Genomic DNA, 144,179 nt, shown 5'->3' with positions numbered 1-144,179 from the left:
ACAACACTCTGAAGCCTGTGTTGGTGTATCTGCTACCACAAAGCTGAGTTCCTGGGGGAGAGCTGGACCTCTTCCAAGAAAGCCTTCAATAACATGGGAAATGGAAGGCAGGATAAGAAATGCAACAATTGAGAGCAGACTGCAGAAGATGGATCATCAGACAGTATAAATTCTGCTGGCACCATGGATGTTAATGACTCATCAGGCCCTTTTCTTCCTCCAGGCCCAGTTTGAGTAGAATATTGATTGCTTTACAGTAAGTTCTTGTTTACTGCAGCTAGATTCAAACACAAAGCTGCAAGATAGTAGAATTGGAGGTTTTCTAGGAAAAGAAAACCAAGCATATTTTACTTATGCTCCAATTCCATACAGTTAACCCTTAAACTGTTCTGGTTTTAAAGCATAGGCAAGAGCAAAGAGGAGGGAAAAAAAACCCCAAAAGTGATCAGAAAAACCACTGAAATTTCTGGTACTTCTGTCTGCATGTACTGTCACAAAAATAAACCAAAATCCTGTTACTTTAAAAGCTCCAGGGATAGAGCTGTAACTGGAGGAGCAGGACTACAGAGCTGGCATTGTGTCACACATGTCAGATGGTTGAAAATGCATCAGGCTGAGTGGCTGGCAGCACGTGGCAGCTGTCAAAACCAGGACAATGTTTGTGTGCCTACAAGCTGTCTTCTCCATTTGCCTTTTTGACTCCTGGAGGGGTGAGCAGAAACTGGAATTCAGAGCAGGAGACTTGAGGCAATGCCTCTGATTCCTCCATTTCCCCACCTTTATGTGCAGGTAGTGCTGTAAGAGCTGAAGCACATGAAGTATTTGTGCATTTCTGGATGTAAAGTGCCATTGAGAACACATCTCTTGACAGTATTCACAGTCAGCGTTCATCCTTTTTTCTGATGACAGGCCTCTGCATAGTGGAAATAGTCCCAAAACATAATTGATAGCAAAACAGACTCTATTGTGTACTACCTGTACTGCCTGCTGGTCCAGGCATATTTTGTGCACCTGAGAAATGCTACGCCATGAGTTTGTTACTTCTGTTTTCTCCCTCCTGAATTTTCAGTGGACTCGGGGCAATTCAGGTCATACAAACAAGAGGTTATGCTTTGCATCAGGAATTTCTGAACCTCAACTTCCAACAGAACACATGGGTAAGCTAATGAAAACAGGGAAATAAAAGGCTTTAGAGAGGTCAATAAGCGGCTTTTATGCAGGAAGTAGTAGAATTTTAACCGTAATTATTTTTTCACCTTGAATTATTAACATATGCCATAAAAATGTTATAAACAGAGGACAAACAGGACATTCTGTTAGAATTTCAGAGTTTGATATTTTCACCTAAAACATACCCTCTTTAATGATACAGCCATTAAAACAGGGGTATCCATAAAAACTGTTAAACATAAGGGATTTTACTCTCTTATGGCTACTTTAAAATCCAAAGAGATTGAATCTTGCCTGTTCTTTATGTAATAATGACAAAGATTACCATTTTATCTTTGTGACCAAGAAATTAAGCTCACTGCTTAAGAAAGTAGTCAGACAAACTGGAGTGTTACCTGAGTGTCTTCTACTGAAACTATACTTCTGAGGTAATGAATGAATATAGCTCTGCCAAAGACAAACATTTTTCTTTTTACAAATTTAACTCCTGTCATAAATACTTCTCAAGAAGAGAAAATGAAACCTTTCCTGGAAAATAATTTCTAGGCATATGTTCTGAACCTTAGCATCAACAGCAGCAGTCTTGCTTTGCCTTGTTAATTTCTAATAGCCTGAGCAACACAGCCATTAGCTTTGCCTTGGTACAAAAGTTGCTTTAAGGAGGTCGTAGAGAGGACTTCATTGTTCTGCAATGATTCCAGGTTTGCCTGACTCCAGGGAAAAACATAAATAACTCCAACACTAACCTGGAATAAATAAGGAGGGAACTAGTCCTTGCTCCAGCAGACAGGGGATTCTGATTCCCACAATTAGAATGAGGAATCTTCCCCTGGCCAGCCCCATCCAGGAGCCTTCCCAGGCATGCAGGTTTCTGAACTTCCAGTTAGAAGAAATCCTAACCTGGCCTGAGTAACACACTGAGGAAGAGCAAGAAAGGAAAAGAACAAAGCCTTGACTAATGCTTTCTGCCCCTTTCCTTCTCTAGACTGCAATTTATATAAATGCCAACGATGACTTTCATTCCTGAGGCTATTGATTTCCCAGCACCCTGCCTTTAAATCCATCCAGGCAGAGAATTACACATGAGAAAAGAGAGAAAAGATGGGCTGTAATTGAAAGCAGCCACTTTCATAACCTCTCAGCCGCTACAGACCAGAGCAAATAGCCTCAGTTTGTTATTGGATTTTAGAGGATATCAGCAGCTATGAGGATTGCAGGTGTGGATATTTGGTGAGGCCATTAGTCCTCTTTCCCCATGGGGTTCAACCCTAAATTTGTGATCACCTTACAGAGCATCCCTGAGGTACATCACAGCACTCAAACTGCAAAAAGGTGAGAAAAGGCTTTTGACACAAGTTATCTCAGCCTTCTTCCTAGCTCAGCCTCCTGCAGAATGAGGTCTCCAGTGGGGGGTTTGAAAGCTTTGGTTTGCTTGATTCAAACACCAAATAAAGTCCTAGCCCCTATCTGAATGACAGTCCAAAAGCTCAGTCAAAGGTGCAGGCAATAAACCCCCTCAATGATCACCATTAGCCACAGTCCTGGTGGTGGTCAAACCCTGCTAAATGCATGAAAAACTTCTGGGCTTTGCAAGAATTTTTTATAGCCCTCACAGAAACCATAATTTGGCACAAAATCTCCTGAGAAAGAAATTAAAAATCTTACTTAGCTCCTGAGGATAGCCAGACACTTCTCACCCACTGGATCCTGAAACTATGGTGAGGGCTGCCTCCTCCAGAGCTGAGTGGGTGAGGGACAGCCTTGGCACACAGCAGAGCCAAGCACCTTTAGCATTTGCAGAGGGAATACCCATAATTTGATTTCCCATGGAGCTTACACAAAACAATACCCCTAAAAGCAAAGACAAGGGTGAATGATGCTGCAAGTTCTGCCCAGGCTGTCACTGAGGTTCTGTTTGGTCCTAGGATTAGGGTTGGCAGACAGAAGAACAGCAGAAGGCTGCAAAGTGATGTAAGAAGAAAGCTGGGATTGATGACAGCCAAGGGCTTTGCCCCTTGTGAAGGACAGGACCTGATCCCTGAACAGGAAGATGCTCAGACCAATTTCCTCTTAGGTCTGGAGAGGCTGGAGCAGGTACATGAATGTGTTAGCCTGGGCTTTTTCTGTTGCTTGGTTTTGTGGAAGGCGTCTGCACATTGTGGTGGAGCTATGACCAGTGGTGGCTTTAGGCTTAGAGCAGAATGTGGAAAATATTTCCAGAAAAGAGGTGGGGTCTAGTTCTTCTACAGGATAAAGTGAATGATGGAGATGTCTGGCAAAGTTCAGTGCCTAGAACTCTAGTTGTACAAAAATTCAAAAAAGTATACTTTGATACTTTGCACTGACTCCAGTGCTTTAGAATAATTTGAACAGATGTGTGTATGGAGCAGAAAAATAACACATCTGTGTGCTGTGCAGGCTGAACACGACATGGATGTAATTGCAACTCTGCACCTGCTGTTTAAGTGATTGTATCAGTCTGATATGAGTGGCATTAGAGCAGTTAACAGAGGTGCCCAAGGCACAGAATTTCCAAAGGTGGTGACAGCTCTGCCCTGACCCAAGTGGGTGGGGAGGAGAAGGTGGCCAAATGCAGGGCAAACACCCATGGCTTCCTGTGGGGAAGGGGGAGACATTGCTTTCCAGGCAGGCACAAGGAGTGTGGGAGCTACCTAAACTGGTGCTCTCCAAAGCAGGGTGTGCACACATCAAGGCTGCACAATACAAGCCATGAGGGGACAGAAAAAAAATTATTTGTGCATTAATTAATTAAATTTAAAAATTAAAAAAAATCTTTATCTCATCCTAATTTTATTTCTATTGTTGTGATATTATTACAGTCCTACATTTATTTATACATAAATAAATAAATAAATAAATAAATACTGGGGAGAGGTGCTCAAAATTCTTTTACTGCCCAAGCAAATTAGTTTTGGCCTCACTGGCCTAATTTCCCATGAACAAATGTTAGGGGAAGGAGGGCCTAAAATCCTGCTTCTCACTTAACTTCAGCCACGCACTAACACCTTACATGAGACAAAACCCCATGTTTTTATTTGGGTCACAGCTTGCTGCTCTGGCTACAGACACCACTTCTTGTCAAATGGCCTCTGTTCTACTGCATGTGGAAATTTACAAAAGACTTAAGAGAGGACATAACTTTCTGTCCCCTTTGGTTTCCCCATGTTGCTTTCCTGCTTTTTGGTGCAGCCACAGGTGGGAGCTACTGGCTGGCTGCTGTGCTCTCACTCATATAAACAACCCTGACACCAAACATAAAATGTGATGGCATGGCCAGCATCTGTTATTTTACAACAAACATTACAGGAATAGGTATGTGACCTGCTGCTGACAAATCCATGATACCCATAACTGGCATTGCACTGGGCCACTGTTTCCATGATTTACACCTTCTGAAAGCTCTGCAGAAAGTGCTGCAGAGAGCCAAGGGACTTTCTGCTTTTGTGACAGAAACAGAGGGAAGACAACAACAAAAAACACACGTGAAAACTAAAAAGACATTTGAGAAAAATTATAGCTAACACTGGAGATTAAAAATTGACAAATGTATCATGGGGGGAGCAGGGCTTTTTTTGTGTTGGATGGATTTATACTGACTGCAGCCACTGGAGCTGCAGCAGGGAAAGCCCTGCTGGGACCATGAGCCACGGCCAGAGCCTTTGCAAATGCACAGAGACAGTGCAAAAACAATCAGCTTGGCTTTTTATTGTACAGATAACCATGGCCATAGGGCTGCATAATGAAGTGCTTCTTGCAGCGTTGCAGCATTTTGTCTTGCCAGCCCTTTCACCATTGTTAGCAATTGCTACATCTTTTCCCACAGGGATGTTGCAGGGATTAAATCAGTTGTCTGTGGTGTGTCAGTCTGTGTCAGTAATTCCCTGCAATTGAGAAAAACTATCTACAGTCTTCTCTTTTTTCTTTTCCATGCATGTCAGCCCAATATCTAAGTCTGCAAAATACATCTTACTCTGTTTTGATGCAAGCTCTTTACTTTTCTGCTCTTCAGCAGGGAGAAAATACAAGCACAATTCCAGCAACTTCAGTGAAAGTAAGCCATCTATGACTAGCTCATGAGCTAGCTATGCATTTTTGTACTCCACATTGCATTCCTCATCTCACAACTGCTGCTGCCATGCAAGCACCTCATTTATAATTTTGTTATTAGATGAATCTCCACAAGGAATCTTTCTCATTCTCCCTTTCCCAGCAGATGAAATGCAGACAAACTGTAGTACCTGATTTATAAATTTTATTCTCTCTATGGAGCCAGAGTGCAGTAGTCACACATATGAATCTCAAGATGATTCCTGTCTAGAAAAATTAAATTAAAGCTTTTCAGTTGAAGATGCTTACAGTACAGAAATAGACTGTTTCTAGTCAGCGGGATTAAAGGAAAGAAAAGCTCAGCAAGAATGAAGTTGCATTGCAGAGTTATCTCTATCTAGGCAGCAGACTGTAATTTCCATAAACTAAAGAGAAAATTCCCTTCTTTTCACTGCTTTTCAGGTCAAAGACCCATTTTTAAATTCCCTTATCTTCTCTTTCTATTCCTTAATTCCCTCCCTGTCTTCTCTTTTGTGCTTTATTTGAGAATCAAAGGACAGTAAAGTGTAGAAAAACCAAGTCAATGATTTTATGGTACATTTAGTTGTGTATTTAATAGTGTATTTTGGAATTGCAAACTTAACAGAGAGGGGGAAATGCCCTTTAACAATACTACCAATTGCAAGCCATGCTCTGAAAGGGTGTTATTTTCTCTTGGTCTCTTAAAATCAGCACATAAGCTGTTTTTGACTAAACTGGTTATCCTGTAGACCTCATTGGCTTCTCCTTACTGTCTTTAATTCCTCCCTTGACCCAGCCCTTCCTCTGTGCTGTCAGCAGCTGGAAATCAAGCTGTCACTGGCAGTCACAGAAGTCAAGTTCAGCTTTGAGGCAGATAAACTGTGGGATCCAGCTCATTGCATGGCCATGCGAACACTGGTACAGTTGGAGGGACACCACAAAAATGTGGGGCCAGCGGCAGGCTGAAAGGTGACTGAGGAAAGATGGAACCATCTCTTTTGACACTAGTCCACTCTTAAATCAGCTTTCAGGGATGGCAGAGCAGAACCTTGAGCCAAGCAATGGGAGTGCAGTCCCCTGCTCCCCTGTTGAAGCACAGCTTGGTCCTGGGTTGTTTTCTATTGCATGTTGTATCAGGTGTCTGAGCTATCACAGGCAGTCAATTGTCCTGAATGTAGCAAGAGAAGAAACCACCATTAATGGAACACTGAAACTGTAAAAAAGAAGTGCCATTCTAGTGCCATCTCTGATTCAAAGTCTCAAGATGAGGAAAACTAAAAATAAGGAGTCGAATCCTGGATCTCTTACCAAAGGAGGTACCAAGGCAGAGTCAGGTTTACGCTCCTGAAGTCATGATATGAACATGGACAATGTAGGGTATGAAACACATGACTTTTCAAAAACCCACTGAGATTAACCAAAAAATGTAGAAGATTAATTTTTTTCCCCCTAAAGTCACAGGAGGAAGTCCTGGCAAACCAGACTGTCACTGTCTCCCTTCTCTTTGCAGAGCAGCCATACAACAGGGTATGTTGTCCCCTGGCAGTGAGATACAGCACCCTTCATCACACTGCAGGGGATCCCCAAGACGCCCTGCATTATTTGTTAAAATTATTATTTTTGCTGGTTTTATCATTATTTTTACCACTACTATTGCTTTTACTGTGATGATGCTATATTTAAAACATCTCAGTTCTCAGTAAGTAATTAAATAACATCTTTGACAATTTCTGAAATTCATTATCACAGTTCAAAACAATAAATACAGGAAATGTCCAGTTTTTATTTTTCCATGATAAAAAACAATCTTAAGAAATTGTATACATACCTTCAAGAACAACACCATTGGTAAGGTTATCCAAGCACAGAAAAATGCAGAATACCTACAGTACATGCATACTCAAAAACTATTTGTATTCCTATATTTTATCCCAAATGTATCTGCATGTGAACAAATACCAAAATATGTAAGATATTAATTGCAATATATGCACATCTCTATGCAGAAGGAAGGAGAAATACACATGCTTATTTTATGCATATTTTTATTATGCATATTTTCTAAATACTTGCCCAGTAGTAAATCTATTTATCCACATGCCTTGATATCCAAATAACTTATTCAATTAAAATATCATTGGTTTGTCAAGCTGGCACATTTTCAACTAAGTGAATAGCAGAGTTTTCAGGCTCATCCTCATTAATCTATTTAGGGATGGTACTTTGCACCAAGGAAAAGCAAAAAAGGAGAAAATGATCCAAGCAGCCTGCAAGGCTGACTGCTTCTGAGTGCCTTTGGCTACAGACCAGGGTAACCACCACACAGCCTCCTAACCCAGCTCCAGAGCAGCCAAGCTGAGGGCTGCCTCTCTGCCTGCCTCATTCAGGAAGCTGGCAGAGCAAGTCTTTTTCCTTGCACAGCTTTCCATCATATGGATGAAGGCATTCTCTAAGTTAATGCCATCCCATTTTTGTCATGACATGATTTTGCACATCTCTCTTTACTATGGGAGGCGTCAGGGCAGCCTGGGAGTTGCTGTGGCCCTGGGAATTGGGGTGAGCAGCACCCACAGGGACAGGGGAGACCTTGGGGACTGTCACTCTCATGTACCCACATGCCAGGTCTCAGGGGCCACATTCATTGCAAGCCCTTGGGAAAGCAAGAGAAGACTGGTTTTGCTGACACTGGTGTTCTGTTCAGCTAGAAGAAATGAAAATAGAAAAGCAAAATATTACTGTCATGGCAGGAGAAAACATAACCATATTTTATACTAATGAATGCTGGCTGGGAAACCCCTTTGCATTTACCAGCAGTTTTTAAACATGTCAGATATTGTATTTCTGTATACTACCTGAACTTCTGCACAATTTTCACACAGTGCCTGTAATGAAATTTTGACAAGGTTATCTGGGACTTTCTATGCATAATCAGTGGTGATTGACTCTCAGCTTCTGGGAGTCTAGAAAAACATGGCAGGTTTTGTAGCTCTTCGCTTTAAGCACAGTTACAGACATCTCTGTATGTTTGTATCAGTATGGCTGAAAATGAATGCAAAAAATAATTTATTCTTATGCTATATCTTGCCACTGTAAAGACATCACACACTTGTTCTTCAATGAAAAGCAGGACTACATGGCATATTTGTAGGTTAAGCTCTGAGCAAAAAGCCTGTTTGATAGAGCTTTGCACATAGCTGTTGTAAATTCTGTTTTATCCTTGCTAATTTTGTCTCTGCTTTTGACTAAATAATAAATCCCCATTGAGTATCTGAATCCTTAAATGCTGGCAGAACTTGTTGAGTGGAATACCTACCAGTGTTGTCCATGCTGCCAAAGTGAAAAGCAACTCCTTTATGCTGTACAGCTCAAATCCAATCAAAGCCTCTTCTCCAAAGCCTTTCTGAGATCAATTACATGTATTTGTCAAGCTCAAGCTAATGAAATTTAACAAGGCCACATTGTTAATAAGATGCAAATTTGGGCAGAGCTCAGAGAGGTCTGGTCCTATCCCTCACGAATACACATCTCAGGGCAGAAGGAGATGTGTCCTTTGGGCTGTCCATGGGGAGGCATGATTGCTTTCTAAGCAAGTCTTCCCTTCTCTGCTCTGTGCAATTCACATAGAGCCTGATGCCAGCCCAGCTGTGAGCAATGGGCAAACCCAACACACCAGTTTTCCTTGGCCAACAGCCTTGATCAGGGAGCCCTGGAGTGTCAGCCTAGGGTCAGATTTAGTGCCTTTTAACCAGCAGAGAAAATGTGGCTTCAGCTTCCTCCCCACCGCTCCCGTCTTCAATTCATCACTGACTTCTAAAGAGCAGCTGGTATTTACTGGTGGAGAACATGTTGGCATTGGTCAGGGAAGGCAGAACAGGCTCAGAAAGAAAAGAAACACAGGAGGCAGGCAGCATAGATGGAAGAGTAAAGGTTAGGACCATAAGGAGGAAGATATGAAGGAAGTTAGTGTGATGTTTAACTCTATAATACTATTGATTGACTGTGTTGATTCAGGTAGACATACTGCTATTAAAAGATTTCTAGTGTTTAGAGGTGTCTCCTGCAGAGCTTTTTTCTCCCCTCAACAAGCATTGTGAACATCTTCTTCTCCATGCACAAAAAATTTATCTTATGCTTACTAGGCTGACATGAAGCCTTTGGAGCTGCAGTTTTCTCAGGAAGTGTCAGCAACACCTTCAGTTTTGTGTCTGCAGAGGGGTAGCCTGACAGAAGAAGCAGCAGCAGGAGAGGTATCCACAAGTTTTTTGTAAGCTATGTGCTGGGTCCTGCTTTGTAGGCTGATGAGTTTTTGAAACAAGGCTTGGTTGTACTGTGGCTCTGGGGTGTCACACAAACAACAGAGCGACGACGGCTTTGCACCAAGAGGGAGAATTTGGGCTGCACCCCAAGTTCATCCCAAAGGTCCCAGCAGCCTGCAGATGTCTGTGCTAGTGGGCCTGAGTTGGTTGCTCCAGAGACTTGGAGAAACTGTCCTACCTACCAGGGCCCTGTGAACTTCCTGTGTTTCAAGTGCAATAGACAACTTTTTGCAATGTTTCTAATTTCTATTAGTTTGTGTACATTTATAGGAAAAAATATATTCAAGAAAATAGGTCACACAAAACTATCCAGCCACTCCTCAATGCTCAGCTGGTTTTTTGCTCAAGACCTGGCAATAAGAGCTACCTTATCAGCAGGGGTGCTACACTGTGCAAAAATGGACATTTAATGTCTTAGCCTGAGCCTGAGTTGATACCTTTCTGCACTGGGCTCATCCTGAACCAACCTCTCCAGGACTGCATTTCTGGAGCAGTGACTGGGCAGCTGGGGTGTACATGGCTTTCCTTCAGGGAGCCCTGCAAGAAAGTGCAGGAGTGTAGGTGCCACCATGAATTCAGAAGCAGCAATACCTGCACTGTACAGTTTTTTTCCATCATTGTCTATGGCTTCAGAGGACAGTTTTGAATTCCCATGTGTGGCTCAAATTGGGAGATCAGGTGGAGAAGGCCCACTCAAAACTACAATTTCCTCATTTTATCTATGGAAAATACATGAGGTAACACATTGCTCCAACGCCAGGCTTTTGGATGGCTGTAAACAGCCTGAGCATCCAAGTCACATCTGTGTACTCAAGTAAAGCCAGTCTGTCACTGCACCTATGGCAGCCCCAGCACCCTCAATTCCATTTACTGAACGCTTGTCTGAAAAGGAAATGGAATAAATCTGTCAGTGACAGTCTTAAACTACCTCTCACTGTTCTGAGCGAGTGCTGGATGCTGTTTCCTGGTGAAGAAGGCTGTGCAAACTGACACTTTGCCTCTCCTGAAGGAGTCTGGCTGTGGAGCACCCAGAGGGCCAACTCCTCACCAACCCACCCCACAGCCCCAGCACCCAGGGTGCTTCCTTCCTCCTCTGCAGACTGCTTTCCAGGAGAAATTCAGGATAATGAAGTGCACTAGGGAGAATTGCTTGCTTACTGTATGAACCTCTGGTAGGACATGCCCCTTTGATGCTGAAAGGTGTGACTGCAGGTCCTGTAGTTACACCTTAGTGCTAAGTGGGGCAGCTCAAAGACTGGTGTCACTGAAGCACCTGTTCACCTGGGCTCACTGCCTGGGGGCTGAGAATCACATTTGCTTGCAGATTTGGCTGACAGTGCTGCAGCACAAATGTTTCATGCCTGGCTCAAACCTCCTTTACATCCTGGATTCTCAACACTGTGCTCTTTCCCTTGTATCACCTCCTCTCTAGTGCTGGCACTGTCTTAGTTTTTAAGAGTCAAATGGTCACAGATTCAGAGACAGTGAGGCCAGAAAGGTTACCACAGATATCTACTTTGATCTTCTATAATAGACAGACCACAGGAGTGCTCTGATTCAGTCTTTGCTACACTCAGGCTTTTAGAAAAATCTATTATGAGCCAAATGCATCACAAACTGGCAAATAGAGTGTGTGTGTGTGTGTGTGTGTGTGAGCACTGACCAGCTGGTGCCTGTGCCAGACACCATGACACACAATCACAGCTGCCCTCCTCTGAGTAAGGACACGACTCAGCTCCGCGCTCTGCCCCATTGCTGGGTGCCAGGATACTTATGGACTTGTCATATCTTTGAGACTTCTACTTTCCCACTGCCTCGCCCCAGTAACACTGGTTTTAACTGGGCAAACAAACTGGACAAAAAAAAAAAGATATTTTGAATATGCCTGAGTGGAACTGAAAGATGCATAAACTTTGCTATCCCTAGGAAAGAATGTGAAAAATACCCTGTGTTTGCCCAGCTCAATTTTCCTTCTTTTGTACTTGTTTTTCAGTGTGAAGACTAACTATCATATCTCTCTTCCCTCTGTTTAAAAAGCAAACAGCTCCCTGCCCAACATACATCTGAGTAAACTAAATAGGTTCAATCCCTTGTTTTCTTTGTTGAGAGACATGTTTTTCAGTCCCTCAGTAATTTCTGTGGTCCCTTCCCAAATCTTCTCCAGTTTCATCAACATCTTCCTTGAATTTGTAAGCATCAGATGAGTCAAAAATTTCAGCAGCAGCCTTCCTGTGGGTATGACACAAACCTCTCAGTTCCTTTTGCTTTGTACTGCTATAATCAGGATATAGGAAGGATGAGAGCAAGTGTCTTTGCCATCATCATTCTGAAGCTCACGTTGAGCAGGTGATGTGCCAGGACCTCCAGCCTCCACTACAGCCTTCCCCAGAGCTCAGCTTGCAGTCGTCGTAGAGACATATTTCCATTATGGGCCACACTCAAATAGGTACTGTATACTTGTATCTTATTTACTGACAGGTTCATATTGCTCTGTTTCAGTGACCTGTTTTCTTCATAATTGATTAGTGCACCTTTTATTTCTTTTAACATTTACAGATGACTCAATTTCTCCAGGTTGTTACTGAAGAGTTTTAAACGGCATAATGTTAAAAAATTATCTCTGTGGGAAACACTAGAAATGTAACCATGAAAACAAAAGTCCCCATTACATTTTGAGACCTACCAGCAAATTTTTAATCCACTCTGCCTCTTAATCAAAACGCCATGCTGTGGCACATCATACACCCTGCAGAGTCTGTTACAACAACCTCAGTTGCATTTTGCAATCAGTCTTGCAGTATTATCAACAGATAACAAGCTACTTTTTCATAATTGCACTTTGTTCAGCATTAAATATACTACTTTAAACAAAATTTTATTAGCTGACTCTTGGATCAGTTATAAAGTATTTTAGCTGGATTCATTTCAGGCTATTGAACTTATAATTTATGGACTCTTTTGTTTGTCTGTCCAAGGAAGATTGGCAAGACATAGCCAATAAATATAAGATATAGCCAATATACATATAAAATATAACTGATTACCTGGGATTTTTTCCACAAGTGCAGCAATACATGTTTATCCAAGATGTAATGTGACCTTGGCTGGACTGGTATGTGGAGACCTCTGGCTGTGGACACACCTCATCTGGGAAGCTGCTGTGTTTGGTCCACTGCACAGGTCCTTTACTTTTCCTGGGCTGAAAACTTTAGAAACCAAACATTTTGATCTCCAAGGTCAGACAAGATTTATCCAGAGGGAAAGGAATGGAGAGAACTTCAGGCCTGATATCAGGAGAGCAGGAGAAGAATATGCAAGGAGGCTGTGATGCTGCATAAAGAATGGCTGGGGGCCTACACTGGCAGCATCACTTTTGGGGTGCCTGTGCAGGACACAAATTCCTTCCATCATGCTCATCACTGCTCCTTCCCTGAGCACCTGTTCTCTGTGCTGCCAACATTTTTGTGGGGGTGCAAAAGTCCTGAGTGTATCTCTACACTTTGTTCCTTTTTGGCCCACTTTAGTTCCTCATTAACCAGTGCTGGAAGGGATAGAAACTACAGCTTGTTGTCCTTCCATTTTTTACTCTGGTTCAAGAAAAAAGATCTTAACTCTACTGAAGAGTTCAAGTTCTGCTGAGATTTCCTGAAAAAACAAACTTTCTCTACCTGAAGGTCACGGATAGAGGCTGTTGCCTGCCTGAGATTTGTCTGCAAAAACAACAACGTTGCTCTTCTATTTTTACCTTTGGTTTCCTCAAAGGGGATTTGACATACAGCACAATTGCAGAAGGGAGGGGATTCCTAGCTAGAGCCTGAAGCCAAGCACAACAGTTTTGGTGAGGCTGTGAGCCTGTATTTATTTTCATTAACAGAGTGTGGAGTAGAGCTGAAGCTGGTATGTGTGTCTTCAATGGACCTGTCCCTGCCAACATCTCTTGTGGCTCTGGTGCTGAAATGAAGGGCATGCTATACAAACAGATAGGGGTGTGATTATTTTTTCTGATGAATCCAAAATAAATGGAGAATGGGGTTGGTCCTTTATATAGAAAGAATCAAATAAAGTAGCTGAGATAACAAATGTGCCCTTTAGCCCTTCACAGGCATGTAGAAAGTAAATTCAGGTCTTTCATTAAAACGATTTGGCAGTAGAACTGGATTTGTTGGGTCCTTGTAGTCATGCCTAAGACCTTGTCCCAGTTTCTGCCTTTCCCCTTCTACCTGCTCCTTTAGTAGCTGCCTGAATAGTTGTACAACAAAGACAGGGCTGAAAATCAGATGCATTTTTTTTCTAAATAAAGCAGCAATTTAAAATCCCCTACGTGAATAAATAATCCATATGTTGCCTGAATCTTTTATGACATGAATTCCAAAAACCAACTTAAAAAGCTTTCTCTGTTGTTTTGGAACTGGGTCAGAAAACTCGCTCAGGGAATTTTTAATGAGCTAGGCAGCCTCCCAGCTCTGGGTTACTGGTTCAAGCTTGAATCAGGTTAGTAGGCAGCAGAATTTGTCACTGCAGCTGAAGAAGCCAGACACACTCCTCACCCTAGACACCCACGTTGCCATGGGCAATAGTGGCACAATGAGCACAAAAGCACAGGGAAAAATGGGAAAAGTGTCTAAAATATGAGAGCTGCTGAATCTCCTTTCATTCAACACCTGCCCTTTAACCTATGCCTCAGCTTGGACATTGCCCTCCTGTGTCCTTCGTTTCTTCCAGCACTTTCTCCCCTACCTCCAGCTGTAAAGGGACCATTAACCTCAGCTGGCTCACAGATAATGAAATAACTGCTTTTGTCAAGGGAGACCTTAATACACATAAATGGGTATCAGTTAACAAAAGCTGAACATATAATTTTTTCTGGAGCTGTGAATCTTCACTGTTGGCAAAATTACTAGACTTGCTGTCTTGACCAGCACAGACAGCCTATTTTTGACACTTTATCATTGCCTCTGTAGAACTTGTATAGACTGTGCCCAAGTTTTTTAGTGTTTTTCTCAATAATTTTACTATTATTGATTCTTTCATGATTTTTTCTTCCTTTCTTTACTGTGCTTACTCTGTCCTTTCAATTAGCCAGCTTTTCCTTCCTAATTTTCCTAATTCTCAAAGGAAGACAGTGCTGCTAGGGTCACATTTCTCTCACCAATTCTGACTATAGCAACTCTTGCTTTCATTCCAGGCTCTCCCATCAAACTGCTCAAACACTTCTGTTTCCTTCCCAGATTTCAGACATTGAATGCAACCAGTCCCACTGATTATCATTCCACAATTCACCTCCAAGGTTTTGATTGATAAATATCTCAGATATCTCGTCTTAATGTTCACAGGCTGGGTCCCACTGCCTTCATGTCCCACATGGATGCAGTCAAGGGACCATGGAAAGGACATGGAGATATGAGGAGCTACCCAAGGCACAGCTCTTTAGCAGCTTCCTAGCACCCTGGCTTCCCTGGTTGACTTCCCATCTCAATTCCATCCTCCTTTTTTTCTGGAAAGTTGGCTTCTGGCAAAGGCTGCAATATGCTGGAATCTGTTGCAATATGGAGCCTGTGGACTGGGCAGTATTTGAGTCACACTGTTGTGATATGCTTTTTCCTATTTCTCCTACATTCTAGGCATGTACGTGTCCTGGTAAAAGCAGAAGGGGAGCTCAGGTACTGCATGGGGCTCTGTCATCAAACAAGTGGCCTGCATGGGCTGTGAATCCTCCTTAAATGTTTCCTCCAGCCCTGGCCCTGCTCTGGCAATTAGGAAAGCAAAGGCTCAGACAGGAATACCTATTTTATCCAGTTACACCTTTTTATTATGAAGGATTGATAAGTATGTAAAATATATCTTTCACAAGTTAGAGGAAAATAATTAAGAATTAAGCTGCAGACACAAAATGGCATTTATTTTGTATGTTCCACAAAATGATGAAAAACTCTATGGAATCACAGATGCTGCTTCACCAGCATGACCCACAGAAGAGCCTTAAGGAAAAAAAAAAAGAGCAGAAAGAAGGGAATAGTGGAAGTGCATTTGATGAGATCTGTAATTTTTGGTATTTTTAGACACATCTGCAAATAGGTACAAAGCAGCTTTTAGTGCTGTACCTCATGCTATCTGACCAAGACACTAATTTTACAGAATCCTAAAAAAATCAATAGTAAAACTTTCAGACTGTGCTAGACAGGATGGCTATCTGCTCACAAATCTCATTTTCCAGTTGTCCAGCTGCTGGGAATGAGAAGATCACCAAACAAAACAGTTTCTGTCAGGTTTAAATACTTCCCTTAGCTGTACTTATGGAGCTAAGATAATAGAACCAGTTAGCATAGTGGGAAAGTAAAGAAATTCTTTTTTCCAGGATTGTAAAAAAGGTAAGGTGTCTTTCAGACACGGCAGCCAGAGGTGTTGCTGCTTCTGAGAGCTAACCCAGTCATTAGAAATCACACTCTTCATGCACATTTCACTGGAAACCATGATTATGCCCTAAATATCCAAACACAGCATTTTTCCTATGCTGAAAGAAGGCTGTGAATTACACTGGAACAATGTTTAAAAAGAAAACTATTAATAAGAAATAGAATAGAAATAAGAACAGACAATAACTGGCAGTTTATTTTACTTCTTTCTTCTGTCACATGGAGAGCAAAGGAAAGGTATTTACTGAAAAGATTATTTTCTGAACACTGGAAATAATGCCAAAATATGCACTACTAATGCAGTGACCTGTTTTTATTAAGAAATATGAGTGTTAGTTAGGGTGAAATAAGAAGAGTAAATGTCTTCTCACTCCCAGCTAAATCAGTCAGGCATTTAGGATCTTTTGGTGTACCTGAAAAGAGAAAAGCCAAGGTTAGGGTAGGGTGAATTACTCAGAAAATGCCATTTCTGGAGGGAGGAAGGAAGGAAGGGAGAAGCCCTGAGGAGACAAGCCCTAAGGACACTTAAACATAAAGGTGGAGGAAGGCTGTGAAACCTTGACTCCACTTACTTTAGGGAACTGGTTACACTAAATAAGCTATACACCCAGAAGAACAAAATGTTATTTGGACAGGGTCTGGGTATAAACAGATTATTTCTGAAGCTTAACAAGGAACATATTTGACTGAACTCTCCCTGTGAGGGCCCTTTGGCACTAAACTCAGTGTTATTAAAACTCAGGGGGAAATAACTCATAATAGCTTATTTAGAGATGCAGAAGATGGTTAGTAACAATCAAAAGGCTGTTTGAAGAGACTTGGAAATAATACAAGACTGAAGGCAAGGTCGCTGAACCACAGATCTCAGCAATTGCATCAGGTGATCCTTTTCTTAAGTGCTTTGTTTCAAGCCTGGTTGGGTTAGGACTAATGAAAGTGTTGGTCATTCCCTATCAGGTGATTTAAATAAGGGACAAGCATTTACACAGATTACATATATTTGATTTCTATCTCTGTCACAGTTTGACATGTGTTTGGCATGCATTTTGAAGTATGTGTCATCAACATTATGATGTGTTGATGACACATGCTGAAATGCTGTGAGGGAAAGAAACTTCCTGGGGAGTAACTACCCACAAACAGTCCTTTGGCAATTTCTCAGGGGAATGTGGTGCCGTAGAGGACATTGAACTAGTCTTGTATCAATTTTTTAGTTCACATCTGCTTTTCTAACAGAGAGAAATATCATTTTAGGCAGTAAAGATTAGTATCTCAGGTAAATATTTAATGATAAGAAAGTGGTTTTCCTCTGGTCCGGATCTCTGGATGTGTCTCACAATAGCTCTGTAATACTTAGTTACACAAATGAGCAACTGATGAAACACCATGACTCAGAGGTGGACATATCTCACTGCATTTTGGGTTGCCTGACTTGCTTTTACTTTGAGGGGTTTTTCTTCAGCTTTCTGCAAACTCCAAATTTCTGTTCCCAGAAAGGACCTTGCAATCTGATAAGTATGAGCGATTTGTTCCAGCACTGATCAGGCTAAATGCATGCATGTTTTGCTGTTTATGTTTCAACAATGGAGGCTTTGTGGTAGGGCATGGCTCCCTGCCACCCAGGAAAGAAAGGACAGAGCGAGCCCAGTGCAGCCGGTGCAGCCGTGTGGGTGAATGCCGCGTCCGGCCGCGCTTTCCAGGGCACTCCCTGTGCCAGGCATCCATACCTGCTGCACCACCGATCCATAAATGTCACCTACTGCTGCCCTGCAAGGGCAACTCCTGGGGTTTCAACAAATAGGAGTGGGATAGGAGGAAGCTGCATTGACTTCCTCACAGCAAAATTTTTGTTTAAGGAATTATGGGTGATGTCTGGGAAATTGTCTGACACTGCCATTGTCACCACTGCTTCCAGTTGCTCTGCATTCCTTCACAGGAGGAGAGTAGGCTTCAAAACAGGAAGGTAGCTACACTGAGGGACTACATTTACAGCCAAAGTTGGGGGAGATTAGTCCTGAAGACACTTCTGTGACCATTCTTCACAGATAATTTTTAGCAGGTGTTTGCAGGAGAAAAAGACCTTCCTTCTTGGAGGAGAAGAATGGCTTTAGCCATGTAAACTCAGGGTTTTTTTCTTTCTTTCTTTTTATTTTTTTTTGTGGAGATTTTCTAGGGCAGAGACAAAGAAAAAGATAACTGGTCCCAATGTTTCTTTGAAACATTTTGAGACTGAAACACAAAAATATCAAAAGTCAAATCTTTTAGACTGAAACACCAAAAAGCAATTGCACTGAGATACAGCCCATTAAGTCTGTTCTTCATCTCTCTATTTGCTGTCCATTTTCTAACTTGCCTCAACCTGGTGTACTCTTGCCCTTCTCCGAGATGTATAATTACACAAGGATCTTCCTGGGCCTTCCTGGGGTGCAGCTTCTGCTGCTACTGTACAGTGCCCACCTCAAAGTTTTCAAGTACCATCTTTAACAGCAATTTGAGTTTTATCCCTCACTACTGTGCAGGAATTCAGAGCACCACTTCTCAGCTTCGATGCTTAGATGCTTTGACCTAGATTCAAGGTAGTAGTTATAGATGGCTGGTTCCTATCTGTATATTCTTGTGACAACACCATCCTCCAGCTTTAGTAACCCCTTTCATGGCTGTATCATGTTGGAATCTCATGGCCACAAGTAGTGAATGCATCAAGGTCTTGGTTAATGATAACATGCAGTGAAAACGTATTGTCAGCTTTCAATGTCTGTAGCTGTATAGTAGGAGGGACATTTAGGTACTAAGGAATGACTGTGCTGTCAATGCTTTGGGGGTAAGATATCTTAAAATAGACACAAGTATCTTAAAATACCATATGGTATCTTACAGTGTTATGCTCTGCTGTATTAAGATTCCTCCACCTGAGAATGAGCATTTTTCTCTTCTTTATTTTCATTTCCTCTTCCAATCTGATGATTTCACCATTTCCTTTTCTTTTTTTCCCCTTTGTATTTCCTCCATCCTTGTGTACTTGTGGTAGAAGACAATGAGGAGGTGCCATTCCAAAATCTCCTTATCAGAACCAAGAGCAACAGCTAAGCTAAAGATTAACAAGCAGCAGATGCAGAGAAGAAGGCAGATGGAGAATGTATGTAGCAGGAAGGAAATCCAAAAGATCCCTTCAGAGATTGTTAACACAGAGAAACCTATTAAACTTTCATGGAAAACCCCAAAAAGAAATAACAGCAACTAAACAAAAAACCCCCAAACATACAAAAACCCCACCACTGCCACCACCAAAAAAACAAAAAAAAACAAAAAAAAAAACAAACCCAAAAAACCAAAAAACCAAAAAAACCCAAATACACATAAAAACCCCCCAACAACAACAAAAGAACACATGACATCAAAAAAAACCCCAAAATAAAACAAAACCCCCATGAATAAAATGTCTGTGCCAAGGAAATAAGGACTCTGGGTTAGCTATGCAAAAACTGTGTGTTCCATTGAGGTTTCCAGTATTTCACTTAAAAGATGGCATTAATTAGCAGTTGTACTCATTAGAAAATGCAAGCAGAACTTCTGCCTAAACCCCCATGCTGCTAATCACCAACGATTCATAGTGAACTCCCCTCTTTTCTGATGCAGAATTGTACACTGAAGATCAAATCAAACACTGGTTGAGAATGTGAAATATAAGTAACTCCAACATGTACTAAAGAGGTTCTCTTGCTCCACAACCCATCATCTTAGCTACAATGAGGCAGAAATTTAAAATTGTACCATGACATACCTTGCATTACCTCGGGGGGCACAGGGGTGTTGCAATCTAGCAGAAATGGTGATCAGGGGACTCCTTTGGCTTTGAAGTCCATCACTGTTGTCTCCTTTACTCTGGCTCCAATCCTTCTGGTTTAGGAACTTGTCATGAGAGATCAGAGTTAAAGACATCTTTGCATGAAAACCTCCATGGATTTCATCTGAGTGAGAAGTATAAAACTGATTATCACTTCACAGTCTTTGAAGATGAGTGGGCTCTATTGTTTTGCTTTTTTTGTCCCTTTATGACCATTATGCATGTGTCACAGATTTGAAAATACAGTCAGACTGGACCTGACTGAGTAAAAAATCATTTTGACATAAATGGGAATTTTTTTCCCCTTGAATCAGTGCTGCAGGATTGGCCTGACATCTGGATTTGTGGGATTCCAGATAGCACACTTATCTATCCTGCCTTCTTGACAGCTATTTATACCATTTTCTCTTTCTGAAGGATCAGCAGTTTAACTTAGTAGGGTATGGGACTGGATTCTGCAAGATGAGCCTAAGTGAAAGGATATCAAAAAGAAACCAACCCAAACCCAAACCACAAATGAAAAAACCTGAATTCAAAAGCAGTCTCTATATCATCCAAACCAGTCTCAAGTACAAAGCTTCTCTGGGATATTCTGAAACAGTGTACCTTTCTGTGGAGAAGTTATATATCCTTCTTGACCAAAGCCTATCCTTCCTAGGCTTCAAATTGTAAACTCAGAGAGCTGAAAAGTTTTCTTACTCTGAATTCAAAGGGAATACAACATTACACAGATTTCAGCTTCTGCTCTGACAGTGCCTTAAGAAACATTTTTAGGATTAAATATTACATAAGAAAACAATCCCTGTACCTGTCAGTGTAACACCATCCATGAGTGACATGCTGCTGACTTCTTTCCCAGAGGGAAGCAAATAGCCTATTTATTTAGAGATCTGTTATATGACTCAGTCAATAACTCCTCTGTCTTGTTCCCTTGACTATTCATTAGTTCTAATTAGAAATAAAAGACTGGAAGATCAAACTGGCTCTGCTCAGTTAGTTTATTGATTATAAAATTTAAGATAATAATCAATAAAGACATAAATTCCTTTCATTTCTAGAGACCTAAGGCACTTCATTGCTCCTAAGGGCCAGTGCTCTTTATAGCTGTTCCATGCTCCAGACTCAGAGAACTCTATTTCAAAATGCTAAATATCCTCCACTTCCTATTACTGGGAGTAATTAAAGGTTGGAGTAGCCCAAATAATGGTAAAATCAGTGTGCCATGTGTGGCAAGGACAGCAAAGCAGCACCTGACAGCATCTCCTGACTCACTGTGGTGCAGCGAGGACTTATCCCAGTGAGGGATGGGATCACCTCCTGGTCCCTGCACACAGGCTGGCTGAGGGAGCAGCAGGGTCACATCTGTGTCCTCTCTGGGGCACTGGGATGTTTTAGGCAACTCACTCCAGGGCTCACATTTGTCAGTGGCTGACATTTGAGTGGTGCTGGCAGAACATTCCCCACTTTTTCCTCCCAGCCAAGCTACTGGTCTCAGTTCAGTGAAACTTTGACATAAATAAAAGAAGCAATCCAGGATCCTGACCCACAGTGACAGTGTTTAGTCTAAGTGTGAGAGAATGGGTAGCCTTCTGTACATATCCAGGGAATTCAGAGAAAATAGGGCTGGATTATTGAAGGCCCCAATAAAGACTATGTGAAAGACAAGTGTGAAAAATACACAGCATGGGTATGTCAATCTCTTAATTCAAACAAAATGTTCAGCCAGATTCATGTAATACTGACAAGTCAGGAATTTGGGTGGGAAGAGGAAGTGCATCTTTGAGTATGTCCCTTGTAAATAATTTATCCAGCTAAAAATAACATTAATGATGATGTTGTTTTGTCTTGAAAGCCTGCCTATCAGGAGAAGATTTCAATTTCAAGTAGCCTGGAAATAGTATATTCAGAACCAGGAGTGATGGAAGCAGCGTTCTACAGATGAAGCCTTATGTATTATTGGATTAGAGTTTGCTTAAACCAGAGAAATGAAATTTTATGCAGTTTAAGTAAGTTGTCTTAGCTTTTGATGTTAGCCACCTAAAACATTAGAAAGGGCATCAGTCACATGGTCTATGGGGGTGACCATAATCCAGAAATGTCTATTGGTACCGTAACGTCTGCCTTTGGTGGCTGAAAACATATTTTTAAATTGTGTTTTATTAAAAACATGAAGCCCTTCTACTCTCAGAGTAGACACTGCCCTTGACAGGAAATTATACCTTTTCAGACAGCAGGTTTTCTGTGCAAGAAGCACATATATATTCTGGTGAGTAACTATAACAGCAACTAGGACAAAAAAAGCCTTAAGCCAGAAATAAATTGTCAGGGCAACAAATTAGTCTGCTTTGGGTTTGAGGCCTTGAACACAGAGCAATGCAGATGGACATCCCCAGTATTTTTACCAGGACCACTTTAGCTGGAGTATGGAGTCTAAAACCAGGGAGCTGCAAGTTAGAAGATACAAATCATAGGTTAACAAAAATGTAGGCCTGAACCACCAAGCCTTCTTCTTTCATCAGAGATATAAATTCCTCCCTAGTGATAAAATTTTACAAATCTTGACAGAGCAAGCAATATTGAAATAAGGTAGCCTAGTTTGATGCAGATTTGTTAAAAAGGAAAACCCACAGTGTTTTCCATATTGATTACTCCTTCACTGTAAGAAACCAGAAAAGAAGGGACTAAACCATGTCTGTTTATATGAGCATGATTTTAATCACCTTATTCCTAAATCTATACAAAATCTGAAGTATCTGCGGAAGCTCATGTAATTTCAAGCAATCTTGTCCTAAGTTTGTCAGATAGATTTCAATGATGTCATGAAAGCATGTATGGGAATATTGGAATTAAATACCAATCTTGCCGGATGGAACATGCCTGGGCTCGTCTGGCCTTGCTGCTTGACCAGAGGCAGCAGCTATGGTGGTTTCACCTCAGAGACACCTTTGGCTGGCTGGATGCTGCAGCTGGCACTTGGGACAAGTCCAGGCATGCAGGAGCTCAGGTTTACCTCTGGTGGAGAGGCTTTAGGCAAGGTGAAGGAAAAAGGAGTCGGGTTCTGCTGGAGGGTTTCAATCCAGAGCTTTATTCCTGGCACACAGGCCTCTGAATGCAGCAACAGCTCCAACAGAACCATGAACCGCGTGGTTGCTGTGTCTTTTAACCCTGGGGCGAGGGGGAGGGAAGGGGTAGGGGTCCCACCAACCAGGTGAGGGGGGGAAGTCTCAGGGGACAAATGACACCTGGATGGCCCAATGTCCCCAGGGCTGAGAGGCATCTTTTGAACTCTGCCAATCACACGATGCCCTTTCTGGAATGCCAAGATTGACGGACAGCTCTCAGCAAGGGGGCAAGGGAGGGGAAGGGAGAGGTTGTTGGCACACCTGGGGAAGGAACTGGGATAGCTGAAAAAGGCTATTACATCGCACTGCAACATGGGAAAACCACATGTGCCCTTTTTTATTCTTCTGCAAAATACGTTCACTTGCAAAGCACAAAGAAGTCCTGCGGGAACAGGAGGTTTCAGGGGAAAAATATGCTGCTACTTCTGCCCTCTTTCCTCTGGCACAGGCATGACTTGGGCTACACACACCTGTACTCCCTGTTTGGCACGTTTGCCAAATGCACTTGCTGACCTACTGCCGCAAGACCAACTGGGAGAATCTTGGTGGCATCAGGCAAATGGTGGCATCAGCCCTCCCTCCTTTTTTATTCAAACTGACCAGATGCCAACACAGAGCATTTAGATAGCCACTGTGTATGGGGGCTGGCAAAGAGGGAACATGAAATGAAGTGTCCTTTAAAAAGCCAACAAGCAGACCTGCTCTTTTCCTTCATCTCTCAAAGAGGAACCAGTGCCCTTCACCTGCCCAAACATTTTCTGGTGGCGGTGGGAGCTTGGCTGGTTGATCTTCTCTACATGTAGAGGGGAAGGCTTCCTATGCATGCACTGCCCGGAGTGGGCCTGTGGAGGTGCTGGTAGCAGATCAGAACTAAGGGAGAGCACTTCCAGATGTCCAAGAACCTTTCTGTTGCCAAGGCCTTGAGGTTATTAATCCCTTCACTGTGCACGGGACATGTGCCTGTCCACCTGGTGATGGGACAGCTTGCTAGCCACCCTCACATCCCTCAGCTACATCAGTCCTCCCTGTCTGGGGCAGGGAGGGAAATAGGACATGAAAGCCAGAGACCTGTGGGTGAGTGACCTTCAGGGACCATGTAGGTAGTCCTGGTGCAGCCCTCAGCAAGGGCTCTGCCTGAGGGGGCATCCAGCTGGCAGAATATACGCAAATTCAAATGACTGGTCTTCTGAGATGGTTTACGGCGTCTGATTTTTGAACATTTACATAAAAAGACAAGGGAAGGGAAGAAAAACAAGGAAAAACATTTCAATGTCAAGGCTTTTTGATAACACAGATGACATGAGGCCTTGCTGAGTGTTAAGCTCAGGATCAAGAAAACTATTGGTTGCTTGAGTTTTCCTGCTAGAAGGACCAGAACCTTGCAGTGCACAGGGAGCCCTCCCCCACCTGCTGGCTTGCCAGGAGAGGGAACAACAACACAGCAGCTTACATACACTTCTCAAAAGGCACTTAATTAAAAAAAAAAATAAATAAAAGGGATTGTATATTTCATCCACATGACACCAACACATTCATATGTGTTGTATTATATGACACATACTTGGAATATTTACATGACTGATGAGCATAATTATAAACCAGGCTTTGACAGGAAAATATATTTCAAGGGTTAGATTTTTTTGACATAAAGTTCTTCTGTGCTAGAGATAATTAGTGCTGCCTGCTTTCCCCTTGTTCACAGCAGAATTTTCCCCCATATACAGAGATTAGTCAGAGCTTATAAAAATCCTGTTCAGTTAAATCTAACTAGTAAAGAATGGTAGACCACATGTCAAATAGGAGGTAAAGAGAAAATCAAAATAAAAGCTGATTCTTTTAAATAATCACTTGAAAATCAAGTCTGCATTTTGTTCTCAGTATGAAATAGTACATAATGAATATTGATTTTGATGACTACTTTTACTATTTTTGCTAGACTAGGAACTGTATTAAATGTTATTCTCTGGATAGGGATGAGCAAACCAGCTTGGTAAAAAATGTGATTGCTGCTCCGAGCATTCTCTGAATCCCTCCTCATTTAGAGGATGAACCCTGACTGCATCCAGCCTGAGAGTCTGAACTTCAGCATCCATAGGATCTTCTGGTTTTGTCCTCATATAAACTTAGATCCACACCTCTTCTTGCATAGTGGCCTTTCCACTAGGAGTGTGCTATGCTACAAGAAAGCTACACCCACTGTCTGTCATCTTCAGGGAGTGATAAGTGTGTAAATATGTTTTTAGAGACTGAGATGGGATAGTTCCAGCTTCAACTGCAGCAGTGATGGAGGCATCCCTCCTTCAGCATTATTTTTCTCTATTGCAGTGTTGTGCAGTGCCTCAAAGACAGAAGAGTTCAAATATCTCATCATTACTTTTTCAATGCAATCACTCCCAAATTATTGCAGTAGATTTTCTGGCTTGTTTCCTTCTGTGCAGACTGGAGGGGCCTGCTTTGGGTTGTTCTGCAAACCCCAAAGAGATTGTGACAGAATACAGGTGTGTGTCAGGAACATTTCTGCAAGTCCAGCTGGGAGTAGTTGCTGCTAGCAGAAACTTCTGCTGGCAGAAGTCAGCAGCAAGATGGAAAATCCAGTGGGAAGGAAAAAAATTTGTTCCCTCTGAGTAATTTTAAATAAAGTTGACTTTATGTATATTTAACTTTCATGTGTATGAGAACCAGTTTAATTTGCCTGCAACACCATTAAAACACGTAGTTAATACTTATTAAACCACCTGTCTTGCTTTATGGTGGTACATCACCATGTGTCATGGAGCAGTACCCTTTACTCTGCCAAAACAGTTTATATTAATCTATATTATACTGACATGAATATATTTGGGAATACATTTGGGGTTTTTTAAATCAGGCTTGATTCTTCATACTTTATAAACTTTACTTGTAATTTGAAGATGAGGAATGCCTTCCTTATAACATGGTGAGGCCATTTTTTTTTTTTTTAATGAACAGCCAGCAGTATTTGCTCACAGCTGAAGTGTCTCGTTAGCATTTTATATATTTACAGCTATTTTCAATTTCTATGACAGGATCTTCTTCCAGCTACATCCTATGCAATATCTTCTTGAAGGAAAAAACAAGGTCTACTACTGAAGTTGGCATCAGCCCAGACTGATCTTTCTCCTTTCCCTGATGCACAACAGTTCCAACTTCATGAAATTCACTGGTGGATCTCATTGCATCTATGAGTAGGACAACCAAGTAAATGAAGCCAGGCCCAACCTGCAAACAAGCAAAGTAATTCAGGTTCACTCTTCTTCATGTAGGGCTCATCCCCAGCCCAAATGCAAGTCTCCAAGCTCTTCCTGCTCCAGAGGGGAGCAAATGAACACATCACTCATGTACACATTTCTCTGAGTATCTCCTGATTCTTCAAAGCAGACTGAAATAAAATCAGTCTGAAATAAAATAACCACAGTAATTTTAAATCTTTCAGGATTGCTTTTGCTTTTAAAGCAAACTGTAATGTAACAGGGAATTGTGCTATCACAGGACAATTGGGCTGGAAGGGACCACAGGAGGTCTTTGGCCCATTCTCTGAGCAACCTGCACCCCTGCATGACTGTCCTTATGGTGAAAACCGTTTCCAGCATAAGTCCATATTTTCTCAAGCTTCTTAGACCTCATCACTCAGATTATCTCCAGTTTGAGCAGGAGATGCATGCTCCTCTATGCCTTCAGCATTTCTACCAAATCCAAATCAGGGACGTGGCAGGAACACCTATTGTTATTTTTTCTATCCTACGAACAAAGGTGCAGCATAGCAGGTGGAGGCTGGATCATGCCCAGTTCTTTCTCCAGCACAGGTAAGGAATAAGGTTGATCAGTACACGTGCACTCACCCTTTGGACTTTTTGGAGTCCACCAGTGTAGATATAAGTCCTGAAAAGACAGAGAGCTGAGAAAAGTCTGTGTTGGTGCCTGAGTGGGAGAGATATTTCAGAAAAATGCTGTATCCAAGTGGAAAACCAGTAGGTCCACTTCTGGAGAGATACCAAGTCCATTCACCAGGCACATATTGTTTCTTTCCTGGGGACTGACAGTAAAATGTTGATAGACACAAGCCTCATATATTGTCAACTTGTCCTTGTCAGGTGAGAAAATAAATTAAGTAAACAGAATAAATCTGACTTGGCACAGGGGTTAACAGTCTTGGCAAACATACAGCAAGGAGTGGTGGCATAAAGGGTATAAGAACTGTAGACCTAAATCACTTCTGAAGTGAGACACCTAATTCATCAGCAACGTGAGCCATAACTCCAGGAGAAGGGAAGAGCACCATCTACTGAATGACAAAGGCAGTTATTGCTTTTCCAACTCTTCCATGGGATCATTGGAAAAGACCACTAAGACCACTGAGATCAACCATTAACCCAGCACTGCCAAGCCCACTACTAAACTATGTCCCCAAATGCCACATCCATTCTTCTTTTAAATACCACCAGGGATTGTGACTCAACCTTCCCAGGCAGCCTTTTCCACTGCCTGACAACGCTTTCAAGACATCTTTCCTTATATCCAATCAAAGCTTCCCCCAGTGCAATTTGACACCATTTCCTCTTGTCCTGTCACTTGTCACCTGGGAGAGGAGATTGACCCTCACCACAGATTGACCCTCACCCTTCTTTCAGGCAGTTGTAGAGAATGAGAGGATCTCCTCTGAGGCAAACCAGCAGGTACTGGAGACTGTATGGGGAAGTTACTTAATCTGTATTAACAATTTGCTGGATTATATTAGGGAGAAGAAAGGATTACATCCCTCTCAAATCTTTAAGACATTCCTAGAACTCTGACACTCTCAGTAGCCATGTCTGAATCCTGTCTTCCCTCTGCTGTCTTTTACCAAAAGGATCCCAAAAGGATCCCAGAAGGATTATCAAGTCCAACTCTTAAGTGAATGGCCCATACAGGGGTCCAACCTGGTGTTATTAGCACCATGCTCTAACCAACTGAGCTAATCTCTAGCTAAGTTAACTCATTAAACTTTTAAAATATTTTAAAATAAGAAAAGGCCAAAAAGGGATTTAGTTAAAGATCAATCAATAATACTATTAATGTAATGGATTGTGACTCAGCCAAGAAATCACTCATCTGTGTTGACCTTTCCTACTATTGTAGTAGTGTGCTCTTCCACCTATCATCAGTCCTTTGCTCTCCACTTAAAAATGCTCTTAGAATAAAATAAGCCTCAGATTTATACTTCTAGACTTTTTTTGATCATGAGTTTAAGTTATTTCATAGTTTGGCTTTTTAAAGCACTTGCTAAATTCACTTGTAATATGAAGCTACAGTAATCCACCATCCTCCCACACTGCAGTCTGTTCTAGCCTACACCACATAAAGACTCCTTTGCTGTCACGGGGTGGGAACTGTGCACTGAAGCACCTAAAATAGATTCAAGAGGAAAAGAAGAGCTACACAGAAAAATTAGAAGACACTCTGAGTGTTCTGTTCTGTACACGGCACAAACTGCATGTTCACATCACCATGTCTTTTGAAAAAATTGGCCATTTTCAAGGAAATTCAGGATAATCTCACCATTTTGATTCCATTTCTGAAAGATATAATGTTATAATAAGATTAATTTCTAAATTCTAATCAATTCAACAAACACGGTATTACCACTCTGGAAAAAGGAATAACAGGTTTCGAACCAGAGATGCATCCATCGTATTTAAAAGATCTGGCCTGTATGTGTTAATTGCACAGTGGAAAGGACCTATCTCCACAACACAACCATTGCTAAAGACAGCATAATCACGTTAAAAGCCCCACCTGCATGCTTCCTTAGTTTCTGGTACTTCACTAAACATTTTAGCAAAATTATATTGTGACATCTGATTCACTCACATCATGATCCAAATGGAATCAATACATGACACGGTAACATCATTTTTCTTCTTTTACTTGGAAGCAATTTTTAAACTACACTAAAGACTTGCCAAAGAGATGGTTTTCTTAGACTTGCAAATATAAGACACACCAGGAATGAACAGTAGGATTGTATCAGTGTTCTGCCTTTCAGAAATATAATTCATGCAATTTTGTAAGTACAGAAGCTCTCGGTTTAAGCTTTATAGGCAAATCAGGAACAAAGCCTGATCAGCTGGTCAGTTCAATGATGAATTGTAAATTAATTTCCCATTTCAAAGAGACTGCCACAAAAAAAGTCATTATGAAAAAAATCATGATGAAAAATCATTGATTAGAGAAACCCATAAGGTTATCAGTGATTATGTTTTATTTTCAACAAAGTATTCCAATTTTAATTTGTCTAGCAAGTACACAATATTTTAAAAATGATACCAAAACCTCATTTTGAAAGAGGGGAAAAAATATAGAGAATAATTTCTAGTCTTTCTGTTGAAATCAATGCAGTGCAAGATACTTTCAAGAAATGATTGACTTCTGACAGAGGAGCAACCTTCTTCAGAGGCATCTGACTGCTATTGCCTCTGATCTCCCTGCTCATGTCCTGCTGGGTAAGATGTGTTACTCACACACAGCAATTCTACTGTCAATGCACTGACTGTTAGGGACAGTCTTTGTGTGGACTCAATGCAGTGATACACAAAATCCTTACCTGCAAACTGCTGCCAATGGCTCTGGTGTCACATTTTTCTCTATATTGGACTGACACAACCTCTGCAGCGTGGCACTCTGTCAGGATCTCTGGACACAGCAGACCCCTGCAGCTGTAGATGCCTCTGAGCACTTGTGCCATCTGGTGTAGCTGGCTCCCAGCTTAGCACACACCATTTTATTTTCAAAAGTCTGAAGTATCAGGTCAGGCTTCCGAATTCCTTGAAAGGAAATTGAGTGATTCTTATGGACTATGATCTGCAGAAGGCCATGATGCAGATGTAGACACCTATTCTGATACCTTCTGTAAAACTGATGAACTGCATTAGACCAGCATTTCTCCAAGTATCTAATGAGGCAGTTTGGTGTTTTTCAGTAATAACATGTGGAGGCAGGAGAAAGTATAACCTATGCTTTGTAACCTATCATGCTGAAAGAGCATTGCATTCTTCCTGTGGTAAAGCCTCCAAGTCCCTTTGCATTTAACTATTTCCTTAACCACATTTCTAGCCACAAATATCACCAGTAACACTTGCTGGTGTTACTGGTGATATTTGTGGCTAGAAATGACACCCAGCTCACAATGTGGGACTTGGCAGGTAGTTCAGTTCCATCTCAGGGAAAGTAATGTCCCATGGCCTTGATGGTTTCACTCAGAGGACAGGGACAAACACTTGGGGTATTTTGGTTTCCCCAATGTGGATGGGAAAGGAGGGTGATAAACTTTGTCCTGTTGAAGCTGAACTTTCTGTGTAGGTATCTGCACCAATTTTCTTCATTTGTGGAAAGCTAAGCAGACCTCTTCCCAGAAAACTCAGCTGCATGTGTATCTTCCAAATACCTGCAAGGTGCTCACGTGCTCTCCATCCTCACAGGAAACTTGAGGTGAGTAGAAATCCTGATTCTGAGAACTGAAACACCCTCTTCTACAAAAGGAGAATAGAAAAGAACTCTACAAATTTAAGATCATTTCTAGAAAAACAGAGCAAAGTGCAATTTAATAAGTGAAAAATTGTACACAAGAAACCAATTGTCCAAGTACAGAATAGGGGACAATAGTTAGCAGCTGCTCTGCAGAAAAGAGTTGATCACAGCGTGAGAGCAAGTTAAAAAATAAACATCATCCTTAGGAAAAAAAAGAAACCTCATCCCAGAATGTAAAAAAGGGAGTATCTGTTACCTATAGTAATAGGTAATAATTCCTTTGCTTTTCTCAGTACTGGCGAGACCTGACTGTAGAACCAATCCCAGTTTTGGTACTTCAGGGAAGCAGCTGATTGATGGAAGAAAGTCAGCCAAAGAGCAACATCCAGGAATTACCAACAGTCTAGAAAGCACAAGCTACAAAGAAAGTTGAAAGCCATGCAAATTGTTTGTCCTAGATAGTAAAAGAAGCAGAAATGATCTGACACAAGTCATGCTAAGAGAAACGCAGTAATTTGTTCACAACATGCACTACAGCGAAGGCAAGTAGCAAACTGTCTCAAGGAGACAAAAGATCAACATCAAAACATCAAAGGAGAATGGTGAAGCTCTGAAATTTATATGTTAATATTTCTCACTCATATCTATGCTGTGTGCCCTTATTTACAGGCACAGAAGGTCTCTGTTGAAATTTCTTCTGCAAGATTACTTCCCATCCATTCCACTGGCAGGTGCACTGAAAGATTGATCATGAAGCTAAAGCAAATGGTCATCTATTTCAGAGAAGTTAGTGCTGCCCTTCACTATGTTACAGGGTGAAGCTTCATCACAGCAAAAAAAACCTTTTGGAAGATGTTTTTCTTACTGTGCACTGCCAGTGCAGATTTTGTTAAATGTGCATCCAAAGATCAAGCAGATACAGACACATATGGCACCTAACTGCTAATGTTGCCACTCTTCTTAAAGGCTATTGCCAAAAATAAGTCAGTGAAGCGAATAAATTGGTTACTGAGTAAAGAAAATTAACACCTTTGGAGCCAAAGTCTGGAAAATGAGGGAATGCCTTCACTATTATACCTCTGTGGAAGAGACAGAAATTAATCCATGTGGGCAGAAGTGTATACTAGGTGAGAAAAGACATACTAATAGCATCTATTACCCTCCATTACCACTAAGAGGATGGTAATTGATAGGTACAACAGATACTTGCTTTAGCATCCTCCCCTTGTGAAATGGCCAGTTTAAAATTAAAAAAATAAAACATGCAGAAATATGAATTTCAAAATGAGATTGTGTACAACTGAAGTTGCTAGTTCAGTTACCCAGGAACTTGACATGAATCTGTTTTCTAGTGCAGTATTGAGATCTATCTTTTATTGTTCATGAAACAATTCATAAGGGGTGAGCTGGATGCTACTATTCAGTGTAGAATACTTGCTCTAAAGTACTGATTTCTTCTTCTTGTGTTTCATCAAGTGCAAAAATCAAGCTGTTTTCTTAGAACAAATGTCTTAAATTAACTAAATTGAAGGATTTGCTCCTTTAAATATCCATGGACATGAGTGAGTCTTTTGCACCTTCCGTAGTATGACCCTCAGCATGTCTTTGCTTTCCTTTCTGCCAATCCCTCTAACTAAGGTGTTGAATCCTAAAATATGGATCCAAAAATCTATTGTAGAACAGATTTTGAACAGCAGCTCTTTCATACAAACCATTAACAGCCAGGGATGGTTGAATAGCAATCTTCACCCAGCAGCAGGAGCATCAAAGCTGCAACAGAACTTGTGACCTCTGAGCAAGTCATCACCGAATGATTAAACAAACATTCCCCCTTCTATATTGGGAGCATTACCTCCTGATGGAATAATGATTCTAATTGTGACAGCAGCTGTGACAGTTACAGAAAATGGAGGTCACAATGCATCATTGCTAATTCTGCTGCAGTGTCTGTACTCTCAGTTGGTGGTTTCCCTTCATTTCAGAAGCTGAGCATCACCCAATGAATAATTACAGCTTTACTACTATTCCCTACACAGTGAAATGATTCAAACTGAAATCCCTGTGATCATTGTTTCATTTCAGGCTTCTGAACAAATGCCATCTGAAAGGGCTAGGCAAAAATCCTGGTTACCAAAGGTAAAATTTGAATGAAGCAAAATGTCATTGCATATACAGAGGAGTTCATTCAGATTGTCAGCTAACTACATTTTAAATAATGTCCTCAGAGTGCTCAGAGTCAAGCTGCTTTTTGAAAACTCCCTTTGCTATTCTATCAAATGAATTTTACATCTTGGAAATGAGTCAGATTTCTACTTATTTGGAAATAATGTGGCAGAGGTCAACACACTTGAATTAATGCATAAGATTTCCACTTATTGCCTCTGACCTCTGAAGCCTTTTTCAGTTCCTTTTGGTGCACCTGCCCAATCAGATTATTTTCAGTCACTGGGTTTTTGTCCAAGCATCAGCCTGGCTGGATCTGGGCTGTCCCTGCAGGTGTCTCTATGGGTTTCTGGGAAGAGTCAGGCTACTTGTTTTTTCACAGCTGCACAGACTAGTGCAGAACATGTTCCTTTGGCTCATGCAGTCTGTTGTAAGAGATTTTCGACCCCACTCTTCACTGCCAAGATTTCTGCTGAGAAATGCATGCTTCCTCTCTTCCATTCTCTGTGAGCATCACTATTTTTGGAAACACAGCTCTGGAGAAGAAGCCCAGATCTCCATGCTGTGTGCTGCAGCCCACATAAAATAGTGTTGTTGTTGGGGGAAGGAAATGTCTGCCTCCAGAACACATCATTTTGAACTCTCATCTAACTGGATGCATTCTCAGCCAAAGAGCACTGGATCTGAAAACGCTAGGAAATCTTGAGGACAGTAGGATAATAATATTAATTAGACACTTAGACATTAACCTGTACTTCAGCTAAATCCCTCTGGTCTTGACTCCTCTTTCTCTTACCACTACACTTGTTTGGTTGTCCATCAATACGTAAGATCTGATTATGGGATCAGCAACACAGATTTACTTGTGTAAATATATATATTATATATTTATATTTATATTATACACACACACACATATATATATACATATAGGGGGACTACTCTCTTAAGCAGGACAAAAAATACCCCGATGAACCCTCAGTAGACTGGAGCTCAAAGCGGCTCATGCTAATGTGACTCCACACATGTCCCTCTCCTTGCCTGTAAGATGTCTCTGAGTGGCATCCTTGATACAATGAGAGTACCCCAAAATCCTAACTGTACTTGAAGCAGATGATGCCAGGAAATATTTTTGTACCTAGAAAATTACAATCCAAGAGTCAGAAAAGGTTTTGTGGAATGTGAGAAGGCTCATGGTGGCTGCAGTCAGAAACAGGGATAGGAGATATTTCTGCTGATGCCAAGGAATGAAAACATGGTTTGTTTGGGCAGGGAATATAGGCTGCAGAGTGGGGAAGACAAGTACCCTTGCTTGAAGAATCATCACAGCTGTGTGCCACGTAGATAGATATATCTGCTGCTGTTCTTGGATCTGCCTCTAGGTTTTGGCCTTTTGGCAAGATGGATCCCACTGGGAAAAGAAAGTAGCCAACAGCTGACGAGGAGGGAAAGGGATGGGAATGAGGAGTGTCTTTTTCACCATTTCCCCACTGCTGGTTTTGAGCTGTGCAAATGAATTTATCATAAAACTAGTGGTTCCCCACAGAAGCCTCTGGCCTTATCTATAGCAGAAATGTCTGTGTTGCAGATTTCAGGGGTCTCTGGCTCAGCAACAACTGTTTCACAGACATAAAGAGGAGAACAGGCTGAAATGCCTAAAGCTAAATGCACTGGCATTGCTGTGAAGTGTGGTCTTGGAGTTATTGACCAGTCAACATAAAAAGGCCTATAAAAATGTCACTAAATCCATGCAGAAAAGCAAAACACAGTGTGTGTTTGGCATTTGCATTGCATAGAAGAAATCTGGATTCTCTTGTAACAAGACTGATTGCATCTCTAATTTGAATCAGAAAAACACTGAATCATAAAATAACTTAATTTGGAAGTAATTTGTTCCTGATTTCTACTCGGCGGAAGGCTATCTTTAAAGCTAGAGTAGAATATCTCAGGGTTGCATCCATATGAGTTTCAGTACCTCTGAGGATGCACAGCCCCACTGGCATCTGTCCCAGGGACTAATCAAACTTGCTGTGAAACTTCTTTCTTCCTGTGTTCAACCATAATTTTTCTTGTTGCAGTTCGTGTTGGTTGGGTCCTGTCTTTTCAGCGTGCGCCTCTAAGAGGAATATGGCTGTGGGGTCCCTAACACTACTTCCTAAAGCTACATAAGGTGGCTGGTTGAAGGGCACAGCTCCCTCAAAGACATCTCGTCTCCTGGCTGAACAGGCCCATCTCTCTCAGCCTCTCCTCCTATGTCACATGCTAATGTATTCCTGACGCAAACAAAAAACATATATTCCTGTTCCAAACGAAATACATGCATCAAGCTCATGTGTGAGGGCATCTCTCTGTGGTGTGAGCACAAAGCTATATCAAGAAGGTACTAAACATATGAACAAAGGCAGAACAGAAGGAGAAGAATGGCTTCAGTGTATTCATTCTTGTTAAGGACCCTGATCACTGCCACTACTCCCCTGCAGCAGTAGGGAACCTTCAGTAGGGTCAAGCCTGATTTTTAAATTGCTACTCACCATATTTTATACTATATGTTGGCAGTTTGTATGTGAACTTATATTTTTCTCCCACATTCTGGTTAAGTAAATTATAATTTTAATCCTAATTTAATTCTGAAATACCTTTAAGAAGCTTTACCAAGAGTAACACTCTGCTTACCAAGTAACAAACATAACCATCTAAAAATAGTCCTTATTAAATTTACAGGTACTTCAAGCAGCTGCAGGACCTCAGTCTGTAGGACAGTTTTGTCTCTGTGCAAAAAGGAAACGAATGGATTTGTTTCACATCAATACCTTACTAATGGCCATATCCACAGTCTACTGAAACCAAAAGCCTGAGGGTTGCTGGGTGTGGTGGTCTCTGTGGTGGATTGGGCCTCCATCTACTGAAGTCTGAGTAATCTGTTGGAAGAGAGAACACCTGAGCCCTCTGAAAGCTGCTTTGATCCAGTCTTTTAATAATCAAACCATCAATACCACCATTTTCTCCTTTCTACTTGACATCTGCACTTCTCATCACCATGACAACATAGCAATGTGACCTATCGTAGACCCTGCTAAAAATTTAGAGTGAAGTATTTTACCAGCTTGCTAGTGCTGATCTAAACCTTTCTAAACAAAGGGAACAGCAAGGCTTCTGTTTGCTAAACTAAAGTGCAAATACACAGGGTTTCCAAGGATCCTGGTAACCAGAAGTCTGCAACACTTTCAGAAAAAAAGTGTTAATCAGTATGAACTACTCTCCTGTTCAGTGTAGAACATCAGAGAAATGATGATGTTTCTTTTTCTTTCACTGTCTTAAATCATTGCTTTTAGTATTTGAGATTGAGGGGTTTGGTATAAAAATATTACGAAACTACTACATTTTGGAAAATATCCATCATTTTAAAAGACAAGTTTGAAGTGAAATGATTAATGGATTTTAAATATGATTTAAGTAAAATTATGCAATATATAAAGACTATTAAATAGATTCCTTTCTTCCCTGAAGTCCTATGTGCTATGTAGTATAATTTAAGAAAAAGATTCTGTTTATTTATCTATTTATTTATATAATAAACAGGATCAATTCCAAACAAGGAGACTGATTTCATAGGTGTATTAACTGCCTGCTAAAACGTATATGACCTTCAAAACCTTGATCACTGCAACCTTCCAAGCATCAGCAATTCCTGGGTTTTGACACTCCCTCTAAAAACCTCCTTGGATTCTTGCCTGGGGAATCAAAGCCCCACAAATCCTACTTCCCTTCTTGCTCCTGCTGTGGCCCCTGCTGGGGTTTGTACAATCACTCTGTCACATCTGGTGAACAAGAGCAATTGCACAGCTAGGATCCTGTCCTATTTTTTGCCTTAATCACTTATTAGAAGTCTCACCTGAGACAGGAAGAACAAGATTATTCGCTTTGTTGTTTATATCATGTTAGAGCCACATCTTCTATGTAGTTGTGGAAAACAGTTGTGAGATACTCTGTGGTTTGCCAGAGCTCCTCAAGCCTTCTGGTTTGATCTGCACCATTCTGCATGGAGAGAGGAATTGCAAATATCACTCATTAGCTATTTTACATCTTCCTTTCTGTATTATCTTGAACTAGATCTTAGATATTCAATCACCCCAGTGAATTCAATCAGGACTTTAATGGTCTAGAGAGAAACATGACTAAAAATTAGATATTGCAATGTCCTGTTGTCCAGGAATATTGTAGGTGCCAACTTCCATCTGGGTTCTTACACAGAGCTGTTTTTAAAAGCATGATATTGCTGCTTTCCAAATGGCCCCACAAGGGCCACGTGAATCTGAATGTTGGATCAGACATGAAAGCCTCAAAAACTGCAGGGAAGGTTAGACCTAAAACATTTTTTCAACATCCTTGAATCATCAGCCTTTTCAATATCAAGATATGGAAAACCTCAGAGTGAAGGGAAAATTCTTAACATTTAATCTGGCATTCACAGAATCACAGTAAAATTCAGGGTGGAGGTCACCTAGTCCAACCTCCAACACTAAGTTTAGCTAGTTGTCATGCAACTGCAACATGTGCACTGAGAACAAGATCCTAAGGGAAACTTATCCTATGCAGTGATGCCTGGAGGTTTCCCAGTGGCTTCCATACTCACATGGACCAGACATCCAGTCCAGCTGTGTGGGCCCAGAGCTGAAGCATCGAGCAGATGCTTGGATGGTCTGTCATCCTAGCATCAGCAATGCTGCTCAAAGGCCCCACCTGGGGAGTCTGCATGAATCCTATTTGTCATGTTACTCTACTGCCTTTGAAAGCCTACACAGGCCCTAAAAAGACCTCTGCCTGGACTCACTTGCAAATCTCCTTGAAATCAGTATTAAAGTATTAAACTTAGGTCAAAGGTTGGACTTGATGATCTTGCAGGTCTTTTCCAACCTTAGATTCTATGGTTCTATAATAGTGAGTAAAAAATGTATTTCTATTGAAGATAAATGGGGAAATAATTGGTCTATCCAACCTTTTCTTTTCAGCTGCTATTTAGTAAAGAAATGCAAAATAAAGAATGGGTTCCACAGTTGCAAGCCTCCATCTATACTTTGTTGTTCCCATTTTTCTCTCACTTTTATTTTGTATTGTATCCTCAAATAATATTGTAATATCTCAGTGCTGAGATTTTAACATGTCTGGATTCACATAGTATGGTAGTCAATATACAGAGATTTTTGGCTTCTTAAATCTGGACCTAGTGCTGGGCTCAAATCCCTCTTCTGTTCAGATGGGCCTTTCTGCAGATGTTAACCCTGTGTGCACAGGAGTGGAACACCTTCTCACAGGTGGATGCAGGGTGAGAATGGCAGGCACAGCTTTTCCATGCCTGTCTCAGTGGCCATGCTTTCCTGTGGGTAGAGCAAGGTGTGCCAGCAACTAGATTTAAATCCTTTAAAATAGCATTTTTGAGAGAGACAGGGTACCTGGTACAAACAGAGGAGAAAAGTGGGTAGAAATGAGTAATGTCACAGTCTGGCTGCCCACAGCAAGGAACTCTGCCTGATATTAGGAAATATATATCTACAGTGCAGATCTGTAGGAGTCAAATGCACTGTACTTCTTTAAGAGCCTATGAAGAAGAGAAGGCTCAAGGGAGGTGCTCTGGCTGTCTGCCACTGTGTGATCTGAGAAGACAGAATACATGAGAAATTCCTGTTAGATATCAGTAAAACATTTTTTGGCATGAGGGTGGTCCAATACTGAAACAGGGCCCAGGGACATTGGAGAACCTCCAGCCTTGGATGACCTGACTGGACACAAGCCTTGGAAAAGGTAATCTGACTAGACCTCAAGCAGAAGGTCAGAGTAGAAGGGACCTTAGGAGATGCCTTTCCACCTAAATTATGCTGCGATTTTTCTGAGTCTGTGTTTCAAGACACGTGGAGCCTGTCAGGGATAAACCTTCATTCTTTGGTCATGAATTGTTTTGATCCCTTTCTGAGTAACCTGGTCTAATTGGTGTCTCTGCCCATGGCAGGGGAGTTGAAACTAGATGATCTTCAAGGTCCTGTCCAACCCAAACCATTCCATGATTCTATGATTCCTTGATGTGTTGAAGACATGCCACTTTCAGTGTCCACACATGCAAGTGGACGATCTAGACAAGGTCATGCTGTATTTTCTTTGAATATGTTCAGTGGAATCAATCAGAAAAATTTTAATTTCTGAATTTCTGTGCAGTACTCCTGCAGATAATAGTGGAATGTTGATCCAGACTTTTTGAAGGTTAAAAAAATTAAATTAGATTCCAAGTCTGGATTTCCAAGATGAGACTTGGAGCCTGATAGAGACCTCAATAATTCCAAAATATGAGTTTATCGTAGTTTTCAATGGCTTTTTGACTGAGGAATTTGTGGAGGTAATTTCCACAGATATGCTAAATTTGTTCTTGGAACATTAGTACATTATGGATGAACTCCTGGTTATACTCCAATGCCCATTGCCATTTACATGCAGAGGCATAGGATTTTGCCTCTTTTGCATGCCACTTGTAGGTTCTTATTGGAAGCCTACAGAAAATAAATCATACTGAACATGATAAACAGTCACACTTTTGAAGTCTGCCCATTGTTCATATGGGCATGTGCAAAAATCTGATACAGAAGTAGACGTCAGTTCAGAGGAGGCTGATATTAATTTCTCCCACAGCCTGTACCATGAAGGAACCTTTGCCCCTGAAAGCTTGTGGTTCCTGGTGGTCTCTCTTCAAGCTTATGAGCTGTGCCTGAGCTGATGCAGACACACAAAGCTTCATGTTCTCATCTGTTCCCATTCTAAATTAATGAAGCCTTAATTATACCAGAAGAGGAACAGAAACTATTTTTGAACGAATTAAAATACTCCATCATGTGCTTTGTGCTTTTTTCTAAGCAGTTGGGGTTTTTTTTCCTTCCTCATTAATGCTTTTCACTGACGACGTTAATGACTCACTCAGCAACAATGCCATTGCTTTTAGTTAATCAGTGAGTTAGCAGTCGCTGCCGGTGTCAAAGGAAACCAACCTCCCCGTCTCCCAGTCTCCCATTGAGAACAATTCACACTGTGAATGTTAAGCAGTGGAAACATCCACAAAAAACCGTGTATTGTAAGGTAGCTTTTACCAGATACTTTTCTGTTGCAACCATCAAGCCAAACTCATCCCGAACTATTAATATTTGTTCTCAGTAAGAATAAATTCCTCTGCATTTTCTTCTCATCTGTAGAGGGAAATATTTACACAAATAGAAAGAAGTCAACCCTTCTTTAAAATGGAAATAAAAAGTTTTCAGTTGAATAATTTCTCTAAAAATATTTTAATGCATTCAAGGAAGCAGGCAACAGTATAAACTTTTGAAGAATTGTGCATTTACATATTGATATTGTCAAACTTTGACAGCTGGAACTAGGGATAGAGAACTTCAAAGAATCACAGAATCAAAGAATTACCACATTGGAGGAGACCTTTAAGATCATCAAGTCCAACCCATGCCCTAACCAACTAACCCATGGTACCAGGTGCCACATCCAATCTTTTTTTAAACACATCCAGGGATGGTGACTCCACCACCTCCCTGGGCAGACCATTCCAGTACTTAATCACTCTTTCCATAAAAAACTTTTTCCTATTATCCAACCTATGGTTCCCTTGGTGCAGCTTAAGGCTGAGTCCTCTCATTCTCTCAGTTGTTGCCTGGTGAAAGAGTCCGACCAACCTGACTGCAGCTGCCTTTCAGGGAGTTGTAGAGAGTCATAAGGTCACCTCTGAGTCTCCTTTTCTCCAGGCTAAACACCCCCAGCTCCCTCAGTGTTCCTCACAGGGTTTGTGTTCCAAGCCCCTCACCAGCCTTGTTGCCCTCCCCTGGACGCGCTCAAGCATCTCAACATCCTTCCCAAACTGAGGGGCCAGAACTGGACACAGCACTCAAGGTGTGGCCGCACCAGTGCCAAGTATAGGGGAGAATGACCTCCCTGCTCCTGCTGGCCACACTGTTCCTGACACAGGCCAGGATGCCCTTGGCCTTCTTGGCCACCAGGGCACACTGCTGGGTCATGTTCAGCCGGCTGTCACCAGCACCCCCAGGTCCCTTTCTGCCTGGGCACTGTCACCCCCCAGTAGGGAGTTATTGTGGTCAAAATGAAGGACTCAGCACTAGGATTTATTTAACTTCATCTTATTGGACTCTGCCCATCCATCCAACCATTCCAGGTCTCTCTGCAGAGCCCTCCTACCCTCCAACAGATTGACACACGCTCCTAGCTTGGTGTCATCTGCAAATTTACTGATGAAAGACTCAGTCCCTTCATCCATGTCAACAATAAAAATATTGAACAGAACTGGCCCCAGTACAGACCCCTGAGGGACACCACTGGTGACTGGCCCCAGCTGGATGCAGCACCATTCACCACCACTCTCTGGGCCCTGCCATCCAGCCAGCTCCTATCCCAGCACAGAGTGCTCCTGTCCAAGCCACGGCTGTCAGCTCTTCCAGGGGTGTGCTGTGGGAGACAGTGTCAAAGGCATTGCTGAAGTCCAGTTGCACAGCATCCACAGCCTTTCCTGCATCCACCAGGAAGGTCACCTGGTCATAGAAGGAGACCAGGTTGGAAAAATACAACCTACCCCTCCTAAACCCCTGCTGGCTGGGTCTGATACCATAGCCACCCTGTAAGTGCTGTGTGATGACACCCAATATAAACTGTTCCATAACCTTGTCAGGTAGTGAGGTCAGGCTAACTGGCCCGTAATTACCAGAATCCTCCTTCCATCCTTTTTGTGAATGGGTGTTCACACTGGCCAGCTTCCAGCCATGTGGAACCTCACCAGTGAGCCAGGACTGCTGGTAAAAGATGGAGAATGGCTTCACCAGCTCATCTGCCAGCTCCCTCACCACCCTGGGGTGAATCCCTTCTGGTGCCATAGCTTTATGAACATCCAAACAACTCAGCAGCTCTGACTGCCTCCTTCTAGATAACAGGGCAACCATTCTGCTCCCTGTCACAATCTACTTGATACTCTCAGGTTTTTATTGTGGTTTTGGTACCATTTTCACAATAATTTATTTTTAATAAAGATGAGAAGAATACTGATTTCAGATTACAATAGGCTTGGTTAACACTGGCAGAATATGGTGAGGCCAATTGGCAGTACTGACCCCCTGGTCTCATTATCAAGGCAGACAGAAAATATGAAGAAAAGCCATGAACCATTGAGGAGGGGACTGAATGTTGCCACTTGGCTCTCTTGTTATTGCTTCTATAGGTAGATTGGCAAGAAATCATTGATAACAGGACTCCTATTCAATGCTGAAAGTACAGAGACACCCTGCATCAGGGAGAAAATGAAATTAAGTGCTGGCCATAATGCTGCCCTTGTGTTCCCCAAGCTCTGTGCTATGCCCTTCAAGGGAAAGGATTACATGGAGTGGAAAGAAGAGGGATGTTTGGGAGGTTCAGGGCAGGAATCATGGTCTTTGCAACCCCAGACCTCAGAGGAAGGACTCCAAGTTGCTGTTCCTCTGGAAGGAGGGCATAAACACAGTCTGAGAAACACGTTCATATATAGTTACACTCACAATACACAAAAAGAGCTTTTTCTCTTCTAAGAAAGACATGGACAAGAATTTCAGACAAGTGTGTTTCCAGTGTGCTCACAAAGCACACCAGGCATAAATGCTGACTGGTAGTGTTTTCCTTTTCTTTTGTTTTCCAAGTTGTTTGAAACTGAACCCTAAAGCTAGAAAAGTATTTATAGCTTGAAAAGTCAACCTTGCATCTTATACCAGGCTGGATTAATTTCAGTCTCTTCTACATTGCCCCCATGAATTTGCCATTCTGAGTATTAGTACTGCTCATTAGTAGTTGCTTATTTCAGGTTTTATTTTAGATTTTACCCTATATTGCTGTAATTTGGACTCTTTGTGCTGGACTTCTCACATGTGTCTTCTTCCATTAAAATCCCCTTCTCTGACCCCAGGCTGAGGCAGCCAGACAGATTCCCCATGAGTAAGGACTATACTGGAGGGTACAGAAACTTTTGAGGATGTTTTTAATTCCAATCATCTCTCCTACCAGAGCCAGTGGAAAGACTACCATGAACCAGAGACAACAGGCAACTAAAATTCATCAGTAATGAAGCCAATTTACAACTGATCTCAAGGGTACTGAGTAAACAAATATATTTGTAGTTATTGATTGTAAGACAGCCCTATTTATTATTACTCAGTTCTGTCTGAACTTTCACAGAAAATCTTTTTTGTTTGTATTGAAACTTGCAAAACAAAAAAATAAAGCAACCAAGCAGATTGTTGACAAAGCATTCACTTGAACAAGCAGAGCCTTTTGACTGGTCTTTAAAAATACATATATGCTCCCTGGGACAAAGCAAGTCTTATACATTATTAGGTACCTTTTGAACAGTCAAAAGTATCTATTTAGAAAGAAGAGCTATTACTAGGATTGTGTGGGACACATCTATCATCAATTCCTTTTTCTTTATTGAGATGCAGTATCTATGGGAGCATTTGGGCCAGAAAGCTTTATGTCCCTAACACGTATCATGTTTCCACACTCACACGTTCAAAGCTACTTGCCTTTGCTGGACCTTATAAATGAATAGGTGGAAATCTGCCTCTCTGTAGCTTTGCATGAAATGATTGCATGTTCCAGCTCAAACAGGAACTACACCATCAGAGCATTTGTCATCATCTCCCAAGCAGCCATAAAAGCCTCATAGTTTTCTTCCACCATCAGACTGTGGTGCAGTTGGTCAGTCAGGCAAACTCTCTCTCTCTCTCTCTCTCTCTCTCTCTCTCTCTCCCTCTCCCCCTTTCTCTCTCTTTCTCTCTCTCACTCAAGGCACAAGCTGTGAGTATTAGAACAATAACATAAAAGGTTTCTTCCTGACTTTGGCTTCTGGAGATATGACTGCTGATGAATACAAACTAGAAAATTCACCACTAATTAACTCACTAGGTAGCTGCTTGTTACATAACTTGCTCTATTTGTGATCAAAATTATTTAAGGATAAAAATAAGGCTGTACTTTTTTATCATTTTTTAAGCTGGATTGGCAGCAGTGCTGCTGTTGTTCTGATTCTCCATGTCAAAAGCCAAACAAAGGCCCCCACTGAAAAAAATGTTTCATCACAGAGGACGTTGTTTGGTGAAATGATCTCACCAGGTTTAGTAGGGGCTGATCCTGATGGGAGAAAATACACAGAAATCGCTGCTAAAGAATGAGTCTTGTGCAAACAAATGTGTTCAAATAAACTCTTCAATGTGCTCTCAAGCTGCATAGCTAGTAACCATTGATTAGTCCAAGGACACTTGAGGTGTTTTTAATGGTCCATTAGTTAAGGGGTGGTGAGAGGAAAGACTCATGGGAAAGCATGGCAAAGTGCAGGGAGGTATTGAGTATCCAGAGGGCCAGGAGACCCAAACCAGACTTTTTTGGAATTCTTCAGGAAGGACAAGGAATGAGAGTGGGTCAGGTGTATAAATGCAAGGGTTTAGGTTCACATGTGAACTGCAGAGACTACTGTCCTCCCCCAGTCTTTGTAACAAACATCTTTAAATACACCAAAACAAATATTTCCCTCTCAGATGAAAACAACCTAAACAAGTTGACAGTTCATTCAAATAAAACAAAATATGTTGTGCACAATTAAACTCCTTTCAATTTTGTTTTTAATTTTGCTTCCTTTCTATATCAAAAACTGTTGCTTTGAATGAAACATCAAGCCATTGTAGTCCAACAGCCCTAACATTAAACACTTCGACATTTTCATACCAATATTTTGTTTCCATGTCCCCCTTTTTTATGTTGAAGGATTTTACAGGTCTATGTTGTGAGTAGAGCAAGTACAAGCAGAACTGACCTATATATATATACACACATATATATAAATACATACATGAGTTTTCTGAGGTACTAGTATGCTATAGCACTCAGGGCTATATAAAATTGTATGTGTGTGATGTGCAAATAGATTTAGAGGAACTTGACAAAAATTCATTAATCATTACTGTACAGGACCTTATAAACACCACTTTCAGCAGCAAATTCCTAAATTGCAGATTATGTTTTTATAGATTTATTATTACATGCACTGAGGTATTAAATAGTGCATATTAAATATGCAATTATTGAATTTTTAAAATACAAATATAAAATATTTTAACAGGATTTCAGTTCTACTAAGTTCATTATTTTTTTCCCCAGTCTGATGGAAGCCTACATTAAAAACCCTGACTTGGGCCCATCTGTTGGTAGAGGAAAAAAAAGCCCATCCAGAAATGTCCAGAAATTTCTCTTGCCTTCCAATAGCTTTTCCCATTATGTGCCTTCCACAGTTTTTCTATTGACAAGGGAAGTGTTTACAGAAATGGGAAATGTGCAGTGTCAGGCAGTGTAGCAGAAAAGGCTCCTGGTAAAGCTGTATCACATTTGTCAGAGCAAAAGGTGAATGTTCCTTGTTTGTATGAGGAGGATGTAAGGCGTGCTGGGCAATGTGCCCTGTGGTCTCAGACCGGCCTGAAGTGTGGCAGGTCACAGGGATGTGGCTAGACATGCCCACAGTGCTTGCTGCATTGCAGGTTTGCCCTCCCTGCTCTGCAGCTTGTGACACCATGCTTAGGCTGCAAGGAACAGCAGCACAGGCCACCAGCACCAATCTTGGCTCTTCTTTGGCCTCTCATCCCAGTTTTCCCGGAGCCATCTCACCATGCTTGTTTTACCGGGGAGACTGGTGGGCATTGCTTGTCCCTCTGCCCGTGCCACTCAGAGACAAGGTCCTGCCCACTAACAGCCCATTCAGCCCAAGAAACCCCTCAGGCAGACCAGCCAGTGTTCAGGTGACAACAGACTACCCCAGAGAATCCCTCTGTTGGGTTTGCTCTATTCACCTTGGTCTCCTGACCTGCAGCCACCACAGGAAAACTCTCTGTTGAGCTAGGAAACACAGTGGTACATCTTATCTTCCTTTCTGTTTTGTTTTAAACCACACTGACAAAGAACTACCTTCTGCTTTCCTTTTCATTTCCTTGCAATTCTAAGTCCTAATCAAAGCACTCAGGAATCCCCCACTGTGCTATCACAATGTTTATGAGTTGGAAAAATTGTAATAATCTTTCCCTAGCTGAGAAGTAATGAAGGAACATCTCTGATCTTTATTGCTAAAATAAACCCAAGAAAAGAAACTGATGAGTATAAAATCTTGCATGTCATATACTTCCTTACCTTAATGTGGGATTTGCATTTGTGTCACAATTTGACTGCTGTTCAACACATGTCTGACTTTTCTCCTTTCTGAAGGAGAAAGAGAACTGTGAGAACTGTGCTGTTTGAATAAACTCCAGGTTTTCATTTGCAACTTTTGTGAGGTTTTAAAAAATTTACTGTAATGCACAAATTTACAATTCTCCATGCTACTGAATACTTGCAACATTTCTACTTTGCTAAAACCAATTTCGCATGGTTTTGAAGCAGTATGACATCAAGATTTTTTTATGTCCACAGTACTACTTGATATAAAGGCCAACATCCAAGACTGGATGAGTGATCTTTGGAATATATAAAATGAAAACATGACTAAATTGACATCTATAGTTTGCTGGGGTTTATAGGACAAGGATATAACACCTTGAAAGAGCATGCTTTCTGAAATGGAGCACGTACCAAGTTTTCATTCTTCAAAAATATTCTTAGTGAAGCAAAATCCATTTCCCCTAGAAATCAGGCTTTTTATTGAAGTGGCAGCATTATAATTATGATGAAGACTGCTATGCCAGAAAAAATACCTGGATTTAGTTCCCCCTCTTCTGGAAGCTATAAAAAAATCCTTCTAAATTTCAATTTATTGACTTGGTTTCAAGACTCCTAGCTAAAAGCGTGAACAGCAGATGACTATTTCATAGCATTCTCAGTAAGACAAGCAAAGCTTTTGCGAGGTGCTGTGCAGACATCTCAAGGAAAGGGAAATGTCAGAATCTGCATATTTCTACATCTTTGAAGGTCTTGGGTTTTCAAGTACTTAATGCTACAGTATAGCTCTGCCTAAAAGCCTTGCTGAGGGGAATTAAAGCTCTGCTTTGCAAGTTACTGAGAACAGATGCAATAAGAAAAAGAATTTCTGTCCCAGGGAACTGTAGACCTCATACATGATGAGACACAATGGACAAACACACTAAATATATAGGGAATTTGGCCAATGTAAAGTGATCATTTAGTATGAGCATGAGTTGCAGTTAAAAGATAGTTTAATATCTCACTTGTAAACTGAGGGGAATAGTAAAGCTGAGCATAATATTTCCATGTGACCACTGGGACTTCTAAAGCATCAGTCTGTTACCTGTCTTCCCTCACACACTCCTGAACCTCCACACAATAGTTGTATGACACCGCTCAAAACTTTTCCCCCTCCACTACCTGCTGATATGAGCAGCTGCTGTTTTGGAAGTTGCAACTTTGGCAAGGCTTTACAGTAATCTGTAAACGAACTCTTCTTCTGAATGTTCAGAAAAGTAATGGAAATGTCTTTGTTATGAAAGGGAGAGGAGGAAACAGGGAGGAGGAGAGCTGGTAGATTAGAAAGTTTCTCTGCACTAGAGTTTCTGACAACAAATTCATTTTATAAACAAATGGTAACAGTGAGATGGCAGAGTCTGGGGAAATCAAGTCTCAGCTCTTCATGTGATCAGAACTGATGCTCTTCAAGTCACTGTAGTCTTGCATATCTGCATGTGGGAAAACATGAGCTCTACCTGTGTAAGGAGTAAGAGGAAGGAAAAGGAGAAAAAGAAGGGAAAGGGGGAAGATAAGTGTCTTAATCCCACCTTTCACTTGAAAGGATAATTAACTGTTAGGCTTGAGTTTTTTTTTCCCAGGGCTCAGCTAGGAAATCCTTGCCCAGAAAAAACACTGGTTTGAGAAACAGGGACAGTGCAACCAAAGGCATGATCCCTGCTACCTCTTAGGCTCAGGTGGAGAAATCCTCCCCTGAATTGCTTCTTTACCATGAGAAAACAAGAAGGACTATTATTATCAATGAAAAAAAATTCTTGTTATTGTGTTGAAGGAATAGTAGATATCCGTGTTGTCCAGTCATGACTCGCTTGGCCATCACACTGTCCCCAGCCTGACACCAGGCAGACACTACAGAGAAATGTTAGTCACAGTCTGCTCATGCTCCCAGTTCATATCTGCCTGCTTGTTCATCCTGTTCACTGGACTCCTAGTAGTAACACAGAAATGTTTTTCACAGGAAAAGCAGCTTAATACAGAGCCGAGAAAATTATGAGTGTCCAATTTTTCCTCATTTGTAGCTGTGTTGCTGCTTTACCAGTTTGTAAACAATGAGGTTAAAGAAGCTTAAAAGCATCTTGGCACAGCACATGGAAGGACAAGGACAGTGGAAGGACAAGGACAACAACCTTGCTGCAAGGTGGAAGAGCCTAACAAGGGGCATCATATATCATCCACTACATGAGCTATGGAGTTTCACCACTCAAACACAGCGGTCTGTATGAGCAAAACAAGCTCTGCTCTAAACAAGCTCTCACTTGTGTTCTGGACAAATTCTTTCTGGAGGGGCTTGACTAAGTTAATGCAGGGATAAATTTAATTGTTTGGTTGTAGAGAGGTTGTCAACAATCTTCTCATTAAATACTGTCATTAATTTTTTTGTCTTCTCTCTGTCACCTGGCTGCAGGATGAAAAGCTCAGAGTGAGGGAGCCATCATGCATCTCCTGTGGCTGAGTGGGCTTCCTTGTCATGGCCCGAGGCTGGAGAGGGTGGAATATGTCCAGGAGGTGATAAATAGGATAGTAGATAGTGATTACAGTTGAAAATGTCACTGACTTTGATGAACAAGGGGTGTGTGAAAAATACATAGAAGAAATGTGATCCTGTCCTTTGAATGCTTACATCCCTATCCAAAACTTCTTTTTCTACCCTCCTTCCTCAGAGGAAAACAAAACCCACCTCCATCTTGATGGTCATTTTAGTTTTTGATCTACCTGAATTGTGGTAGATTTGGTGTGGGGCACTTAAGGATGACTTCAGATACCACAGACAACTGAAAATTTTCTCTAACAGGCAGAACCAGGGCAGCAGCTGACACTGACAGTGGTGACAGCACAGGAGCACAAGTTTGAGAGCCTCTGCAGAAGCTAAAAGGACAGTATCAGGCTCAAGGGGAAGGATGCACTTAGCAGTTACTTCATGATTTTTCCTGTTGTTTCCCTATGGCCATCCCATGGCCTGAATTACTGCTATGTACATAAATATTTTACAGCCTCCATGGCCCAACCAGGACATAGGGAAGCATCATTTGCCAAGTTTTAATAGTGAATTCCAAAGCTTTGTTTAAGATCATTTGGGAAGACTGTGTCAGAGAAGGAGAACAAACCAGCTCCTTCCCATACCTCAGCCATGAGCCTTGGTTGTCAGCATTTTATACTTTAATTTCTCAAATACTCCCTCTCTGTAGTGTTTCATCCTAATGCTTTTTTAATGCTGTCCTACTTTTCTGTCTTTTAGTTTGTCTAATTTCAGGGAAAAATATAGACAACTCATGCCAAGGAAAACTATAAATCACTTTATATAATTTGTAACACTACTGAAAAATCTGTTTGGGATTTATGTCACTGAGAATGAAATGTGCCATTTGCAAGCTGCCTTTTATAATTTATTAAGCATGCTGAAATGTTTGCTAAAACAAGCTTTGTTAGCGTGTCATCTACTGGAGTAGAAGAAATATTTTGCTGACAGATCATAGAAATTGGATTTTTATTGTCCCCCATCGACTTCAAAGGGTTTTCTTTCCTCTGACAGGGTTGACACAGGATGCTACTTCAGAAGCATTGCATATGCTCTAGGGGACCATCTCTGTTTTTAATTCATACAACAACCCATCCTGCATTTTCCTTGAGTTAGCTGAATACTGTACATTCCAACACCTTAATGTGGAAAAAAAAGGTTTATAGAAACACAGGTTAAATGTTTAAGGCTGATGTAAAGCACACTTGGAAAACTTTCAATTAATCATTTATGCCACATAACCTGCTTTGGACCCTCACTCAGTTGCAGGTAGCTGCTGAGCAACCCCAGCAGGCAAACCTGGTGACTGAGCTGTGTGTGCCAGTCTGAGAAGGGCAAATCCCAGATCCAGATTCCAGTGGAGAGATGACAGGATTTCCCTGGGCTTCACTGAAGCTTGACAGAGGACCCAAAGGAACAGACATCTGATCAATCTCTCACTTTAAGACTTTCTTCCATGAGCCCAAACATTGGAGAGGTGCCTGGAGCAAGGACTGTCCTAGGGGCTGTACTGGTATTTTGGGATACAACATTAGAAAAGCCTCCTGCACAGGACAACTTGAACACCCTGCATACAGTTTCCAATGTAAGGCCCAGACCAGGAATGTTCATAAATAAATGTGTTTCACAGCTTGCAGTGCTGCAGCTTCTGCTTGCGCACTGGCTGGAAATGTGCTCAAGCCAACATCTTCTCCAGTGTTAATTCCACACACTGAGAGAAGAAGAGAGTATAATTACAGCACCCTGTTATTTTCATTTTGGTGAAGAGTGCTCCTTTTGAAAAGAAGAAAGAAGTGGCCGAAACTGCCTCTGAGAGAGGTGGGAGCACCACCAATGTGCTCAATAAAACTCTTTGCAGGCTGGAGGTTGGACTGCTGTCATAGCTCATGTGATGGCACATCTCTCAGAAAACTATGAAAAATAAGATTAAATAGTGACATTCCTTTCCAGGTAGCAAATATCCTGTTCGTAGCTACTCGCATATTATAGTGACTGAAAGAGGAAAAAAACCAAAGAAATAAATAATTTCTATTAAAGTTCCATGCCAAATATGGGTCATTGCATTTTTCCAGAATTCTCAAGGGATTTTTATATTTTTTCTGAAAATAATAAAGAGAAATTAGAGCTAATGAATCTATTATTTTCTTGATTGTTATAATTTCTCTTGTCCTTTTCTAAAGACAGAAGGTGCCAAGTCTTCACAAGGGTTCAAAGGGTTGCTACTATTTGCAAGATGTATACTCAGCTCTTGGCTGATTCCCATGCTCACAGGGGTGAGCAGCTCAGAGCTGGGGGAGGTCGAATCCAGGGGAAGTTGTGGTTTCTGGCCACTGAGGTTCTGCAGAGGAAAGTTGTGATGACAGCAATGAGAGTGGGAGCCTGGAAAAGTGAAAGAAATGGGATAATGCCAGCGTGGAGGCTGCAGAAAACCACGAGACTGCATTGCAGTGGCTCATGCATGATAGGGCCACACTTCATGGGCTGGTCTGTAATCTCTCCAGCTGCTCACTGGGTGAGAGAGGAGAAAGCTCAGGGGTGCAGGATCCGAATGCAGGGGAGCCTGGGAGACAGACAGGGAAAGGTGCCACATGTCCCTCCTCCGTAGAGCCCTCCCCAGATGTGCTTGCCCAGTTGTGCCCCACATCTGGGGCAGAGCTTCTCACAAACACTGAAGCACAGGAATTTTTCTCTGATATGTAGCAATGCTGTGAGTTGTTGGAAGTCATGGTAGTTCTCTGGCCTTGATTTTGTGAATCTTTTCCTACAGAAAGTGCCGAGTGAAAAAATAAGATAGGAAAATCCCCAAAGAAATATCAAAGGGAATCTGAAAGAGTTGCTAGAGTGCAGGGGTGACAGACTTGTTATCTGCCAAGGGTTATCCATCTTATTAAAGAAAACGTCTAAACTGTAAAATGGAGCTGTTGAGAGGAAAAAGAATAAAGGAAACGAGAGAAAAAAAAACTTGACCTAAATTATAAATAGCAACATGAATCACAATCTGTGAATGTGTTTTTCCTTCAAAGATACTCAAGAGGTGCTGCCCAGCATTGTATGTCATGGAAACATGTACTTTTTAAAATCTGCTAAAGTGGCATTTCAGTCATATGACAGACTACAAAAAGACAATCTAAGAAAAGAGTAGAACAATTGCTACCCAGCAAAAAAGCTCAAGGACAAGAAAGCAATAATAGCTGCTGCTGGGTTTGTGATTTTGTTTTTCCTGTGGATGGGAAAAAACCCACATTCCTTCTTAGAGCAACTTCACCTCTGTTGCAGGTGTCAAAATGAGTGTCAAGTTGAAGCAGTGAGCTGGAGTAACTGGAGCTCCTCTTTCCAAGGGACAGACTAAGCAGCCTCTCTGGCTTCTGTCAGACCAACATAGAAACACTTTGGCTCAGAGTGTGTGAGGCTGCAAATGATTGAGTTGCCACTGGCCATGACCTTTCTTCAAGGCTGTTCATTCCTTTTGCACAAAAAGCCCCAGAGCTTCATGGAAAATATGGAAAACTCTCAGCCACATTTTTTATAGTGGGAGGAGAAGGAGTTTTTGTAAATATTTCTTTCAGGATTGACATTTTTTGAACTTTCACAATTGTCTTTGCTTTGAACTTTGAACTTAACACAGGGGTTGACTGGGGAAATGGGGCCAGAGCGGGGAATGAGGAAAATGAGAAGTTAGTTTTGCCCAGTGTTCAGGACAGTTGGGCCCCTCCACATCTCACTCCTCTCTTTCGCCTTGTTTCTCCAAACCTCAAACCTCAAAGAGGTCAAAAGCAGCTATTAAAATATATAAAACTGACTCTAAATATTAGAGAATGCATTTTTATTAAGAAAAAAGGGGAAGTTCAAATGAAATTACCATGGTGCCTGTTCTCTCCCATCTGTAGTGTGGGAATTTTACTTATCCTAGTGAATAAAGAGAGTTTAACATTCTTCACTTGAAGAATGGAGATAGACAGCTGTGTGCCATAACATAATAAAACAATATAATTTTATGCTGCTTCTTCAGCTAGATAGAAGCACTGTATGTGCTGTGACATATTAAATTTGAGGCCCACAGGACTCTAGACAGCATCTGGGTGCTGTTCAGGCTCCCCTCAGTTGCTCCTTTAATTCTAGATGTGGAAGGCTCAGAAGGGCTTTGTAGTGCACTGTCAAAATTCAGCTTGATCTGCAACATGTGAGCCCTCAGCACCCTCTCCCCTGCACCTACAGCCAGCGTCCTCTGAGGGTCAGGCAGGGCATGGGCCAACAGCCAGGAGGTAGCAGGAGAGGTGAAATCCATCCTGTCCTCTACTTGGGAAGGCTGTGATACTTCCAATGGCATCACAAGTTTCAATCTGAGATCATAGGTAGGAAAGAGACAATAAAGACTCTGTTTACAGCTTCTCCTAGAATTTCTCTGGAAAAATCTGATTCACCAGGCAAGCTCTCATAAGGAAAACAGGCACAAAGCCATCAAAGAAGAGGAGGTGACATGGCTGATGTGTGACCTGTGCTTCCAAAGCGTGGGCGCATGCAGGCTGAGGGATCCATTACCAGCGTGGGCTTGGTCCTCTGCAATTCCACCAGCACCAGTCTGTGCTGTGGCTCAGTTAGATCAGCAATGCACCCACACTTCCTTTCCAACCTCACAGGGCTTCCCCCCCACCATCCCTGCTAAAGCTACTGAGTAGCCCAAACATTCCTTGTCTCCACTCAGGATGTAGTCCTCCAGCAGCACCTCCATCACATGTTGCACCTCCTGCAGCATGGAGGCTGGGAGATGCTCATGATGCTGGGAGATGCTCATGATGCTGTTCTTACTCCAGGCCCTGGTGCTCATCCAGCCTCTCCCACACCAGATCCCAGACAGGATTCACTCCAAAAAGAGAAAAGCTCAATTTTCACAGGGTAGTTCTGCAATTAGGGTGGAGAGGAGTCACCGGGGGCACAAATGAATAGAATAGGTGGGAAGGGAGAAGCAGAAGAGAGTGCTGCAGCTGAACTCTTTTTATCATGTAGTTTAACATGGTTTCACCTACAGAACAATGCTATTTCTGCAGTGGTAGAGGATACATTCTCTGACTTTCCTCTTTCTATCTGTAGTCAGAGCACTGCTGCTGCTTAAGGCGCTCAGTGCCTGCTGAAGGCAGATGAGAATCTGCTCTGCTATCATGCATGGAGTCAATCTACACTCTAATCATTTTATCTAACCTTTTAAAGAAAGACAGCCAAAAAAGAGTGGAATTACTCCTCTCAGGGCCCTTAAAGGCTGATTCAGCTGGGGCTTGATAACATGAGCACACAACAGAAAAGATACTAATGTGATAAGATCCAGCTTTTCTTCTAAATTACATCTTAGCAGAAACAGAATCAAGGAAGGAAAGAACCTATGAGGATTTTTCTTAGAGAATTTAACCTCAAAACTCTTCAGAGAACATTAACAGTTTTCCATTCCCATGGCTATGTCATCCTCACCTCTTAAGGCCTTTCATCATTTGCCAAACACCTCCATAAATTCATTCAAAAGTATCACACATAGATACTGCTTTTGCAGCACTCATAGGAAAATTTATATTCTAATAGGAAAACCCAACAAAGTTTTTCTTCCTCAAGTATATGATTTTTCTCTTTCTGCACCCTGTCATTTATAGGTTGAAAGTTCCCCAGGGCAGAGACTGGCTCATTCAGGACCTTGTTTTGTGCTCTTGACTTTGACATATTTGCTAAATAATTGCATGCCTTGGGTTATAGCTGCAGTGGGAATTGCCACTGAATTTCTCTACTCCTCACAGATCATACAGATAATGCTATGCTGTCATTTCACATAGAACATGATAATTTTATTTTATGCAACTTTCAGTAGAACTTTACTAATTTTAAATATACCTGCTGTTGATGTCATGACAGATACAGCCTTCAAATCAGCATGGAACAAGCCACCTCAGTACAAAAGTTATGCAGGACTGTCAGACTGCTTTCTGTCTGCTCATTTTTCATTGTTTGTAGCCACCTGTCATCTGTTTATAATGACGTGAGACATAACTCATTGACATTTGCATGTCCTCTCCTTGCTTTTTTTGAAGTATTTAACATGCCCTAGAGCTCACTAGATATTATGTCCCATCAGCAGGACCATAAAAATATAAAGTACATGAAAGTTTTTTTGTACATGTGAGGAAGGAATTGCACCTGAGAGACAGTAGCTGTGACAATGGCTCTTCTGGATGTGCAGGCTGATTTCACTGTAGGCCGAGCTGAGCTAAATCAGTAATGAAATCCTGCCTTAAATCTGGAACATCAAAGTTTCAATTTCTTTTTAGAACAACAATATGATCAGAGCCTCACACAACATGTAAATTATATACCTGGGAACTATTTAATAATAGTTTAATAATGGGGTTTTTTCCTTTGCCTGTATGGCCCCCCTCTGTCTCTCCTCCTTCATGCAGTATTTTGAAGCCTTTTGATTCAAAGGTACCTGGGTTGCTTAAGAACTTCCCATGTAGCACTGATGTGGGGGCAATTAGATGAAGGGACTTTTCAGCTTTTTAATTAAAAATTAAACTGTAAAGCAGCCTGGGCCTGCTCAAGGCTGAGGCAGGGTTGGGACAGAACTATAGATCCTCTGCCTTTGATGGCTGAGAGCAACCAACTGCATTCCTCTCACCAGGACACAGGATTCTCTCACATTTCAGGAGAAAAATATTGGAAGGTGCCTGCTTACCTTTGAAACAACTCACTCCTCTTGAATCTGACATCAGATGCACACACCAAGTCATAGAGCAGTCTCTGTGTGAAACACTAACGAGGGCAAGAACCAGAGCTGAACAGCAACACAGCTCACGAGAGCTTATACAGAACAGATATATGGGGAGGGAAAGGAAAAAAAAAGTAAGATAAACCAAGAAAAAAAAGATCAACTTCACCTCCTCTGACAAAGACCTTTCTTTAAATTGAAATGATTAGAAGAATAATTACATTATAGAATGATTATATCAATATAAGAAATTCTTCCTTTCAGGAAAGGGAATGAAATCTTGAAATCAGAGGACAGAGTTGAAAAAACACTCCAGAAAGGAGACATGGTCCATCAACAATGAAATTGAAAAATCCTGAAAATTTGAAATGGAGTGACTACAACCAATTGTACTGAGATGAAATGTGGTGCAGGGAAAAGACCAAAACTTGCCCAAGTTATTATCTTTGAAATCCCTAAAATAAGGAAAGAAAGGGAAACAAAGAGACAGAAGAGAAACAGAAGAATTGAAATTTCAGAAGGAAAAGTAAACCCAAACCTACTATGAGGTGAAAACAAGAAAAGCCAATGGGATGACCTGAATTGCAGGAATAGGGCCCAAGGCTTGCCCAATTGATCCTCATTGAAATCCCAAGATCTCATTCCTTTTCCTGAAAGGAAATTCTTCCTTGTTTTGTATTTCAAATTGCAGGTAGCCAGTATGGAAGAGACATAATACTCACAGACTATTGATTAAGTAGGACTTGAAAGTATCAAAAATGTGACTGGCTGAAAAAAAAATTAGGTCAGGAAAAATTAGGTCAGAAAAAATTTGAATTCCCTTTTTAGCCACCAGAGGGAGATTTCTTCAAAAAATATAATCTGGTCTTCAACTGTTTCTGAGTACAGTACCATATTCTGAACACTCAGATCTTCCTTGGATCTACCAACATTTTTATCTAAGATTTGTGAGCATATAGGGCACATTACACTGCTGTCCTTGATGTTTGAAATATGTTTTATTTATATTCCTCAAAAGCTTGCTGGAGGACCCCAGAGAGCTATAGGATTTGCAAAATCTTCCAAAAAAATTCAAAGATTTTTAGACTTTCAGAATTGTCTCCGATTTTTTTTTCATAAAAGCCAATCACTTGATTCATTCAACGGCTACCAGATTTCATGACCAAAAAAAAAAAAAGGAGCAGATAAGAACCATGTATTTGAGTTTGATTTTTAGCATGAAGGCTTTTTAGGAAATAAATGGATATCTGTGGCTTGGCAGGCTGTACCTAAAATCATGCAGCCTTTTCTGAAGGTGAACCAAACAGGTGTAATGTATCTGCAGTTCTAAAAGGTGGTGAATATTTTTGGCTTTCCCCGTGCCTTTGTTCCTTCAGCAAATACAAGCACAGTAGGGATTCTTTCTCTGGTTCAGGATCCAGAAAGCCAACATAGAGAGGTTCCCATCCAACCCCACTACTTATTCACTTGTGCACCTGCTGTTAGCCATAATCAGAGAGATACCACTGTGCTTCTCCATCCATTCTTATAATCATTGTAAGATTTATCATTATAACCATAGTATCATTCTTAATCATGATTTCTTTATTGATTATAAACGTCAAACCCCAAACCTCAGACTTATGTAACTCTTCACTACTCTCAACCACTTTGAGTTCAGCAGACTGACAAATTTTGCCTTACATATTTTGAATTTTAAAACTCAGCCATATGACAGCCATAATCAATAACAAACATATGTCTGAAACTACACTAGAATTTTGTCTTGCTGTGCTAGCACTTTAGGAATTGGTTACCTGGACTTTAAAGGGCAAGATGTTTAACTCAAATAGCAAGTGTCAATAAGAATTGATTTTTAGACCAGTACTGCTGCTGAAAATGCAAATGTAGATTATTGCAGAAGAGATACCTTATTCCAACTAGAGAGGGTTAACACCTTCAGAAACTTGGTGATTTTTGCAGAGAGAAAGTGTGCATGCTGGGAAGAACACATGGTCTTCCTTTGCATTTTGCAACATAGAGAACGTGTAAATCCCTAATCCTACTAGGCAAGCAAGGTCCCAGTTCACAAGGCTGTTAGTAGGATGCACAGCCTTTAAGCTCTGGGACAAAAGTTAAAATCTAGTCCAGTACTGATAAAACCAGGTTTTTCACTGATTTGCCAGTGCCAGTCCAGTTGAGACAAATCCCACCCCCATAGTGCCAGACCAGCGCTCCAAAGTCAGCTTAACATAACTGCACATGTGGCAAAGACACAGAGCACAATGAGGGAGATTTAAAGAATTCCAACAGTTTTCAGGATTTGCTGCTGATGAGTTATCCAGCTTCCTCAGTATACTCTCTGAAATCCCTGTGACTGAAAACAGGTGCTAGTTTAAATATTAAAAGGGATACTCTGGGTGCCACATAAAGCACAAAAACTATTTCAATATGAAATAAGACAATTCAGGAAGATGCTCAGAAGAACATTTAGAACACAGAAAAGCAACATAACACTCTTTCTACAGCCTTTTTGATTCACGTGCTGGAAAAAGTCCTTAAGGAAGAGAAGTCTCACTGCCAACAAAAGTCAGCAAACCCAGAACCAAAATGTTGCTTCTTGAGTCTGCCCAGAAAGCCTTTGGGAAGCCTGCACAGAACAGTTCACTGGATTTTTGGAGACCAACTATTTGACCAATTTGGTTGTCTTGTTATCAAAATGGAGCCCAATGGCATTAGAGTGACTTGAATCTGGAATGGAATACAAGATGAATCATAAAATACAACACTGAATCATAGAATTATTAAGGGTAGAAAAGACCTTTAAGATTTTCAAGTCCAACCTTTGACCAAGCACCTCTGTGCTCACCACTAAACCACATCCCCAAATGCCACATCCATAAGCTTATTAAAACACTTCCAGTGATGGTGATCCCACTTCAGTGGTGTATTTCAGTGCATGAACAACCCTCCAGTGAAGGAATTTTTCCTAATATCAAATTTGAAACTTGAAACCTCTCCTGGCACAATTTGAGACCATTTCTTCTTGTCTTGTCGCTTGTTACTTGGGAGAAGAGACCAACCCCCACCACACTACAGCCTCCTTTCCAGCAGTTGTAGAGAGCCATGAGGTCTCCCCTGAGCCTCCTCTTGTCCAAGTTAACAGCCCCAGCTTCCTCAGCTGCTCTTTGCCAGACTCCAGACACTTCACCAGTTCTACTGCCCTTCTCTGGAAACACTCCAGCACCTCAATTATCTGTGTTGTAGTGAGGGGCCCAGAATCAAACACAGGATTTGAGCTATGCCCTCCCCAGTGCCAAGTACTGCTGATACTGTAGTATCCCCCAGTATCTTGCTGAATCCTGGGCAGGATACACTATTCCTGATCCAGGCCAGGATGCCATTGGCCTCCTTGGCCACCTGGTCACAGTTGGCTCATGCTCAGCTGCTGTCACCAGCACCGCCAGGTCCTTTTCTTCAGAGCAGCTTTCCAGCAACTCTGCTCCAGCCTGTAGCAGCCATTGTTGTGACCCAAGTGCAGGATGTGGCACTGAACCTCATACAGCTGGCTTCAGACCATGGATCCAGCCTGTCCAGACCCCCCTGCAGAGCCATCTTGCCCTCTAGAAGGTCAACATTCCTCCCTAACTTGGTGTCACCTGTGACCTGTGATCTCTTTGTCCTGATTACTGATACAGACACCAAGCAGAGCTGGCCCCAACAATGAGCCCCGGAGAACATCACCTGTGACTGGCAAGGATCAGCATAAATGTGGTTTCCTGTCAGACTTCAAGTTCATTAAAGAGCACTCACAGTTCTGTTGCTCAAATTACACTTGGCAGAATTTAGGATCCAAGTACAAGAACAGCAAAAAAGCAGACTAAAGAACTTCCACCCACCGAGTCACCAACTTGTTTCCATAACTGTTAAATTTTTAGAGAGATATAAATCAGGTCAGACCTGAGTTTATTAATCTGGACTCTATTTGTAACATTTTAAAACTGTCATTAATGCAAAGCTGATAGAGAACTTGGGACATGGAAGTATCCTTTCTATGGTCAATTCTTATTTTTAAGGTAATGAGTATAGAAAAGAAATAAATTTAACAATACTAATATAGACTTTTAAACTCTGGTGTTTTTTTAATTACAAATTTGTCCAAAAAGATGAGTATTTACAAAACTTGAGCCTTTCAATTCTGTTATCAAAACCTGCTGAGCCCAGTACAGATAAACCCTAAAGCAGAATATTATACAAATCCAAAATATAGTAAGATCAGTAAAATTGATGTGATTGATTTAATAAAAACTACACCATTCCCCAAACAGGAAAGATCAAATATGAACCAGCACAGCTTGAAGTGAATACGCAGACTTCCAATAGATTCATTGGAGACAGCCTCCAGGGTGTAATCCAACAGTCTAGTAACTGACACTACATCAAACCCATTGAGGTGTGTTTAATGAAATCTGTACATACAAAATTTACAAATATTTTCAAAGGTTCATTCTTAGTCTTTGGAAAGATGTCATCATTAACTCAAAAAAATTGATGCAATCTCTCTGTCTAGGAGTGTTTCTGTATAAGGGCTTAAACAGTCTTCCCAAAAGACAAAAAGGATTTAAATTCTTCTGTTGGATGAAAAAATACAAATTTTTAATAAGGCAGAACCCAAATTTTAAAAGGCTGTTTTACACACAATGAGTGTCTTTTCATATCACAGGCAGAAAAAAGGAAAAATCCAGATGACTCAACCCAGGATAGGGAGCAGAATATGGTAAACTCTTCATAAATCCATGTATTTGCTTGCAGAGTATCTTTACTCAGTGCTTTCAGAGAAAGGCAACATATCCCTTATCTAGTGTCTAGCATAAATAGCTAAGAAAACTGGCATGCACAGAGCTAGGCAGCTTCATGATGCAAAAAAAAATCAAAGCAGAAGTCTGTGTGTGGTTCTCAGTCCTTTCATAAAGCATCCCAGATTTCAGATGAGATGCTGCTTCCCTTCAGTCAGTAAGAGGAGGGAGCCCTCACACCGAGGTCAGCCCAGCAGTTATTTTCACTGGGTTACTGGCAAGGCCACGTTGACAGGCACTTGGCTGGGCTGCTGTGCTGGGGACCCATTGCTGAGAGGCTGCTGTGAAACAGCAGCCTGCTCCATTTTGCTGATGTGTGTTATGAAGCGCAGCCGAAGTTTCAGAGCTGGTCTTAAGTTACAAATTATCTTCTCAACCTGTTTTAAAAAAAGAAAAAAATGCATTCAGTAAAAAACAGGAGTATTTTTACATGCCACTACTGTACACAAATATCACACTAGCACAATGAAAATGGGAAAAGTTACAGTAAATAGAGGTGTTTACATAAATATTTAATTAAAAATGCTAACTTTTGGACCTCTTCCAATAACCAATCTTAAAAAACGCCTTCCTGTTGTAAGAGTTGTGCACCAAGGCTTTGTAAAACAAGTCACACAACTGACACTTTTAAAAGTGCATACTGTTATAAACTAGAGATAAATTGAGTGAATGATTTTTCACTGAACATGAATCAAGTCTTCCTTTTGTCACATGTCAAGTTACACTACTGAATCAGAAATTAAGTAAAACTTTAAAGAAATAGATTTAAATGAATAAAAAGTATGAAATATCCAACAGCTGTATTTTTAGCAATAGCTCTAATAATAGTATTTAAAGCACCCTGAAGCCGTATCTTAAATTTCAGACTACATAAATTAATCTTGCAATCTGAGATATCAAATCTACTCCATCTGAAGCTTTTCTTTGCACCAACTTCCTACTTTGTATATAGAGACTAATCAACTGTTAGCAATTTCTTGTACTGCTATCTATGACAAATATTTTACAAAAAGATTAAATTATTATATGGGAAGAAAGGTAACTAAAGTATCAATATCTACTGTTTACTTACTTGGTCTTTCACACTGTCACCTGTAAACATGTATTTCATATGATACAAGAAATCACAAATGGGATCCATGTAGTTCAGGTGGGAGCTGTACCGATCTGCATTCAGGAGCATTTCATAAAATGCCACTCCAATCTGTTTAAACAGACACAAAGAGCAAGCCAAATAAAAACGGGTTTTATAACGCTTTATATTAACAATATAAGAAATATGTGCTGCTTTTTAAGTAGCTGTGATTCCTAACAATTTACTTTCTTACACGGAAGAATGGACAGGTCTAAGCCATCCCATTATGCTTGACCAAATGATTCTGAAGTTAAGCTCTTCTTTCTAGCAGGGTCTCTGATATCTGACATTTTTCAGCTAATCTGCCTACTGATGAGCTCCATCTCTTTTTTCCTCCCTTAACGTTATCCACACTGAAATGAATGTATGAAACAGTTCATGTTCCTCCATCCTCATAATTGACCTCTTGCAAACTCCCAGGAAGTAAGCCTACAGTATATTTTGTAAGTAGTTTGAGAGCCAAAGAAAGCATCTATTGCTTGATATTTCTGGAGGTTTATTTCTTTTTTGCTTAAAAAGAAATGTACTACGTGTTTTATCCAACAGGATTTCAGTTAACAGGGTAAGGTGAATACCAACTCAGCAACTCAAATCCTTGCAATTACTGTTTAATCTCTATAGAACTTAATTCTGAATATCTATTATGGATTTCTATCCCATTCTGATTCACAAGTTAATTGCAAAAGTAAAATAATCCATACAGTATAAAGCAAACCATGAGCCAGACTTTACCTCTATCATGCACCGTGTCCTCTCCTGCTGGAACCGTTGCAGGAAAGGGCCAACGAGGTGGTAAACATAGAGCAACTGGAACTCTGTTTTCACAATGGGTATCAAAGCTTCTGTGAGGAACCTGCAGTATGTCAAGACATGTACTACATCAGCTGTTTGGTTATTTGGGGTTCTTTATTTCTTTCACCCCCACCAAATTCTAGCCAAAACATCACAGTCTCTCTCACAGATTTAGACCTTTATTTCAGGAAATAAAACAGTGTGCCTCTGGAAATATGACCTATTCGAAATAGGGCAGCTCTAGAATTATGAATAGTACTTACTGTTACAGTTACAGATGCTTTAGGAACATTCTACAACCCATGCTTGAAGAAAAAATTAAATTAACAAAAGCATAAAAGCTAATCTAGATTTAAAAAGGCTTATTAAAGGCAGTCACACCACATGACAGCCCTAAAGCCTACAGACAACCAGAGTTATGTCAATAGAAGAGGGAGCTGGAAAAAACCTTATGATCCATCTGGCAAGTCTTAGAGCTCCCCTGTACATATTTATTCACTGGTATAAGTGCTATAGGTAGAGCTTTGTTATCCACATTACGTGTGGAATTTAAAAGACAAATTACATTATCAAATATCATTGCACCTACTTAGGAATGAGAGAAAGCTGTCCAATGCTGGAATGATGCCAGACTGCATGTGCCAAAGCCAAAGTGTAGCTACAACTCATCTCAGAGTAAGACTGGTGACACGCTGTGAAGTCAAACAGTTGGAATGGGTAACCAACCCACTCTGTCTCTGATGTCAAGCTGGGACTGTTGATGACATTCACAATGCAATCATGGAGAACAATCCAGTATGGTTCCTGGGGGGAAAAAACCAAAACAACAGAACAAACCCAAAAAGTCAGAATTGTTTATAAAAAGAACATCACCTAAGACACTGCTTCCTTAGCTTTTTCTGCTATTATGGCATTTCTAAAATGTGTATATATATTAATACATAAGCATATGTATACAGGAAACTGTTATAAATGTCATATGGTATGCAAATGGTAGTTGATAACCATGAAGATAAAAATTTAAGATGCATTGTACAGAAAGCATCTATGTTAGTGGGTATGGGCACACTCAAGGGTGTGGCATTATAAAGACATATGTCACAGATTTAATTATTTAATTGCTTGATATAAAGGTCTATAAAAGAAGCAAAGACAAGGCAAAAAGCCTTAGTTAAAGAGGTCTGAGAATTATCTAGTTTTCTGAGTGAAGGGACAAACAGACAAAAAAATCGAGATAGAAACAGGAAATAAAAAAGGTACAAAAGACAAAGAATATAGATGAAGAAACAAGGAGATGAAACAGGAAGAGTAAGTAGCATTATAAAAATAATAAGGATTAAATTCATGTTGGCCTCCCTTCGAGAAGAGGAACTATTTTTTGGGGAAGAGAGGTCACAAGCTGTGACACACATAAGCAACACATATGGCAAGATCAAAATTACTCAGGCAGTCTTTGTCAAGTACCAAGAGTCATGATATTCAGAAGATCAAAGTTTCTACTGATATACAAACTGCAGTACTGCAGACATTTCCTTTTGCAATCTCAGCCACATCTCATTTACATGGTTAAGAATTACAGGATGTGGAAGCGCAAGCAATAATTGAAAAATAACTTTGCATTAGAGCCTTTATAGATCTTCCTATTATATAGCTCCAGTTCTCAATACCATACATAAGGCATTTAACTAAATAGTTAAACAAGAGTGATTTACTTCTTTTCATCCCATTGTTTTCATAGAAAAACAAACCACCTGATCAATTTTTCTATGCTGGAGGAGTTGATTTTTTTCAAACATGCATGTAGCCTTGTGAATAGCTTGCTGCGGAATCTACAGATGTTGGCTGTAGGTTTTTACAATGTATTCTAGAGAGATGATAAATGTTTCATGGAAGAGTAATTTTTTTATTTAAAAGTACAACATATTGACTCACTGGTAAGGCTGTGATAATCAGTCCAATTGCATTCATCCAAGCCGTGATGTTCTCTCTTGGCACCAGGGGCTGACTAGAGACAAAGAAAAAGAAAACTAAAGCTCCAAAGTACTCAACTGCAATTTGTGCTGCTCATGCATCTACAGACCAGGTGTACTTACACCAAGAATGTTTGTCAATTTGAGAGAACTACAAAGACACACACAGGTATTTACAGAGCCAAAAGATGGTATAAATGCTATTGGGATGTTGTGTGCAAAACTTTATGCAGGTGTGTTTTGCATTAGCAGCAGGTTCCTTCAAAGGCTTCAAACTTCCTTCCTTAAGCTTTAGCGCCTAAGGGTTGTTTGTCCCTTTATTGACTCCTTACCTTCATATGCCCCAAACAGAGCTAACAATAATATATTACTAAGCCAAATGAGGGTTTATCCAAGCAATTCCAGCTTGTCATTGCTCAGTGACATCAACTGAATGGCTACAAGAATATCAGGTCCTGTCTCTGACCACAGTTTTTTCGGTGGTTGCTCAAGAAGCAGCTACAACAGGTCAAATTCAATGCATCATGACAAAAGGTCAGCCTTGGCACACCACTCTTTCAAAGTACCTCTGATCTACATCAGCATCAGGAAGGTTCAGAGTCCTGCCAATGATTCCTGTCTCATTCTTTGCACTCAAAGATGCTGTAGTATCAACGGTACTCCTCTCAGCACAGCTCAAAGAATAACAGATTTCATCCAGGCTTTCCTGCTGAACCCAATGGATAAGACCTTTGCCTGCATGATGTCTTCCCTCTAACTTTTATGTGCATTGTGCCATGTCAACTGTACCTGAAGCACACAATCCACTACAACACAGGAATCTAACACATGATTTTTGTGCTTGATCCCTGTCACCTTGTTTGTCATCCAAAAATACTTTATATATAAAATGTTACCTATATACACTATTTTTTTTTAAATAAGAAATTTAGTATCAGAGACCACCTTAGCAATCTCTAATTATGTATGATATATTGCAGAAAACCATTTCAGAAAGCCAACATACCTCTTCAGCACAACATTCAGCAGAGCATTGCCCACCTCCTTCCCTGGAACAGCCAGAGCCATGAGCTCAACACAGGTAACGTGCAGAGCATGGGCAGCTGGGTTAGGAAATTCATTGAATCTCCAGTCACAATTTGGAAATGGACCAGGGGATTTGCCTGCCATAGGTAGCAATGGTTAAGGAAAAAAAAGCTGCCCCAACACAGACAAGCATAAGCAGCATAGTCATTAAAAATAGATAAATATACCACATACTAAACTGAACTGAAAGTTATTGAAAACAAGTTGAACAATCACATTTCATTAAAAAGAAAGACGTATAAAAATATGAATATAAGATGCTGATAATCACTGGAGGACTGCATGAATACATAGCTATAAATATATTACACACACGAAGCTGTGCAAAGGATAAACCTTCCTGATTAAGAGGTGGAAAAAACAGCAACCATCTCCTTCACTGTGTGCTTCCAAGAGGGGAAAATATAAATAATAGGAATTTTCTATGCTCATATTCAGAAACCATTAATTTGCCTCTCTGTAAGATCTTCTAGCAGACTTCTAGGGAGACAGTTTATGCAAAAGGAGTATCTGCTTAGTCTCTGAAAATATTCCACTTCCCCAAACAAGACTTATTTACTAATAAATTTACTTGAAATACATACAGAAAAGTTCTCCAGTGTTAACATTTGCATAAAAGCAGGGGTTTATTTAATTTTAGCTTTCTTGGGAGACACCAAATAGACTTCTTTCAAGTTACACAATTAAGAAAGGGAAGTTCAGGAGAAGGAATGAAAGAATTTGTAACACCCTGAAGATTGGTCAACTCTTGTAAAGCTGCTCCTGAAAGAAGCCAAAGTCCAAGAAGATTCCTATTCTCTAATTTGCAAGCTATTTCCACACCTTAAATATGGCATGGCTCTCAATGTTTTATTCTCAGTAATAGTAATAAATGTCACTAGAAAACAGTAATAGTAATCTCATTTTTGAAAAATTCTTTAAAACTCACACGTTGCAAAAAGCTTATTTTTTTGACAATAAAATTCAATTCAGAAAGCATAAACATCAGTAATTGCATTTCTAAGTGATGCTTAAACAGTGAAATATTTATACATCTGTACTGTACTTCACTTTCACCATATCTTTTTAAGATACCTACTAGGGCACCACATCCCTGTTCAGAATATTAAAGAAATGAAGCTGTAAGACATTGTCACAGCTTACTTAAAGTAAACTTTTAGAAGGATATTGTCTACTAGCCTTCCAATAAGCTTGCAATAGTAAGCATCATCAGGAACCCATGGGTTCTCTTCTCGGGGATTCATGGCACATTTGAGGTAAGTATCACTCAGACACCAGCCTGGTGGACGATTATCTTTGAGAGAGCCAATTATGGCATGAACAAGTTTTCTCTTGAGGTTTGTGCGCTCTCTCAAATGCCCCTCATAATAGTGAAGAGTGTTGTACAGGTAGGTCACTGGTCGGTCTGCCAAGGAGAAGGGAAAACAATAAAAGCCAAAAATAACTTCCAGCATCACTATCTGTGGCAAGCAAAACTAAAATCAAGAGCTCTGCAAGACTAAGTTGCATTTATTTAAAAACAGCACATATGGAATTGATTCGTGTTCTTTATTACAACATACTCTACAAAACTAATTTTCCTTTGTCTTGTACATACTTCAGTGTTTGTGCAGAACAAAAGAAGTTGAACAAAGAGGGTCAGTATTACTAACAGTTCAAAACTTAATGGTAATATTAATATATTTGTAAGTAAACTGACTAAATCATCTCTTCATATACAAAGTATTAGATAAGAAGAATACAGGTATGAAGTCACAGTAAAAAAAGACTATTGTAAATTGTCTGAGCATAACATAGCAATGACCTATAAAAGATATTAAAGTGCATTTCTAAAAGTATTCAAGTATCAGGTCAAGTTATTTGAATCTTAAGTAAGGATAGAGAGAAACTGCTTTTCAATTGTTTCAGTCTTGCTAAGATAAAGTTTGCTAGGACATAGGTCTAAGTATTTACTACTAGAAGGGAATGAAAGGGAAAGGTGTGAAGGAAGCATGAATTAGCAAGAGATACCTCAATAAAAACAAGTTCACTGTTAGTAAGCTGAAATTCACTAAACAGGAAATGCACTTCTCTGTATAAATGCACACAGGGCTTAGAGAACAGGAAAGGAATAAGACACCGCTGTGCTAATACACGAATATTATGAATGAAAGAGGTGAAGAGGACATCATGATCACAACAGGAATATTGTGGAATAGGAATAAACAGGAATATAATCCCACTGTGTTCATGGATAACTTACCATGGAATTTGTATAAACCTCCCAGATGATCCAATAAAGTTTCTAGTGATTTGGACACTGGAAGCAATTCCAGAAATCTATGAATTACAATGTCAAACACTGGCAGAAAGCGCAGGCATACATTTCCAAAATAAATTGGCAAGTACTGGGGCTGGATCTGAACTGGGGGATTCACCTGCTCTGCCAAACCTTCAAAATACAGCTTTTCAGGGTATTTCTGGAAGGAAAGAAACCCACCAAAATCAAAATCTCCTTCTTCATAAGTAATGGATTAAGCATTCAGCATTTACATTGCTTTAAAAAGACACTTCAGAACCCTCTTTATCACATTTGAATTCAGTGAAGCTTACTGTAAACTTACTGAAGAAAACTGAACTCTGACTTAAATGGATTATTGAAATAGTAGATAACATCTTAAAAAAAAAACCAACAGAACAAACAGTCACCACCACTCAAAATGGGCATAAGAGAGTATTAAGATATTAAGAATCCCAAAGCAAAGCTCAAAGCAGCCAGTGCTGAAGTGTCCTTTGTCATGAATTTGAAGAGAAAACCTAGGGGAAATAAGCACTACTGGAACTTTCTGCATCATATGCTGAATTAGAAGAGTAGAAATAGGATTAATGTAATAATTCCCTTGGAAAGAACTGTAGTGTACTCAAATAACAGATGGGTACTGCTGAGGGCTGAACTTATGTTTTACCTATGACTGAAATTTCTATATGCCAGGTTGGGTGTAGTAACTGTGCAGCCATGTCAGAGCACTTCCCAGGCACATTTGCTTTCCTGCTACCCTTACACTTTTAGTTAGGCGCTGTCAAAACACTGTACAGCCAAGTCAGAGGGCTAATATAGACCAAACAGCTCCTGGATCAAACTAGATGGCATGTATTGAGCTACACGACAGCTTGTTTGTATCTGTTCTATCTCACTGTTTATTTTTTGACAGAACAGCTCATTGGCACATCCTTTTCTAGTCAGCAGGAACCAGTATGTTTATAGGAGCATTAAAATCTCAGCAAGTCTCTTCCCTAACACATCAGGCTATCATGTTCTAGTCACACAGAAGACGGAAGAAGTTTTAATAATTAGAAGAAAATGTAGGTTTAACATTTGGTTACAGTAATAAAACATCAGAAAATAATATACTGTAATTTTATGACTGTAATATTGGTATCGTCATAAAACATCAGAAAATAACTTCTCCCTGTGCACAAAAACTCTGTTTTAAGTGAATTTCAGTATAAGCAAGATTATAAAATTGCTTGATTTAGATGAACAAGAATGATCATCCACCCAATTCTTAAGCTATTCCTATTTTTTAATATTACTGCATTATATTTTCAAAGTCATTACATACGCGATTTATTATTTTCATACTAGCCCAGTCAAATTACAGCTTATTAGGTAAGTCCAAAGATTGATACCGCTGCCCTGTAAATCATGGCTGATATCAATTCCACAGAAATTATTGCAATAAAAGAATATTATTAGTTCTGTTACCTTGTGGTAACTCATATGCTTTTGTATGCCAGTCATTCTGCAGCCAGTGTTCCGGAGAATTCTCCTTCACAAAATCACTCACTCTGTTTCTGAAATCATTAGGCTTCAGTAAGAGTAATTGGATTATGAAGTAACAAACTTGAGCTTCATTTCCTTCATGACTACGCATAGCCTTAAGTGAAACAGATTAGACAACATGAAATTACAGTTGACACTGCAGTCTGCTCTATAGCCCCAAAACATGGCAGCCAAATTTGCTACATCTGCGCACAAATTCACACTGCATATATAGTCTTTTTTCAAGTGAAGCCATAAAAAAAGAGGCAGGTTCAATCCCTATCTCATTTTCTGTTCCATGGGTAGAAGGTCTTACAAACTTCCCAGTGACAGCACTTTCTGAAGGAATTCTAGCTCACTCTTATCTGTCAGTTGTCTTACTGAAAACAACTAATTAAGTGACAACGAAGTTAAGGTTGCTTTTAACCTCTGGCCATTCTGACATGATTTGACTTCAGTCTGAAAACCAAATTAGAATTCAAACAACCAGCTTTACATTAAGATGAGATTTAAAATTAAATATAGAGGACAATTACTTAATGCAAATGTAGTTCTCTCTAGGTGAGTACTGCTTTATTTTATAGGATAACATGAAAAGCAAGAGAATGCCATTTCTGTCTTACTATGATGAAAGAGGCTGATTTCTAAGAAAAGAAAGCACACTCGAATGGGTACAAGATTTTCTATATGCTTGTGAATTAATTAATAGCATGTCATATCCTATCTACCTTTTAAGGCTGCAGGAATCACACAACCATAGAATCATTTAGGGTAGGAAAGACCTTTAAGATCATTGAGTCCAACCATTCATTCAGCAGTGCCACTAAACCATATCCTGAAGTGCTGCACCTACATATCTTTAAGTATCTCCAAGGATAGTGACTCACCCACATCCCTGGGCAGCCTGTCCCAACACTTTACAACTGTTTCAGAGGAGGTATTTTTCTTAATATCCAATCCAGCATAACTTGATGCTGTTTCATCTTGTCCTATTGCCTGTCACTTCTTATGGGAGAAGAGGCAGACACCCACCTGGCTACACCCTCCTTTCAGGCAGCTGTAGTGAGCGATAAGGTCTCCCCTGAGCCTCCTCTTCTCCAGGTTAAACACCCCCAGCTCCTTCAGCTGCTCTTTACAGGAATTGTGCTCCAGACCCTCCACCAGCTCTGCTGCCCTTCTCTGGACATGCTCAATGTCTGCCTTGTGGTGAGAGGCCCAGAACTGCCCAGCCTGTAGCACTGCATGGGCTGTTACTCAAGTGCAGGACCCAGCACCTGGCCTTGCTGAACTTCAGATGACTGGCCTCAGCTATTGATGCAGCATGTCCACATCCCTCTGCAGAGCCCAAATAACTGCATGGCTCTGAGGTCAGAGACTCAAACCACCAATCACAACATTTAATAATATCAGTACAATGGTTGCCATTGAATAACCAAGAAATGCTTCTCTGAAGACTCAGAGAACTGTAAGAGTGTTACTTAAAGAAGTAATCTACTATTTTCTTGATTATTAACTTTGCAAATAGTTACTATTTAAGACCAATCAATTTTTAAAGGATTGTTCCTAAAAATGAGTCAGAAAGCAGACTGCATGAGCTGTCATCTTATCTTCTGAAGTGATACTTACCAAACAGAGTATCAACCTATCCAGTGTTACAATATTGTATTTCCACACCATGTCATTGAGAATCTCAATACATTTATTGAGCTGCTGTCCTCCTGCAGATGTAGAGAATTCATACACCAAAAAATCTGCAAATGTCCTGACATGTGCCACCAGCGCTCTGGCCCCAATTCTTTCTAACACTCTAGTAGGGAAGAAAAAAAAAAAGGCACTAAGAAATTGTTACAGTTCCTTACACATTCCTAACTGGTCTATTTATAGCTCTTATATGAATAAGCAGTTTTTAACACAATTGTCTTAAACAAAAAAAAAGACAAAATTCCTTCCCTTTTATTAAATTACTGAAGTAATAGGCAAAGCAAAGCAAAACACACCGAGAACTCCTAAGTCGAAATACTATTTAGGAGAAATGCTTCAAGTTCACCAATTTACTCTGAGGTATTCTGCTCAGAACCCATGCTTTATTTATATAATTGTACTTATACACCTCTGAGGACAACCTTCTGCAACTCAACTTTATTTTCCTATGCTATGCACTTTAATATAGCCATAGCATTATAAATTATTTCCTCACTGCACGCTAGAGTAACAGATGCTATCAGAAATACTGTTTCAGCAGACCTAGGAAGGACTGAAAAGAAATAAATCTCTTTTTCACAGCTGAAACTAATGCTATTTCTATCAGGAACAAAGTTAAAAAATCAGATGATTACCACTTCTGTAATGAATTTTCATCTTAATCCAACATTTGTTTTCTAAAGAAATATTTGTCCTTTATTCATGTATAAATGTTAAGTAAATTAATGCTTTTTATTTTCTATTTACTCTTTCAGATTCCTTTAAACACTGCTATTACAAGTAAATTGCTTAATTCAAACACCTCACATCCTTGTTTCTCACCAGGAAAAACATCCACTGCAGACCACTGCATGGTGGAACCAATCCTGAACACTGCACAATTATTATGGCACACTGGCTACTCCCTAGCTCCCCTCTCTTTTTCCATGCTATGCATGCTCCAAATTAATTAAAAGAACAAGCTGTTAATTATTAATTATGTCCTCAGAACTGAGGACGCTGCTGTACTAACTTTGAAATAGCATGTTTTTAAGCTCACCTGTAACCAATTTGATTAATGTGATCAGTGTCTAACAACATCTTCCACAGGAGACAAAGGAAAAGCGGGGATGAACCTTGAGCAGAGAAGTGTGTGATTATTTCATTCTCACTGGTCATCGACTTCCACTTCCGGTATTCTTCTTCCACATTCTTCTTCAGATTAAAACGGCTTTCCTGAGGCACATTGTTCTGCTTGAAGAACACCTGAAAAAGTAGGCTTTTCTGTGACTGAGAGCCTACAGTAAAACACTTGAACAGGAAAATTTTGCCTGATTTAGCACTGTATGGGTTCCTACTTGCCTGTACCATACAGCCTACTAGGGAGGGTTGCTATTTCACTGTGATACCTCAGTGACTGTTCTGTCACTAACAAAGCTACATGACAAACTGCCCCAAGAAAATATGGCTTTTCCAACTTCTTTTTTTTTTTTTTTTTTTTTTTTTTTAAGGTTTTAAACCATCTGATCTACCTCGCATCAGAAGTTTGATCAGTTGACCAAGTCTGACCTTAGAAAACTCTAGGGGAATGTAGCTAACACATTTCTAAAGAAATAGCAACGTTATAATCATGCTGTATTCTTTAGGGACTTGAGATTAATGCAGTCTAGAGAGGGGAAGACTCTCACCAACCCACAAAAGGCAAAGGATCTTGTTAAGAGAATAAATGCACAGTTTTTTACAATTGTAAAGTCTTCAGGTTTAAACCATTACCTGCAGAGGAGCTGGAAAACAGCTTAGTGTATGTGATGCCCAGTTATGTGGTGTGAAACTCATGATAGTTTGCAGTATGTCCTTGCACCAAGTTCCCTGAATTGAATCAGAGCCTGTGAAAAAGTCTAGAAAATTGATTGATGGTATTAGAATTGCTCCTTTTGTCATCATATGCATCAAGGCTTTTCTAGTCCAACAGTTTCCTTTTTCTGTCCAACTTCTCCCAGCCCCTTTCTTTAACTTTATTTGGCTACAGAGGACATTGGATCTTACCTTTCTTATGCTATTAACGATAAGAAAATTATTTATAAGGTTTGAGCTAGAAATGAAGCAATCATGATTTTAATATTTTGTATTTAATTTCCTGAAATGTCACTAAAACAAGCATCTGCTGATTAACTGATTAGACTTTTAGAAAAAAATTCTGAGGAAGATAATGATGGTGAAATTGCCAGATGCCATTTTATACTGCTTCAAAAAGGCTGCTCAGAAGTACCTGCCCCAATTCAGCTGTAGAAATGAAAGCCTCATTCCCCCAAACCTTGGTCTGATTTCATCAAAGGTTGAGAAATGGTTAAAAAAATAAAAAAGAAATCAACACATAGAAGTTCTTTCCCTTTCAAATCACCTCCACCTCCAGTCTTTGTGACTCAGTTGCTCTAACTCTCCAGTGTGTCTGCAGACTAGAACCATAAAAAAGGAGAAAACATCTCCTTCAAATCTAACAAAAACCTGATCCATGTCACTGCACACTGTTAAAACTTCAAAAGACACAATGAAAGCTTCCTTTTTTCTCTTCCCCAAAAAAGAAACTCAACATTCAGACTACTTTTTCTTAAATGCAAGCTATAGAGGGGGTGGCTCCTGCATGATCAGCACAGTTGCTGCATTTCAAGCTATTTAAATAGCATGTATCATTCCAAGCATTTAGATTTAAAATAATGAAACTCAAAATAAGACACTAAAAAACCTCTAGATCCTAGTGTCACAGTGTACCTCTGAATAAACGTTAAGAGTATCTCATTGTCTCTTCATTAATAGCTTTTTGCCTAAGAACAAATAGTTAGAAATTAAAATTACACTTTTTTTCAAAACCAGAAGTGCATGGGATATGTTTTATGACTAGGTCACTACCATGACACTCTTTTGAACAGTACTTTAGAGAAATAGCTTGACTACAGCTTTTACTGGGATGTACTGCTATTACCTGTCACATGTGTTGCCCTTGCCAGAGTTAAGATCAAAGCCCTGTTGAGTTCTTCTGATTCTGCTGAAAGAACTGTTTTGGGATCATTGAGGAAGCGTGTGAACTGCGGTTGGACTTCCGAACTGCCCAAAGCTGTGATTAGCCTTAGAGCAGTACTCTCAACACTGAAAGAAGGAAACAGTCCAGTTAGCAAGTAATACTTATGCTGATGCTTCCAGGATTCCAAAAATACCTACTTTTTCCCTCCATTTACTCCATTTCTGTATTACAAATAATACAGAAACATTTTGTTTTAAAAATTATGTTCTTAACCTTTTGAAAAGTTCACTTTTTCTACTGTTTAATACATTTATCAACTATTTCAGCATCTTATTTTCAAATAAAGCACTCAAAAGTAGATTTAGCAAAAATTCCAAGTGCAGAGACCCTGATAAAGAGCCTCAAGTATCTCCAATTTAGTGTCCCCTTATTATTTTTTGCACATCTTCATCTAAAGAAGATAATATAAATAAATATATGCAAAACCAAAATAAAACGGCATGAATAATACATAGGAAGCTTCAAAGCTAACTACCATCTTCAAGTAGACAGCACTAAATTGTCCTTATTAAAGAAATTAGGAAGCTGAGGAAGTATAACTTTTGATTAAAAGTACTTTAATTTCCAGTGCTTTAGTTGGAAGCACTTTTCACACCAGGTAGTTTGAAGTCATTGGAAGGATTTTTATAATATTGTCTTTGAAATGCCAAAGCCATAGTTTAGTTTATTCTAGTTGCAATGCAGTGCTGAATAAAATTTATGAACATCTGTATTTTACAGATGAAGTGACAAAACAAGATTGAGGTCAATAAAGACATCAAGGCCTTGAATTTAAGGAGAAACTTGTGTTAATGTTTTCTTTAAGCTTGGTAAAGGATAAGCAACTAGGCAATTTCAATTTGGCCTGTGAAATTGAGAAGCCTGATCCAGTGGAAGGTGTCCCTGCCCACAACAAAAGAGTAGGAACTAGATGAACTTTAAGGTCCCTTCCAACCCAAACCATTCTATGAATCTACGAATTTACTGTATAATTAGATTTTGTCTATATGAACTGGTAATAATGAAGTTACTCTGTCTCACATACTCCCACAAGATTTATTGTACTCTAAGAGTCAATGCACACTATTTTTCCCAACTTTTTGACAACAAGCCCCAGATTCTACATAGAAACTGAATCTCATGCTCTTCAACTTTGTTAACAGTAAGGTAAACTCAAAGCTTTTGCCTGGAATTACCTGCATAACCTCTCTAGACCTTCTCTAACCAGCTTTGCCACCTTTCTTGTATTCAAATTAGCCACTGTTTTAGGCTATCATGACACACACCATCGGAGGGACTCCACTCAGGTGCACGTACAGTCACCATTGCTTTGCAGAAACTCTTTTTCAGATGCAGAGTGAACCAGATTAACCCTCTGACCTGACTGAAAATCAAACTTACATAAAAATTAAGTGAAACCAACTTAACTCTTGTAATGGAATTAATCTTCCTCTACAGAAGGAAGTAAGCACATTCTCACTGGCAGACAAGCCAAGCACTGATTAAAAGTAGCAGGCATTGCCCTTTATCTACCATGCAAGAAGCACTTCTTGGATATGACAGTTCTGTCCAAGAACTGTCCTGTGTGCTGACTCATGACACTGCTGCCACATGTGTGCAAGACACTACCTCATGCATCTCTGCAGAGCACTACTATTAACATCCAACTGATGAAAAGTACTGCTGAAACACGCCCTGCTGAGACACCCCAGAACAAGTCAGTCACAGAAGTAAGACTGGGAAGTGCCATTTAAACAGCTCTCATGAAGCTTTCTACAAGAAGAAGAAGAAGGAATCTGAGTTTATGGACAAATATGGCAAACATCACTCACCAGAGATGGAGCTGGTTCTGATTAGTTTGTGGCACAGCAGCCAAGGAATGAAGATGGCTGAGGAGCTGGACTCTGTAATGAGGCTGGATGTGATGCATCCGATAGCTAAACATTTCCAGCAGAGTATGCAAAATTCCCCACGCGTGAGATTTGAACACTGTTGGCAGGAGCTGACCTTATGGAAAAGAAGTTTGAAAGGTAAGTTTTACAACTGAACCACACCTTGAAATATAACTACAGAGTACACTGGTTTTATTAGGCTATAAGTCACAGACATTTGTTTTGAAAACTGTATTACCTCTAAAGAGCATACGTGCAAGTGCTGCCTGAAGATGCTGTAAATGAATACAGCTTAATAATCTTTTGAATATACACCTACAGCAGACATGCAAATTATTTTAACAAGAGCAATTATGCATCCTGTGTGTCTCAAAGTAACTTGGCTCACGCTTTTCCATTAAGAACTTTTTTACACAACACAGCACAACTGGAAAGGTCCCAGCAATACAAGTGATGGCATAAAGTGGCAGCAGCACAACTAGTCTGGAATTTACTGCAGCACTAGGACAACTTTCAGGTTTTTTTATATTAAACTAATTTATACATGTTGCATCATTATATTTTCAATTTTATTACAGCCTCCAGTTTCCATTAAACAAATACTACCTAACAGAAAAAAAGGGGGAAAAAGGTTTTCTTTCTTACTGATAAAGCCTTTGATGCCCAAGGATTCTATTTCCATATAAACCAACAGGCGACTGTAGGTTTCCACAAGAGCAGGAGCCAAGGCCACACTAGATTTTGCATGAGCCAGCTTAATTACCCTTGTAGCTATGCTGTGAATCAGACTGAGGAAAGAGAGAAAGTGTTTCTGAATCAAAAACAGGAACTTGAAATTTAACACATTTTTAAAGTAAATTAATAGATCTATATATGACATGTCCAGCCACAGGAAGCCTTTCTGATGATAATTAGCTACATACAGATTTATGAGTTAAAAAGGAAAAGCAAGCTGCATATACTGTACCTCATTTTGGCATGAACTGTGAGTGAGTCCAAGAGGTTCATTGGCAATGGGGTGATAGACCCTGATGCCATGCAATTAGTCCCTGGAAGAGGTGTCCTCATGTTGCCATTTCCATAAATAGTCTCTACTAGCACACCCATTGGCAAAGTGAAACACTCTGAATTGGTTGAGTAAGCATTGCACAACAAGGCAATTTTGTAGTCATTCATCTGTAAGCTTTTATTCCTTAAGCTCTGTTGCAAAAACCTGTGTGCCATAAAGATTAAACATTAAGCAGAAAGAAGAATACACATGCATTCCAGGAATACAACTACACCAATCTCAGTTATAAAACCCATTATAAAATAGTAGAAAAAATCAAAATAGTTATTAATTGCACTACATCAAAACAACTGCTTCTTATGCCACAGTTTCACTGTGTTACAATTTTTCTACATTGGAGAAACAACTCAGGAAAAAATACAGTTAAAAATCACCTTTCCAGACATAAACTTAACCCAATGTACTGCTTATCCACACTTTCCAAACCACAGTGTAACAAAACAAAATTGTCAATTTACTCTCAGATTCTCTATCAGTAATAAAGACTGATTATCTGATATAAAATATATAATTTCTGCTAGCTGGATAACAACATTTCACTTTTTATGAAATATTTTAAGTTTGAGCTCTGTCTTTCTGAATGACTTTGAAGTCACTCTACTGATAACCTCTATACAGCATCCCATCACACAATGCATTCTGAATACAGGCTTGGAACTGCCAATTTCATTATGCCTAAATATAAATCAAAACATAACAAAACCCCCACACTCACTCATGGTGAAGCTTAAGAGAATGAGGAATGGGAATCTGCAACTTGGAGTTGTCACTATGGGCCTTCCGGTTCAGATGAATCCAAATGCAGGTCATTGCAAAAGCATGAGTTGACTGGGGTTTGTTAATGTCAGGTACAGGAATATACTAAAGAAAGAACACATCAATGTGACATACCACATGGACAAATGTGCAGAAAACCAATTTAGATAGCCGGTATTCACAAGATCGGGTTTTCAGTAATTTTAAGAAATTGTGTAAGACCCTGGCAAAAGGAAATTCATGCTTAAGAGTATACAGTTTCCAGACATACATAGTTACAAAGCATATGCTTTTTCTCTCAGCCTCACACTTACACATTATTCAGAAACCAGTTATTGTATCTGCTTCCATAGTAGGTATTCAGCGGTTCAACAATATTTCCTGAAAAATCTGAATTGTTCAGCAACATCAGCTAAACCTCAAACATTAATACACTTCTCATGAAAGGGTACAGATACAACCCAAAATTAAAAAGTTTTGTATCCAGACTTAGCTACAGTACTGCCATTGGAAAAGGAACTCCAGCTCTCACCTTTTGCCAACATCCACATTTCTTTCTTTTTGATACAGTTACTGCTGCACAAAGACCAGCGACAGTCCAAGTGAGACAGCACCAATACACCATCAACAGGATTGCAAGGCAGATTCTTTTAAGAGCAGCATCCAGAGATAACATTTTAAGTGCTTGTGAAACTGAATCTTAAAAAATGCTTCCTAGGATTCAGTTTCACAAGCACTTAAAAATCACTAGTCAAACAAAGACTTTGAATAAGTGTAACTTAGAGCCATCACTACAGCTGAAGTAAGCAGTCCTATTCCTCTTCCCATATCTGATGCTGACAAAAGCAATTGAAATCTTCTGACACAAATTGTACTGAAGAATTTCTGTGGGTCAAAACTAATGTAGCAGGGGGAAAAATTGTTACATATGAGTTTGATACATCACATACCTGTAGTTTTCTATCCATTCACCCAAAGTAAAAAGCACTATGATTAGAGTAAGCAATCAGGACTTCACACTGACAATGCTGCCAGAATTAAAGTTTAAGAACTTTGTCTAAGTGCCCCTTCCTCAAGAACTTTAATTCTAGAGGAATGTACAAAGCATGGATATGATTTGATCTGCTCCTGCAAAATGAATTTAAAATAGTATTCTGTTTCAGCCCAGATGTAACAACAGAATTACATATTATTCCTTTACAGTCTCCTCAGTGCTTTAATAAACTCAAAACCTTAGTCAAACCAAAGCCAAGGAAGAGAGGAGTTAACACAAGTCTTTCTTGCCCTTGAAAACAAATGTGGTTACATGGATCCTCCAAAAAATGTATGAAACATCTCCCAGCTATGTAGCACGCTGTTCTAACAGTGACTCAAGAAGGATAGTAGTATTGACATGTGAAGGTCCCAAGTTGAATTAAAAAAAAACAAAACCTTTTAATATCAGAGACTTACTTCTTTCTCAGGATACAGGAGGTCAAACAGCTTCATAACTGGGAGGAAGTCAGCCAGTGCATTCTTCTGGATGCTGCCAGAGATGAACTGGAGTAGCACCCACATGAGGTGGTCTCTCCCCTTAATGAGACCACGGCCTGCCAACTGTCAAGAACACTCAGTAACAGACAAATACTGCATGCAGAAGAAAAATCACTGCAAAGATTCTCATGAAACTAGAAGTGCAGACTAAAACAGTTTCAGCAGAGAATTTTATAGCTGAACTTAGGCAGAAACATACATCATTTTCAGAAAGAAGAGAAATAGGTACATTAATTGTAATACATGAACGGACTATGTGAGGACCACAACAATTAATGGTAAGACTTAAAATGCATTTAACTCCTGAGGATCACTGCTTTGAAAAACTAGCAACATTTAAATATTGGTCTTAAATTGTCACCTTGTAGCCCTGTAGTGAAGTACAGTATTGCCATTGCTAGCATCAGGCCACAGGTTTTATAAACTCCTACAAAGGAAGTCCCTGAGCCAGAACAACTTTGGTTTGCTTCATCCGGACTCACCTGTTTTTTGTTAATTAACTTCTTTATCTGTAACAGAAACTCTCTAATAACTAATATGCTACTCTTATCTTACTTGCTGTAGTTTTATATAGATTTGTACAATTGTGTTGTATAATGCCTATTGTTGCAATGTTTTATTAACAGTAATTACAGGAATACAGCCCTGGTAAAATTAATTTCAGGGAAAACAAAGACAGCAGAGAACTACAATCCATCAGAAGTGGAACACAACACGGAACTGTAGACAAATGTAGATGGAGCAATGTGTTGTGCATGTTGGAAACTGCATCTAAATAGTCACAAGCTGATCCTACAGCAAGGAGAAAACGTCCTCACCCTACCATCAACAGCATACAGCTCCCTCAGCAAAGAGCTCTGGAGGACTGGCATCACCACCCTTAGAACCATAACCCTGAGCACCAGAGAAAAAGGGCAAATACTCGTATCAGTTCAAATAGAATTATTACTAGGAAGTAATAATAACTTGGGACTGTGATTGCCAGTATCACCATAATTGGAAGAATTACCTTTGATTGCTTGAGTAGATTGATTAGACAGTGAGTTCCTACACAGCAAGTTTTTTAGTCCACAAACAGAACAGGGCATTCACTCTGTTAAAAATTTGTTTGTAAACTGGATGCATGCAACAGCACAGTACTTAGATCTTCTGAATTATGCCAGCTTATCTCTTTATTCTAGTTATTAGCAGACTTTGAATCCAAATAAAATGCAACATCCTGTAACTGAATACACTAAAAACACACCTAGCTCACAGCACCGTAACTTGAGAATTTGACTTCTAGAGAGAAGAGTGATTAAAAACTTAACTAATTCTTACACATAAAGTACTTCTTGCAGGGATGAGTGACACTTTTAAAAAAAATACTGGTTTTGCTTTTTAATCCCTCTTACCATGTGGGTGCGATACAAACAATTTACCTTTTGATGGAGTGACAGGACCATATGAGGAAAACTTGCAAACTGAAAGAGCACAAAGAAAATGAGCTGGCTGGAGAGATGCTGCCACAGAAGCTGACTGGTTCCACCATCATCAAACTTCTCTTCAGTTTCAGACCGTTCCATGGCATACACCACAAGATCCACCAGCTGGTCCTCCAGCACAGGGCAACGTTGCTTGTGCTGTAAGGCAGAGATCAGATACAGTATTCCAAAAGCCTTGCCATTAACTCTAGAACTTGCAGAGTTGCAGTTACAGTACAGTATTTTGACAGAAGGCTGGGAAGCATGAGATGAAGTCTGAACTTAAGTTAAGGATAAGCCAGTATATTAAAGCTGCACTATGTTACAGGTCACAATGATTTTTTACATTTTATCATATATTCTATAATTCCCCTACTCAGTTCCAAAACACAGATCATTAACACACAGATAACATCTGGGTTTTTTTTTTTTTTTGCTGTTTCATAGAATATTCAGGCCAAATTATTTCTCTGATCGCACACTCACAGAAAACAAAGTCCATTCTTTAAACACACATGTAGGGGTTCTTTTATTTGGTTTGAGGTTTTTTGCTGGTTTGTTTTTTTTTTTTTCATTCCTTCTTTTCTCCATTAAGTCCATTTCAAAAGTAGGGATCACCATAAAGAAAATGTATCAATTATACCATCAAATTCAGACAAGCATCCCAATACATGATGAAGGTATTCGATGACTATTCTCTTTTTCACTCTCATATTGGGTTCACCTACTGCCTGCAACTAGCGGCAGAATTCACATCTGGTTAATACCCCTATAACTAGATGGTGTCCTATTGACATAGCACCACAGGTTACAACATCAAAAAAGCTTGAGAATTAATCACTGCTGTGGTCTACATACTGTAAATAGAACAAAATTACACATCAGAGGGAGGAGCCTGTTGGATGTTAGAATGCCACAGTTTTCACACTGAGCTATGCAAACCCAGAAATAATTTTAAATACACACCATCTCTGATGATTTTTAATAATGATCAAATAAGGAATGCATTATATATTCAGATATATACTGTTAGTACAGATGTATATAAAGTAGGTCCACTAGCAGTAATTTGGAACTCAGATTATAAATCTGCAGTTCAACACTACCAAGTATAATGTCACATGTTACAAGATCTTCAGTGCAACAGCTTTTTGCTGTTATCCTGTATCTGTATTGTTACACTCATTTAACGTACTATAACTAAGGAAAAAATCCCATGGAGAATTTAACTTATCTCAGAAAGTATTAGCACCTTGGAAATAATCTAACCTGTTTGTTTCAATGCAATCTGTACTCAGGAATGGTCACATTTATTCATTTTTTGATTTGGCCTCATGCCTGTAACATAATGCAGCCTTAAAGAAAAAATTATTACTTTATGATACAAAACAAAAGGAACTGAGCTGCTCAAACACTAATCATGAAAATGCACCATCCCTTTCTAGAGGCAAAAAGGTGTATGTAAAAAAGTTTTAAAAGATCACCCCAATACTCATAAAACATTTCAGGGATGCCTTAGATGAATTCTTAGACTTACTAGCCAGGCAGCCTAACAGAAGGCTAATATAAAGATATAATAAAAGTAAAGAGAGATGCTGAAAGGAGATGCTTGTTCTACCTTCATTGATGGTACTCTTTAGCTATGAAAAAAAAGAGATTCTTTTCAATTAAAATTAGAATGCAAGAATTGGAAAAGTTGACAAAATACAGTGAACAGCATCCCCTGTTGCATGCTCTTTGCCAGCTCAAAACTGCAGAAAGCTACAATCCCAGCTGTGCTTTCTTGAAGCATGCTTAACACAAACCTCTAGCTAAGACAGAAAGCACCGATGATACCTCTTCTCCCAGTCAGCAATGTCATTATCACAGACCAACCACAGTACAGGTTACAGAGAGCAGTATTGGCACCATCCCTTCAGAACACCTTGGGGCTTTTGTGGCTCCTTTTTTGCCCCCTCCCAAAGCAACTAATTATGAAGCAGAGCAGGGTGCAACAGACAACACTACAGACTAGTTGATAATCCAGCATGCAAAACTACTATGTACAGGGCTTGAAATTTAAGAGTTTGCTAAGCACTGGGTTAATGTCTAAAAACCTAACCATGTTAGGCTATATTAATTTGGAATAAAGTTATTCAAGAATACAACAGGAAAAATATTACTGTTAAAAAGAGAGCCAGAATTTCCAGTAGGAATTTTTGCTATTCCAAATAATGCTAAGACTGGGAAAAGAGCCAGGAAATTAAAAAAATGAATTCAAGCTAATTCTGAAAACCACACTTTCATTGTGTTAAAAACAATCTTCAATCAGAAAAATAGCAGTACATGGCATTCTAGCCTCATTAATTTAATTTTCTGGCAATTTTTCTTTTCTGCATTTTCAGTGAATATACATTTCTGCGAAGGTTTTATATCTGTAGTTTCGGAACTCTTGAAAATAAAATACTGTGCTGCACAGGAATTTGCAGAATTGGGCCCTTATTTTATTAATTGCTCCTAAGTGAAAGAAAAGCTCAGTATAAACCGAGATGAATAAAATTATAGGTGAGAGCTGATTACCCTCATAAATAAGTAGGAATTCATGTTTTGGCACAGTTTAAGTAAAACAAAAACAAACAACAAAAAACCTCCAAATGCTGTTCTGGATTACATATGAAAAAATGTAGCATTCAAGATCACTGTACTTTTTCTCCTTAAGTAAATATGACTCTAATTTTCACAATTTGGTTGTACATATACATTCTCCATTTTGTTATGAGAATAACATTTAAAGATCTGAAAATACATAATTTTATTGAAAACATTATTAAACCATGAAGAAATAGGAGGGAGAAAATGTGCTTCCACGACAACTTGACACTACAATTTCTTGAGGCCAGCCCTCTAATGGACTCGTGGTATTTCTTTAAGTGGATCAGAGCTTCAGTTGGATGGTGGCTTGTTGTTCTAATTCGGGTTTGAATTTTTAATTCCTTCCTGTTTTGGGATGTAGAGACAGGGTGGGTATCAAAGGGTGGGGCAGGGGCATGGCTAGCATTAAAAGTATTTCCATAAAGAAAAATATTTTAAGGAGTTAGTAAGGCTGGCTGATGGCTATGATAGCTTTTCAGTATTTTAAACAAACAACATTTAGTAGATATCTACACTTCAGAAATAGACTCAGAAGACCAAATCACAGAGGCCAAGATCCCTACAAAAGTAAATGGTGTCTCCAAAAGTCCAATTCAAAAGGCCTAAAGTAGTTAAAACATGACAGAACTACTCCCACACTTGCATTTTCAAAAACTGTGTGCTATGAGGACACAAAACCTTAAAGCTTATTGTTTATATTATACTTGATTCTATTATCTCTCCCAAGTTTGGCAGCCATTCTCAAGTTTCCCTCATTAAAAAAAAGGAGTTTTATACTTATACAAGGAACATATACTGGAGTGTTCTCAATGCACACCCTTACAATCAGAAACCTATAGAAAATAATCACCCCCCTTAAACTAAATACTTTGCCACATTATCACCAGTTAAATTGGATAGTAAGATCCCAGCATCAACCAGAATTTTAAAAATAAAAGTGAAAGTCAATTTTTAAATATTGCATTATATAACTCCTTTCACTTAACAGCTCTGCTTACAACAGCTTCCCCATGCTAATTATCCTGGTTTGTAGCTAGCAGAGAACACAACTACACATTCACTTGCACAGAGTAAGGCATAGATAAGCTGCAGATCACCATTGCTGGTTTAAAAGGTGACCAGCCAAATACACTATTTAAAGAGCAAATCATTAATTCAACAGCTGCTAATTAAACACTTTTACATTACAGAAACAAGACATCCAAAAATTACTTCCTCTCTCAAATATTCCCCAAAATAATAGTTTTTGATTGATTAGAGGACTGCAACAAGATGCTATATTCTTCATACAAGACTGCATATACAGAGAAGGTAAAGATATAAATCAAAACCTCCAAAGAGAGTTCATGTTCTTAAGACATTACTTTAGTCCTGTTTTAAGAAACAACCATAAGATCCCTAAAGCAAATCTTAATGTTGTATCAGTGCACTATGACACTCTGAACTGTTAATCATTTTCCAAAAAAACCTAATTGTTATATGGTTCAAAAAATTATTTAAAAAAATAACTAAGAATTGAAATTGACACCTCAGCTAGCAGGAGAATATAAATTGACATAGAATTATTGAGTCATTTAGGTTGCAAAAAGACCCATAAGATAAGACTTCAACTGCTAACCATGACAATAATATACAGGATAAAATACAATTTAAATCTCTACTCCCTATAGACCAATTCAAACAGATATACGAGAGTATGTACTGTCCCACACAGAAGTACACAGTAGCAAAAGCTCAGAGTCCCCAGACACCGACAAAGAAACATTTTGAAGTCTAGATTATTACATTTGGACTTAAAACCATATCCTTGATAAGGTTATTGGAAAACCTCATCCCACAAGAAAACTTAGAATCCTGAAAGGAATGCATGAATCTTTAAACATACAATATTTTACCTTCATTTTTCTCCCTGCAAGGTTAACAGGAGAGCTGGATTTGTGTATTTTTTACACAACTCAGAGATGGCTTGAGTGAATGGTTTTCTAACACAGATCTGCTTAGTTAAGACTGAACCACAAAATTTCGTTGTTCATCTTCAAGAACTAGGACAAATCTGGCTGAACCATACCTAGATTGTGATGCCAAAAGATTCAAATGAAGGCTCCAATCCTGCAACTGGATCTGTGTAAATAGTTGACAGGGCATACAAGCAACTCCACATAAATAATTAATGATCATAAATAAATAATGATCATTGCGTTGAGGTGTTTCTGTACTTAATCTGAAACAAACTTGGCACTATTTGCATTTCTAAGTGTCTTCTATTATAGTGACAGTTCAATTTCTGCAAGTAATTTCTCTAATAATAAAATACAACAATATCAGCCATTTTACTGAAAGCATTGATATAGTTATACAATTTCTGAAAAGCATGCTACTATTTTTGTCAGGTGGCTACATTAACAAATTGAAATGTAACACAAAGGTAATTTGTACCTAAAAACAAGTAAAATTTCAATGTTTTCCACAGTTTTATGCAAAGTATAATAATGTTTAAATGGAACATATTTCCTGTTTTATACCACTGTACCACCCACCTCTATATCTGTATTTTCAACTCACATATTTTCAACTCACAAATTTTCAACATCTTTATGCTGGTGTAACTGTAGTAGCACAGCTATAGTTCATGTTCTGTCAGCATTTCCTTTATAAGCTACATTCTTCATGTTTGTTGCTTGGCCATAAAAGTTCACGCCAGGATGAAACTTTGTGTAGGAATTCCTATACTAGCAAACAAATTTTAAAAGTATAATTTAATACATTTTATTTCTTCAATTACTTTTAGAGGACGGTGAAGTAGGAGTTAAAACCCAGCATTTTTAACATGATATTTTTTTACATGAAAGAACATACCATCCATAGTTAGGAGAATAAAATGGGTTCAACATAATTTTTGTCTGTATCTTGTATTATTTACCAGCTACAAGATGGATAGAAGAATAATTTCGTTTATCAACTCAATGCAGACACAGAAAGACAAACAAATACTACTCATTTAAACAGTAAACCTTGCAGCTCAATTCCAAGGTTTAACATTTCAGCTGCTTTAAGTCTCAGGTACAAAAGATCATTATATACAACACAGAGTACTGTTAGCCAAGATGTAGGAATCTGTGCATTCAAAAACATTGTCCCAGTTCAGAAAATGCACTGGGGTATTCCATTACATTGGGAAATGTACACAAGGTTTCAGGATCATGTAAATTTTATAGTCAAGTTACAAACCTGAAAAAAGTTTCTTAAATGGAAACACTGACACAACCTTCACTATAGTATTGCAAACAGCAACGCTATTTTATAAATCTTAAAACACTGTTTTTTTAAAGTAGGTGTGGCAATTATTAGTGTAATGAGGGATAAACTATAACACCCATAATTTAAAATTTCAAGCAGAAGTCCACTTGGTTGACTTGCTCAGGTGTTTATTCATTTAAACAAGTAGTTAAAATTTTAAGGAACTACTTTTTGTGCAGTATTCTGCACTACTCTTCTTTCACCTAGATTGGAGAATATTATAATTGCCTGTTGGGAAGTTCTTTACAGAAGCTTCCTAATGATAAGAAAATTCCACTAGTAAACCTTTCTTTTTTTAAATTATGTATTTAGCCTTATATTTTTAAAATTAAGTCCAGTGGATGTTTTTTTCCACCAGATTAAGGAAAGAAATTTTGAACTAAAAATCTCTCCTCATCTGAAAATTCCAGCAAAGTTGAAGTTATGACTGGTAAGGGAAGTGGTAGCAGTCCATTCCAAGAAAAAATGTTAGTATCAAAGGACCACTGACTGTCAGCTTTATGCTATATCCCTTGTATCTCTAGAGAATTGTAGTGAAAATTTGCCCTTGACTAATGGTCCTGCCAATTTCAAGCCCTGACTGTACATGTATTCTCTACCTGGAATCAGTGGCTACAAAGCGGCCAGCGTATCGTTAGTCACAATACAACAGTAAGGTTGTGAACATACCTGAGCAATGTTCAAGGTCTAGAGCATTGGAGGATGGGCAGGACAAGACAGGACAGAACAAAAATAAAGGAAGAAAAAAAGAAAAGACAAAACAGTGACTATGAGGCCAGCCTCAAGGATCCCCAAGTCAGACTAAGCCCCCCATTCTAAAGTTTCAAAAAAAAAAAAAAGTAACAAAACAAACCCCAGCTTCCAACTATTCTAGTACTATAACATTCCAATACAACAGAGTACAACAATGCTTTAAAAACCAACGAACAACAACCAGTCTCCTACTGTCTGTCAAAGGTGTACTTGAGGCTGGCCTTATAGGAAAAAAAAGCAATGCAAAAAAAAATCATATTTTAAATCTCTACTTTTCAATTTAACATTCGTAAAGCAATATACAAATGATAGGAATAACAGTGTCCAATTAACCTAATATGATCTCATAAAAAAATAATCACTCTTTGTACCTAAACTGTTTTGCTTAGTTAGCTATAGCAAAGAAAAGAGAAAAAGAATAGTGCAGATTCTATGCAGAATTAAATCACATGTTACAGCACAGTACAGTACCTGCTTATTCAGACCTAGCATATTGCAGACCATATCCCTTGAATACGGTTGCTCCAGCACATATCTCAACAAAGCAGTCTGTGGCTCAAACAGATCCTTGAAAAAGAAACAAGGAATCACATACAAACATATATTCCCTCAAGGTTATGTTTAATACTGAGCTTACATTTAACTGAATAAACAATGTAAGAATGAATATTTAATTTATGCAGGTATGTATCATCTGGGAAATTGTCTTCCTCTCTGGTAACTAAAAGAAGTGAGGAGATAATCATAGTTCTTAAGAAGTGGCAGATTTTATGAAGTCCAAGTAGAACATTCTTCATCCAAGAGAAGGACAGTACACTTCTTGGAACAGCTTTGAACTCAAAGGAAACAAGGTAAGACAACTGAGGAAATGCAGGAAAATGCATAAAAATCAGGACTGATGTGAAGAAATCAGATATGAAACAACTGCTCATTGCATCTTCCCACAACCTGAATCATTTTGAATAAAAATGTTAGCTGGAGTTGGGTTCAAAACAAACAGAAGGAGCTGATTCCTCATGCAACATGAAGCTGAAATGTGACATTACTTGTCAAAGGAATGTTGAGAATACTAAAAGCTTACAGGGGCTCAAGAAGAGTCTGAACAAGTATTTGGGAGATGAAGGTTTACTAAACACAGAGAAACCACATCTGTGTCAGGAAACACACAAAATTATAATGGCTGTAGATTACAAGCACTATACATGGCACTAGACATACTGGATTTCCTTTCTTAGACATCTAGGGTATGGGGAATGGGATGCAGGACAACATGGATTTTTGTCCTGATCCTTTAAATTCTTTCAATACATCACTACTTCACATTCAGAGTTTAAAGTTTAAATATGCAAACTTTAAGTTTGAATTGTAGATTATCTTTCCTGTGGAATAATGAAGAGCACAGAAAAGAAGAAATTACTTTCCCATTCTCTTCCATCTAGCCAATTTTCCAATCAATTCTCTGCTCTCACTTGCTCTCTCACATGCACACACCCACAAAGAACATTAAATTATATCTGAAGTTCTTCAACAACCTGGACAGCAGTTATACCAAACACTACTTTCCAAGTCCTCTGTATATAGCTTGAAATCACTGAAATATTAAACATCTACACCTTCAAAGTTAGCCTAATTGGAACAGATAGTCACAGTTGAAAATTTTCCCCACTTTAATGACATAGAAATTTTGTTTTACTGAATATAACAGGTTTAAGAAGTTTAATAAGGCGTACCTTATCATATGGTAAGAGACCTTTCAAAGGAAAACGGAGGGTTGTAGGATCCAGCTTCCATGAGTTACACATGGCACCAGAGTTATTTACCACAGGAAGGAGACTGCAGCGACCTATATGCAATGAAACATAAATTCTCAACTGGAGAATTTAATGAAACTGGCCCACTGCCTAATCATTTTGATGCAAAAAATGGCCTCGGCCACTTTTATGCTCTCCTTTAATTTCCACTGTTTAAAGGTTTTACCACAAGGATTGCTTCAAATTGATTTTATTTTTCTAACCAACTTTCAGCTAATAAAATATCTATGCAGTAAAGTCTCCATTTATTGACATCGGGTACCTCCAAAATAAAAGTTTTTGCAAATATCAATCTATAAGTAATATCTAATATCTTAGATATTACCAGAATATTGTTCCCCTGCCATTGCTTGACCTAGGGATTTGATTTTGGCAGACTGACCCTTTACACAAAGAAAACAGCCTTATAACCTAAGCACAATCTAGTCTTTCAACTTCCCTTCATTGACTCTATGGGCAAGATTGCATTTAGTAAAGCAGTCAAACACAAGTGTGTGTATTCCAATTAAAGTCAATGAAGATCCAGTCAATTCAGTCAGCATAGCCCAGTGAGACCAGAACACATGAAGTGTGCTTGGTATGCTAAATTTACACTTGTTAGTCAGTGTAGATTAAACAACTAGCCTTTATTTTAGTTGCTTAAAGATAAGCATCTGAACTGAGCCCCAAGCAAACCTGTATGTCAGCATCTAAATTTAGGTGCCTCAATTTTGACCTCTCTCCAGCTGAAATTCCATGACGTCTATTATCCAAACTGGCCATATTTTTATCAGATAAAACAAGAAGTAAATAAATATTTGTTTCTTCCCTTCAACTTTGTCTATACAAGTAATCTACACATACAACACTTGGAAAAACAAAATGTGATCCCTGTCAGCCATATAAATAAAAGCTATGCCACACTTTCAATACTTCTGATGCTTCTGAAACAAAATGCTTTGGGAGCATTACAGATGAATTTACATTTTTAATCTCTGCACTAAAAAAGCTCCATCACAATAAACCTTGCTCAGAACTAATGCAACTAACGCAGCTCTTATTAAACTACTCAAAGCAAACAAAAGACATTTTTATCTTTTGAAGAAAAATGTAGCAGGAATCATATTAAAACAAAGCCAAATTTTGATCACCAGATTTCTAACAATAAATGAAGATGAGCATTTCTTTCACAGAAAAGTAGAAGAGTACCCATCTGAACTAGGAAATGTTCACCCAGAAGCCAGCAACAACAGAGAAGAGGCTGAGCAGCTACAAAAGCTCCAATGAAACTGAAGTCAAAACATTTCAATACTAACATCCCAGTGGATATGTATTAACTTGGGCACAGAAAACCTACAATTTCCTTTCTCTACTAGTGACCCATAGTTACAAACCATATGACCATGTAACAACTAGCACACTTCCTACCAGCAGGTAGAAAGAATTATTTTGATCTCATCAGTGAATTTTCCCTGTCAAAACAAAAACTGAAAGGAACCAAGTCTGAGAACAAACTAACAAGGGCAGAGGTACTAGAAGAAACATAAGATCTGAATTATTTTGCTTAGTTGATATAGGTCCCAAGAGGTTCTAGGAAAAAAACAGTTCAAAATAAATTAATTCATTTTAAAGTCATTCATTAAGTCATTGTCTTACCACAAATAGAATTTATTCTTGCTGTAGGTCTGAAGGTATCCACAAAATCTGATACTAAATTACCTAGTAACTGGATGAGAAGAGGAGAAAAAAATTAAGGTTTAAGTTCCAGATATTAATAAGGAATATTTAAGACTTAAAAATATATACATGTATGGACTTTAATAAAATATGCAGAAATTGACTAAAATAATAGCTTCCTATTTCAAACAGTTGGAAAAATCATCTGGAACACAAAACTACAAAATGAAAACTGTGGCATTAGCAAGGAGGCGCAGGAAGAACTCTTCCCCATTTGCACTCAAGCAGGAGTTTATACAAGAAGTGTCTCCTATGCAAACTATGTTATTTGAATGCATAACACTTAGAAACAGATTATTTAAAATGAACTATAATTTCTGTTCACAACAAATCTCTGCTGCTGAATACCAATTCCACATAGAAAAACGACCCAAATTAATACAATCTACTTTAAATCTTCTCTCAAAAGACAGTAACAATTTTCCCAGTAGTACAGGGGAGTTGGGATTTTACCCTTTTCCAAACGTAGATATTTTAACAGAACGCAAAATTAAAAACTGGATCAATATTATGTTATTTTTTGGAAACAATGACAATTTTCATTCCACCAGAGCCCCAAATATCTCTGCATAACTGAGTTTAAACAGAGAAAACCCTAGTCAGTTATTTAAAGTGATTTTTCTTATCCTGAAGCTATAGAGAAAGCACACAGTGGTAGGTATGCACGACCTGCATTTGCAAACGTATTCAACAACAATTCAGTGCTTCAAAAGTTTTGAACATCAGACCATAGGTCAAAATTATGTCCTAAGTTTTATGCAAGAACACAGGGAGCTGCTGCTGCAATCACATCAAGCTTGTATCTTCATTTATGTGACTAAACACAAAGCTTTTGAAGAAAATCTGCAGATTTTAAATTTTCACATGAACTTTGTTTTAAAATATAGGTGCTGTGTGCAACAAAATTCCGGGTACATTATTGTATATCATATCATTACCCAGTGGGGAAGTTTTCCTTCAGGATATAGTTTTCTGATTTCTGTGACTGCAAAGTAGGCAGGCAGCAAACAAGCATTTCTTTCCAAGATGTAGGCTACCACCTATAAATAAAAAAATACATCAGTGTAAAAGACCCTGGATAGGGTAAATGAATGTGTAATCTGTCTAATAGTCTGAGACAGCCCACTAAAACAGATACAAGAAAATACTTTTTCTTAAGTTGTATTCTGATAAAAATATTTCAATAATTCTCAAACCTGTTTTTAATTGTACAAGCATAAGTTAGACTATTTGAGTCTTAAGACCACACCTCTATGTCTGGCCATGAAGTACAGAAAAAAATTACTATTTTTATTCACTAAGGAAAAACTATTAATTGTTATTATATCCTATACATCTTACCTTAGGATGTATAGGATATATTATATAATATATTAAAATTTGTTATAATATATTTATTGTAATATATAATTTATATTTATTATAATATATAAAATATTTATATAATATATAAATATTGGGCCTGACTCTCTTATTAGGGATTTTATCACTTACTTACAATATCCCACAAAAGCACTTTGTTTACTGCATAAACTGCAATTGCAGTAAAGAATTTGAACACAAAGTGTAAGACTTTCCTGTTGAACTATACCAACAACCAGAGCTATCCCAACCATCAGAAACTCACTTGTAACAAGAGAATGAGGCCTATCTTCCTCTATAGCAGTATAAAATCCATATAGTTACCTCTCTTGCTGCTAAAAGCTGCTGTACAACAGCTGAGCTCACAGTGTTTGGAATTGTTAGGATTTTCTCTAGGATCACTTTCAGCAGATCACGCACACCCTGAAAGAAAGCACATGAAATTAATGTTGCTAGATATTCTTTATTTCTGGGAGAAAGATTACACAATCAAGATGCTCAGACAATATTTTGACAGAAAAATTAGTTCTTGCTGCTAAGTGTCAGACGACAAACTGCTACTGAGACTATTAATACTGAATAAATTAAAATTTAACACTAATTACATTAAATTCCTTATGGAATGTCTCAGTCTTAATATGCTCCAGAAGAGGAAGTAACTGTTGGTAATTTGATGTGCATCCAGAGACATCCAACCTACAAAGCCTTTTGGAGCCTGACCAGTGCACAATGTTGTATTTTGTGTTTTCTGCTCTAACATCATCAACAATGCAGTGAGGTGATTCTCTGCAAGACACACATGGTCTCCTACTCCTTCTGTTGAGGCTGTACCATGCCAAGGACTCAGCTTTCAGGAGATTTTCTGCTGTGTAGCAACAGAGGTAAAGCAGATGACAGCATTCCAGCCTTAATGCTTGATAGTTTTTATTTTCCAGGGTTTAGCACTTCTGCAACTGTATTAGAGTTATTTAGCTTGTAACTGAAAATGGAGGAAAGGGACTGTAACAGAAAAGTGTCTGAAGAGTTACACTGTAAACACAAAATTATCTCTTAGGTTAAAGTTCAAAAAAGCATTAAAAGTGCTCACTGAATTTTCTTTTGTAAGAAAAGAAGACTTCAAGAAAATTGGATGTCTCTTAGATAAAACCATAAAAACAAAGGTAGCAAATAACATGTCTTTGCAAAGAGAAAGGAATGAGTGGAAGAGACCTTGTAGTCTACACCTCCAATAATCTTCCGAACCAATTTGAATGTTAATGCCCACAGCTGAGTCCTTTCCCACTCGAGTGTATCGGAGTTTATCAGAGATTCACACACCATCCTAGCAGAAGAAGACAATGCAAGAATGAATGGCAGATAATAAGCACGTGTTTTCCAGCAGTAACAGTACAATGTCATTGCAAAAATACCTCCAATATAACATCTTCCATATAGCTAATAAATTACTCCAACATGGCTCACCTAGGTGGCAAAAGTCCAGTTTCTACTGCCATTGCTAGGCAGTCATAAAGAAAAGAAATTCTTTTAGGACTATGTTGGCTATGTATGAATCTTACAATCCACTGGACACACTGTTCATGGGACTCCTGAAAAAACAACAGGGGGAGAAAGAATGTATTTACAGGTAGTGAAACAAACTATAAAATTCATACAGTATCCTCCCATGAAAAAATGAAACTAACACAAGAACAGGACTATAAATCAGTAGAAGTGATCCAGTTGCCCAACCTATAGTTTTTCCTACAAGTATTTTGATCTTATTTTAATAAAGGTCACTTGTCCAGCAGAAGTTGAATTCAGTTGTCCAGTAGAGGAAATATTTCCTAGCTTAACCACTGATTTCTATAGTCAACTTTTGTTTTCACAAGTTATCACAGACTAAAGTAAAATAGAACTGTTCTACATTATTTTTCCCTTTCACAGTTATAATCAAATTCAGTGAAAATAAAGATGAATAGGCCTCCAATTATGGAGCAGTGTCTGAAGGTATCTCGCTTTTGAAAGGTGATTTTTTTAACTTCTCAACCATCTTATTTTTTTCTCTTTTACCTACTTATTCACTTGTATCAAAAATTCTGTAAGAAACTACCTTTTATTGTTTATTTCTTTACTGTTACACTTCTATTTGCTTATTTTTATTTGCACTGCACACCAACCTCTGCCAAATAACTATTTAACCTTACAAATATCCAAATTACCTTTCTTTTCATGCAAAGTCTTCCTATATTCTTTACTATGCCATGTCTGAAACCAGATTCTGAATGACTAGACACAGACCTTACAGCTTAAGTGTTTGTCTACTAGAAAAGGTATCCTTATATTAAAAAAGTACATAAAGTACAAAGACATAAGCAGAAATCAAATGTTAACCTGGGAAAGACTGCTCCAGAACTGTCTAAAAGCTCCCAGGCAGCTGATCAGTTTGGTTCTCTCATCTTCAGGAGTGTCCATAAACATCCTAATGCAAACAAGAACATTAGTTATTAGCAGTACCCAGTGAAACAAGTAGAAAAATACATTTACACATAAAACCTTCCACAAATAAAGCAGTATTACACTTACCCAGGAAAAGCTTCTTCAATTACTTCTGTTTTCTGTAAGAGAAAAACCCCAAGTGAGCTACTGTTAGAAGGTTTTCTATGACTATCATGGCCCCAGGATGATGCACAAAAGACAAAGTCACATTGTTATGGGACTGTACCAGAGAACAGTAGGTGCCTTTGCTAAATCACACTACTCCAAAGATGAGATTGCTTTGTTTTCACACAGATATATAAAAGTTGTGGATCCAGATTAAGGCTCTGTTTCTTTGTTTTGGGTTGGTTTTTTGCATTTTTTTTTAATCTTCTAAACACCTAGAGATTCATTCACTTCTCACTTGTTCGATGGTATTATTACAGCTCTCTTCTCATCATTTGAAAAATTAGTATTTTTGAATTCCATTAAGTTTTTGCCCCTCTTATGTTCAGTTACACAAATCAACTAAATACAATTACTTTCTCATCCAAATTTAGATCTACTGCTTTTTAAATTTTATTGAATAATGTAATGGTCTTGTACTAGGTAAAAAACTAAACATGAATATTCAATTTATCTCCTGTAAGACCTTGCTTTATCCCCTCCCCCCCACCTTTTTCAACTTTATTTTGCTCAAAGGCTTCTACATCATTATTCTAAAACTTCAGCAAATAGGTTCTGGAAAATATTATTCTAAAGCCTTTCCTACCTTTTGTAAGAATTTCATATTATACCCAGGTGTGATCTATCACTGACCATTATGCATTTTCATTGTCACATTACAGACATAAAAGCATGTAACAAAATCAACTTGTTGGTGTTCCATCATTTGGCTCAGAACTGTCTGTCACTGCTACTCAAGAAGCAAAGCAGAATCTGACACTCATCTGATCTGCACAGAAAGCAAGGTAAGGTTTGCTGCTGCCCACCAAGTCCATACCAGCAGCAGGGAAAGCAGTAAGTTGCTATTTTATCAGTTATGGCTCCAAAAATACAGAGCAATTTTCTCAGGAACTACTTTGTTGATGTTCCTTATGAATTTTAGGCAAATAACAGTGCATAAAAACAGGTAGTGTGACAACACAGGCAAATGACAATGTTAAAAATGCAAAAACAATCTGAATGGCAATGCCAAAATGAGAAATCAGTCACGTGTAGACAATTAATATGCTACAAGCAACTAAACACCACACAAAGAAAAGTACATCATGCATTTTATCATGCCAACTTAAAACAGAAAGGTTGAAATTCATCACATGGAAATAATTTTCAATTGCTCTGAGAACTACGGATTCTTTCCACTTCAGACATTTCGATCAGCTTATTTTTTTTCTGAAATGTCAGTCAGGCTCCCATTCAGGATCAGCTCCTGTCAGCCCAGTGTTTTCAACTATGAATGTCTCGTATCTATCAAGAAGCTCATTCATTTGTGCTCCACACAAGTGTGATTAATGACCCATTGACTTGGCTTCACAAAGGGAAAGTCCTGTTTAACTAATTTTAATATCTTTCTATCATAAGGTCACCCACCTAGAGAGGACAAAGAGAAGGCAGTGGAAGTACTTGTTCTGGATCATGCTTTTAATACTACCCCTCACAGCATCCTTCTGGACAAGCTGTTGAACTGTGGGATAAGGAGGTTCACAGTGTGCTGGGTGAAGAAATGGCTGGAGGGTGCAGTCAGTGAGACTGCATCTGGCTGGTGATGGGTCACCAGTGGTGTTCCTCTGGGCTCAGTTCTAGAGTTCAACGTATTTATATAATGCTGCAGGGGGTGAATGCACCATTAGCAAATCTCCTGATGTTACTAAACTGACAGATGCTGTCGACTCTCTTGAAGGATGAGAGGCCTTGAAAAAGGATGTGGATTGACTGGAGCACTGAGCAGTCAGTGGCAAGAAATTTAGCAAATGCCAGATTCTGTACCTGGGACAGAGTAATGCTGGGCACGAGCATAAACTGGGAGAGGAGTGGCTGGAGACCAGTCCTGCAGAAATGGATCTGGGAGTGCTGGTCAGCAGCAGCTCAGTGTGAGCCAGCAGGGAGAGCCTGGGCAGCCAGGAGGGCAAACCCCATCCTGGGATGCACCAAACCCTGTGTTCAACCATTCAGACAAAAGAGGTGATTATCCTGCTGCACTCAGCTTTGGTACAGCCACACCTGGAGTAGCGCGAGCAGTTCTAGGGCCTTGAATGCATCCATGGATAGGCAGCAAAGCTGGGTAAAGTGTTGGACGGAATGTCGTAGGGAAAATGGAGGAGGCCTTTGGGCTAACTGTACTTCGTTTTGCAGGCAGCATCGTGCCTGCGTATTCCCACAATCTGATCATGCCATTATGCTGGCTCGCCTGCTCGGGACATCCATCTTCTCCTAGTCTCCTTCAAAACTCCTTAAACTGCTTATTTTACAGCAAACTCAGCGCTCTGTAATTCGGTATTGGCCAAGCAAACTGTTTCACGCCCAGTCCTACTCTGTCCCAGCTTTCCTATGAAGCCCAGCGGGGGCAGACGGCAGCCCTGTTCCTTCCCGGCTGCCCCGCCACCGGGAACAGCGCCAAACACGGCCGGGAACGGCGGCGGGGCTCCATCACCACGAAAACCAAAAGCACCTCTCCCACCTGCTTTTCATCTCCGTCAGGACGGCCCCACCCCCGAGCGAGCACTGCGGGCCGCAGGGACCCGGACGCGGCTCCGGCAGCGGCGGCGCTCCGGGGACGGACTCACCACCACCTCCTCGAAGATGCTTTGCAGCTGCGTCTCCATGGGCACCATGGGGATCGCCATGGGGCCGGCCTGGCCCCGCCGGGCCCTTTGTCAGGCGCAGGCGGCGGCGCCCACGCCTCCTCCTCCTCCCGCCCCGCCGGAAGCTCCGCGCCGGATCCCGCTCCCCGGGAAGCGGCTGCTCGGCCCGGCCGTTCCGGGCGGCACCGCCCGCCGCGGGGGGAAGATAATAGCGTCTTAAAATCTGGGAGTCGCTTCGTTTTGTTTTTCTTTTTACAAAAATATTCGCCTAGGCTTCTTTGGTTTTTGAATAATCTTTTCTTTGAATAATCTTTTCGTAGAATATTTTGGCGAAATGCTGGTTCTTCCGGCAAGGACCCCTTAGGTTATGATGAGATCCCTCTCTGCAGGGCTAATCTCCAGCCACCACTCTCCCTATTTCTAGTTGCCCCCAGTTTGGTATAATTAGTTTGGAGTTATTAATTCCTGTAGTAAGTCACAGAACAATCTGAAAATGCCTTTATCTAAATATATCCAGGAATACAGAATCACAGACTGCAGAATGGGTCGGGTTGGAAGGAATCATAGTGGATTGTGAAAAATGCGTATTTTATGATTGGCTTTTCACAAATATTAAAATGAATATTACATGTGTCGTGTTAGAAAGTAATGGTGTATTAATTCTCTTAAGTAGTGTGTTAAATATAGTTTTCAGTTATAAAAAAAGTAGAAACTATGTAAGATACTTTTTAAAAGTATACTATGTAAGATACTTTTTTAAAGAAAGGACTCACAGCGAGATAGCAGCCACACCTAAATCTTTCAGAGAAAAAGAATTTATTGCCCTCTTATCAGAAGAAACGAACTTCTTCCCACCTCGAAGGCGCCGATAGGATTCAGACGAAGAAGCTGACGATGACCAGACAGAATCCTGTATTTGAATGGAATTTAGGTATCATGTATGAGGTGTATGAATATGCAACAGGTTATTGTTTTTAAGGGTTAATCCTTTGTTAACGGTTATCCTTTTTTGGGGCTTATGCTGCCCATAAAAAGATACAACTGTAACTCTTTGTTTCTATTGTCTCATATTGTCCTAATTCAAATTGTCCAAATTATTATTACTCTAATTGTATTTCTATTTTATAACCATTTTATTATTATTAACCTTTTAAAATTTTCAAAAACAAGAGATTGGCATTTTTCACAGGCTCATCTGCTTCAGCCTCCTGTTCAAGCAGGGTCCTCCCAGCGCACACAGCGCAAGATTGTATCCAGACAGTTCTTGAGTATCTCCAGTGAGGGAGACTCCACAACCTTCCTGGACAATCTATTCTGGTGCTTGGTCACCCACACAGTAAAGAAGTTCTTCCTCATGTTCAGCTGGAACTTCCCGTGCATCAGTTTCTGCCTGTTGCCTCTTGTCCTATTGCTTGGCACCACTGAGAAGAGCCTGGCTCCATCTTCTTGGCACCCTCCCTTCGGATACTGATAGACATTGATGAGGTCCCCTCTCAGTCATCTCTTCTTGAAGCTGAAAAGGCTCCTCAGCCTTTCCTTGTAAGATGGGTACTCCAGTCCCCCAGTCATCCTCTTAGGCCTCCACTGGACCCACTCCAGGAGCTCCCTGTCACTCTTGCTAGAACTGGACACAGTAAAATGCAATAGTGTTACCTTTAAAAAAGGATACAATAGTATTACATTAGAATCACGGAATCGTTATGGTGGGAAAAGACCTCTAAGAACATCTAATCCAACTGTCAAGCCCATCACCAAACCATGTCCCCAAGATCTACATCTATACATTTTTTGAACACTTCCAGGGATGGTGATTCCACTGCTTCCCTGAGCAGTCTGTTTCAATGCCTAAATACCCTTTCAGTGACAATTTTTTTTCCCAATATGCAATCTAAACCTCCCCTGGTGCTACTTGAGGCCATTTCCTTTTGTCCTGCTACCTGGGAGATGTGGCTGATCTCCACCTCTCCACAGCCTCCTATCTGGCAGAAAGCATTATATATATATACATATATATATGTATATATATATATGTATATATAAACTTTTATATATATATGTATATATATATATGTATATATGTATATATAAAACTCTGCATATACATATATATATATATATGTATATGCCGAGTTTTTTATACTAGAAAGAAATGTAAAAAGCTGAATTGAGAGTTCTAAAATTGTGTGTGTGTTTGATGCTGACACTGTATTTTCTGAGCCATCTGTAGATGTTTGGCTGCAAACATCCAGCTAGTGCTGGTAAACAGCTACAAACTTATGTCTTCAGCAGAAAAATAAAGCTGATCAACTCCCTGTCTGATCAACTATCAAGCTGATAACTAGAGGCCTCAGAGCAGTGAAAAATCAACATTTTCAGTCTTGGAGTTGAGTGGAAAATAGCAGAGTGTACTCATGGGGGAAACATTCACATGGAATTGGGTAGACAATTACTTGTTTTAAATGTAAACAGCTTTTGTGTAAATAGGCCTGGAAGAATACATAACATAAACAATGAGCAATGTTATACGTAAATTTATGAAGTACAACAGAAGGCAGTGATACATGGGGCATCAATGCTTGCACAGCTAGCAGAGATGTGTGTTGTAGCCAACAGGCACAGGATGCTGTGAAGTCAGTGCTTGCTTTTCAGCAATCGGAAATATCTGGTTAGGAAACAAATAATGCTTACATATTTACCTAAATATACATGTAACAGATGATCATTGAAAATAGAGGGGATGCAATTGAAGGTCTGCTTGTGCTTGCTTGTCTTGCTCTTAGTCTTAACATGAAATCTTTATACTCTTCATTGTATGTTTATTTAAAGAGTGTTGCACAACAATCTGACATGCCCATGTGTGTCCCGTCAAGACCCAGTACTTGTCCATCCTGGACAGACCACCTCATATTTTATTAAAATGACAACGCACAGGGTGTCTACCCAAATTGTGTGTCAAGCTCCAAATCCATTCCAACAGTGACCCATAAGAGGACTGGTAACTGATCCAAAAAGGAGTTGTTTTACTCATCATAATGTCTTATTATTATTTTGAGGACCAGTCTACTAGTCTTACTTTTTTTCTGCCTTACTGCTCTGTCACACTCCTGGGCTAACAGCCGTTCCTATCCAATCCTAATACCAACATACATACCCGTACCAATGTACAATCTGTCCACTACTTTGTGCCTAATACAACTTTACCTTGATTTTAAGTCATTAGCCAACATACATTCTAAACAGCACTTAGCATGCAAGCCTAAATCTAGCTGGTCATATTTAGTAGACAGTGGTCTAATCCTAGTTAGGGTCCTAGTTCACAACTTGTCCCAAATACTATAGCAAATTTCAAATTTTAAAACTGATCCACTCGACCATGTAATAGCCTTGAACCCCCATAGAGGTTCAAATGGTGATTTCTGTCCTGAATGAACATCTTGTCTAACCAAATCTCATTTTAACAAAACTGAACTACCTATGATCCTTCCTTTGTGAAGAAGAGTAGTATAAAGAAGGCTCTTGGTCAGGCACAAGAAGTATGACACATTATGTAGTTGATTATGATTAGATTTATTGCCAATACAGTATCTAAATATTGCCAAAGCAGTATACAATATAAGCATGTAATAATATATATGCATACTATAACCAGCTTATATTATAACCAGCTAGAAATGTACAGGTTTACAGTCTTTGGCCTTGCAGAATGCACAATGGCAAAGCATCAAAGCACCTGTGGAGCTGCTTTAGGATTTTATCTCTTTATCTGACTGGACTTTGGTGCTTTTACTCACCTGCCCAAAAGTGAGTGTTCCTCCTCTTTGGGCTGGATGTACCCTGGAGGCATCCCTTCCAGGAGAGAGGGATCTGCCTGGAAGCTGCCTGAATCCTGGGAGACCAGTTTGCCCAGCTGGCCCAGTCTCCAGCAGTATTTTAAACACTTTTGCAGGTTGATGTGTGCCAAAGTCAGTTGAAATCGTTGCACCTCCCTGTTTCTGAAATTCATCATCATGGGAACATCCAGACAGCTCCTCCTGGAATGCTCACTGGGTGTTCTTATCTTAGTACCATTCTCACTTGGTATTCTTATCTTAGGACAAATCATATTTCCCATTGGACACAATTGTAAAGGAGAGGGGTGTGTATGGGGAAGGGCACACTTGAGGACCTGACTAACGTATCTCAGTCACACTTTGGCAAAGAATCTTGTTATTGGGATGGAGCTAGGAGCAAGGGGTGCTGGGGCAGGTCAGGCCTAAGCAAAGCTCATACTGCTTTGCCTAAGGGAGCCAAGTGTCCAGGAGGAGAAACTGTACAGCTAATTAACCCTGGAGCGACTGCACCCGGGTGTGTCTGCCAAGGCATGAACCACTGTGAGACTCTGTACTGAGTAACAGAGCCACATACCTCACCAAACAAGGCAGAAGAGCAGCATTTGGGTGAGAATGAAATGGCCCTCTTCACCCAGACACAGAAAAAGAAATGCACTTTTCAAAATTATTGTAAATATCATATTACTCTAGCAAAACCACCTTCATCAAAATAATCATTTTATGCTTGTGGGTGACAAGAAACATTTATGAGAAAAATGGTTAAATTTAGAAATTCTTTTTCCTGAGTGAGTGCCATTCATTTTAGAAGATAGATGACAAATTAGTGTCATGGTGTGTAGAGACTGTCTAGTTCTTCATGGCCTTGGAAGACTTGTGGCTTCTTAGCAGTGAAAATTGAAAGTGTCTACAACACAGTGCTATTCAGAAACGACTCTCCCCATTTTCCTAACATGCTTGTTAACATGTATATGGCGGACATATCCTGCCTGTGTTCTTTAAAAACTCCTTCTTCTTCTTCCTGAAAGTGTCAGATGAACTGGGGACTGCAGTGTAAATATGGGGGAATGGGTTTTTCCATACCCTCACTCTGCATTCGCATAGTGTCAGTCTGTATGCAGAATGGTCACTCAAAGTTGTAATTTAGTAATTGAGAGCAAAAAGGATAATTATTTCCTTCTTCCTTGCTGTTTTTTTTAGTCTTATGTACTGATCATATGGGTTGTTTGGGGTTTTTTATGCAAATTTTCTTTTGGTAGGAATGAAAATAAGTATTTTTAACATATGAGGCCCTTGATGTTGAAACAGAAAAGTTTGGGTTCTTGGTTAATATTTATTAAGTTTCATAATCAGATTTTATTGGTGAGAAATGTTCTAGAATGTTGTAATTCATCATGAGAACAATAACATATGTCAAGTTAGAGCAATGGTTGGGTAAAAGTAGCAAAATCAGGTATATGAGATCACATCCTGTTCACTGTAGCTGTTGCTGAGCAGTGCTCAAACAGACTGAGAGCCTTCTCTATGAGTAGCATGGGGTGCACAAGAGGATACAGACCTCTGTATCCTCTGGGATATCCTCTGTACCCTGGGGTCTGTATCCCCCTCTTGGGAGGGGATACAGACCCCAGCTGACCAAAGAGACACCCCACACCATGTGATGCTGTGCTCAGCAATAAAACTTTGGGGGAAAAAAAGGAAGGCATAGCGAATGGTCAGAGCAATGGTGTCTGCCTTCCCAAGTAATTATGACATGTGGTGGAACTCTGCCTTCCTGAAAGTGACTGAACACCTGCCTGCTGATGTGAAGTAGCCATGAAGTGATTTTGCTTTGTTTATTTGAATGGCTTTGCTTTACCTATTAAACTGTCTTTGTGACTCTTTGTCTCAACTCACAAATTTTCTCATTTTTTTACCCTTCCTGTTCTTCCCTGCTTCCTGCAGCAGGGAACAGTGTGAATGGCTGTGTGGGGGGCTGTGCTGCCTGCTCAGATTAACCCACAAGTGTGCTTTTTGGCACCCAGTGTGGGGCCAGAGGGGTTGAAGATAATGAGAGATTTGATAGGAATGCACTCCACTGGATTTACAGCTGTTAAAGCTGTTTGAGCTATTTATTGGCAGGCTGCTGCTCTCACCAGAGAACTTGCTTGCTTTGCGCTATATTAGAATGGAGCGATTGTGGTTGCCATATGCTATAGTCCTTATCTTCTCTTTCCTGTGCCTAGGAACATTTTGATAACACCACTGGCCACGTGCCTGGGCTGACAGATGGCCTGGTCATTACTGCTGTTCCTGTACTGCTGTAGGCATGTTGTAACTATAGTCTGAACTCAGGTTCAGGTGAGCTCTGAATAACACCAGGCTGGAGCAGGTAAACCCCAAAGTGTCTGGGGCTGTGGATATGTCCATAGCAGAGCAGTTAAACCCTTAAATTATAGAATCATAGAATCATTTAGGTTGGAAAAGACTGCTAAGTCCACCATTAAATCATGTTCCTAAGCACCACATGTACATGTCTTAAATACCTGCAAGGATGGTGACTCAGCCATGCCCCAATGCTTGACAATACTTTCGAGGAAGAAATTTTTCCTAAGAGCAACCTGAGGCCTTTTCCTCTTGTCCTGTTACTTGGTAACTGGAAGAAGAGGCCCACCTGGCTACAACCTCCTTTCAGTAGTTGCAGAGAGTGATAAATTTCCTTCTTAAGCCTCCTTTTCTCCAGGTTAAACACCTCCAGCTCCCTCAGCCATTTCTCCTAAGACTTGTGTTCCAGACCCTTCCCCAGCTCCACTGCCCTTCTCTGGACACACTTCAGCACCTCAATGTCTTTCTTACAGTGAGGGGCCCAGAACTGGACACGGCACTGGAGGTGTGGCCTCACCAGTGCTGAGAACAGGAGGATGATCCCTGCCCCAGTCCTGCTGGCCATTCTATTGCTGATCCCAGCCAGGATGCCACTGGCCTTCTTGGCTACCTGGGCACACACTGGCTCATGTCCAGCTGCTGTTGACCAGTACCCTAAGGTCCTCTTCTGCAGAGCAGCTTTCCAATCAAGGGAAAGTCTGCAGCCTGGGAGTAAGTCCATACCAGTATGGTAAGAGGAGGAGTTAATTAAGGAACCTTATAGCCTCCTTCAAGGGTCCCAGGTGTAGAAATTGAAGTGGAAACAATGTTTAAGTGTTGTAACTCATTGTTTTAGTTGCGTGTTGTATGGGAAGCACTATAGCAGAAGCCGCATGAGCAGAGGGTGAGCATCACAACCTACAGGTTTTACCCAACATGAATAGGTTTTGGCAACCAGTAGCTCCTCACAACACACCTCCATTCCTGAGAAATCACCACAAGAGATGGAACCCTGGTCATGGAAGAAGGGAACTCAACGGGCGTTTAACAGGGGTAAAACATCTCGTAGAGTAAGAGAGTGATATCTGTCTGTAAATTAAAGGACGATGATGATGATGATGTGTGTGTGTGAGTGTGATTAATGGGGAGGTACTGTATAATGTGGGACTTAAGCATAATACAAATTGTATAGAATAAGATTACAAATTTGGGTTGCAGTGGAGTTAATTTTCTTCATACCAGCTTGTATAGATTCAAGCTTTGGATTTTTTTATATAATTATAAACATTATAAATTTGATTATTATAAGTTGCAGCTCATGTGATGCTCAAATTTGGAATTAGAACAACATCTGAATAGTTACATATACATCATAGTCCTAGTAGGCTTTGAAGGTACATTTTCATAACAGCCAATCCTTCCAGTAACCACCAAGATGAAAAACAAATAGATTTTAAATTGTACTTAAACAAAACCTTTTTATTTTTTTATTGAATTTTATTTGGCTGTATACATTTTGTTTTTAATTAGCACAGTTATAAGTGCTGGGAATAAAACGGTGTAAGAAGGGGAAAGAAGTTGAGACAAAGATGGATTGAAACTAACAGGGAGAAATCCTCTGATGCTAAATAAGGAAAGGGATCTGAATACATAGGCGTGACACAGAACACGAAATAAGAAACCGTCTCCTTTCGTACTGGTTTCGTTTATTTAACACTTTCTTTGAGGATAAATTCTCTGGATGACAAGCTTTTAACCAAATAGTTGAGTACTTGAGTATTTTAGCGTTTTATTGCTTAGCAACACTTAATTCTAATCTTCACTTAAGTGTTTGCCTAATGCCGTTCTTATCTTGAACAGACAGGTTCCCTAAACACAGATAAGTGTTTTTCAGCCTTTGACCTTTCAGAGTAGTTTTCCTGCTTGCTTTGGCTTCCTGCAAGCCTAACACGGATGCAAGAGCTGAGATCTCATAAAAAGACCTATGAGCAAAGTACTAGAACTCTTGAAGAGGAGTAGCCTCTCACTTGCAGCTGACACAGCTGGGGGAGTGAGGAAAGCAGGAGACGCAGACGAGTGGCAGACCTCGACAAAATGGAACTTGAGGATCACAGAGAATATCCAGAGGAGATGTCTTTAAAATCAGAAGAGTATGTGAAGAAAAAAACCGTCTTGAAATACAAAGTCATCTGTGCTGTAAGTAGGTGCTGCTCTTCAGGGCTGCCACTTTAACAATTCTAAATCTGCAGGATATTTTGAAGTTTCATTGTATCAGTATAATCATTTGGGGTAGCTTAGTAATTGGTAGTTAAAATTTTACTGTATGAGTGTGTCACTGAAACTGCACTAGCTTCACTGGCACATTTCTAAAGTTCTTCTAGTACCTATGAAGCAATTTTTTTTACTGGGAGTTTTTGCTGTACTTCATTAACCTGAGAGTTCTTCTGCATAGTGAAGACATTGCTTTGATACTTTGTTTTAAATATTGTCTCAAAACAGATGTGTTTGTGGCCAAAGCAACCACACTTTCTTTTTGCTTACTTTTGTATCTTTATATTTGTCATTAACAAAACAGAACCTATAGTCAAGTCATTGGCAAAAAACACTCAGGAAGCAAGGCATGGGAAAAGCCTAATGAAATGTTTTGTACAGTATTTTCAGTCCAACATCTCAAATATCGTGTCAACTCTTCACCTCTTCCCTGAGGCTTTAAGAGCTATGCAGCTGCCTTGTAAACAATAAAGTATAGGCTTTTTGTTAAGTTTTTAAAATATTTTCATGTATCTTCTGTTTGTGACCACAATAGAAACAAGGATTAAATATGTATATATGTTTGCACAAGCTCTTGCATTTGTAAATTGAAATTTAGAGAAAACTACAAATACTGATTTTAGAAAAACTTGCAACTTAATTTTGAAAACAGCCCTATAAAAAAGAGAGTCAAGCTACTGTGCTTTTCCGCTCTATGTCATCAGAACAATTTCACGTAGTACAATTTCCTATTTAAGGCTGCATTGTGCAAGGATTGCATAAAATATGAGGGAAATACTGGAAACTGTGAAAAAAAGAAGATGAAATATCAGACATATTTTTCCTAAAGTCATCAATTAAAAATGAGTCATGAGAAAGAATGTGGGAAAACTGCATAACTATAAAGAAAAGTAAATTATACCTTCAAGAGGTACTTGGAAGAGTAAAGTGAGAAATTTAAGTATCCTAAAACATATTCATTCTTTCAGATGTGCTAGTTTTCAAATGCCTGCTTACGCAAAACTCACAATCTACATATTGGAGGTGTAAAATGTTAATATTCCACACAATTTATGTTTTTGCTAAATCTAATGCATGAAATACTTTCTTGGCAACTTCTTCCTGAAACTTTAGGCAGAGGAGTCACATTGTAAGTCCTCCAGCAAACAGAGCATATGCCCTAGGAACAACTTTTCTAAGAATAAGTAGTTGTAATTCTGAATTTGGTCATAGAAGTTAGCTCTGGAAAGCCTGAGGATTTGAATAGGTGCTCCAAAGTTATTTCACCTGAAGAATGAATGTCCCAAAATCAAGGGTGTTTATGTAAATGTTATAATAAATGCATCATCTTATCTGTATACCCAATAGGAATTTTTGGGTTTTACTTCAGCTGTCTATTACTTGAAGAAGTGGAAATGTTTGTTGCTATAGTAGCTGTATTTTAACTTGTACTTCAGTTTAGTAGGATCGATTTATTTCAATTACAAATGTGAGTTTTAGTCAAATGAAGGGTAAAACCACAGTGTCTTTGAGGTGAAAAGTACATGCCCCGGTGATAAGGCTTATCTGTGCTCAGTGAAACACTTGGCAGTGTTAGCCTCCCCGCCCAGAAAGAGTGCCTGCTGGTCTAGCCCAAAAGAGCACCCTAACACCCTTATTCTCAGAGCCTGCTGTCTGGTTGTAGGATTAAACTGCTGCCTTCACACCTGAGGTCTCTCTTCAGGGGACTTCAGCATTTCTGCTAGTTTGGGTAATCTTTCCACACATCCTTACTCCATCTGTCTCTCTCATCCAGTTCTCTCACCAGTCCCATTTCCACTCCTTTTGAGGTACATCTGTACAAAAACCTGTGAGTAAGTAGCGGGAAGAAAGTAAAGTTGAGAAGGAGAAAGTATGAAGGAAGTAACTATGGCATTGCTAGTGTTTGGTGCTGCCAGAGAAATAAATCAGTTGTACACCCACCTGAGAACTGAGCAGCCCTCCCTGCTGCCACACTTTGGCCCAGCACCTGCAAGGCAGGACAGGCAGCAACAAAGATAAGGGATGCATGGGCAGTTGTTCTCAGTTCCTTAAAATTGCTGTAGTCTCAGAGAAGAGGCTCCATTACAATTATACTGAGCTTGAGAGTAATCCTCCCTCATTTCTACTTTATTTTTAACCTTAGTACTTCCAGGAATCAGCTGTTTGATTACTGGAAATGGCAGAAGACAAAAGCTCTGAGGCTAAAATGGGACATAAACTGGGCTTTTTCATGGTGATTTTTTCTGTGATATGCATTTTCTTTCCCATGATTATCTTAGCGAAGAGTAAAGTGAACATATCACAAAATACTCTGAGAAGGTTGCCACTTTTCTCTGCACCTTTCAGCCAGCATGAATTGCCATTTGTCTTTGGTCTATTGAGCTTTGTGTCTATTGATGAATAGAGGCTTTCTCAGCTCTCCCCCAGTCTCCCAAAAGTTATGCTGCTTTCTGTTATGGAGTTTCCTTGGGCTGTTAGTCTCCTTCCAATTTCCTCTAACCTTACAAACGAGGTGACTTATTTTAAGAAACTGTCATGTGAAATTTTACACTTGCAGCCTCAATCCAGCTAAATTTCTTAAGAAATCCTTGTGATCATATCAGGTAAATACAGAAGACAAATAAAAGTGATTGCCTTTATTTGTACAGGCAAAGCCTATGCAAAACAGAGAAATACACTGATTACTTCCTGCTTTCTTTTCTCCAGCAAAGTTTTCCTCAATTACAACATCACAACAGGCCACAGGTTAAAAGTGCAGCATTAGGACCTCAGATTCTAAGGTTATAACTATTGTGCCTCTCTTATCTTCAGGCTCAAATTTTGATTAAGAACTTCAGAGAAATGATTAGTTCTTAAATCATGCATTCATAGAAATATTAGTAAGAGTTAATTTCTAATAAACAAAACAATTTATCACAGTTGTAACGTTGGTTTCCCTGTGTCTGTGTGACAGGTTCTGCTGTGTGCTTTGGTGGTTGTATCCCTGGGACTAGGTTTAGGACTAGGACTCAACCGTGGAAACCAGGAGCAAGGTATGTTTATGATACTTTCAGCATAATTACCAACGATCTGGATCTGGCAAAGGCTTTCAGCAAAGGCTCTTTTATATAGTGTAATGTAAATGATCTGTGAAAAGTCACCACCTGTGAAAATAAAGTTCTTGCAAAGTTCTTTCCAGTTCGATTGTATAAAAACTGAACACTCACAATCTATACTTGAAAAACCTATCCTAAATCACCAACTGACTTGCTGAATCTTTCCAAATGTCTGAAGCCTAGTTCGTGGCACACTGGAAGCTTTATTAAGTTATCACTTCCTGAAAATTTGGGATATGTTATCCTATTATATATATTTATATATATAATTATTGCAATTATCCTATTATATATAATTATATATTAATATGTCCTATTATATATAATTATTACTTAAACAATATTTCATGAAAGTAATATCATAGGATCATCTTCAGTATATTTGTCATAGTTCAGTGGGCTGATGCTAAAACAGATTATGAATATTCTTTGAGAACTTGAGAGTCTGTAAAGCTACAGTAAAAAGGGGGTAGTGGCTTGATTCAGTGGAATGGTATTTTTTAGTTAGGAAATAAAAGTAATGTTTGATGTCAGGGGGTCAGCCTAGGTGAGAACAAACAAATGCAGCACACTGTGAATTAAATAAAACACCTTCTTTAGAATCAACAAAATAGTAATACCTTCTGGAGGAGTTCAAGGAAGCACATTCTCATTGCACATTTCTCATTGCTAATCAACACATATTGTACTTGTTTTCCTAGTAGCTCATCAAGTCTTAGACCCTTCTGAAGACTTTCAATAGCATGGGCCCTAGCAAATAAGAAGAAATGGAACCGTAATTGGGTTTTGATAATTTGAAAATTATTTTAGCTCTGCATTGGCTCTACAAAGTGGAGTACAGAGAATGTGGATACAAGGCTTGTCCATGTGGAGGCTGGTGTGGAACTCTGAGTGATCTTTGGAGATTTGGGGTTTTCTTCAGGTGTCCTCAGGAGACCCAGAGCTGTCCCTTCACCCTCCTCAAAGGTGTCAGAGATGTGTTGTGGAATACTTGTCTCAACTTTCAATGCCAGGCCCGTATTTTGGACCCTTTTCTTTGTTTTAATTAGAATAGCTCAACATACAGATTTTTAAGGGACATGATAATGACAAAGTAGCAGAGATATTGTCAGAGTCCTGAGTGCTCCAATAAGCTTTATGGATTGTCAGAGTCTTGAGTGCTCCAATAAGCTTTTTGAATGTCTCCAGGAAAGGAGATTGCCCTGGGCTGTCCCCACCTTGCCCAGGGCCCCACTGCCCCTGTCCAAGCACTGTCCCAGCAAGGATGGCTCCAGCTTGCCCCAACCTTGCCCTGCTCAGCATGAGTCCTGCTGATCCAGTCCCGTCCATGGGCCAACAACCTGGCCTTGACCTGTCCCTGTTGTCACAGAAGTACCAGTGCCTGGTGTGGGGCTGCCCTTGTGCTGCCTCACCTGCCCTGCTCCAGGCTGGAGTGGTGGGATGGCTCCTGATTGCTGCCCCTGGGGAGCCCCCATGGCTCTGGTACCCTGCCCTGAGGGAGCTTCTGTCCCATGCAGGTCTATTACAGAACATCCAAAATGGGAATCAGTCCTCCTCTTTTATTTCAGACCGAGAAATGAGCAGGGGAGATGCCACTCTCCCCTTCCTCATGCAGGCAGAGTGGTGTGGGAATCCATAAAATCAGAGGGTTTTGGGAAAGCTGCAAAAGGCAGGCCTCAGAGACAGCAGAACTGTGATTAGAGCTAAGCAGTACCCATGAGATAAGTCAGTAGAAAAAATTATGTAAAAAGTAGAAAAGTAAGGACAAATAGAACAATGGTCTGTGTATTAACGCTTGTCTAGAATAACTACCTAAGCTGCAGAAAAGTATATCTAGCAAGATATTAGGAAGTTTTAAGCTTAATAATGGAGCTCTGTGCATTGTGTTTTAAGGCTTAGAAGCAGGTATGGTATTTGAAATAAGCGAGCGTTGTTTTAACAGAAGGTACTTGTGCTTATAGCAGTTAGATAAAACTACTGTCAATATGCTTTTACTTTGTGTGATTAGTAAAAAACTTTTCAAGTAAGTTGTACATTAAGTTCTTTGTCTGCTGCCTGAGATGTGAGCTGATAGCATCTTCCCATTGTCGTAACCATGTAATAAGACTGATGCTAGAAAATAAAACAGCTCAAGCCACGTTCCTAGCAGTCCTGTCCCGTTTGTGATTTGTACATAGCCCCCAGCCAGCAATAAGTGGGACACCCTGGCATTGCTCCTGTGCCAGTGGTCCTGCAGAGACCTGTTGCAGAAACAGCCCTGCCCCAGGCTTTGGGCCAGCATGGTCCCAACAGCTGCCAGACCTTCAGCTCCCAGAGGGATTCCTACAGCCTTGCTTCCACCCTGTTGGCCCGTGTGCTGAGGACCATATTGGAAAATGGCTAGGGAATATTCGGGGAATTATTGGCTAGGGAATTTGGGGAATTATTCAGCACATCTCTCTCTGCAGCCTGTATCCATGATGGGGGATAGGGTTATCTGAGCACTCAGCCTCACTGCCTTCTCCCTACAGTCAGCTGCAGACACAAGTGCAGTGAGCCACACAGGAAAGATGTGCCTGGCTGCCAGTGTGACAGCGGCTGCAAGGAGCGTCAGGACTGCTGCTGGGACTATGAGGACACCTGCGTAGAGCCAAGTAAGTTCCTCTCCAGGCAGTGCTCACTGGTGTCCATTTTATTTTGAATTTTTTTCTTCATGTGACTGGAATAGAAAATGGGTAATTGTCATGTTTATGCAGATACACAGAAGTCATGTCACATTTCCTAGGGAGAGAAATGTGACAAAAATCACAAAATCACAGAATAGTTAAGGTTGGAATGGACCACTGGAGGTAATCTAGTTGAACCTCCCTGCTGAAGCAAGATCCTAGAACATACTCATAAGGCTTGTGTCCAGGTGGCTTTTGAATGTCTCCAGGAAAGGAGATTCCACAACCTCTCTGAGTAATCTTTCCAGTGCTCTGTCACCCTCATAGTAAAGTTATTCTTCCTGTTCAGGTTGATGTGGTACAGTCAAGCTGCCTCTGTAACAGGTGGCTAGAGAGCTGTAACTTGGTGACCTGGCAGGACACAAAATCTTCCTGCATCTTTCTCAAATCAGACCCTTGTATTTTTGCCCCTTATTGATAACCAGAGCATTTGCCATGCATATTTCATGGCACTTACAAAGCTGAAGATGAGCATGAGCAGAAATAATGGGTTATCTTAAACAGGGACCTTGAAGCGGCCCTGTTGTGCCACCACCTCTTGCACATTTGAAAATAAGGGGGTGTGTCCCAGTCAGTTGTGCTCTCCAGCCTCATGCAGACCTTGGTGGGTGCCTGGGATGGGAGGAGTCCACTCATCTTCCAGGGGAATAGCCTGGTTCTGCATTGAGGCCAGGCTCCTCTCCAGTTACTGTTCTGCTTTCCCAGCAGCTGCTCAGACATTTCCTCATCCCTATTACTTTTTCTGCCCACTTCAGCCCTTACTTCTCTTTTTTTTTCTCTCTGCTGTAACTCATGTGCAAGAGCATGAAAAAGATCAGTTTGCTTCTCTTTCTCCTCTGTAAACGAAATAGGGAGTAGTGGGTTTTTTTTGTTTTGTTTTGTTTTGTTTGGTTTGGTTTTTTTCCCTAGATCTTTTTGGAAAGATGGAAGGCTTTGAGGGAGATGACTTTGGGGATACCTTTGTAAAATAAATTATTTTATGACTCTGTGTTACTGTTTAGTGGCCAAAGAAATTGTCTTTTTGCATTGAATAAAATGTTGAGTTTTCTTTCCAGAGCAAACTTCTAAAGCAACTCAAACAGTACACATAAATAACAATTTGTTTTTCTTCACCCGTTTGAAGGATTTCCATGCAAAGAAGTTCACATGAGGTGAACTGAATCATAGTTTTTTTCCTTCCAATTTTAAGCCCAATCTTGGATGTGCACTAATTTCCGTTGTGGTGAGACAAGAATACCTGGAAGTCACTGTTCTTGTTCGGATGACTGCTTGCAGAAAAAAGACTGCTGTGTAAATTACTACAGCATTTGCAAAGGTAAATCAAAATCAAAAAGTTTTATGTATAAATTTTTGCATGAAATAGATAGACAACATTGAAAATATAAAGGTAGATGAATTTGTTTCTCAAGACCAGGGTCTGACTGGCATTTTGAAAAATTAATATTTTGAGATGAAGATTTTGGTATTTTTCATTGTGAAAAATGCTGTTTCTGCAGGACGCTGTGAATTATGTCATTCATGAGATAGACAGAATGATTTGGATATTGCAGAAGTATACCATGTGGGGGCTTTGGATTATTTCCTTTTATTCTTTTTTTTTCTTCTTTTTTTCCCTCCAAAATAGATGGAGACAATATGAAGTATATATTGTAGTAGTCATCTCTAATTTAAAATTTCCCATCATTTTTATTACAAATCTGGTTTTAGATTGGATTTCTTACGTTTTACTTATTTTTGAATATCTTTGTTCATGGATAATTGTTTGATACTGGCTCCAGCTAAACACATAAAGAATAGTGCAGGTATAATTCAGTTATAGGAACGACACTTGAGGAGTATGATGATGACATGGTATCTGTTATCAGAATTCCTTTGCATTGCGGAAGGGGATAAATCTAAGGCAACTCCTGCAAAATTATAATTGTTAACTAAATGTAGATTAAAGCTAAAAAAAGTTAAACCACAACATACAGAAAGAAATGAAGTACTAAAGGGAGCCCTGGGCTTGTCTCTAAGTGTGTCAGTGGTACACAGAAAAGGAAAAAGGAATAAGTAGCCCAGTGTGGACAGGATACAGTTTAAATATTTTTAATTTAAAAATCAATAAAAGGCTAAGCTTTCATAGTGTTTTCTTCTTCATTTTGTTTCTTTGCTTTTCTGTGTAGCATATGTTCTTTGTTTTTGACTTGCAGTTGTGAGCACTAGTCCTTTCAGGGTTTGAGGGCTTGATGGGTTGCACCAAATTGTTTCTAAAGTAAAGGTGTCTTTAGATCTAGATTTCTGTTGAAGCAGAAAATGTTACAGGAAGAGCTTTAAAAAGATCATCCAGGCAGCTGCTTTTTTTGGTGGTGGTGGTGGGGTTCAGTGCTAACTCAGTACTTTTTTTTTTCCTTTTAGGTGAAACCTCTTGGGTAGAAGAACCATGTGTGTCTGTTGAAACTCCTCAGTGTCCAGACGGGTAGGATAAAGGAATTTGTCCTCTTAGCAAATAAAATCTTTGCAATGGTCAGAAATACTCCAGTATTCTGGAACAGGTTTTCATATTTATGGAGAGTAAAGTCCCTGCCCTGAGGAATATTCTGTAGAAATGGTTTGTGACTAGGAATGTTTGTTCTTTTTAAAACCTTTGCCATTCATTGATCATTTAGAGTTTAGGGCAGAGTGCAGAAGTTCAAATTCAGATTGAAATTCATCAAAGACCTGGAAAAATTGTTAGAGTTATCTCAAGGTTCATTTATCACAAATTGTTCATAGTCCATTTTATGTTACCGTATTGTATCTTTGACAACTCAGATAAGTCACCTTATGCAGTCTGTAATAACAGATAGAATCTGTGACTGCAATTCTTTAGGCAACAGAGTTATTCAGGGGATTTTTGCTCCAATTATTTGCAGGAAGAAAGGTAGCTATGAAGATAAGACAGCTATGAAGTAGCTGTATATCTGCAAATGCTGAAAAAATATTGCTATTTGTGCAGGATTTCAGAGTAGTGGGTAGAGGCTAGACAGAAACAACATTTAAAAGTTGTCCTTGAAGAAAGATTAATTAATTTCTGGTTCAGTTATGGTATTTGTGTCATTATCCGTGATTTCATTTGATTTTACTTCCAACTTAGTTTAATTATAACAGTAAGACCATTAGCATTGTGACATCTCTGTGGTTCCTGCATGCACCTCCCAAAATAGGTATCAAAGTACACTTTTTAGGTTAACAAATAACTTATTGAGTTAACAGAGTTTTGTAGGCTAAAGCTTGGAAAGTAGTGGAGAGGGGCTTCTTTAAGTGCTGTACACCACTTTGCAGTATAAAGATCCATTTAATTTCAGTTTCAAATCAGTGAGCTGTTTTATGCAGACTGTCTTTGTACAAACTATTGATGCTAGTGTGCTTCTGTGTTTTGGAAAGACCACTGTTAATAAGAACAAACTGGGATAGTGATTACTGCCTGATGGCAATATGTAACTTTTAAAAAGTATTATAACTGAAATGATTTCTTGTATTTTATTCCTCCTCTGGTTTCTTACCAGAAGGATTATTATTATTATTATTTGCTCTCAATATTGAACAATTTCTTTATCTCACACTGTGTTATTCATTCTGGGATGCATATGAATACACTAGATCCTGCTTATTAAAGCTGAATTTATATTGTTAGAAATCTTAATAAGTCACCAACTCTCCGAACTTCTTTATAATGATAAATTTATATTTTCTTGTAGATTTACTCTCCCACCACTTATCCTTTTTTCAATGGATGGGTTTAGAGCAGAATATTTGGAAACTTGGAGTTCTTTGCTGCCAAATATTGAAAAACTCAGTAAGTTATCAAGGGTCCTTTGACTGTTTTCTTTCAAAGTCTGCATGCAACCTCTCTGGTCCCTTTTGCTACTGTCATGCATACAGGTTGCTCAGCAGTAAAAAAATCACAAACCAGGCCTCTCTCATTAGTTGTATCTTTTCATTATTTTATATATTCTGCATTGCTTCTTATATTTGCACAGCAAACATGACTTTTTTTTTAACAAGGCCTCTAATATTGGTCAACAGCTTTTTATTAAATACAGGCTTTGAAATTTACTTTAAAATACTTTTTAAAACTGAGAAAAAGTTCCAGATAAGCATTTCCTGCACCCTCAGTACTGCATTAAAAAGTAGCTGAATTGCTGATAAGGAGTGGAACATTGAAGTATAATGCATTGCGTTATGGGGAAATTTTTTTTCAAGTCAGATATTTTAAGATGTTGGTATGTTGACATTATTGCAGTAAGGCTCAAGTAACCTTGACCCTTAACCATTTTCCAGCATTTCTGAATATTGTGAGGAAGAGTAAGTTGAAGATCTTTAGCTTGTGCTTTAAAGCGCTCTGAAAAGTGAGACCATTAGTGCATACTTGGTTAAAATTCCTGAATATTGTAGAACTCAGATCTCCAGACACCTGGAAAAAATGTCTCCATATTTAGTAATTTCTTCTCAGCAGCAATAGTCTAAGTTGATCGGTATTTGTATCAGTCCTGAGTATGTTACATTATGTTTCTATTGTGCTCCTTTGAAAATTTCACATGCATGTTATGAAGTACTACATTTTATGGAATAGTTAACAATCTTGTTTGAGGATAATGAGAGCATCAGAAAATTGAGCTTGAACTAATGTGCAAACCTGACTTCTCTGGCTAATTGTTTATTCTGTGACATCATTCTGACTGGATGGAACTTGAATCAGTGAAGGAGTCATGAATGCTGAAATCAGTAGTCAGTTCCAGTCTTTTGAAACAAGATGAAAAGGGAATGCCAAACTGGAAAAAGGAGCGAATACCATTCTATGTCTCTGTTCCCAAGAAATCCTTTGAAACCAATCTAATTCAGCATTGCTCATATTTGTGGTCAACTTGAGCAATTGTTTATGCACACTCATGCTTATATTTCTCAGAAATCTACAGGAAAGGGAAATTTCTTTCTTTACAAAAGAAAAAATGAAATGTTCATTGGTAGCATAAAACCTTTCCTCTCTATTAACTCCTTTAACCTAGAACTTTCAGTAAAGGTAATCAAGCTTATAGAATATGTACACTATGAATATAGATCCTTTATTGTGCAAGAGAAATCCATAGAAAATTTTGCTGATTTTCTCATATCTTTCAATTATTCAATTATTCAGGCATTCTTCAAATGCTCTTTATTAAGCCTTTGGTTTTTTTTTCTGTATCACACTGGAATAGTTTTATTGGAAAAATTCACATTTTCATTGTTTTGGTTGCATAGTTAAAATCAGCTTCTGTTCTTTGGCTGAAATGCTTTACATCAATGAAAAAAGTGTGTTTTAGCATGAATGAAATAATCATCTGGTTACAGCTTAATATAGAACTTTGTCTATGTGAGTTAGATGTAAAAACATCATTAAGGCATCTTCCAGTCTTCATGTATTTGTTTTGTGGGTAAATAAATTGAATCTTACAGTGGATTTAGACATTACAGATGTTTGTGTGCTAAGAACCTTTGATTGATAAAAAAATAATGCAATGTTTGGAGATACAGGTAGGACATCTGGGGTGGGATTCTCTCCTGGGCAGAACATTTGCATTTAGACATATTCTTGGCAGACCAATCCAAATAAATGGAGGATGGAGGAGGAGCATCTGAAGGCCAGACAGGATCATTAAAGATTTCTTAAAGGACCATAGGCCGCCTCTAGGATTTAGGCAGCTGAATTGGGCGTCCAGGTCCACTGACTACAATGGGACAGTAGGCTTAGCTCACAAGGAGACACCAGGATTGTATGAGTCTTGTTTTGGAGTGACATTTCTCCATCTAAAACTGCAGCAACTGATAGTCATGATTTTTGTTTGTTTTTAAGACTGTTAGTTTTCAACTTAAAAAAATATAAGAAAATGTATATTAATACCCTGATCTGTTGCAGAAACATGTGGCACACATTCAAAATACATGAGAGCTGTTTACCCCACAAAAACCTTTCCAAACCACTATACTATTGTCACAGTAAGTGAGAATTTTTGATTTTCCTTTTCATTATCTGGATTACACAGAAAGGATTTTGTGGTGCCTGTCTTTTTGTGGGACGTGGGAACTCATGCTAAGTTATCAGAGAGAGATAGAGATGCTGAGATGGTACATACAGGCATGATCTGTGTGGCTATACATCTTGCTCTGGTCTGTGAGCTGCTTATTCCTGATCCTTGTCAGTTTAATTGGATATGGGTGAGCATGGGTGAGGACGCAGCCTTTTGATGATAGTGTTTGTTAGGGTGGGTTTGGCAGCTGACATGCAGCCACATGACACACAGGGTTCTTAATCTATAGCACATTGGCTTTAATTGGGCTGGGAAGGAAATATGGAAAAGGGAATTTGATGGGCACTCTGATTTCATTGGCAGGAAGACGATCTGTGTGAATTAGGAAAGCGCTCTGCTTCTAAGTTAAGAGAAAAACTTTCTTTAAAAATTGCAACACTGTAGCAGTGTGCATTGAAACATAGTTTAGGGTCCATTTGATTTCAGGACTAAGCATCTTAATTTGTCTATTCTCGTTTTACAGGGATTGTATCCAGAATCTCATGGTATAATTGATAACAACATGTATGATGTAGGCTTGGATGCGCATTTCTCACTTTCAGGGGAGGAAAAGTTCAAACCTGCGTGGTGGAAAGGGCAACCAGTAGGTTTGTTTGTCATACAGTATTTATGCCCAGAGTGGTTTGTGTCATATCATAAAACAAAACAAAAAGGGAATAAAATTAAAAACTACACAATATATTTGCAGAAAGTACTAGATAACCTGTAGGCTTCATATTATAGGTTGCCTACAAAATGGTTTGCTTGTTATGAAAAGTAAAAGGACTCTTAAAATGTTAATTCTGAGACTTAAAATTTTCACTCCATGTGGCAGTTAGTAAAAAAAAAAACTGAACTATTTCATCTAGTACTGGAATGGGCTTCTTGCCACAAGCAGCCACAGTAAATTTTCAGTATGATTTGATTTTGGAGTTGGTTTTTTTTTGGCTTGTCTTCTGACTTGCTACAAAATGAAATTGGTTTCCAAGTTACATCTATTTACACATATCTATTTGCAAACATCCAGGCATTTAAAAGCAAGGAAACGAGTAGCAAAAAACTTAATTTCTGAAAAAAAGTCAATTATATATAACATATGACACATTTCATAACAACCCTGAATTGTACCTATGGTTATGATTAATATTATTAATTTCCTAGTAATATCAAGCTCTAATAATAATGCTAAAAAAACCCCTAAATATATGCAATATGTAGTATACTTACTTAATATACCTTTGTATATGTGTGTCTGTGTCTGTGTCTGTGCATCTGTGTAGTAATGTTTGTAATATACCCAAATATCCAGATTCTGGTGCTGTTTTTTTTTCCTGAAGGACTCTGTCAGGTTTGTAACACAACCTGCACTTTTTAGATTAGAGCTGCACTTTTTAGGATTAACATAAATATGCCCTCTTATAATAAAGTCGTACAATTAGTGTCTATATCTGAAATAGATACAAAACAAAATGAAACTAGTATAACAGAATATTTCATTTGAAATGGACTAACAGTTATCATCTAGTCCAGCTGCCTGACCAACTCTGGGCTGCCCAAACATTTGATCACATTTTTAAGGGTGTTGTCCAAATGCCTCATAAACACTGACAGATATAGGGCAGCAACAACCTCTTTAGGAAGCCTGTTCCTGTGTTGTATGTGTAATAAAATGTTTCCTAATGACAAGTCTGAATATCCCTAAGGCAGCTTCTTCCATCTTCATGATCCTGGGGTTTGCCACAGGAAAAGGGATCACTGCCCATTGGCATTTATGGAAATACCTATGTCATTTTCTATGCTGAGACTCTCCAGAAAATTACAACATCATGGTTTCCATGCTAGTTTTTCTTCAGAATGTGCATGTAGGAAACAAAACTTCATATCAGATATGGTCATTAGGTAACTGAAAGGAGAAGGAAAAATGCATGCTTGCAGCACATATTTCTACTTCTGAGATCTGAAGTCCTCCAGTGGTGACAAAAAATCATTTGTTTGTATCTTTACCCAAAGGTCTGGCTGACAGCAATGTCCCAAAATTTGAAAGCAGGCACCTTCTTTTGGCCAGGCTCTGATGTTCCAATTGGGGGAAGATACCCCACCCTGTACATCAAATACAACGGGTAAGATCTGATACAGCTTGTACTAAATTCCTGCAGATTACTCCAAAAATCCAAACTGCTATTTGACAGTTGAAAGAAATGAAATACAAGATTTTTAAACAAGTCTGACAGATAAGTACCATGTCACATTATCCTGGTTATGCCATGGAATGACCAAAAATACTTGAAAATTTCAAAACCATTCAGGGGATTCACAATGAGAAAGTCAAAGGGTACTGTATATTCTGGTCTCCTTGACAGTTTAGAAGTCTTAGCCAAATGCAAAACACTAGGAGAGCATCCTGGAAATGATTAGTAGCCACTGCTAAGCTGCACCAATGATTGCGATATTTCCATGCGTAAAATCAACATATGTCATATATAGCACTCTAAAAATACTTGCACTTGAGAATAAGCTTACAGATAACCTATACCCTAAGACAACAAATACAAACTAGGAAGCCATGGCAAGAGGCTATGGGAGACAGAAATTATTGGAGAGAGACAGCTGGATAGGGAAGCAACTGAAAGAAGAGGGGCTCTAAATTTCCTCTGGTCTTGCTTGCATGTTTGATAATGTGCACACACCTGTTGAATCGTAGTTCTTGTATGGTTTTTTTTTTATTCTACCTTGTATTTCAGGTTTATTTTTCCTCAACTTAAAATACCTTTTTTTGCATGTATTTTTAAATATAAGAGTGGTCCCACCAACACAGGTTTGTGTTTGCAAAATCAGGATCTGTCTAATTTATCACTTAAAGTGACTTATATTCAATTAAAAAGGAGATTAATAAAATTAATTGCTATACCTTGTTAAAATGCATCATTCTTAGTTCCAGAACTGTGACTTTGATATATTACTAGAGTATGGACACTTTCTCTGTATCTAGGAAGTAGAAGTGCTAGTCAGAAAGTCTTGTTAACATCATATCTTTTATTATGTATTTTTTTTTTCTTTTCAGTTCTATTCCATATGAAGAGAGAATTTCAGGAATACTGAAGTGGTTTGATAATGCCCAACCTGAGAGGTAACACCTTGTAATAACTACCTGCTTTGTGAGACTATAGCTTAGAAAGGTTTTAATGCTTAGCAATTGAAATTTATGTTGGTGTTTGTGAAACATGGAATCTTCCTCACCATTTTAAATGATTATTTGCTGAACTTAAGCCTGTTCTGTATCTTATCATAGTTATGATAAGACTGTAGGTACAAAAGATTAAAAAGTGAACATATATCTGAACAGGATGTACTGTTTTATGAGTTTTATTTGATTGTTCTGTCTTTTTTCTTGGTTCATGTCCTGTAGGAAACATTGATTCAGTTTTATTCTAAATGTGTCGATGAAAGATTTTATATGAAGGCTAATGCACAAGAAAGGTTAAATACATGAAAGTAATTGCAGTAAGTAATTCAGGAAGAAAAGTAAATGTCAGTCCTGATCGTGGTGTTAACTTTGTGACATGTAAAGAAATGAAATATTTTATGTGGCAATTTGCTAATAAAATCCTAATGTATTTGCAGTTAGGAGATGCTCTCTAGAGTCTCCTGCTCAGTCAGGAAGAGCTCTTTCAGATGGTAGTTCCATTTACATCTCAAAAAGGATTGTTTGCTCTGGTGTCTGAGATCTTGAATTTTTCCAGGGTGATTTTTGGTTACCTGTTAAGACACTGGATATTGTTTCTGAAAGTGTAACTTCAAAGAGCCCATGTTGATTAATTACAAAACTCAGAGGAAGTTGGTGATTATATTTGCTGTATGGACTGTTATCAAGGTTTAATGAGGTTACTCATAATTCCTTTTAAAATGTCATTTAATATTGCTTTTTTTTCAAATCAAAACGTTCTCTTTAGGTGCTGCCTCTAAATTCTCATAATGTTCCATTCTTATTTATTTCTAACTCAAGGCCTGATATATACACTTTATATATTGAACAACCAGATTCTTCCGGACATTCATTTGGACCAGTTAGTGCTGGTGTAAGTAGTTTCTATATTTTTCTTATACTTAATTGCACTAAAAATGGTGTTGTAGTATGAACTTAACCAATTTATAGACCTGAAAAGGATAGTAGATGAAAAATTGCCATGACTGTTTTATGACTTTTTGTTAAGAACTTTTGCTTGTGGTTGAGCCTAATGTTATGATACTGTGTGGGAATCAAAAGAACCATTAACCAAACAGACAGGCAGAAAATAATTTCAGATCATACTAATAAAAAAAATTAATATTTATATTTAGACTGAACTTTAATTATATTACTATGTGATATTTAGAAGCACATGGCCTGGCAAATCCTCAGAGCTGTTGTTTACCCTGTACTTCAACGTTGCCTAATTTGTAACCCAATAGTATTACATTTTTACTTGCATGAAGGCAGGAAGTTCAACCTTTAAGGATCTTAGATATAACTGGTTTATCTCACAGGTAATCAAAGCCTTACAGGCAGCAGATAAAGCAGTGGGGATGCTCATGGATGGACTTAAACAAAGAAACCTGCACAAATGTGTAAACCTCATTGTTTTAGCTGATCATGGTAATGTATATACTTCTTTTTTCAAGTTAACTTTACTGAGTCACTGTTTTCTTCCTGTGTGAAATATGTGGGCTTAGTAGTGTTAATCTATTTTATAAATCACTTTATCTTCCTTGCCATATGAAAAAGAACTGTTTCTATGTTGCCCTTTAGGGATGGAGAAGACCTACTGCAAGAAGTTAGAATACATGACTAATTACTTCAAAAAGGTGGATTTCTACCTGTATGCTGGGCCTGCAGCTCGCATTCGAGCAAAGAATGTTCCAAAAGACTATTTTACCTGTAAGTCTGGACCAATCCTGGGACTGGGCAATCAATGTAGCAGGAAATAAACTATTGATCAAACAAACAAACAAACAAATAAATAAGGAAATGCATAATCAGTAGTAATCAGCAGTGTGAGCAGCTTTCTGTTTCCCTTAACTTGGCTTCAACATCCATGGAAGTTGTTTGGGAATTTTCTTTGGAAGAATGACCACTTTACATGAATTAGATGGTTAGAAAAGACTGTTGCAGACTCTAATTTGTATTTTCTTGACATGGAAAGATGAAGTAAAGGTAGTTTGTTTTTTTTTTTAACTGGAATTCAGGTCTTTCATAAGTGCATTGCTCTTGACAGATTTCTTGCGCAACACTGGCAGAGTCAGTCTTTTGGAGGTAATGAATATTTCTGTGTGTACAAAGTTACAGAGTCTGAACCTTAGCACAGTGGAGTCTAAGTCTTGGTTAAGACATTATACCTAGTGTCTCAAAAAACCAGAAAATTGAAACCATTTGAGCTAACTCTGACTTGAAATAGATACCATGCTATCAGACTGGAAAAAAAATCCCAGAACTTTCCGTATCAGGAAAAAGAGTGGAGATAAAATCATGGAAATTCTCTATGTATTGACTTCGAAGAATTTGTAAAGTATTGTAAAAGGGATAGTTATTGCAGGTTGCAAATAAGAGCTGGGATCCCGTTGTACTTTTAATTCATATTTTATAATTGTGCTTATATTTGAAGGCACAATATTTATATGACATAAAGCAAACTTTCATTGTTTTAAGTCATACCAAAGCAGCTGAGGAAAGAATACTCATAGTTTTTCTGTCTCAATCTCAATAAAATTGTTGACCCATTTCCTCTAATACTCTTAGATTTTCTGTAGGAATTTTTCTTCCATGAAGGGCTCAGACTTACTTTTTAGAAAGTTAATCTCAAATGGTTAAACTAGTCTTTCAAAATGTGCAAGGCAAAAATACTGAGATAGACTGAAATTTCCTGTGTGACTGTTGCTGGAAGCAAAATACAAGACAAGTTCTCCAGGTCCTGTTCAATGTAAAAAAGGTTATACTTCAAACAGGGGTTAGATAAGAGAAAAAAAACCTTGGGTCTGATGATCTGTCAGCTTTAGGTGTAGGCAGTCATCGGCATGGAAGTTTTCTAGAGTCTGTCCTGATGTACCCAAAGTTCTGGTGTTCTAGTTACTTCCACAGGCACACTTACAGACAGTTACCATTGGAAACTGTGGAAGGTGATAGTTGCCACTACCTTCACAAGCTAATAAAGAAAACCAACTTTATAGACAAAAAGCATATGTAAGTTTTTTTCATGAGGCTTTGTCCTTCAGCCATTCAAATGTATATTAATTCATCTTTTCTTTTTGACAGTTGACTCGGAAGGAATCGTTAAAAACCTCACAGTGAGTAAATATTCTCATAACTTTTACTCATAGCTACTCTTAATAAGAATCTGAGGGAAAACCACACCTTGTAAAAAAATGAGACTATGGTGCCAGTTTAAATAGTGTACTGACTCCACTCTACCTTGAGAGGCAGTTCTGGAAGTTGTTCAAAGATGATGCACAAAGGTTTGCCATAGGAGATCTCTGTTCAGGGAAAATTGCTCTGTACTTCACTTTGAAAGAGAAGAGGCTGAGTTCAGGGGCAGAAACTTGGGTATATCTTCATGATAGAAGAGAATACAGCACAGAGATGCTTTAGACAATAGGCATCTCTTAGCACTGGAACGCAAGTGCTGCACTCAGGCTAGGCTAAAGTAACCACACAAGAGATTGTAGAGTACATTGGCACAAAGTGTTGTAGAGGCTGGAAATATAAGTAGGAGGGGGAGATTTTAGGCACATTAATGCAGGACAGCACTGTAAGGGCTTTTAGATCTGATCCACAAGGAACATCTTATTTAAAAAGTCCCTTAAGCCTAGAAGAAACTAAGCAGGTATGAGAAAGAAACTCATTCAATACTTGGCTTGTTCTTTCACACTTTCTCAAAGTGTCTGATTCTAGGAATTTTGGAGGTCTGATTTTAAACAGAGCACTAGGCAAGATAGGCCTTTGGCATCAGGCAGTATGACTGTCTTAGGATCATTTGACATATCACTGAAATAGTTGCAGTGCTTTTACATATGCTGCACCATGACAGGGTCCTGTAATGGTAATTCTGCTTGGAACTGAGCTATGCTGAATGGATCTAGCACTTGAGGGCAGATCCAAGCTTGCCTGTTGCCCATGTGGGCACATTTTGACAGCTGAGTTCTGAAGGATTCAAATAAAGAAGAGCAGAACAGAGTGCAAACCAAAGGAAGACCAAACCTATTTTACTAAAGGGTGATGTGACAATGCATGGTGCTTTCCTCTTTCCTTATACTTTTTTAGACAGATAATTCAGTCTCTGTCACTTTTTTGTAGTGTTCAAGATATACATTAATACATGTGGGATGAATGCGCTGGCTAAACTAAAAAAATTGTAGGACAGTTGTCTTTCTGTATTTCTTTCCTTTTACAATTTACACTGAGTTAAACATTTAAAACTGCTTGCTCTCAGTGTGCTGTCATAAATTCCCCCTGTTTTCTTCATTGCCAGTTTGTTTTCTATTCTGTGGCTTGTCCTGTGCCAAGCAGTAGACCGGTGTTGTGGTACATTTAGAAAAATGCTCTTAGTTTGTCAAAATCCCGGGCTCCCAAATGGATATATTTCCGATAAATCTCCACTAGAGGTCTCCCGTTAACCTGTTGTACTTGCGGGAGTAGTATCAATGGCTGGGAATAGCTGAAGGAGCTTTCTCAGTGCTACATCCACCGCCTCGCTGTACGATGCAGAGTCTGTCATATCAAAGAGCATTGGTATGAGGGGAATATTACAACCTGCATGTTCTCAAATTCAGCTGAAACTGCTACTGCTAATAGTTACGGAGATGTGACATCTTGTGCCTTATGGGAATAGTCTGGTACCAGGATGTGCCCTCTTTTCTTTCCTCTTCATAAATGGTTGGTGTATTTTGTCCCTGTCAAGTTATTAGAATGAAGGGGTTTTTGCAGATAAGGTAGTTGTGTGTTTTATATTTATTGCTAATGAATAGACATAAGTCATATGCTGATTTCCTCTATTTTTCCTTTTAATTAGACCTCTTCTTCCGAGATAGCAAACACACTGAATCCTTATTTTTCATGTTCCTGGATTCCTCTGTTCTTCTTTGATGACTACTGAGGCACAGTTACTCCCATATCACATGTTAAAGTCTGTATCCTATGCAGAGCGAACAGTTTTAGTATTTAGAAGTGAAGAAGTCAGAACAGGCTCCAAGCATGGTATAGTTTGCACAGCCTGTGTGGTAAAACAGGTCCAGTTCTGTGGCCTATGCAGCTTCCTAGCAGCTCTTCCTTTAGCATTTTAGATATTCTGGGTTATCCCAGTGCTGTATTCCTGATCTGGAGCAACACTTCTGAAACTTTGCCATGATGCTTGCAGCCAGCTGGAATGGCTTCTAACGGCCATATATAGTTAAGTCTTTGCAGTATGTCGTATGGTTATCATTAGGCTCAAAATTCCAAGCTCTTCCATGGCGTGCCTGCTAATGCAGCAGTTATATGAACACACTAAATGTGGGTGTAAAAGTTAAGATCTTTAGCTAACAGCTGAGCAATGGACATTTACATGTTCAGGCTTGCAGCTAAAACCCTAGACTGTGCTAAATTGTGTATGCTTGGCTTGCTTTGTTATTTATTGAATGGTAAAGTGACAGAAGGTGGCAGAAATAAACTGCCAGGGAACTTTCTCCTGTGAAGTGTAATCCTACCAATCAGATGCCAATGGCATTAATACGGAAATATAGACTAAACAGTTCTACTGAGTGTCTTTAAGCCTTAGATGTACTTTCACCACAGTATTTGTGGGCTTGGTATACAAACTGTATGTAGTCTATTTTCAAAGAGTTCCAAGTGTGTCGCTTTTCCTTGCATTGCTTCTGGGGCCAAAAATGACATCTGCGGGTCATGTAAGAAGCTATCTATGATTAATGGGCTTGTGCTTGCATTCCTATCACTAAGATATTTGTGATAATTTTGAATGATGGGTGGTTGTTTGAAACTGAGTGAAACTTGTGACTGGACTCCTTTCTCTCACACAGTGCAGAAGATCTCCTCAGCACTTCAAGCCCTACCTGACCCCTGACTTACCCAAACGATTCCACTATGCTAACAACATTCGTATTGATAAAGTTCATCTTCTGGTGGATCGACAGTGGCTGGCTGTGAGGTAACATGATTTGTGTGATTGTTATGCTGTTTTTTTCATCCCACTTTCATCCCTTTAATTGCCTTCACAGCTGCTTCATTTCCTGTTTTGCTTTAGACTTGTTACATTTCCATGTTTCTTACAGTTAAAATCATACTATACATAAAAAGGAAACATGATTGTTTGGATGAAACTAAATCACTGTCTGGGACATACTAAAAGAAATGTGCACTGAAAAAAAAATCTTATAATCACCCTATTTTAAACTGTTTTCAAACGTTCTTGGGCCTCTGAAAACAGGATATCTGCACCAGACAACTGTGCATAGCTATCTCTTAATTTTTCCATGTGTCTTAGAAATGGGTAGATAAAAATACGTGTTAGTCACCATGTCAGAGTATTCTGTTGTGTTGCTAATTCTATAACCCATCCCCACATTATCCATGTCTCTTCACCCTTCAGAATCTCTATGACGAAAATGCATTGTCTTGTAAGGCAAAATCCCTTGCAGTCTTATTTATATTATTCCACAGAGGCTGACAGCAGTTCTCCCATTGTAAGCTTTCCATTAAAATGCCAAAGAATATAACTAGGAATTCTTCCAAAATAGATTACACTTCTTCTGCAACCTGTAGCTAGGCAAAGGCCTCAGTTCAAAAATGGCCATTTTTTCAACTTGCTTTGAAAATATTGTTTCACTGTACACTCATAGCCAGTTAGGATAATTTATTACTGTCCATAGCAATTTCTGTTAGAGGAGAAAGAGGTCTTCATAGAAATGAATGCTATGATGAGCCATAAATGCTACAATATGATGGCAGAGTCAGTTCTCAAGGAATGATGGAGTCTGTGAACCACAATGACTGTTACTAAGTGCTTCCATTTGTGTCATTTTTATTTACGCTCTGTGATGGTTTCTCCTAAGGGATAAAAGTTACACATTTTGTGATGGAGGTAACCATGGCTATAACAACGAATTCAAAAGTATGGAGGTAAGATGATTTCTATTCTATTTCATTCTTGCACTTTCTTATGTACAAAATCATCATGTGCCAGGTAAGTCACCAGAATACAGAACAATGACAGTTTTTGCAGTGAGCTTTTTCTTTTCTGGCCACAAGGCATGTAAATTGTAAACACATACTAGGTCCAAATATTTGTATTGCCTTTCATTGATGTGTATAAAGCCTGTTTCTTTGGGGTCCTGTAGTAAAAACAGTCTGGGCTTACCTTACCTGCTTGGAGACAGGTAGACTGCAGTAAACCAAGTGTACCATGTTTAGCTACTGAATTCTTTTTTTCTTTCATTCCTCCACTGAGACAATACCCAAAAAATCTCCATAGGCTCTGGGAGTTCATCTGAGCATCTGGAAGCCTGTATGCTCAAATAAACTAAATCTTATTGTCTCTCCTTATCTTACAAGAGTTAATCATATCACCAGAACAAAAAACTAATTAGCTATACTGTGTGTTAGCATAGCCTATGAGTTTCATCTCATTTTTGCTTCTGGTTACAGTGAAAATATTTTGAGGTCTTGAGCTTTTGGTGTTTCATGTACTTTCTGTGATGTGAACCTTTAGCTAAGGTCAAGCATGCCGCTCTAAGTCCCATATTCTGTGCCTAGGAATCAAATCCTTCCAGATCTTTACAATAATAGATAACCTTGCACAGGTGCCACAACTGATGCTTTTTTTTTGTTAGTTTTTTTTTTTTTTTTTTTTTTTTTTTAAGAAAAGAGCAATATTTCACCTTTCTATAATAAATTGAAAATTCCTTTTCTGTTATGGACACATAATGTTATTTTTGAACAGATCATTGTCCTGTTAGTCATGTTTCCCATATCTCCCGGCAGGCAGTTCAGGAGGCTCACAAAGCAGCAGAAACTCCCGTGAGTCTGTACATAGTATCAGTGTTCAACCACAGGGCTTGCAGGCTGCAGAAGGGCTGCCCAGCACTGCACAGTGCCATTGGTGGTACAGATGCAGGTCTTTGCTGAGTTTGGAATGGGCCTCTGCAGTTCCCTGCTCCTTGCTTTAACCATGGCCATAGACTCTTAAGTGACCCAAAGACTTCAGAGTGCAACAGGTATTAAAAAACACCCCAAAACCAAATGAGATTCATTATATAGTTTAAAATTGGAATTTTTGCTTTGCATTTTTCTTCAAATTATGTGCAATGGCAGAAAATTGCCTTCCTTACCAGAATAATCCTGTACTTTTAACTTCTGTGACTGTGAAAAGACTGTATTTTGTTTCATTGTCCCAGTCTTCATAAAGTGCAACTGAATTGGTTTTGACTTTGGGTTCCTTTAGGTAACTATTTTTTTCGTTTTTACTATTACAATCTAGGCTATATTCTTAGCATATGGCCCAAGTTTTAAAGAGAAAACAGAAGTGGATGCTTTTGAAAACATTGAGGTTTACAACCTAATGTGTGGTGAGTAGAAACAATCCAGTACTTTAGACTATAAAGTTCTAGTATTTTCAAATACCAGTGTTATAAGAGCTAAAAGAAGCGTAGCTAAAATTGAGTGAATTCATTCAAAACCAAAACACTGAAGCCATGCTCTTAGGCCTTCTTTACACTGCTAAGAAATTGACTTCCAGAAGGTGCTCTGCTTTGAAGGTTTTTTCTGATTGCATAAGAATTCCACTAAAGAATCAGAGGGAACCACACCATGCCATGTGGGTTTGCTGTCAAACTAATGCCTGTGGAATTGTGGATAAGAATCTTGCAGAGAGTATCTGCTCTTGCTCATAACTTAGGGTGAACCATTGTAGTCCCAGCAGTGCACAATTAGGAAGCATGAACCTCAGAAAATATGGATTAAAGCATCACACAAAAATGCAATAGGTCACTAGGTTTCACAATGTGATGCCCTTGCAATAACATTTATACTTTGCATTAAACTGTCTAATCTTGTGAATGTTGTGACAATGTATAAAACTGTAGCAACGGTACTCAAATTTATAGTTACTAAATCTTGATGCTGTGGAAGATAGCAAAGAACCTTCAGACCTAGAAAACTGCAAGTTGGTGGGAGTAGTTACTGTAATAGTTTAAATAATGGAATAAGCTATTTCTTCTACCTTTAAAAATTACTAGGAGATTAGTAGATTTGGACAGATAATAATTTTTTAAAATACTGTTTTAGTCTTAAAATATGTTTACAAATTTCAAATGTTTCAACAGATTTGCTGCATATAACACCAGCAGAAAACAATGGAACACATGGCAGCTTGAATCACCTCTTAAAGAAACCCTTTTACAATCCTTCACATCCAAAGGAAGTCTCATCTCCCTCTTTATGTACAGTTTCCAGTCTGATTCCTACTGATTACCTGGGATGCAACTGCACACAAGTAAATAGGGGTTTCTGGCATCTTTTAATCATCTTTGTCAAGTGTGTTCTTTCTTCATTTTTTCTCTAAACAATGGATTCATTTTGAACAATTCTCTGACTTTTTACAGATACCCGTTGGGTCAACAGAAGAGCTAAACAAGAGGTTAAATCTCACCACAGAAGAAAGTGAGTAGCAAAAAATGAAAAGAGCAGCTGTATTTTAAAATCCACACTTGGTTTATATTTTATGTCACTGGTTTCAGTGGGAATTTTTGCAACATTAATTACAATTGAAAGTGAAGTAGGAAAATCAGGTCAGAAGCACCTTTTTTTAAAAATTCTTCCTTTTTGTGTATTAAAAAAATGCTAAGGGACTCTGTTACAGCAACATGTATACATAGGAATAGGATCTGAACCTCATTAAAATTTTGGAGAAAACCATCAAGATTTCAATGGTCTTGAAGAAAATGTGAGCACTATCAGGCTATGTGACATAACTCTTGTTCCTTACCCTGTATCCATAACTTTACCTTTCTCTGATGAAAAATTCCCATAGATACTTATTTCTACATTTTTATGGGGTTTCTGGTAATTTTGGGAAGCATTGTAATGCCTCCTAGTCAAATAAGATGTAAATTTTGCTCCACTGGCAAGATAAATTCAAAATATTTGCATTGGTATAAAACTTCAAAGAAACAGGAGTTTGCAAGTCTGATATATTTTATTGACTTTTGTACATTAAATGTAATATGGAAACTATTTTCTACATTTTTATTCTACTTATAAGCCTAAAGAACCACAACTAGGTTTACTGTTGGATCTATTTGTATTTGCTAAAGTTTTAGTTAACAATTTTGTCTGTTCTCTTAACCCCTTGTGCCATCCAAAATGTTATAGAAGAACAAATCAATAATTATTATTTAAATTTTAGTAAAGAAGGCAAGCTCATCTCATTTGCCATATGGGAGACCCAGAGTTCTTCAGAAGGAAAAGGTCTACTGCCTCCTTTCCCATCATCGGTATGTGAGTGGATACAGCTACGATATCCGGATGCCACTGTGGACTGCATACACTGTGAATAAGCCTGTAGGTTATCAAATATCTCTACTACTCTTAAGTATGGGATCTAATGGGTTAAAAATGTGGTCCATTCATCAGGAACCCTGTTTAATGGCTGGTGGATGTCATGTGACTAAGGCACTTGTGTCAGAAAAAATGTCTTTGATATTATTTAACTTTTAGCTATCTTAAAATAAAGTTTTGAGAAGTGGGAATGACCCTTTGTTAGGGACATGAAAGATTATAGGAGCTGCTGGTGAACTGGTTCTATTAAGCCTGTCCTGTAAAAGGGATATGCTGTCAAGACAATTCTCCATCTCTCCTGTCAGTCAGTTCCTGGGGAAAAGGAGGCTGTGATTTCCCAAATCAGAAGTTTTAAGCTTTCCAATGAGTACCATGACCTTTTTCCTATTAAATACCCTCTATGCAATTCTACAAGACAGTTTGCACTGGTGCATATGTGTTCTTTGCTCTCTGTTACACAATATAATTTCTGAAAAATGTAATTATGGTTGAATGAACCTCTGAGTGTTTAAGGGTAGGTGGATCCAGAATAAATTGTTTGAGTTTTCAGGGTCAGTAAACTAATGGACATTCATGGGCTTACTTGTCCTTATAATTTGACCCTTTTTCTAAGTTGCCTTGAGGAAATAGCTTCTATATTGAATCTTCTGTCTGAAGAGGACTGTTACTGATGTCTATGTGATTTCTTATTTCAGTGATTTCTTACTGAAATAAGAAGAAATTATTTTAAACAAATGTATGCTGCTAAGATGATAGTATTTCAGAAAGTTTCACTCCATGCTTTCTACTGATTCTTCACTATCTTGGTTGAAGTATCATGAATCCAATCCTAAGAAGGCTAAAAATCATTTAAACAAATGTCCATTTCAACAAGAACTATTTATACTTCATATTTGAAGATCTGCCCTTAAAGCTTTCAATGAAAGTGCATTACCCAATTGAAAACTAGTAAATGGTGGGCATATTTTTTGTCTGATTTTGCTTTAAAAAGATTGAAAAGTCCCATCAGAGCTATAGTCTTCTTAATATTGAGCTTAACAAATGCTCAAAACCCACATAACTTTCCAGATGTTTTCCTTTGTTGAAAAACAAATTCTCAGTCAAGAATCATAGAAGTTTAAAGGGTTGAAATGGACCTTAAACATAATTTAATTCCAATCCAGCCCTGCCATGGACAGGGACATCTCCCACTAGACCAGATTGCTCAAGGCCTTATCCAACCTGGCTTTGAACACTGCCAGGGTTGGGGCATCCACAACCTCCCCTGGCAACTTGTTCCAGTGTCTCACAAACCTTATGTGAAAAAAATTCTTCCTAATATCTAACCTAAATTTCCCCTCTTTCAATTTGTACCCATTGCTCCTTGTCTTATCAGTACAGTTCTTGACCAAGAGTCCCTCTCTGTCTTTCTTGTATGTTCCCTTCAGATACTGGAAAAGTTCCTGTTCAGCTTAACATCTAACTTAAGAGAAATACATATTTTGCAGGAGTACCTTATAGCAGTTTATGCAACATTGTGGGAACCAGTGAATGACTGAGACTGAAGTATTGGAGGATATAGGTCACAGCAGACTCCAAGACAGTGACGTATGTTTTCTCTAGGAAGAATAGGAAATCATAAATTCCATCTGTAATAGTGTCAGAGGCACAACAGCTCTGAGTGTGAGCTCACACACTGACTTACCTTGCACAGTAAGCTGACATTATGATTTTTTTATTACATGTGCTAATCAAGAGGAATAGGCTTTGTAATTTATAACAACTGTGGAAGGACAGAGGGATAGAGCTAATGCCTTTGACGGTGAGGTTTGGCTGCAATACTTGGGAATGACAGAAAGTTGCCCTTTCTACAGAATTTTTATTGCACCCTGGGTTAATTATGTTTGGATGCAGCCTGTGCAATGCTTGACACAATTTGTAAGTTGGGGTATATCTCATAATTATATAGCTATAAAGAAGTGCTTAAATATTAATCTAGGTAATGCAGGCTGGACTTTTGCATGATTTGGGAGTTTTGAAACTGGTTGAATAACATATACTTGCAGATCTTAAATAATCAAAATGTCAGCATTTTGATTACTTCTTATTCTCAGGAATAAGAGAAATTTAAGATTGAAGGACATTAGTTTTCTTGAGGCTTTATACTCATCTTCCACAGAGGAAGGCACATTTTCTTGCAAAAAGACAAACACACCTGAAGGGGGCTGCATTTGACATAGAAGACCACAGCAGATGCTCAAATTCTGTTATGCAATGCAAATAACTTTTGCTTCTTGACATTAATTACTCAAAATTTGGCTCATCAAAAAGTAATAAATGGCATTGAAAAGGACAATTCGTGATGTGATAGGCACAGACAATTTTTACTTTTAACTGCTTTCTTCAGGAGACATTATGGTTCTTTGACCTGAAATAGAAGGAGCCAAATTGATGATGAATGTTTTTTATGGTTTTTGTTTGTTTGGTTAGGTTTTTTTGACATGTGATCTGCTCAGGAGTCAAAGGAAGACTTTTGTCTTTTATATTTCATTCCATGTGGTATATATATGTTTTCCATTAATATGCAACCTGACCATAATATGGCATCTACTTGAATTCTGATAAAAGTAACTAAAGAAATTAAATCAAGGAGTAAAAAGAGGCAAAAGAAGAGGAACATTACAGTTCTTTTTTTTTTTTTTTTTGCTTGGTTTTAATTGATCAAAACAAACAATGTACTGAAAATTAAATTAGACGTTTATCTTCTATTTATAAGGGTATAATGCAAAATATATTCCAGTCTTACCAAAATGAAAATAAGTTACAGGTAATGGGGGATGAAAACAAGAGTTAAACACAAAAAAGCATATTCAGATGATCTAATGTTATTGTAAAATTATGAAAAAGTGTGTAGAAAAGGTTCTAGAAAAAAAAAAGTGAAGGTTATAGAAAGAATTATAGTCATCAGAATAATTTTTGGCCAGATCTTAGCATGTTAGCATATTTTGGTGAAGTTACTAAAGCCAGGAAAATGCTCCAAATTTACTGTGCATTTCTTTATCTGTAACTCTTCAGCAGCACAAATTCTTATGGAGACTGCATCGTCAGATGTCAAATGAGGTGATAGTGTCACTTTTATGTACAGCTGCTTTCCAGGAGGATGTGACATCGAGTTTGTGTTTCCAGAAATATGTAAAAGTGACGAATGAGTCAAATGTGAAATCTGTTTTTGCCTAAGGTGTAACCTTATTTTGCTGCTACAGTTTTACACAGTGCATACGGATTTCCCTGAATTACCTAAAAACAGGAGTAGAAGAAAAACACTACCCAGAAAACATTAGTGTCCATTACTTGCATTGACCTGATTCACTATGAAAATAGGAGAAGATTCAATGAAGTCCATTCTAGAAAGTAAAACCATACAAAGCATTGGCTTAGCCACAGCCGTGGGTGTAAGATTTGTTTTTCCTTTTCACAGGAAAACACATCTCCTCTTCCTCCCACTGTTTCAGACTGTCTGCGGCCTGATGTTAGAATCCCTGCTGCTTGGAGCCAAAATTGTTCTGACTACCCAGAAGGGCTGACCTTGACCCACAGTTTCCTCTATCCTCCCAGTGAGCATGGTTCTTTTTATAGACCTTAGAAAGTCTTAATCAGCTGGATGTGGGTTTATGTTTAAACATATACCCAAACACCAAAACAAACTTCTTTGGATCAGCATGTTGGGCAGAAAAAGGTTTCCAGTGTTTGCAGACTGACCAAAAGTAGGGTAGCTGCTACTTGTATCTAAATATTTTCGGTTTAGAATCTTAAAGGGTTTTTTTTAAAATATGGAACAACTTGAATGTGATGAAAACCGGTTGGAATGATGTAGAGGGTTGGAAGGGAAAGGCTCTCCCTCTTCCTCTGCATAAATATTCGTTTCCTATTTTCAAATGTAGTAGTTATTATTTATTGAGTAGATTTCTTGAACAAATTTGGAGATATGTTTGCAATAGGATCATACACTCATGCTCAAATGTAACATGTATTTGAACTACATGTACCTACAATTTATAGTGACATATGAATCAATTGGTCTTTGCATAGTATTCCATTCACTTATATTTTGGTCTTTTTATATAGACTACAATTCATCTGATCTTGAACAGTATGATGCCTTACTCACCAGCAATATTGCTCCCATGTATAAAGCTTTCAAAGGTAGGTTGCAAAATTTTGATTATTTATGATTAATCTTCTATAATTATTGTTCTGGATTTGATAAAGCTATCACAAAATTTTAAATCATTAATGCATGGCCTGCTGTATATCCAGATGTTGTGAAAATATCCCTAAAACATTTTGGGAATAGATGTTTGAAAATTTATAGCACAATTACATGTTTTTTTTTTTCTTTGTACAATGCCGTCTGGATTCTGTTTATCCCTGCTTACCTGTTTGCTTTTGAATTTTCTCTTCGTCTCCTCTGGGTTATCCTAACATAAAATGCTTGTTATGAAACTCTTATTCCCTTGGGACTATGCTCTAGGTGAATGAAAATGGCACTTCTTTTTTCAAAATCTGAAGAGAAAACCCCAACAATATTAATTTTGCAATACCATTTCTATAACAGGTGTTTTTATTATGCAATAATAAAACGTCCCCATCCAGCCTGACTCACATTTGTTTGTAATCATTAATAAGAAATTTTCTATAACTGCTTATGATCCTGTTTTATTCTTAGGCCTGGGCTAATTTTCTTAGAAAATGCTTAAAAAGAGGAATTGTGTAAGGAAAAAGTTGGAAAAAAACCAATTATGTAACGACCTTTCTAATACATTCAGACTTCATTTATTCATTCACTCATTTAAAAACCAGAGATCCAGAAGACCTAAGTGTCTTTCATCTTCCAAGTAAATCACAGACTGTGAAAAATCCAATTTTTCAAGGAAAACAACAAGAAGTTTCTATAGACTGTAAGCAACAGCTAAATCAATAGGAGATGCCCTCAATGCTCCAAACCCATAAGGTTTTTTTATGCATGCCTGTTGTAAATATTTGAATAATCTCTCTATTTTATATCCTATGAATTGCATTTTCTTGATTGACGTCTGTGAAATAAGCCAAATTGTCTAGTGATCAGTTCTAGACAGTTAAACTAACACTCAGGTGGTGAGTATTCCTCTCACAAAATCATTATGTCAGTTCCTACTATTTGTAACACTGATCAGGCACATCAGCCAGAAATTAGTGACCTCTCAGCTGTAGGTTTGTAGCTTCAGCTTTAGATCAAATCAATATACACTCCAGTAGTGCAATTTGCCTTGCATGACTATAATAGGATTTACAGCACCTCTTTCAATGGCAAGTGGGAGTATGTCCCTTCTGATTAAATCGAAATTTTGTGTAACAAAGAGTTTAGTTCTGAACTTTTTAAAATTAATCTTCAGTGAAAACACAAATACACTATTTTTCTTCAGTGGTGAAATTACTTTAAATTGATATTAATTTTGCTTTTATTTTCTTTTTATGACAGACATATGGGACTATTTCCATAATGTGCTTCTTCAGAAGTATGCTAGAGAAAGGAATGGGGTAAATGTTATCAGTGGACCAGTGTTTGATTACAATTATGATGGCCATTTTGATAGCCCTGATGAAATTAAGCAGTAAGTACATGGAAAAGCCAGAAGTCAAACTCTATATGATTTCAACTGTGTTTCCACACAAAAATCCCCTATTATGTAGAAAGACTAAGAAACAAGTATCATGAAGAATGCAGTATTCTCTTTATAATCCCACATCTGCTATTACTCATACAAGAGGAAGTGCTCTTGCAAACAGATACAGTCCCATGGAAGTTAAGTAAAGAGTAAAAAAGCTGTGTAGTTACATGTATATCTCTATACACATGCACAGGTACATTACTTGTGTATCTCTGTACACAAGCAAAGGTACAGAGTAGTAATTAGTCTGTAGTAATTAGTTTCCCAAGATGATGCCTAGATTTTAGATTTTGGGCCTCTGCATCAGAAATGCTGGGAGAATATGACTTTTAAACTGGCAGAAGACGTACTTAATCGTGATTTTCTCACTTTGATGTTGTGCTCACTCACCTGTTTGTTGTTTCTTCCTATTGTCTCAAACTGATGTATTTCACCAAAGGTCAGATTTGTGTGTTTGCCTCCACTGAATCACATAACAGGAAATGCAAAATGTAACATTCCTGAGAGGTACCTTTGCATAACTATGGCTTACACAGCTTACTGCAACATCTGACATGTTTACACATAAATTATAAAGACCAGTTATTTATGTCAGTGAATAAGGATACAAGGAAATAAAAACAGAATTAGGAAAACTTAGATTAGGGAAAATATCTTCTGAGACTAAGAGCATTTATGGAGTAGAAAGGTGCTGGGAAATCTGTACAGCTGATCTATCACTGGAGATGTTATACTCAGGCTAGACTTGACCACATCTGACAAAAATGGTTTGAGAATGGGAAAATCAGCCTGCCACGTAGTAGGAGGGTGGAAGGGAGGAGAGACTACAACTTCCTTCCAAACAAAATGCTGTAATACCCAGTTGACCACATAATGCTGCCCAGTTGAACCAGCATGGTTTAGCAGCAGGTCATATGAAGAAGTATAATAATTTCAGTGATAGCGTTTTGTTCAACAAAAAAGCCTGGGAAACATTCAGCTCTTTGTACACAAGAGTGACCATGTTTGCAGAATAGTCAGAAAAGAGCAGCAAACACATTTTCAACTGAGTATCCTAAACTGACTTCTACAGCACACAGCCACAAATCACTGTTCTGGCATTTCTCAATGGCAAGGAGTCAGAAGTTAATTTTCTCATCGCTCTCCTCCAATTCACATGGTTGAAATTCTTCATATAATGAAGGGCAAATATGATGCTCTATTCTGACTCTTCCAGATGTAGAGATCTCTGGCTCTGGCAAAATAGAGTATTGACCATATTAAACAGTCCTGTTTCAGTGAGACTGCTTGTAGCACACAGAGTAATCCATGTATGTTTGGATGTTCATCAAATAAATGGCAAGGTTGTGTATCCCATCAGGTATTTTTTTCAGTTACAAAAGAAATTTAAGTCATATAGTATTGAAAGATATATATTGAGATAAACTCTATAGATTTCTAATTGTATCAGTGGTGTTAATACTTGATATCTCAAAAAATGCCTTAACTAATGTTTGTTTTGTAGGTATGTAAACAATACAAAAATCCCTGTCCCAACTCATTACTATGTGATTCTGACAAGCTGCAACAACACATCCTATACTCCACTGAACTGTTCAGGGTCCTTGGATGCTTTGTCTTTTATCATTCCTCATCGACCTGACAACTCTGAAAGCTGTGCTGTAAGTATAGTTCTATGTTCCTGTGTGCCGACGAACTTTGGGAACTGATTCCCATTGGAATTTGGTCATCCAGAGAATCTTTATCAGGCTCTGGAATTAACTCGTTCCCCATGAGCTGGGAGTGAGCTGAGAGATAAAGCAATCACCAGAAGAGCAAGGAGTCCAGAGAGGTAGCTGGAAACTAATGAGCTGATAGGAAGCAAGGAAGAAGAAAGGGAGGTAAGATAAGAGGACTGGGAAACGCTGTCACATGAGAAGGGCTGAGAACAGCAGCACAGGCAATAGGGACATGAGGTATCTTCTTGGAAGACTGCAGGATAAACTTACTTTAGAGGTATCAGAAGACTTTGAGTATTATTCCCTTCAGTTAATAGAAAATTCCTTCAGTTGCTTATTCCACCTCTATGAGAAATTAGACAGCAGGCATTTGGATGGACGGTCCTGCAGTTAAAATTCATACTTGAATTAAATGAAATCTCTGCTTACCACTAAAAGTGTGAATCTTATGACTTGTAGCAAACAAAATACATTATCTGAGTGTAATATGTATTGTTGAGGCAGCTGAGTGCCTATTCCACAAACTCTGGGTCAGAAGGTTCCTAAACTCAGTGTTTATATATAATATATAATATGTATTTATATCATTAAATATAGCTATAACTATAAATATATATTGCACAAGTACAGCTGCACAGACTTGAACTGATCTTCACAGACAGTATTTAGTTTATTTATGACTTTGAACTCATAACTCCAGACTGGTGCAAGCTTGCCCTACTTGGAAACAACTTCTGTGTCTCCCCATTTGTAGTGTGGATAATCCACAACTTCCCAGTGAGATCTTTTTAGAAGTTGAGGGTTGACTAATTATTAGAACAAATTAGTCATTATAGTTTAGAAATTGACTGTAATTTCTAAAGTTTAGCAGTAAACCTCAAATCTTCTCATTTTATATTCATCATGTTTGGCAGTAACATAAATTTAATGAATTGTTTGCCTCAGAAGCAGATATTGTTAATGAAAAAGCAAATTACCAGCTGTTTGCAAAACAATCCTTGTAGTGAAAGAACACAAAATAACATTTTGGATTGATTAGTGATTATATTTCCATTGTTTTGCTCATCTAACCAGCAACTATTCTTGCTGTCCAGCAATCAAGAGTGAGCTGCTGTAAGGACTTTTTGTGAGTTGTCAGGTGCCTGTTGCTTGACTGGCCTGAGCAGTGCAGCTAATTTGTGCTGTAACTAAAACTGTCCTTATGTGTGTGTTTGAAACGTGGCTCATGCATTTTGTACTTAAAAGTCACAATTGCTATGTCAGCATAATTCTTCTTGTCTGTCACTGTGGAAGTGGAGAGGTGAGTAGAAGAGATTCTTTAAATAGAATCTGCTTGATTCTATTTAAATGAGATCCCTAAAAGCAAGCCTGTAAAGATGCCTTGGAAAGCCTGAAATAAGTTTTACCAACTGGAGGTTTTTAGTCTGTCAGACCAGGTCAAACACTGGCAATTGCCTAACACTGCCACCAAACAAGAGGGCCTTTTATGTGTTTGAACATTGTTCTTGCTTGTTTTGACAGGAAAACAAGACACTTTCCGAATGGGTTGAAGAAAGAGTTCAGGCTCATTCTGCACGTGTTCGGGATGTGGAGTTGCTAGCTGGACTTGACTTTTACCAGGAAAGAAATGACTCCGTTTCTGAGATCTTGAAGCTAAAGACATTTTTGCCAATATTTGAGACTGAAAGTATCTGATGATCTTTGGAAAAGGGGTCAGTGCTTGGAAGAAAGAAAATTTCAGTGATTTCACTGATTTCCTTGCTTAAGTATGTAGGAGTACTTTTCAAATTTGTGTTTTTCAGTTGTGTTTTGTACCAATAAAATTTGAATAAAAATGATACATAAAACTTTCTAAAGTGAATTAAATCATCATTGTTGAGCCAGGCTTTCAAAATACAGTATATATTTTTATTATGAAAAAAACTAATATATTACTCTAAAAATACATGAAATAATAGATGTGATATTATATATATAATAGTAGTAGTAGTAATGATTGAGAAAAATGCAAAAGGAACATATTTTATACTACAGAGACATCAGAACTGTGAATTGCATATAAAATATTTCTACAATGGAGTTGAAAAATAAAACACTTTGAGAGGAGTGTCTGTGTTTTTCCCTTGTGTTTATCAAAGAGGTTATGGTTCTCTAACACAAGCACATCCTGAAATATTCTGAATTTCTCTTTCTCACTTATTAATTCCTATGGAAACAGTCTGACTCACAAAAAGTTTGTATACAGTGCAAGGGATCATCACCTGTGTTTTCCACTTGTGTTAGTTAATTATGCTAGCAACAAGTGAAATGAATGAGCTATATTCTTGTACCCTTCAGAAATCTTAAAACATTCTAAACATGAAGAGGTAAAAGAAATTCTCTACAGAAGAATTTTGTCTTGATATTTACCTGTATTTGCAATGATTTCCAAATGCCTGGTGATAACAAAATGTTTGTGTCTATTTTTAAATAGTTAAACTTGAGATTACAGCACAAAATTAGTAATAACATCCAAAACAGATAGTCATTCTTTCTGTAGAGACTTTGTAAACAGATACTTTGTAACACTGTGCTGTATAGAAATAATTGCTGAGGACAGGTAAGTAGGACAAGACAGTGGAAATGTCCAGATTATCCTAATACAAAAATGTCACCCATAATAGAGTGTTGAGATGAACTACCCTACTACAAATCTTGCCAAGTGCATTTACAAATAATCATGAATGAATACAGCAAAAATTGATGATTTGATTTATAGGCACAGTGAGGGCATTTTAAAGAAACATGTCAAAGCATGTTTGAATCTATAAAACTAACTGTGGACTGAAGGCGCTATGTCTGCCTAAAGAATGAAACTTTAAACTTCCAAACTTTTCAGCACCAAGAATCCAAACCCACCACAGGACGCTACATTTCCCAAAGTCTTCAAGATGATCAGTATATGCCCACACACCAGACAGAGTTTAGCAATATTGATCTTAAAATCATGATGTGGACCAAGCTGAACATAAAGATTTTTATCTCAGTGAAACCATTACACCATCATGGAGTTGCAGTTCACCACCCTACAATGTTTTGACATCTTAAGTCTGCCCACCTAAATCAGAGACTTCTGCTAAACTGCCCCAATTAAGAACATGACTCTTTTTTCACTTTGTGGTAAATCATACCCAAACTCAAGTAAAAAAATCTACACTCTCACAGTAGAAGAGTGGGACAAAAGAATACTGATTAAATGTATAAAATAGATTTGGGTTATTTTACTCTGAAATGCTGAAAAATTCAAAAGTTAAAGTAACAACAAATAGAAAACACAAATAACACATAATATTTAATTTAAAAACATAATCATTCTTTGGTAATCATTCTGCTTTGTCCTGAGATTTAGGAAATTATGCTGTTTCTGGATATTTCAGATGTCTGTTTCCTAGGGGATGTGAGTATTGCTTTCCCAAACTGGTAAGCCCTTTGTTTCTGTGTTTTTCAGCCAATTCTGAAACTCCCAAAGCTGCAGTGGAAAAGCCACAAATTAATCTGCTGACTGCAAAAGCAGATATTGCCAAGTCTCTGCTCTCTGAGCCACCTTCCATGTGAGAATTAAAAATGTAAATCCTGTAAAACATGATTTTCCATAGACCATTATTTAAGCTAAAAAAACTGAGTGCTCCTGTAGACATTGAAAATCTGAGTTCTGGAGAACCTTGCTGCTTCCCTCTCTTATGCTTGGGTCCTTTAAATTTTAGAGTATTAGAACCAAATCTCTAAGCAAATATAGAAACTTGGCACTACCTATATGTAGTCTTTTCTCTGTAGCAAGGCCGAGTAATAATGATAGAAACTAGGCAAGGGAAACAGCCTATCCTGCCCCAGAAAAGGCAGAGCAAGGAAAAGCTTAATTGATGTTTTTTTTTTACTAAGTGCTACTGTTTCCCTAACACCACACCCTGGCTCTGTGAGACTGTCACCATATAAAACAAACCTTTTTTGTTCACTTAATATTTATTAAGTGAGACTGTCACCATATAAAACAAACCTTTTTTTGTTCACTTAATATTTATTATAGAGACCACTAGCTCTTTGTCAGTACCTCCCTGAAGTAGTTTTAAAGCTGAGTGCAGACATTGAAGTGGCACAGAATACCCTTTACCTTGGACATCCTCCCTTAAGTGTCAATGGATAAATATTGAAAGGGCTGTTTTAAAAAATTACCTCCTGCACTAATCCTGCAATGTTTGTACGTAGGATGATGGGATTTTTCATGTGCAATTGTGTGTAAGTACAGATTTTTTTTCCTGTCCTTACTGTGCAGTGAGGGAGTTACTACCTTTGGGTGACAGGCTATCAATAGGAAAGCAAGCAAATCTATCATGCCTCTGGAGCCAAAGTCTTGAGAAAAGTGGAGGCTCAGAAGTGTTCTCTTAGAGCACCACTTGCCCATCCCACCACAATTTCCCTGGGGAGGAAGAAGCGAACACTGCTGGCTTGACTTTCCTTACCATAGTCTGAAAGTGGCAAGAAATGCAAATCCTTCCCAGACCCTGAAGCATGAACCAAAGAACAGGAGTGCCTGTGAAGGATGAAAAGTGCTGGGTGGAATTCAGATCGGTATGGTCAAAGTCCAGGACTTTGGACAGCTTTGGGTTTGACATAAACCAGACTGAAAGCAGAAGTGCCAAGGACATCAATTACTTTAATGTACATTAAGGAGACTTGGCAACTGATGTGTCCCATAAACCAACATGCCCAGTGACCAGGAAGATCAGCCACAGCCTGCTTTGCCTGTAAGGGTTGGGAGTTGGAAGGAGAGTGAGTGGTTCCTAAGACTGTCAGCAAAGAAGTGCATTTCTCCTGGTTTTACCATATGTGAGAGAAGCATGGGTGGGAGGAAGAGTACTTTAGCTTTCCAAAGGCTTTCCAAGGCAAGATGAAATTGCAGAGCTTTGTTTGGTGTCTAGCTTGCCTCTTATCAGTGAGTCAGATTCCTTCCTAACAGATGGAACAACTCCCTGAAGGGATGTGTGGTTTTGCACAAGATGAGGGACTTAACAGAGTGGTGTTACAAGCCAAGAGGCAGGGCACTAGTGGAGGCAGTATAGACCTCTAGTATCTGCTGAGCAATGGCAATGCATCAAAGGTCCAATGCTAAGGTTTGTGCTCTTTCAGAATGCTGTTTGAAGCATTTTATATATTGCTCTGATTTTTTTGTTAGTGGCAGAATACAAGCCTGTTATTCTGTAGGCAGGATTAAAGTTTTCTTGTAGTCCTGCAGTTCAGATATGTCAGATTTTTTGTATGAGCCGCTTAACACTCATCAGCACAGATGAAAACTGTGTCAGTCAACTGTAAGCATAAAGACTCAATTTGATCAACCAAAAAAATTCCATAACAACTATGGGAACTAACAATCTTTCTGTCCTTCTCTTTATATCATATACAGGTCATAACACAGAATTCTCTCTCAAACCTCAGAAGTAACCAGCTCTCCCAGGTAAGAAGGAGGATTTACAGGGAATTGCTGAGAAAAAGTATTTTGAAAAAGAAAGCTCTGTTTGATTTTTAGGCAACCTAGTCAATGTAATTTCCTTCTATTCAGCTGTGCTGGTTTGGACTTTTTCCTCATTCCTATTTGTTGTCAGGGGAAAAGCTGATGGAATTGTGTCTAACTACCAAAACTACATCTGTGCATACCATTTCTATAATCTCTAGAATATCCAAAAGATATCCCCATCAGCCAAGAATGCAAAATATGATTTGGAAATGATAGTAAGTTTTAATTTCTCATTATTA

At 38.9% G+C, this 144,179-nt stretch overlaps 2 protein-coding genes across 2 annotated transcripts; one reads left to right on the top strand and one right to left on the bottom strand.

The window, feature by feature from the left end:
* Positions 1 to 59,304: 59,304 nt before the first annotated feature.
* MED23 (mediator complex subunit 23) lies at positions 59,305 to 97,215 on the bottom strand. The gene is given in 31 exon segments (XM_036404536.2): positions 59,305 to 60,418; positions 61,114 to 61,245; positions 61,909 to 62,029; positions 62,558 to 62,772; positions 63,901 to 63,973; positions 64,945 to 65,110; positions 66,193 to 66,429; positions 67,267 to 67,483; positions 68,770 to 68,790; positions 68,792 to 68,941; positions 70,453 to 70,633; positions 71,567 to 71,772; positions 72,280 to 72,404; positions 73,487 to 73,650; positions 75,397 to 75,571; positions 76,102 to 76,244; positions 76,424 to 76,669; positions 77,241 to 77,386; positions 78,734 to 78,877; positions 80,236 to 80,436; positions 86,875 to 86,892; positions 87,430 to 87,525; positions 88,689 to 88,801; positions 90,405 to 90,474; positions 91,424 to 91,525; positions 92,172 to 92,270; positions 93,057 to 93,168; positions 93,309 to 93,433; positions 94,218 to 94,305; positions 94,410 to 94,441; positions 97,088 to 97,215. Coding segments are annotated over 31 exon segments (4,152 nt in total). The 5' UTR covers positions 97,148 to 97,215; the 3' UTR covers positions 59,305 to 60,244.
* An 8,085-nt stretch (positions 97,216 to 105,300) lies between these two features.
* On the top strand, positions 105,301 to 140,444 carry LOC118700173 (ectonucleotide pyrophosphatase/phosphodiesterase family member 3). The gene is made up of 25 exons (XM_036404562.2): positions 105,301 to 105,471; positions 108,500 to 108,578; positions 111,152 to 111,274; positions 112,536 to 112,661; positions 113,744 to 113,804; positions 115,066 to 115,163; positions 117,261 to 117,340; positions 117,896 to 118,015; positions 119,422 to 119,531; positions 120,473 to 120,538; positions 121,415 to 121,487; positions 121,936 to 122,044; positions 122,198 to 122,326; positions 123,698 to 123,729; positions 126,454 to 126,581; positions 127,486 to 127,552; positions 128,910 to 128,997; positions 129,754 to 129,923; positions 130,033 to 130,090; positions 130,836 to 130,990; positions 134,445 to 134,580; positions 135,092 to 135,169; positions 136,485 to 136,617; positions 138,179 to 138,335; positions 139,914 to 140,444. The coding sequence occupies exons 1-25, from the start codon at positions 105,370 to 105,372 to the stop codon at positions 140,085 to 140,087; spliced, it is 2,652 nt and encodes an 883-aa protein (XP_036260455.1). The 5' UTR covers positions 105,301 to 105,369; the 3' UTR covers positions 140,088 to 140,444.
* Positions 140,445 to 144,179: the final 3,735 nt, after the last annotated feature.

This window comes from Molothrus ater, chromosome 3, assembly GCF_012460135.2.
Source record: "Molothrus ater isolate BHLD 08-10-18 breed brown headed cowbird chromosome 3, BPBGC_Mater_1.1, whole genome shotgun sequence".
NCBI lineage: Eukaryota > Metazoa > Chordata > Aves > Passeriformes > Icteridae > Molothrus > Molothrus ater.
Note: the sequence above shows the minus strand (reverse complement) of the source record. Positions and strands in the feature narration are given on the sequence as shown.

What these genes read in the sequence shown, in the direction of transcription:
- LOC118700173 (XM_036404562.2), top strand. Translation starts at nt 105,370, where the DNA reads ATGGAACTTGAGGATCACAGAGAATATCCAGAGGAGATGTCTTTAAAA. An exon ending in CATTGTTTTAGCTGATCATG is followed by an intron (nt 122,045 to 122,197) that starts GTAATGTATATA and finishes GTTGCCCTTTAG; the next exon opens with GGATGGAGAAGACCTACTGC. An exon ending in GAATCGTTAAAAACCTCACA is followed by an intron (nt 123,730 to 126,453) that starts GTGAGTAAATAT and finishes TCTCTCACACAG; the next exon opens with TGCAGAAGATCTCCTCAGCA.